The sequence below is a fragment of the Mytilus galloprovincialis genome, chromosome 3 (assembly GCF_965363235.1).
Source record: "Mytilus galloprovincialis chromosome 3, xbMytGall1.hap1.1, whole genome shotgun sequence".
In the NCBI taxonomy this organism is placed as follows: Eukaryota; Metazoa; Mollusca; class Bivalvia; order Mytilida; family Mytilidae; genus Mytilus; species Mytilus galloprovincialis.
This window is the reverse complement of record NC_134840.1, coordinates 51496125-51640303: the sequence shown is the minus strand read 5'-3', so window position 1 is coordinate 51640303 and position 144179 is coordinate 51496125. Positions and strand designations below refer to the sequence as shown.

Sequence of the window (144179 nt, the reverse complement as noted above, 5' to 3'; positions counted from 1 at the left end):
ATTTTAGATCGCCGTGAGCGTTGTGCGATCGTGGTCTAGTGTGCCGAGGGTATTCTCAATATCCGCCCGACATTTATTAAAAAAAGGGAACTAACAGCTAGGAAATTTAAGAGTAACTCAAAACGATTTTAAGGTGGTATGTGTGTCTTCCTCCATCTTGGATCGTAAAAAAAACAGAGAACCAAAGGTCCAGACTTTCTATTAAGTCAGAAAAATTTGATGCAGGAATGCAGATATTTAATGTGAATTTTCATTTTATGTCCGTTATGTAATGAACAAATAAAACGGACTTGTAGTATGCCGAGAAATGGTAGGGGTTGAAAAGAATTAGAAAACAAATATCAGAATAAAAAGCCAATAACTTTGCCTGATCATGATTTAGAAGATCATATAAAAAAGAAGATGTGGTATGATTGCTAATGAGATAACTCTCCACATGAGACCAACATGACACAGAAATTAACAACTATAGGTAACCATACGGCCTTCATTAATGATCAAAGCCCATACCGCATACATGTAGTCAGCTATAAAAAGCCGTAAATATGCATGATACTAAAGAAAACCAACATACCAATAATTTTTTTTTCCTGACGCGATTTTCAATTGGTGTGTATCCGTTTTATAATCAATTATCGTTCTGTTATCCTTCTGTTCATGTCCGTCTCACATCCGTTTTATGCTTTATATGTCCGGTAAAGATCGTTAGTGAACCTGTCTACCGGACCTCCAACGGATGTTTAACGGACGAGTAACAGATACAAAACGAACACAGAACGGACGAGTATTGTAAACAAAAAAACAGACGCCTACTGGACACTTCATCCGTTGAACGTCCGTTCAAAGGTTTTTAACATGCTAAAATTTTTCCACCGGACCAACCGGACGTCGACTGATAAAGTTGATACTGAACGGAATGAAACAGATATGTACGGTCGTCTATAACGGATAACAACACTTGTTTCACGAAACGAACGAATTGAAAAAAAGTTATCCGTGCGGCGTCCGTTCGCGCTATCTGGTAAGGTGTGACCGGAGATTTAAGCACATGTTACACCTTTTTTTTTTTTTTTTTTTTAACGATAACAAATTTTGTATTGCATGTTACACCTTAACGGATAGCGCAAACGGATTATACTTTTTACAATCCGTTCATGTCCGTAAGACGTCCGTTAATTTCCGTTTCATGTCCGTTCAACATCCGTAATATCCATCAATGTCCCTTCTGTCCGGTGGACAATTTTTTATATGTCAAAATGCACTGTTTTTATGTTATTTATATGTTTTTATATTCGGTCAAAAGCTCCTTAGAGCTTGTGTTGCTTATTTGTATCTATGCCGAATCAAAATAAAGTTTTCTTATCTTATCTTATCTTATCTTGGAGAATTTCGAGCATGTTCAATATTTTGAATTAACGGACATTCAACTGATGAAGTGTCCGTTGTACATCCGGTAGTCGTCCGTTTTTTTTTACGGATGTGCATGCGTTCTTAAAGAGTGACAAATCTTAGCTGCGGGATAATACCTTGTATACTATAAATATATATATAAATAGAGTATGATTGCCAATGAGACAACTCTTCACAAGAGACCAAAATGACACAGAGATTAACAACTATAGGTCACGGCCTTCAACAATGAGCAAAGCCCATACTGCATAGTCAGCTATAAAAGGCCCCGAAATGACAATAGTAACGAGAAAACTAACGACCTTATTTATATAAAAAAAAATGAACGAAAAACAAATATGTAACACATAAACAAACGACAACCACTGAATTACAGGCTCTTAACATGGTACAGACACATACATACATAATATTGCGGGGTTAAACATTTTAGCGGGATTCCAACCCTCCCTTAACATTGGACAGTAGAATAACAGTACAACATAGGAACGAACTATAAAAATCAGTTGGAAAATGCTTAATTCATCAGATGGACAAAAATACAAGTGGACGTATATATCAATTTCATTTTCAAAAGCACACACGGCGTGTCAATCTAGTACAAAGGAGGGTTTATGTTCATATAACATTCATGTTTACATTTCATGTACTCGTCCTGAATATGCATTTAGTTAGAAAATGAGTATTTTAATGACTCATTAAAACATCAATACTACAATCTGCGCAGTTTTACTCCTGTTCATGTTGATTAAAAACATAGAAAAAAACGTAATAGAAAAATAACTGACCCACTGACATTTTACTTTGTGAAATTGCTAGAAACAGTACCTATGCAAAAGTAGCTGTGTATAGTTAAAGTTTAGTGCTGATGTTAACCCCCAGCAGTGCAAATGTAAAGTATAGCGATGTAGATTTCGAAAAACTAGCTATTGCGATGTCAAGTTAAGCGATGTAGGAATAAATTTTAGCGCTGGAGATATGAAGTACAACATTATTGACTTTATAGCTTCTGTGCAAAACTGCTTCTCAAACGCTAGACTATTAATCTCCAGCGCCAGAAAAAACACAGCTATTCACTATTAACTATTCACTTTAGTACAACCAAAGGTCTCTTTAGAAGCTGCCTGTCATAACTATACAGACACGAATAAAATGACAGTTGAAAAAGATAAGATTAAATGACAGTTGAAATGTCAAACAATATACGGCAAGTTTATGAATTTTGGCGGTTGTACATTTGTATGTATAATTGATACTAAGCTAGTTGAAAATTTCAATCACCAGAAGATCTCAACATTGTTCCAGAATATCTCAACCGATACCAGAAAATCTCAACATGATCTACTTCATAACATATTTAGCTTAATTAAATTGTATTAGTAAAGAAAAGGAGCAAACTGTAATTTTATGATTATAAGGTTTTAGAAAAATACTAATTTACTGATATATACGTAGTTAAGTCTCCCAAACAAAGTTTGGAGACTTATTGTTTTTGGTCAGTTCTTATTATTTTTTGGCACCCTCAACGGAGTTGGGGTGACATATTGTTATTGTTCGTTTCTTTTTTTTATGGCACCCTCAACGGAGTTGGGGTGACATATTGTTATTCTACGTTTCTTTTTTTTATTATTATTTTTCTTCCACTATTTTTGTCCGGAGCGGTTCTCAGAATTGAATGGACCAAAGTTGATGGAACTATGGTATAATGTTGAACACCATGCGAAGTTGTCCCTCTGACTTTGGAATGGTCAAGATGGCCACCGTTACCATGGAAACAGCAAAAATGCGAAAAACATCAAAGTGTTCCAAAGTGGAAAAAACTTCACAGGAATGGTAACTGGCATGTGCTGATCAACAGTTTGACTTCGGAATTTTCAAATTGGCCGCCGTTACCATGGAAACTGCAAAAATGTCAAAAATTTCAAAAACCTCCAAAATTTATGAAACTTAAAAAAAAATGTTAATTTGCAAGTGTAGATGCACTCTTTGACTGAGGAATTTTCAAAATGGCTGCCGTTACCATGGCAATGGGGGAAGGGTGCCATCCGTTATTGCTAGCAATTACAAATCTAGTTCTTATTATTATGTCACCCGATCGACAATGTCGGGTGACATATTGCTTTTCTTATGTTTCTTTGTTATTATTATTATTCTTCCACCTTTTTTTGTCCGACAGGTTTTTTGGAGTAAAATGGAACCAATCTTAATGATAGTTCACTATAAGGAGGAACACAAAATTTCGGGTTGCAGTAGGGTCTAAGACCATAAAAAATGGCTGCCGTTTCCATGGAAACGGCACAATTGTGAAAAAATTCCACTTTTTGGTTTTGGTGAATTATTTGTACATGCTTAAACTCAGAATCATTATATTTTGATACAATGTAGGTGCCAGCCATATACTGGTTTTGGATGATTTTTGGCAATCATTGGAACTACTATGTTGCCATGGAAACTACACCAAAAATTTCAAAAATATCAAAATGCTCCAAATTTTTTGAAACTTCATAGTAACGATGAGCAACTTTGGTAGATGCGTAATTTGGTGTTGGAATTTCCAAAATGTCTGCCGTTACCATGGAAACAGTGCATAAGTGTCAAAATGCTCTAAAAACCTCAGGGTTTGGTGAATAATTTTGGTATGCTTGAACTTGAAATCATCAAATTTTTACACAATATAGTTGTCCACTATATACAGCTTTTGAATGATTTTGACAATCATTGGAACTCTTCTGTTACCATGGATACAGGACCAAATATTTCAAAAATTTCAAAATGCTCCTAAATTGATCAAACTTAATATGATTGTTGACTGGCAAGTCTGGATGAGACTTTTGACTTTGGAATTTCCAAAATGGCCACCGTTGCCATGGAAACTTCAAAAAATGCAAAAATTCTCTAAATGCTTTGAACTTAATGAAACTGGATATTATTGTTAACTGGCAAGTAAAGATGAGACTTTTGATTTCGAAATTTTCAAAATGGCTGCCGTTGCCATGGAAACAGCAGAAATGTGAAATTTTTAAAATGCTGTGATTGTACTGAAAATTTTCAGAAACATGTATTGCCATGCATATATGTGCATTCACTGTTCAACAATTTTGAAATGGCTGCCGCTTAGTGTCAATTGGGGGAAGGGTGACATCCGCTATTGCTTGCAATGGCAATTCTAGTTTTTATGTCACCCTGACGGAGGTCGGGTGACATATTGTTATTGTACGATTCTTTTTTTTATTCTTATTATTATTCCACACATTTTGTCCATACTATTTCTTGGAATCGTATGGACCAATTGTAATGGAACTATACCAGAGTGTTAATGACCATTGTCAGAAGTGCAGTCGAGGTTGGCACTTCCAGGATGTCTACTGTTACCATGGAAACAGAAAAAGAGTGAAAAAATGAAGTTTTAGTTTTTGGTGAATAATTTAACTATAACAAAACATCTAATCGTCATATTTTTATACAATGTAGCTGTCCTCTATATACATGCTGTGGATGATTTTGAGATTCATTGGAACTACGATGTTGCCATAGGAACTGATCAAAAATATCAAAAATTTGAAAATTCTTAAAAAATATCTTAAACTTTTACAGAAATGTTGCCTGGCAAATCTAGATGTGGCATTCAACTTTGGAATTTCCAAAATGGCTGCCGTTACCATGGAAACAAGGCAAAAACATCAAAATGAGAAAATGTGATGGAACATTCCAGAACATTAGTGTTGTACAGCTATTAAATTGTATATGATTGTAAAATTTTATGGGGAGTACAATATGAAGCAGAAGTATGACTTTGGAATTTTCAAAATGGCCGCCGTTGCCATAGAAACAGTAAAAACATCAAAATTTTAAAAATGCTTTAAACTTTCTAAAAATTTGCAAACTGATGCATTGTTAAGTAAATTAGTTAATTTAATGTTAAAATTTCGAAACTACTGCCGCTTAGTGGCAATTAGTGGACCAGGGTGACATCCGCTATTGCTTGCAATGGCAATTCTAGTTATTATTTTTATTCTTCCACACTTTTTGTCCAAGACAGTTCTCTGAATTGGATGGACCAATCTTGTTGGAACTATGCTATAATGTTGTCCACCATGTGAAGTTGTGCACCTGACTTTGGAATGTGCAAGATGGCCGCGGTTACCATGGAAACTAAAAAAATGTAAAAAAAAATAAAAATTCCAACTCTTTCGTTATAAGAGCCAACCTTATGAAACTTTTTGCAAATGTTGGTGGTGGGGCCCCGAGGTACCAACAATACTTAGAAATTCCGAAATGGCTGCCATTGCCATGGAAACAAGCGAAATGTTTAACATAGAACATTCCAGAACATCTGTGTTAAATTTATTCCAGAGACATTTTATGTTAAATGATGGTATATAATTATGGTCAGAACAAATTGCAGGAGCAGGTTGACTTTGGAATTTTCAAAATGGCCGCCGTTACCATGGAAACAGCAAAAATACGAAAAACTTCAAAATGCTTCAAATTTATTGAAACTTATAACAAATGTTGCTTAGCTAATGTAGACTTTACTTTTGAGTTTAGAATTTTCAAAATGGCCGCCGTTACCATGGCTACCGCTCACCTGGCAATAGGGAAAGGGTGCCATCCGCTATTGCTTGCAATCGCAAATCTAGTTATTATTCTTCTTCTTCCTCTTCTTCCGCCACTTTAAAAATGAACTTGTCCGCAGCGTTTCTCAAAAACCGCTTGTCAGATTGACCTAGAATTTCATAACATGGTAGACTAATATGTCTAGGTGAGCCATCAATCTTTCGTTTGTGCATTGGGGTCTATTAAGTGGTATTTTTGGGGGTAGAAAGGAGGGAGGGGTTTACTATAGAACCCTATGGGATTTTATTTTCTAAAATTTTCAAATGAATATAACTTGAAAACTGTAAGTGATAGATACATGCAGTCTTCAGAATTGATTATAGGACAATTAAAAAAATCACATGAAATATAGGGTGAGTCCCTGGAGTTCATCCCACCCCCTTCAATTTGAGAATATGCTTATATCTTGTAAATGGTCCAGATCCCCACCCCTAAACCATATATATTCTTAAAAAGGACGATAAAACAAATCAAATGAAATTAAAGGGAGGTCCCCGGGGGTCATCCCCGCCCCGTTCAATTTGAGAATGTGCTATTATCTTGTAAACTGTCCAGATCCCCACTCCTAAACCATATATATTCTTGTAGGGGACAATAAAACAAATGAAATTAAATTAAAGGGAAGTCCCTAGGGGGTCACCCCACCCCCTCCTGTTTCAAAACTTGTAATCGGTCAACATCCCCACCCCTAAACCATATATATTCTTGTAGGGGACAATAAAACAAATGAAATGGAATTAAAGGGAAGTCCCTAGGGGGTCACCCCACCCCCTCTTATTTGAAAACTTGTAAACGGTCAACATCCCCACCCCTAAACCATATATATTCTTGTAGGGAACAATAAAACAAATGAAATGAAATAAAAGGGAAGTCCGGAGGGGGTTACCCCACCCCCTCTTGTTTGAAAACTTGTAAACGGTCAACATCCCCACCCCTAAACCATATATATTCTTGTAGGAGACAATAAAACAAATGAAATGAAATAAGAGGGAAGTCCCAAGGGGGTCACCCCAACCCCTCTTGTTTGAAAACTTGTAAACGGTCAACATCCCCACCCCTAAACCATATATATTCTTGTATGGGACAATAAAGCTAATCAAATAAAATTAAAGGGAAGTTCCTGGGGGTAGCCCCACCCCGTTTAATTTGAGAATGTGCTATTATCTTGTAAACGGTCCAGATCCCCACCTCTAAACCATATACATTCTTGTGGGGGACAATAAAACAAATCAAATGAAATGTAGGTAAATTTTCTTGGGGTCACCACCACCCCCTCCTGTTTGAATACATGTACTTGTAAATGGTGGAGATCCTTACTCGTAAGCCATATATATTCTTGTATGGGACAAAAAATCAAATCAAATGAACATGGGACCATATGAATGGCGAGTTATGGGAGCTTTGTTTGGGAGACTTCGTAACAGCATCCTGTTACAATTACTTCTTGTTTATCAATGATTTCACTGTAATTTTGTCAATAGCCGACTGCACTGGCCACATTTACCTGCAGGAGAAAAGTCATTCCAATGTCATTTTAAATCATATTGGTCCGTGTTATACACGAAACAAATCCTAATTCAATTATCTATGGCATGACATTCTCCTATTTTACAAAAAAGTCATTGATTTTCAGTAAATTGACGAAAAGTCGACCTACCCTGTGTTTATTTTGGATATTTTGAACCAGAAAGACTCAACAGGAAGTGCCAGAATACTTTTTTCCGTCTCAACATTTTGGTTGAGATTAGATGGTTTACCAGGCGTGTCTCTGTTGATTTTTTGTTAGATGTATTTCTGCTTTGATAGGGAAACATAACGGCGTTCGGTCACAAGTTGTCTTATTTTTGATATTTAAATACGGCGATTAGTTATTCTTTTTATTACATTGGCAAATGGCCTTTTTTATGAAATTAATGTAGAAAATGTAAGGAACTATATCTTTTTCCTACGCATTGACAATTTGTTTTGATCCGACGTTATCGACGTCTTGACAACGCCTATTGTTGTATGACGTCAGAGAGTGAAATAACCACGTTTATTTCACATGTGAAATTATCGGTTTTTATCTAACTGGGAAATCAATGTAATTCATTGCAACCAATGTAATAAGATAAGTTAATAAAAGGAATTTTCCGTTTTGAATTTTTTTCGGAGTATTTTTTTATTTAACTTTTTATATTTGCTCAGATTCACAACCGTAATCTTATTAACATTCGGACAATTTACATCGTCATTAAGATGGTTTATTTGTTTATTTAAATATAGATTGTTAAGTTCTGCCTGCAGTGATCTTCATGTAAATTAATTGTAATGAGTTTATTTAATAGTACCATACAACAACAACGTAGTAATGGGCAAAAACATTACCATCGACCTAATGTATAAAAATCTGCGAGCTTCGATGACCTTCTTTCACATCTCCATCATCCACATGGGTTACACACATTAGGGAGCTACCATTTGATTTTTATGGGGGGGGGGGGGGGGGGGGCTAGGATGAAATATGAAAAAAATAGGCAGGACAGGAGTTTTGAGTAAAAAAAAGGCAGGATGAGACACTTGCAAAAAAAAAAAAAGTCAGGACTACAATTTAGGTAAAAAAAAGTCAGGATAAACTGAAAAAAAAAAGCAGGACCGAACAGAGTGAAAAATAAAAAGGCAGGACAGAGATTACAGCTAAAAAAAAAATGCAGGACATCCTAGCCCCCCCTCCCCCCCCCCCCCCCCCCCCATAAAAATCAAATGGTAGCTCCCTTAGAACTGTTCTTTTTTCACTGCCTGTTAATTTTCTGAAATGTTTGAGAGATTATGCACTTGACAAAGGATATATCAATACATTTTCTCCAATATACTTATCAGTACAATTTGTGGTGTAGCTCTTTTCCGTCTATTCAAACGTCTCTTTACCAATAGAGGAATCGATACCATCAACATATGCAACGTTCTACATCACAAGGAGGTAGAATCCAAAATTCCTATTTATTTTGAAAATCAGTCTGTTCATATTGTACCCTACAGTTATAGCAAAACCATTGCACCCAAAGTATTTAACTATAAACAAGCATTTCAGGACCTTGACGTAGAACCATATCTAAACATCCTCTGACATGTGACTGTTCCCAATCGCCTTATAATAACAGCCATGTTATTACTGGGGATCTAAACATAATTTAACATTACAATCTCCCAAAGGTCCTAAGTTTAGAGAACCCCAACACATCAATTGGAACCATAACTTCAAAATAATTATGGATTCTATTGAGGACTACGCCAGAGCATGGGCTAAACGAACAGAAGTTGAACTGGACATTTTTTCAGAATGGGTCAATATAAAAAAGAAGATGGGGTATGATTGCCAATGAGACAACTATCCACAAAAGACCAAAATGACACAGACATTAACAACTATAGGTCACCGTACGGCCTTCAACAATGAGCAAAGCCCATACCGCATAGTCAGCTATAATAGGCCCCGATAAGACAATGTAAAACAATACAAACGAGAAAACTAACGGCAGACCATCAGCTTTATGATAAAACGTCGCATTCATAAGTTTAAAAACTGTGTGAATGATTGACCAAAGTCTGTTTTCAGAGACAAAGATGCCGTGAAATTTGGATCATCTCTTCATGATAGGTATGTTGTTGTTTCTGCGGACAAAGCTTAAAATAATATTGTTTTTATATGTAAATCGTATTACTACGAATGTCTTGTAATAGAACTAGGAATAAATGAGCATAAAAAACATATCATTTGACAAGGATGAGATTTTGGCAAATCATCAGTCCTTCATGACTTCAATGAAAATTACATTGAACAACAAATCGCAGGACTTACCTTGTTTGTATTGGATACTTAAGCTTCTCAAAATTCCGTACAAAGAACGGTACATTGCCGGCTCATCAGCATGTTCCACTGAAGAATTGTCCATTAAATTGACTAAAATTATGTCCGCAGTGAAAGAGGGACTTCAGAAATACTGTGAAACTGTTACTCGCGTAGTGGTATTAACCATATGCGGATTTTTAAAAAATCCAAAGAACTCTTGGATAATTTTAAATCTCCATCCTTTCTGAAATTTGTTCTAGCAAAACATTTGATTTTTCAACCATGTATACCACCACTCCCCATGTTAAATTGAAAAAATGGCTTCAAAGAAAGAGTCCACAATGCCTTTCAACATTAAAAATGTAGCATACGCTATAAATACTTTGGGATATCATAAGGCATGTTTTGTTAATAGTGAAAATGGTTAAATATGCTACTCAGCGGAACAAGTGATCAGTATGCTGGAGTTTCTTATGGACAACAAATTTGTTGAATTTGGAGGTAGACTTTTCAACAAATTGTCGGTATTCCTATGGGAACTAACTGTACTCCTCTTCTTGCCGACCTCTTCTTATTTTCATATGAATCGGAGTTCCTTCAGACACTTGTCAAAAACAAGAAGATCAAAGAAGCCAGATTATTTGATTTCACTTTCAAATGTATTGATGATGTTCTTTCCAGTAACAATTCGAACTTTTCTGATTGGGTTCCATTAATAAATCCCCCAGAACTAAAATTAAAGAAACAACAGACACGGCTTCCTCCGCCTCATTTTTATAATTATACTTCGAATTTGACATACACAATCATCTCAGTGCCAGAATTTATGACAAATGAGACGATTCTAATTTTGACGTTATCAAATTCTCCAACCTTATTAGTAATATACCAACTTCACCTGCATATGGGATATACATTTCCAAACTTTCCAGCAGAAAGTTGATGAACCAGGGGTACATCAAAGAACGTCTCGTCCTTTTTCTAAAAAAGTTCATCGGAAGGTACCAAGACCTTGTTGATAAATATTCCGTATCTCAACTCTTGGCGTATAAATTATGTGTAATGACGCTGTTTATTATATCAATAATATGTGATATTGTTCTTTTATATGTCTTTGTTCTATTGTTAATATTCCTTTTACTGTTTGGTCTGTTTTCGGTAATACCCGACGTGGATCGGTACTTATAAATCCCGTCAATATGTTTGTACTATCTTTCTGTATTTGCTGGTGTGCTTTGTACGTTTGACTTTTCGTGTTTCTTTTGAACATATGACAAGGCTCTGTACTTCTGAACATCCCGTCATTATGTTTTTCTTCTATTGAAATGCAATTAATTGCAATACTCATATATGAAGACCCTATTTCAATACTGAACGAATAACAATGAGATGAAAAACAACGATCCAGAGTTGTTGACGTATTTTCTAAACATATTAAAACTTAATCAAGAGTTGTCTCCCTTTTTCTGTTGTGAATTATAATTCACAAATACCAAATACTAACTAAAGACTTTCTGTATATTATACTCATTTGTGTAGAGGTTCCATCCTCTGTAATTCATATACAACTTATACAAAAACAATCCTTTGAATTAAACATACATTTTATTACACCAACTTGTATTTACATTTTCATGACTAGAATATACATTTTTTTACTTTTTGGCAATACTTTGGCTACAGAGTATTTTATGATATTTTGTTGAGGCGCCAGGGTGACTACTGATTACCTACACACAATGGCTATCAGCTGACCTATGTTGACATAGTGTCATAAAACCCCTGGTAGTTAAACACGGTTACACCACCACCTACCATGGGGAGTGACCGGGGAAAACACTCGTATTACCAATGCTCCAGTTAGCGCCCCACCTGTTGGCAGGTGTAGGCCTCCCCTCTATGAGATGAGGTGGAGGAGGTCCCAGAGTCACCCATCTGTAGACCACACCGTTACCACTAACCACATTTTCCAAACCTGCAAATTTTATAACTTGTCAGGCCCAGAGCAAGGGCCGAGTGAAATAATCCCCCAATCACTACCAGTCTCCCTGGACCGCCACATGAGAGCCCAAGTCAGCTTCCAAATCTGACATGGGTTCTCACCTCCACAAAATTTTCTTTATTGACTTTAAGGAAAAGTTGATTATGTTGTGCGTAGGACCGACTCCCCCCTACACAAACCCTTGTATATTATTCAAGAAAACCTGATTTCCAATTTGTGACAAATAAGTTCCATTTGTTTTGTATAAAAACACTTCACTTGCCCTAATGTTCTCATGGAATATAGCTTAACCCCTCTTTTCCGTAACAAAGATTTTTGGCCACTAAATCACTCTTTTTCTGTTCTGTTCTATTATTGCACCCACATTCAAGGGTGCAACATGCCAGTATCGCACTGTAGCAATAAAGGCCATATGATAATAACCTTTTTAAATAAAGCCTGGTTACGTAGGGTAGACCATTTTTTCATTTTCAATTAAACCATTTGATGTCAATTCTAAATATGTCAAATCAATAGCTCCACAGAGAATAATTAATAAAATGGTGAGATGGTAAAAACAAATATTCTTTTTGCATCCAGTAGGAAGTTCGAATCTTAAAAAGACTATAGAGACCATTATAAGTGGAAACAAGGAGCTATCGTTCATAAACTCGGAACAGTAACTTATCTAGAAGTGACATATCTTTCAGATTCGTAACTTCATACCGCAGGAAAATAAAAACATACCAAACATACTTGAAATTACCATATCTGATATTTACACTGAATTAATAACCTAACCAACATGTAATTCACTTGTGATACCGAAAAATCTGAAAATAACAATGAATCCGAACAAACTAAAATAACCGAAAATAAAACAATTGAAGATGCTAATGATACTATAGTTATGCACCGCACATAAAGAGTAAGAAAGGCACCAGACTGAGAGAGACTTATTGAAAACATATATGACTGTAAATAATTGTGGTTAATTAAGTTAGTGCAGTGATATAACTGTAGGTTTAGGATTTCATAATTGAACATTAAAACTTGTAGCTATTTAGTTCAATTGAGTGCAAATTGAATTTATTGCTTTCATTCACTGGAGATTAATCTTGTTTATCTTGATCATCTTAATTAAAAGGGGGAGGATTGTTATGTTAACAACAAACAAATGGAAGTGTTTAACGACCTTGTCTGGTTATGTTTACATTATACGTTATCACTAATTTATAGTTGAATCGGCTTATAATTAATACTGACAGTTAGGAATTTATAATCATCAGATTAGCGGATGTTGTGTATTTGTCCTTTAACCCTGTGATTGCACTGACACGCTGTTTTGTACTATATGGGAGATGTGATGTGTAATAGCCAATATTCACCGTGTATATTTCCCCAAGATAAATTTGGATTCTTCTCTATTTTTAGCCTAAACTGCTCGTCATAGGTGGCCCAGTTTTCTGACCTCGTTGCCGCTAGTCTTATATCGCGCATATATTTTAACAATTCCTGTGCCCGTGTGCAGTATTTCTCAATGTAGACACTCATAAAAACCATGAATGCTGAAGTCCATTCATTTATGGACAAATTAACACTCGACGATCTTTTTTCAATGCAAATTTTCCCCCTTTTTAATTTCAAATCGCCCTCGTCTACCTCTTCCATTGCTTTTTGCGTTCTCAAAAGAGAATGCAGCTCAATAAACTTTCCCTCCCAAATTTTTTCCTTAATTTTAAAAGGCACGTGTTCCCCCACTGTGTCATGAATGCTAGATTCTTGTGAAGGAGTGAAATCAATGGAATTATTTGCAATTTCAAAGTTTTTGTGTAACGGGTCGTGCCTTAAAGAGGTGAACACTCATTACCTGATGAAAAATCAGTAGTTTCCACCGGTCCTTCTGCCACCAAGTGTCCGACCCCTTGTGTTTTCTTTGCAATTCTTCTCCGGCCAGCTCCGTCCTTCTTTTGGGTTATTTCCTCGTTCTGCATTATCTGTCCGCCTGTCCTGTTAGCCGTTCTTCTCTTCTTTCCCATGGCCCTTGATGGCGATCCTACGGCATTTCTCTTGTTTGGCATCTTTTCTTTTTCTTTTAAAAGTTTAACTAATTTGTGTAACACCTGCTTTCTAGTCGACAGCAAATTAACAAGTGCCCGATTCGGGAATTCCAAAATTCTAATTCAAGCTGATACGGGAATTCCAAAATTCTGATTCAAGCTGCGAGCGCCCTCTATGGCCATGCCGAATATGGCAATGAGCTACAGGCTGCAACACCCACACACCCACACAAATATTTGATTGAATTAAACCAGATTATTGAAAATATGAAATTTTTATAATCTCTATTATCTGAATGTGCTATTATGATTTTAAAATACTTTGAAATACACAGTTATTTTATATCAATGTGTTGTTTTTAGGTTACAAGAGCGCAATTATTCGTAATGCATTTTCCATAGGGTACCACTAGTGTTCCGTATTTTTTTCTCGAAGACTACGCAAACTAGCGAAAAACGGGTGGCAGTTCCTGTTACTAGAAATGCCAGTGTTGCATTACAACCAAAAAAAAAATATAGAGTCATGCGGCTCAGATTGCCTTAAAATGCAGTTGAAAAAAATCGTCTACTTTTTTCGCTTAATGAAAAAGGCATATTTTTAATGGCTGCGACGTGCAGAAATTGAAGATATTTTCTATACTTCGTAAATTGTGAATATGATTTTCGGCAATTTTTAAACCTAATTGGATAAGCTTTCGATTAAATGTAATTCCAATCCTGTATCAACCCATCAGAAGCCGTATAGGATTCTATTCTGAGTACCGTCTTGGGGTAAAAAACTTGCCGGTTAAATGTAAACAAATGATTGCGCTCTTGTAACCTATACGGTAGTGAAAAAAAATTCCGAAAATTAAGCGCCTGCGCCAAAAGTCGCGCTGGCGTCTATCTAGATGATATCACATCTTCAAAACATTATCTAATCTCTCGCTTAATTTATAGAATTATTTTTTGCCTGCCGATCAGGCCAAAAATTGGAACTGATTTTTTCGCCAAATACGGTACTGGTCAAAGACACATGAAGATAATGTTAATTTATTGGCCTAATTTTTCGAAGGTCATCCAGCACTGATCATATTGTCAACTAAACCGTTCTGATATGGAAAAGCTACATCGAATTTTGAAGAATGGCTATATATGAAACCATTTCTTGAAAAAACACGTTTTTGAAACAGACTATAGATTTTCCAAATGTTGAAAATATGATATTATTACTACTTTGGCAAGAGAAACTATTCTTGTACTACGATATTCAATGCCAAGATTAATTTTTCTACTTTGCAATTTAACTAAATGGTTGGTATTTGCTTAAGGACCCTTTTGGCCAATTTTCACGAAATTAGCTTTTTGCTAGAACAGCAACTGAGACACGGTCATTATGGTTAAAACCCTAAATTTACCTTCAAATTCAAGAAAAATAATGCTTTTCCGATAAAAACAGTAGATATCACAAAAACGTTGCATTCTCTTCATACTTTGTCGACATTCGAGCCCACCCTAGATTTAGATATATAAATGAATACAAATAGGAAACAGACTATAGCACGAACTCACGTTGATGAAAAGTCCATTTGACCCTGTTTCTCACTGTTTCACATTTTCCCCGAGCAAAATGTCTATTTTTGATATTTTTCAAAGCCTTATTAAAAAAAAATGTCATTTCTCTATAGGTTACAAGAGCGCAATTATTCGTAATGCATTTTCCATAGGGTACCACTAGTGTTCCGTATTTTTTTTCTCGAAGACTACGCAAACTAGCGAAAAACGGGTGGCAGTTCCTGTTACTAGAAATGCCAGTGTTGCATTACAACCAAAAAAAATATAGTGTCATGCGGCTCAGATTGCCTTAAAATGCAGTTGAAAACAATCGTCTACTTTTTTCGCTTAATGAAAAAGGCATATTTTTAATGGCTGCGACGTGCAGAAATTGAAGATATTTTCTATACTTCGTAAAATGTGAATATGATTTTCGGCAATTTTTAAACCTAATTGGATAAGCTTTCGATTAAATGTAATTCCAATCCTGTATCAACCAATCAGAAGCCGTATAGGATTCTATTCTGAGTACCATCTTGGGGTAAAACTTGCAAATGTAAACAAATAATTGCGCTCTTGTAACCTGTAATATCTTTCATTTTTGCAGGTGTGCTTTGTACGTGTTACTTTTTGTAAATATTTTTGAAATAAGACGTAGTTTTGTACTTTTAACATCCCACCATATATGTTATTGTTCTATAATTATGTCTTTATGTTATAGTTTTATTAGAATATTGAAAATACTTTGAACGACAACATTATTTTATATCTCTTCCTGTGTGACGTAACATTCAGTAATATCAAACACGCGACTCTCTACTCGAGTTGATGTATAACTCGTCATGCAGTCATGTGGGTTGATTTTAAAAACATATATAAGGAACAATGCACGTGGTCGTTAAATTTTATATTTCCTTTTTTGTGTATCATTGTCATATATTTGTTTGTTTTTGTTCTGATTGAGATTATGACACAGTGATGATGGCTGTATCCTTATTTTGACAAGTTTACCCATTATGTCTGTTTTGTTCACGCATTGTTAAAAATAAAATGGAATTTGATGCGACTGTCATACAAGTGAGAGGTTAAGCGCTATAAAACCAGGTTCAATCCACCATTTTCTACATTTGAAAATGCCTGTACCTAGTCAGAATTATGACAGTTGTTGTTCGTTCGTTTGATGTGTTTTATCATTTGATTTTGCCATTTGATTAGGGACTTTCCGTTTGAATTTTCCTCGGATTTCAGTTTTTTGTGATTTTACGTTTTACTTGTGCAATAGGAGCACACAAAACTACACAACTAAAATAACTAGGATCAATTTGTAAGCTGCCATGACGTAAAAATGACGAATTAAAAAATCTAACTATATGTATTACCAATATAGAACAATGGTGTTGATTAAAAATCAATCTATCTATGGCCCTTATGTTTCCGACATAATCAATATTACCCTAAATTAAAAAGTTCCGGGTCGAATATGATATCGATACCAATGGTACCTGTCACCTGTAATCTCCACTTTTCCACCTTTTCATACACCCCACCAAACGGTTTATTTGGAAACAAACGTAAAATCACAAAAATACAGAACCCCAAAGAAAATGAAAAAAAAAAGAAAGTCCAAAATCAAAAGCCCAAACAAATCATTCCAATGGACAACAACTGTCAAATTCCTGATTTGGTACAAATGTTTTTTTAAGTAGAAAATGGTGGATTAACTTCGGTTTTATAGCTAACTATACCTCTCACTTGTATGACAATCGCATAAAATTCCATTATATTGAATTCGAGGTGTGCATAAATCAAACAGACACAATAGGTAGAAATGTAAAAAAATAGGGTACAGAAATCAACATAATGTTATAATCTTAATCACTATAAAAACAAACAAATATTTATACAACATTTACCATGGCTAAATAACACAATGACGGGATGTATAAGCACAGACCCATGTCATATGTAACAAAGGAATTCAAAAAGGCATATATAAAATAACGTACAAAACAATCAACAAAAACAAATATAGAATACAATAACGAACGACATTCACTGAATCACAGACACTTATATTATGTTTCATAAATACAGATAGTTTTAATACCAAATTTTTTATGAAATAATAGGAAACATTGAACAGAGTATCTGTAGCGTGTCCTTTTTTTCTCTTAAGTATACATAAGAAAATGTTATATTGCTAATTTTGCTAAACAAAGTATGCAGTCATACTTCATCTTCTTATTTATATACATTTATTTTTCATTTGAATTGTTTTACATTTTGTATTTCTGGGGTCATTGAAAATGAACTTCCTTTCTTGAAATTGGACTTTTTTTCTGATATTTTAGTGTCAAATCGAAGCCCGCATTTGTATCCTCTGATATATGTCCAATAAGGGTATTATAAAGTACTGGAATGCAGTACAATTTGACTCTCCTCTTATTGATGCATGATATGACTTTTTCTTTCATTTCAAGTTCTGTAGTGATCTGCTCAGCTTAAACATGAAATCATCACACGCCGAAGCTCTTTTTTTGGTTTACCTTCTCCAGGAACGCTTAAAACCAAACATTTGCAAGGCGATGATTTATAAGAACAGAATCCATTTAAGAGTTATATGATAAAAAGAAGACAAAAAAAATAGCAAATTCTACCTACAGTCACCTTTGACTGCATACACAACTTGACAAATTATAGTATGATAAGATATCATAATTGAGTTAACTTAAACGAAACCATATATAGTTAGCGACACAAAAGACAATATCCTATCCCGAAAACTTGTTAGAACTAAAAATAATTTAATGCTGATTCTTTATAAACCAAAATCATGTGATACCTAGTGATTTGGCTTAGTATGTGTGCCTCAGTACTGAAACAATGCAAGCAAGTCTGAAATCTTAATACGTTCTGGTCTAATTCAAGACAGGATATGCTACTTGTTTCTGTTTTTGTATATCATTGACCTTCAAATATTTAGCTATGCGTGTTCCTGTGGAAGGTAAATACAGAAAAGAGCTTCGGAAGTATAACATTTATTTAGTGTTATCTTCATTCTAGTTTTAATGTCCTGTGATTGTGTTTATTGTTCCGAATTCCTGTCATGTAATTTTGTCATGTTAGCAGTATAACTATTTGAGCCTTGCCATACGAATTGTTTCAACACATCATTTTTTCTTAAAATGTTCTCTACCAATTCAGGATTATTGTAATTGTTATCAATAGTTATATGTATGTAGTGTTTTTGTTGTTCCGTTGTTTCCCTCTTAAAGATAATGTCTTTCCTTCTTCAATCGATTTTGGTTTGTGATCCAGATTTAATTTTGCTTAATCAATTGATGTATATTGAACAGCAGTATTCTACTGTTGCCTTAATTCATGCCTGAGGTGTTTGTAGCTGGGTAATAATCAATCAAAGAAAGGCCTCTTTAAAAAGAATAAACATATGGTTTATGATGAATATAATTAAGGGATAAAGATTGTTGAAGCCTATCAATAACAACGCAAAAACAAAATGACAAGAATTAAGCACGGTGAACAGATATTACATGTATCATTTCCGTATTGAAGTCGTGTCCAAAACTAGTCGTATAAGAAGATCGTAATGCGCTTAGTAGCATCTGGGTGTCATATATTAAAATCAGATAAAGACTATCATTTTGCTCAATCCCAAAAATTTGGGAACCAACATAATTGATTAGATTAAGTAGTTGATAACATTATATTCATAAAATTATACCGATTTTTTTTGTAAAAGTCTTGATGTTTCGCATTTTTGGTTGAAAGTTTTACTTGCAGCTCGTATCTTTAGTTACATTTAATAAGTTTATATCATCTGCGATGATATTTAGATAAATCCCGAAAAAGTAACGTCAATTTAAGAAGACATCTTGAATGACAAATCTATACATCAATTTCCAAAAAGACTTAGATTATGCAGACATGTTAGAGGGGATCAGATTTGGCTGTTTATTTGTAACCTTTTTTCATCATGACGTTATATCGGAATCCAATTAGATAAACACACTTCTATTTGACACTGTTAATTCAACACAGCCCAATGCATATCTTAAAAATCGAATAATATCGACGAGATAACAAATTGAAATTGACTCCATTAAAAATGTATTATTGACGAGGATAAATATAAAAACATAGTTCATCATTTAATATTCAGAATAAAAAACTATAATCCCGCCTGAGCAAATTGCTCGATGTTTCTATAATCCTTTCTCATCTCGTCAGGTTTTTTTTCATTAAAAGGAAAAATCTGACAGATGTACATGTTGCAAAGCCTGAAAAAATACTTCTGTTTTTGAATAATTTCTTGTTGTATTGACGCAAAACTGAAAAAAAAACTAAGCAATTTTAACAATATATAACATTTTAGAGTAAGACAAAATATTAAAATGCATTGTAAAATACAAGCTTACTTCATATATTGAATATATGAAGATTTCTTAACTTTCCCTTTAAGCTTCGGTCACACCTTACCGGATAGCTCGAACGGACGACTAACGGATGAAAATAAAAGTTATCCGTTGACAAAATTGTTATCCGTTGGGAGTCCGTTGATGTACTGACCAAATAAAATGGACGTGTAACGGATGCATAACGGACACACACCGGATATGCAACGTACGAGAAACGGACACGTACCGGACAGAACGGATGTCGAACGTACATCCAACGGATGAGTAACGCATAAAACGGACACATAACGGAAGGGTACCGGATAAAACGGATGAACAAGATATACGGAAAAATCAAAGGCGACAATAAGTATACATGTAAATCTCATAAATATGCAAAATGTTTATGTGTAACTGATTTGGTTTGTTCTTCGAAATTCCACCAAAGGGCAGTGTCTGGCCTGTATAAGAACTGCTTGATTGTGAAGACGTGCCTATACTCTAAGATCGATTATGAATAATAAGAATTCATGAACCTTAAGAAATCTGCCATAATAATAATTGTCATTTCTGACGCGAAATTTTCAATTGCCATTTATCCGTTTCAGATCCGTTCATCGTCCGTTTTATCCGTTATATGTCCGGTAGAAGTCCGTTTCTCATCCGTTCATAATCCGTTTTATCCGTTAAACGTCCGGTAGAAGTCCGTTGGTGAATGTATCTTCAGCCTCGGTCACACCTTACCGGATAGCACGAACGGACGCCTAACGGATGAAAATAAAAGTTGTCCGTTGACAAAATTGTTATCCGTTGGGAGTCCGTTGATGTACTAACCGAATAAAACGGACGTGTAACGGATGCATAACGGACACACACCGGATATGCACCGTACGAGAAACGGACACGTACCGGACAGAACGGATGTCGAACGTACATCCAACGGACGAATACCGCATAAAACGGACACCTAACGGAAGCGTACCGAATAAAACGGATGAACAAGATATACGGAAAAATCAAAGGCGACAATAATAGTACATGTAAATTAGAATAAATATTCAAAATGTTTCTGTGTAACTGGTTTTGGTTTGTTCTTCAAAAATTCCTCCAGAGGGCAGTGTCTGGCCTGAATAAGAACTGCTTGATTGTGAAGACGTGCCTATACTCTAAGATCGGTTATGAATAATAAGAATTCATGAACCTTAAGAAATCTGACATACCAATAATTGTCATTTCTGACGCGAAATTTTCAATTGGCATTTATCCGTTTCTGATCCGTTCATCATCCGTTATACGTCCGGTAGAAGTCCGTTTCTCATCCGTTCAACATCCGTTTTATCCGTTAAACGTCCGGTATAAGTCCGTTGGTGAATTTATCTTCCAGACCTCCAACGGATGTATAACGGACACGTAACGGATACAAAACGGAAACGAAACGGACGAGTACCGTACAAAACGGACGCCTAACGGACGTTTAACGGACATTTTATCCGTTGGACGTCCGTTCAAAGTTTTGAACATGCTCAAAATTTTCCACCGGACAGAACGGACGTCGACGGATAAAACGTACGCTTAACGGACATGCAACGGATAAGGACGGACGTCTAACGGATAAGAACGGACGTCTAACGGACATGAACGGATTGAAAAAAAGTTATCCGTTAGGCGTCCGTTCGAGCTATCCGGTAAGGTGTGACCGAGGCTTTACAGACCTCCTACGGATGTATAACGGACACGTAACGGATACAAAACGGAAACGAAACGGACGAGTACCGTACAAAACGGATGCCTAACGGACGTTCAACGGACATTTTATCCGTTGGACGTCCGTTCAAAGTTTTGAACATGTTCAAAATTTTCCACCGGAGTGAACGGACTATCGTAGAGTGGTTGTATCGGACACAAATTAAGGCTTAGTAAATAAGAACGTCTGCTTGCAATGATACTTGTATTGAACTCTGAAAAGCTAACGTCACAACAACGGTGACGTCGTGTACATGGAGAGCGGTAGCGGGAACACCTCATGTGCAATTCTTAACATTCTGGGGGCCCGCAAATGAACTTAATTACAATAAAATGAAAATGAATTATGAAAAATTTCACTTTGAATTACTGTCTCTGAAAAATTTGAATAGCTTTAACTGTCTTTGATCATGAGCACGAATAAAATAAAATTATTTCTGTAATGAAGCACGAACAGTTAACAGTCCATAAAATTATACGATAGTCTCATTTGGTCCACATCTTTATCTTTTCTTTTGCATCGGCCTTCGGTCGTCCTGCGGGCAGTACTTCATCACGGTCCTACATATTCTTTAGTTGTCAGTTCTAGCGGATATAATAAGTGCGGTTCCTTTTTAAGTCTTTAAATAACATTTTCTTTTCTCCATTTTGAAATCCTTTTGTTCACTGGTGAAGGTGTGTGATCATCTTTCCGGGATAAAGTATCGAAATGTCTGTTGTCATGGTTATTTATACATGTTTTCTGATATGAATCTAATACTTGAAATACTTTCTTTCGCCCTGTCCTCTCGTCAATATGTTCAATACCAAATGATTCTGTCTTCCGTAACTTCTCCGGGTTGCACTCTACTGTCTTTTGTGATATCCTTACATTCATTGTAGCTGTTTGCTGGTTATTGTAGCTTGGTGTACCGTGAAGTGGTCCTGATAATAAATATCCAATTCTTGATTTCACGGCAGTAGGTCCCTCGCCTCTAATGACATGGTTTTCTACAACTGACCAATAGTAGTCGGCTCCTACGAGTACTGAGATGTGGAAATTATCATTCGCGGTAACTGGATGAGCGAGTTCTATTCCTGATAAATACGGCAATTTTGCGGCTTTACGGATGTACGTTTTGAGCGGTGCGGCGATTTCAGGTACGATCAATACTCTGATTGGCAATTGTCCTTCATCTGTTAGCAAATAAATAATACTAGATTTTAAGTGTCTAATTCTTGTACTTTCTGCACTGTCCCCAAATCCGGATAAGTTTAAAGTCTCTGTGCCAGTTATTGATAACTGTAATTTAGCGGCTAGGTCTTCTGTGATGAACGATCTCTGTGCTCCTTCATCAAAAAGAATGTTGGCTTCTGAACAGTGTCGTCCCGATCTTACAGGATTAATTGCAGTTTTGAGCAAAACATTTGTGTTTGCCTGTGAATGTAAAATTGTGTCCGGTTCCTTCGCGTTGTGTTGTATGGTACTTACGTTTACACTGTCTAGATAATCATTATGTGTATTCTCTTTACATAAACTTGTGTGATGACGCTTGTCACACTTTCTGCATGATTTGATTGACTTACAATCAACCAAATTGTGATGTCCTAAACAGTTGAAACATAAGCGGTCTCTTTCGACTATTGATATCCGGTCTTGATATTCAACAACTTTGGTACAGTTTACCGAGGCGTGTGATTCGTGACAATAATTGCACTGTTTAGATTTGAAGTTAGTGTTTTGGTGATTCTTATTTTGGTGGCTGTGACTTGATTGTCGATTTCGCGGTTTTGTGTTGGTCAAAAATGCTGCAGTAGCGGTAGGATTTTCATGACTATCTGTTGAGTTACCTGCTTCCATGATATTTATTTCATTAAATATGCCTTTTCGTAAGTCTGCCAAGCGTATGTTTGTGGACCCAAATTCTCGTGCTAGGTTTTTTCGAATTTCCCCTGGTAGTTTGTTCAATATTATTGGCACTAACAGCGCTCCGTATGAATCATCAGTTTGTCCTAGTGATTCTAAACCTCTTATGTAAATTTCAATGTTGTCATAAAAATGTCGGAGGTTGAAAAGTGTGTACCTAGGCGACGTAATATCAATAAGTTCCTGCATATACCTCTGTGTAATTTTATGTTGCTGACCATATCTTTCTTGTAATAGGGAAATTGCCTTTTCATAGTTTGCATGAGTGAGCGCAAAACCTGTCACTGATTTTAAAGCTTCATCGTGAAGTAACGATTTCAAATAATTGAATTTTTGGACGTTGCTTAAGGTTGGGTTCGTATGCACGGCTGTCTCAAATGAGTCCCAAAATGATTGCCATTGAAGTATATCTCCATCGAAAGTAGGGAGATTCAACTTGGGTAGTTTGTTGTATTCACTAGTTGAGCTAAAGGATGGGCGAAAATCTGACAAACGGTAATTTGAATTATTCTGATGTTCTGTATATGAAGAGTTTATAGTATGAACGGGTTGAGTAGTTTCTATGCGTGGAGTAAAACTATCTGCGCGTGTATTCAACGATGTAGTTTTGACTAAGATAAATTTGTTGACTTAACGAATTTTACCTTCTAAGTTAAATGCATACTCATCTGCTTCAACGATCTCTGTTTCAATATCTCCGTCGTCCAGTTCCTGTACTATGTCCTCATCTAACTTGCGTAATATTTTTTGCTTCCGTTTCAGACTATCCAATATGTTTGATAAATCCTCCGTGTCCACGGTTCCATCTTCTTCTTGTTGAACGTCTTCAAATTTCTTTATCAGTCTGGAAACTGCACTTCTATGTCCTGCTCGTATCGAACGTAGCTTCAGATTCATCCTGGTCTCGGTACCAATATCGTAGAGTGGTTGTATCGGACACAAATTAAGGCTTAGTAAATAAGAACGTATGCTTGCAATGATACTTGTATTGAACTCTGAAAAGCTAACGTCACAACAACGGTGACGTCGTGTACATGGAGAGCGGTAGCGGGAACACCTCATGTGCAATTCTTAACACGGACGTCGACGGATAAAACGTACGCTTAACGGACATGCCACGGATATGGACGGACATCAAACGAATACGAACGGACGTCTAACGGACATGAACGGATTGAAAAAAAGTTATCCGTTAGGCGTCCGTTCGAGCTATCCGGTAAGGTGTGACCGAGGCTTTAAGGTTTCCCAATTTGCTACCGTACCGACTGTAATACAAACTGGGGGCCGGTTTTAACTTTTGAAAAATAATTCATATATGCCCTCAATGCCAACGTATGTTTTATAAATCATAACAAAAGTATTTGGAGAATTTTAAGCTACATCTTGGAATTAATTTCGTGTGGATATATTCCTTATTCATAACAAACGATAATGTGTCCACTCGAGTATGTTTTCAACCAAACGTTTAAAGTAAACGTTGCACGAACAGTTTCAAAAATTAGATTAACTTCCCCTGAAATTGCCCAAGCTAAATAAAGCTAAATGAAAAACATAGTCTTATTTTATGTAATGTTCGCCTGTTGTATTGAAATTATAGTATAGACTGAATAGGTTTGATTTTTTCGTTGGGGTTGGCTTTAAGAAACATGATAGAATAAAAGCCATTTTTATATGTGCAATTGACTTCATTAAAAATGTATTAATTTCGAGGATAAATATAAAAATCAAGTTCATCAATTAATACTCTTAGTAAAAGACTTGTATCTTGCCTGATCAATTTTCTCGATGTATCTATAATCCAGTGGCATCTCGTCGGTTTGCTAGAAATAGAAAGAATCAATCCCTCTCGTTTTATATTTTTTTTAAAATATTGCAAGTAAATCATGGCACATACTGCAATGTTTAAAAGGGTGTTCCAACCATCAGCCCTAATGCATTCAAAATGATTGGTCGTAAGAAAAGAAAGTTTTCGCTGGATCCGCCGTCGTTAGATAGTAGTTTACAATCATCTATGCCATTCTTGTATTTTGGGGGATTTCAGCATAAAACCATCATACACTCGTTTGAGAAAATTTATCAAATTTAAAGTACGACAAAATGGTCAGATAAAAACACGAAAACAAGATTAACAAAGAACACAAGTGTCAATAAAACTTAGTTTAATTATATGACAATTATTCTAGTCTTCCTCAATACGACCCCACTACGATTCTACTGCGTCTTTGCCTCGGTAATTGCACAACCTCATTATGTTGTTACATCTACTTTTATTACCATGACCTCTAAGAGTTTTTGATACCTTAAGTAGCATGCATCTGTGTATTCAAGGAAACTGTTGAATAAAAATTGGAAAATCAAAAAAAGTATAGGGACGAGGGCGAAGTGATAACGTTGTGGAGTTGTGGTTTGATCGTAGTACACTCGAATTAAGATCGTAATGCGACCAGGAAGGTCTTGAAGAGATATCGGGTAAGTCGTGGTAGAGTCTTTTTAGAAAGTAGCTAGAATGTGTAACTGTCGTAGCGGAATCTTAGCAGCATAGCAAGGTCGTGGTATGAACATGAAACTATGAAATATTAACTATTTGAGCCAACCTTGATCTTGATCTAGTGTGTTTGGTGCATAAGGAGATAATTGTATGAGTATGCACAAAAGTAATTCTGATCGCCCGTTTAGAATAACCATTGCATAAACAGAGTCAATCGAATGTTTTTGTTTAGTGTATGTTCATTTGTTTTTGTTTATATGTCTTTTGATTGAGTTTAACCATTTTAATTGATATTTTATAGTGTGTCTTTCTATGTCCGGAGGTTACACTATTGTTTCATGGTAAGAGTGAAAGTTGTTGCCATACAAACTTTTTAAACCCGCTGCATTTGGTTGCTTGATGTTCAGTGGTTATCGTTTGTTGATATGGTTTATAAGTATTTCTCGTTTCTTAAGAATTTTAGACCTTTGGATTTCTTGTTTGAATGGTTTTACCTTTAAGGCTTGATGTTCGGTGTGAGCAAAGGCTCCGTGTTGAGGGCCTTAAATTGACCTATAATGGTTGTGACTTTGATGATGAAGAGTTGTTTCATTGGCACTCATACCCCTACTTTTTATATCCAAGCAATCATGTTTCAGTCACAATCATATAATGAATATCTTAAGTATCATTTTTTTTTGAAAAATATTTGGATTGCTGCATAATAGTAAGTCAATATATTTTTAACATCTGCGTAGTAGATTAACATAATAACCTAATCGGCCATTTTCGTTTGTTTTATCGAGATTATATGACTGTGAATAAGCTACGTGTAAGTTAAATTTATAACTAACTGTATGCATTTGTACTTACCCTCTAAATAAAGAAATTATTATTACCATTTTTATAATTATATTTACAATTAATGTTATTATTTTTATTACCCATTTTTTTTCAGTTAACTATATTGATATATGCAAATGGATATGATAAAAAATGTCCAAACTCATCACAGTGGAATTTCACTTCCAAATCTTATGGATGCGTGGACCAAAAGATATATATTTGCTTATTGGATGGATTAGAAACAAATGATACAAAGACTGTATACACAGGACGATGTGGCCCTGCAGACATATCAAAAGAAGGTAATATATCTTACTAGACCTAAACCATGTAGATCCCATTATGATCTATGAAAAATAAGATCGGGGTAAGATTGTGTTATGATTGGCTTGAATATTTAAAATTTCCAAGTTTTCACACTCATACTACGAACTTGATGTGGTCCTGGTAAGAGCCTATCCGCTACGATAGTAACTAACTCATTCTTCGTCAAAAAAGACCTTACCACGGCTAACACGGTCTTGATACGCTTCAACCAAGACCTTCCCAATCGTCTTACGATCTCAATAATAGTCTATTAAGCTACCACTCCAGTACATTATGACTGCCCGTTTGAATATGGCTGCATCAAATCAGATCTCAACCCAAAATCGATGTCATCTGTCATCCAAAATGAAGTATGGCATGTTCAGTTTGGGATTAGACAAGGGGTCTGACACTGGAAACTTCGATTCTGGTGCGTTGTAAATCAAGACGTCCGATATGTAGCCATATCCTCCTACATCTATCCATAAATATTTGTAGCTTGCATCCACCAAAGGAGGGAACACTAATGAGAGAACAAAAACTTTTAAGTAACAAAACAATAATCCGCTTAAGACGGGCTTCTTGTGGCAACATGCTTTGCACCGAGTTCACCACAAGCGTGTGATACGTTCACTCTTCTATGTAATTCTTTAGAAATGTCTATTCATTTCGTTCTGTTGGACAGGAATAAAAATACTTACAGTATTGCGCGCGACTCTGAAATCGTACTGAAGCTCAGTGCCTTAAGGTAGTTACAATTTTCAGACGGATAGTCGGTGCCTTTCTGAATCGGGTGTACTCTAGAATATCTTTTCAATTTAAGGACTTACTCTCTTTCAAAATTTCCTTAATCGTTTATGGAGGCATCCTTCAAAAAATAGAGAATGATTGTTGATCCTTCATCCTTACTTCTTTGATAATTGGTCGCAATGCCCAAACTTAAGTCTTCTTTTAACTGAAGCCATTGGCGCGCCAAACAAAACATACATTAGACCGTTGGTTTTTCCCATTTGAATGGTTTTACACTAGTAATTTTGGGGCCCTTTATAGCTTGTTCGGTGTGAGCCAAGGCTCCGTGTTGAAGGCCGTATATTGACCTATAATGGTTTACTTTTATAAATTGTTATTTGGACGGAGAGTTCTCTCATTGGCACTCACACAACATATTCCTATATCTACGTAGGATGTACAGTATGTCTTTTCCTTTTCCTTAAAACAAAAAATTTAGCCTGTTCAGCCAAATCGATACGGTGCAGCTGAATTAAAGATTAACGAAATAACTTTAATTTGCTCATATGTGTCCATTGTTGAACTAAAAGTAGAAGTTATTGCATCCTTTTTTTTATCAACAGAATGAGGTCGTGCAATTATCGTGGCTTGGACACAGAAGTATCGTTGAATGGTCGTAATATTGACGACAAGTGCATAGTAGTAGCGTTCTATTTTCTTCCTTATCGTAGAATAAAATGTATTACCGTATCAATATCGCAGTTGAAGCGTAATAAAGACGTAGTGAAATCGGTATAGTCGCTGTAAAATCGTAATAAGGTAGCATTGAAATATTTTCCATTGGCTTCCCGATTGCACCACGATGCTTTTATGTATATATAGTACCCTACAAATCTACATTTTTATAATACGATGAATTGAAGTTGCCATTATAAGGGCGAGGATTGATGGCGAAGTTTGACTTTTGATTATCCAATACACCGTTTTAACTATGGCGTTTGTTTTAACTTTAGATTGAAAAGTAAAAAACATTCTTGATCTCGTCGAATTGAGTATGTCTGAAATCGATGTTTCTTTCAATTTTTCTTGATGTCTAAAAAAAAATATGGAGTGTTTCAATTTGAAATAATTAAGCCTGTTACTCGTAGCATCAAGTATACATTAATTACATTCACGTTGATTTGTATACTAGTCAACAAAAGAAACGATACACGACTTTTTTTCAAATTAAAGATATAGTTTATAGTACCAATATTGAAGGTAGTGATATTTCATGACCATGGAAATATAAATCCGTTTAAAAAAGAAGGTTTTTTTGCTTTCATGACGTCATTTGACGAAATTCAAGTTTTTTGATAAAATCAAAATAAAACTACAATTTCAAAAACAGAAGTTCCAACTAATGATGTCAACCTCTCATTTAAAGATAAAGACAATGTTTGCTATCTATTCTTTTTTTAAAATTGTACAGTTTCTTTATTTATTTGTAAAGCAAAGTTCTGCACCACAAGAAATCGTTAAAATGTAAACATTATCAATTGATTTACTAGTACCATTGACAGTATGTGTAAAGTGAAATTAAAAAAAAACGTTAACAGTCTTAAACTAATCCTAAAGATTCCAAATTTACAGTGTGTTGTCTAAAACATTGATTTGAGACGAAAACACTTTTTTTACCCAAAATTTAAAAAAACAATATTTCAACCCATTAGTTACAACATGAACATGACCTGATTAGCATATTGAATATTTTGAAACAAATTTAAAAATTCATTTTAGTACTTAGACAATTGTGTGTCGATTTTGTGTCCAACTTTCCGCAAAATTAATGTGCACCCTTCGCACGTTTACATGGAATTTGGTTACTTTCCGAAAGGTTTTAATTTTCATTATCATATGTGCATACATTGCATATGAAAGCTTTTTAAAATAGTGTATCTCATTTTGTTGTTGTTTTTATACTTTTTGATAAATTTTATTCTAAAGCCGTGTATCGTTTCTTTTGTTGACTAGTATATTTCACAATTTTGGAGTTGGCATTTCGTTTAAAGTATGACAAAGCCTTGCACGATGTATGTTGCACATTCAGATATAGTACGCAATAACAAATAGAAAATAAAATAATGGTGTAAATCGTTAAATTTAATCGGATTACTGATTAAAAGTTACTGTTTAAAAACATGTATACTAATTATGTTTCCCTAGTATCTTGCCCCGAGCTGATAGACAAACTGTCTAAATTCTAATTGATATGATGTTTTCAGGATTAACAATCAATATACTCGACAATGGTGTCTTCCTCCTATTCCCACTTTTTAAAAATACTATTCCTTCTATTCCCACTTTCAAATAACAAATGATGTTTTGATAAATAAAAATATTTGTTTTTATAACAATCAAGGTTAATAAGAATTTCACCTAAGATTTACCTGATTTTTATTAAAAGCATAACATATTTGGTACACTGTTTATGTATAATACCTTGTATATTTGTAATATGTTTATTTTTCATCAAAGAATTACTTAAAAATAAAGAAAAATTATGATAAATAGATTGGAGTTAGATTTATTTTTAATTTTTTGAATTTGTACTTAAAAATAAAGAAAAATTATGATAAATAGATTGGAGTTAGATTTATTTAAAATGTTTATAACTTGGATCCAATCCCTTTTGCTACTTTTGCAAATAAAATATGTTTAAACTTTAAAACATTTTGAATTTGTACTTGAAAATAAAGAAAAATTATGATAAATAGAATGGAGTCTTAATTTTTTTTAATTTGTAACCTTAAAATATTGTCTGCTATACTAATAAATCATGATGTAAATAATATTATAACCAAATATAATCTTAAGTTAAGATATGGAATAAAAGTACATGTGTATACTCTTAAAATATAACAACCTGATACTCCGTACAAGCCACAACATTGCAGTCGGAGTAAGATGAAAGCCAAACGACAAACAGGCCCATCAATACTTTGAACTTTTCCATCATGCAAGAACACAATGTACAACAAACGCAAGAGGAACCTACCTGTTTTACCAAAACTGTTGATCAAATCAATATAGATGGTATTTGGACACGTACAACCAAAGGTGATCCATTCCTGCTAACAGACGACAACACATTAGGGCGTATGCTAATCTCCAGTACACAAAAGAATCTAACACCTTTATCAGCTGCAGATATCATACTAGTATATGGTGATGGTACATTTTACACCTGTCCGAGCTTATTCTTCAACCTGTACACTTTTCACACAATGGTTGATGGAGCAATGTATACACAGTTTACTTCCAGTCAAGAGTGTACTAGTATATACAAGGTTCCTGACTTTACTCAAAGATCTCTACCACCAACACCAACTACAACTTCAGCCTACCACTTTCTTCCTATCTATCCTTACATACGGGGCGCCGAATGGGACTCTTGTGGTTTTGTACAAAATTCAATTCTGTCATAACAAAATCATTTTTGTCTTACAAAACTATGTGATACAGACTTGTTTTATGAGAACTTCAATTTTGTGATGACAAAATTCATTTTTGTCGTGACAAAATCCATTTTTGTAGACAAAATTTATTTTTGTCATGACAAAAGTAAATTTTGTCAAAAAGGTATGCAAATATAAACTTATTTGCATACAAAATTGACCTTTGTTACCTGATATTAAAATTAAAACACAAAAGTCAATTGTGTGAGACAAGATTCAATTTTGTGACGACAAAATTCAATTTTGTGACGACAAAATTCAATTTTGTGACGACAAAATTGACTTTTGTGAGACAAAATAGACTTTTGTAAGACAAAATAGACTTTTGTAAGACAAAATAGACTTTTGTAAGACAAAATAGACTTTTGTAAGACAAAATTCAATTTTGACAATTTTGTCTCACAAAGGTCAATTGTTTTTTCACAAAAGTCAATTTCGTCTCACAAATGTCAATCTTGTCTCACAAAAGTCAATTTTGTGTAACAAAAGTCGATTTTGTATGCAAATTAGTTCACAGAATCCAAAATAAACTAATTTGCATACAAAATTGACTTTTGTCGCCCAATTTTCAAATCATGTAACAAAAGTCAAGTCTGTGTAACAAAAATGAACTTTTGTCTTGTCCACTGAAAGATAATTTTGTATGACAAAATCATAAATTTGTAGTATGCTACAAATTTTGTTAAACTAAACTAATTTTTGTTAAACAAAAGTCACTTTTGTCCGTACAAAATTGAATTTCGAGTACAAAACCACAAGAATCCCAGTCGGCGACCCGTATTACAGACATAGATCAGATTGATACCAACATCAACTTCACAGCTTTTACAGACTACATGTAACAACATACTGGGTTGAACAGAACAGTCACCTAAGGAACCACTATTTAACACAAGGACCAAGGTTAATCATCTAGAGGGATGGCACAGATTGATAAACTTTAATAGACTTGTATACAGTGATTGTCTAATGTTTATGCTACAATGTGTGATTTGGTGCTGTTTGTGTTATATTATTCTTCCTTAAATCTACATTTGAATTTGTGTTATAAAAGTAATAAAAATAATTTACTTATATTTGTTTTAATTTCTTTCATATTTATTTTGTTAAAAAAAAAAACAGAATTCATACAGATTCAAACATATTATATGTTATGTTACATTACATAATAAAAAAAAAACGCTGGTCAATTAATAGTTGATTAAAAAATGTTTGTACAGTATAATCCTTTGTTTGCATAAGTTTTCCTCCTATTCCCACATGAAATTTTTCCTTTTCTTACCAGATTTATAAAAAGTGGTAAGAGAGAGAATTCTAATTCATATGATGTTTTCAGGATCAACAATCAATATACTGGATAATTTATCTGTCAAATTAATTAATACATCGATAATGTGTTAAATAGAACAAAATTATTCAATGATTTCAATACTCATGTTTATCAAATCTATTAAAATTTTTAAAAAAGCCCGGTTAATCGGTAAGCGTTTTTGGTATTCGGTAATCGGTCCTTCCGACGGGTAACTGGTTAATGCACGCATCACACTGTCCCGATTTTTATATACGATGGACATCCGAATGCGAAAATTGTAAGTTCGTACGAAGTTGGTCCCGATCTCGTTAAAATACCAAAAAGTGACCGATGCAAGAACGATGAATAACGAAGTCTATACGATGGTGCCGAAATTATATACGATAGCAAAAGATGGACATACGTAGGTTAACCGAAGACGGGTATTTAAGCTTCATATATCAGCCGATTCCTACACGATGGATCACGAAGGCTACACGATTGATTACGAAGGCTACACGATGGATTACGATGATGGCGCGATGGCCATACGATGTATCTTTTTGTCTAATTCTTATAAAACTTAGTTTATTATCCCCTCGCCTACTATATGTTAGTTGCGTGTAGATAGAATTGTTATGGACACTCTAGAACCAAAATGCTCAAAATTTGGTATGGTGTTACTTGTTAAGAATATCTTAAGCGCTATTGACTTTAAAATTCAAATGTCAAGGTCACAGAGGCAGTTGTAATACAAGGCAATATCTCCCTTGTGGACACTCTATAACCAATATGCTTCAAAAGGTTTTAACCACATTTGGTATATTGTTCCTCCTTGTTAAATGATCTGATATTTTTTGCGTTCAAGACCAAAGGTCAAGGTCTTGCAGATGGACTTGTTTTTTCTCCTTGAAATAGCATAATACACAGGAAATTGGTTGCTCATTTTTTTAACTGCTGGTTCTAAAGACAATATTAAAAAAATTATTTTACGTATCAAATATGCATATTCAACTTACCATTTTCTGTATGTGTCATATACAAATATATTGTCCATATTTGTCCCCAATATGTTACATACGAGGGGATGCCACGCTCGGCATTGTCTTGTTTGAACTGTAAAATGTGTGCACTAGTCTGAATAATCACCCATAATTATGCCGATGTTTACTGATCTATCTTAAGGTAAGGTAATGGGTTCGTTGATCCCTTTTATAGCTCTTTCCAGGAGAATATCATAATAATATAAACAAAAGGAAGGATGTGGGGAAAGCAACAAATGCGGCAAAATATGACATGTAGAAAACAAAATGGTTATGGAGTAAACATTCGTGTGACAACAACTTAGACGATACATAAAAAATCAGAATAATGAAGAAAAAGTCGGTTTCCTCATATACGTGACCTGCAGTGTTGGTGTACGAGGCGCGTTTATGATTTTCATTATGTTACTTGATATGAAAAATTGACAAAAAATAATATTTAACTTGTAAAAGTAAATCCTGAGCCTGTAATAGCTGCTCTTCTGGTTCCATTTGAATTAATAGAAACAACGCTGTCACCTTTCTTGTTTTCATAGAATCATATGATATGAGCTCCATGTTATGTGAACGTCTTTCTTAGCGCGAAAATTAAATTACTGTAGCTGGATTTATTGCCGTCGTAGTTCCATCTTGTCGCCTTCGTACTTTTATTCGATGGCAACACGACGGGATTACGAGGTCTTCACGTGTTGCCATCGTAAGACCTTCGGGTAGCTTCGTGATTCATTCGTGTAGACATCGTAATGTCAAAACTGCCCGATGGAAACGATGGAAACACGAATGCAATACGATGTTCAAAGATGCATTCCCGATGACATTACGATGGTGAGGATGGTGATACGAACTCAATACGAACCCTCAACATCGGACGCACCTTCGGAGATTTTTTAACATGTTAAAAACTTTAGAACCCTTCCCGAAGTTGTCCCCGAAGGCTAGAAAAAGTGGCCGATGGTTCTACGATGGTTAAAGATGGCACTACGAATAGCCCGATCTGGATACGATCAGTCCCGATATTGAAAATTTCCATAATCGTGTTGCCATCGGCGTTAAAATCGGGACAGTGTGACGCGGGCATAACCGTTGACAACACTAATTAAAAGTAATATCCAAACTTTATCGAATTTCGAAGTTCTTTGTCTTTATCATGTTTCATGAGTGAGGTAGCACGTGTTTGTTTTGTAGCTAGCATTAAAACTGAGAACAAGAAAATTTTCATTTAAGATAGTCCCTTACAAATAATTATTATCATGATTATAAGGCATATGCAGAACAATCACGACTGTAAAATTACAAGAAAGGTCAGCAGGTTATACTATATGTTTTCTAGCTACTCTTGATAATAAAGGTATCATTTGGTCTAATAAACAAAAAGTAAAATCACAAAAATACTGAACTCCGAGGAAAATTCAAAACAGAAAGTCCCTAATCAAATGGCAAAACGCTAAACCTCTCACTTGTATGACAGTCGCATCAAATTCCGTTACATTTACAACGATACGCGAACAAAACAGACATAATTTAGTTACAGCAATCATCACTATGTTACAATCTCAAAACAAACAAACATTTATCAAATTAAAAAACACAGTCATCAAAAGATAGGCAAACTGGTTGACAGATTACCTCAACCGATATTTAAATTTTTGTCTTTTGTTAGTTCCTTTAAAAGGAAAATCCATTTTAGTTGTATTGAAATATGAGGTAAAAAAAAACTTTTCAGTAGTTCAAAAAGCTACCGATTTAAGTAAAAAAGATTTTTTTTTTTGTATTACGATTTGAATGTTAATTGATATGTTTATGCAGTTTTATTTTACTATTTCAAAATGAATTCCTGTGTCAAAAATGATAACTTGCCCACTTTTAAAAAAAATCCTGTGGTTACAAAAAAACAATAAATCTATCGAAAACGCATACATAATTAATTGCTTTTAATCGTCAGTCTCTGTTCTTCACACAAAAATGTGCACAAGTAAAAAGGGATTTTTTTGTTACATTGATCATCACGAACTGAGACAGAAGGATAGTAAACTTGAATGCATCAGTTCAATAATCTGGTTATTGATGGAATCAATGACTGTAAGAGAATTTTAAAATAATCTGTGTTTAACCTTGTAAAGGATGACGAAAGATACCAGAGGGACATTCAAACTCAAAACAAACTGAAAACGCCATGGTTAAAAAAGAAAAAGACAACAGACATATATTAGTACACAAAGCACAGCATAGAAAACTAAATACTTAGCAACGCGAACCCCACCAAAAACTTGTAAAAAGGGCCTTAAAATCACTAGGATAGCTGCATAACAGATGAAACTACTTTCAACTATTGCAAGAATCCGACATTTTGAACAATATCAAAAAGAAGATGCATGATTGCCAATGAGACAACTCTTCACCAGAAACCAAATGACACATAAATAAACAGCTATAGGTCACCGTATGGCCTTCAGGAACGAGCAAAGCTCATACCGCATTGTCAGCTATAAATTGCCCCAAATGGCAAATGTAAAACCATTCAAACGAGAAAACTAACGGCCTTATTTATGTGCAAAAAAATTAACGAAAATCAATTAGTAATACATTAACCAATGACATCCACTGAATTACAGGCTCATGACTTGAGACAGGCACATGCATGTACATTTACATACAGAATGTGGCGGGGTTAACCATGTTAGCGGGATCCCAATCCTTCCCTAATCTGGCACAGGGGTGTAACAGTACAATATAAGAACGAACTATAAAAATTAGTTGCAAAAGGCTTAACTCAACAGAAGGGTACAAATATATTTGATTTTAATTTTAATATTGATGTTTTAACGTATATGAGTCCGAGTCAGATTTTAGAATAGATAACAAAAGGAACTAAACAAAATGACAATAATACATAATAAAGGACTTCTAGCAGTTACTGACATGCAAGCTCCAGACCTCAATTAATCAGACTGAAATAGTATGTCTTCATCATTTCAATATCAAGCACAGTCCCTCCCGTTAGGAGTTTAGTATTATTCCATCATAAAACATATGAGAAGAACACAACCCGTGTCATGCCAACAACTGGTTTTAGAATACAAGTGTGTAATCCCTATGAAATACCCTATAAGTGAATCAATATTAAAGCCAAAATATGCAATCATTAATGACCTGACACCCGTATCGTAAGTTAACTATATCCCCTCTTAATAAGTCTGTTTAAAGGTTTTGTTAGCTTTTGAGATGAATACTGACAGTTTTGTGCTTTTTAAAGAATATTACCATAAAAGATTGGATGTAAAATACCTTAACGTATAAGATGTCTGCATGTTGAGTTATATTTACGAATGATATCCTTGTACCGATGATAGAATTTAGTGCATGTTTTGACTAGTTTGTGATATCGAAAACCCAGGTGAAATATTTTTTCAGTAATACATACATTTCTCTCTCTAAAATCTAATACTTTATTACATACACGAGCGAATCGCACAAGTTCATATAAAGAAACACCATAAGATGGTGACCAAGGAACGTCACCATAGAAAAATGGATAATTAACAATAGAAAATGAAAAAATCATCTCTTTTATCATATTTTGTTTTTGTATTAAACTTCCCGTGAATGATATAGATATCAAGATCGAGGAAAGGACAGTTGTCATTGTAAGTATTAGCTTTATTTAAAGTTTGTTCAACAGGGTGCATGTCTTTAATATATATACTGAAGTCGTCATTATTAAGAGCCAACATCCAAATATCGAAAAGTTATGTTAATTTTTTGTATTAGATGATTTTTTGATTGGTCTTTACTGATTTAAGTCATATATTGTAACACATAACAATACAAAAACAGGTCCGCAATCAGTGGTGCACAGTTAGTTCCGATTGGAATTCCGATAACTGGACGATATACGGAATCTCTAAAGCGAACAAAAATGTTATCTAGTAGAAATCCAAGAGCAGATATAGTATCAGAGCATGTCCAATTGACATATTTCTATGTTTGTTGCTACTAAAAAATGATCTAAAAGAGTTTGAACATATGTATTCGCATTCTGACTTTTTAAATGTCCATTTAATTAGGTGTGTGAATTTTTTTCTTAATGAGAACATGAGGAAAAGTGGTATATAGGATAGAAAAATCAAAACTTTGAAAAGATTCAAAATCACCGATATATGCATGCAATTTATCAAGTACTTCCAACGAGTTTTTGACACTCCAAAAGTAATAAATTCCACCATTTTCAAAGGCCTTATTGGAACAATTTATTATCAAGTTTTGAATTGTACAAAGTGTACTAGTAATTAAGTAGAATAGACAATTTAGTAGTGGCTTGAGGACGAAATAAATCTATATTTGTAAGGTGTTCAGACGCCAATACATAGTTGGGACTGTCATTGTATTTGGTTCTGCTGGTAAAGAAGTTTACCGAAAAAGGAGCAGGTTGGAATAATAGTGAACTCGTGACTTCTTTTTGTAGAACCTCAATGTAAAATTTACGTCAAACAAACGGATATTCTTTGCCGCTATATCAGCCGGGACAAAAACAAATTCCTTGGCTAGTTCTTTTTGTTTATATTTGATACGAGAAAAAAGGTTTTTATGGTTTTTGTTGTTAAATTCATCAATTATTTTAGAATGGACAAAGCGACATTCTATCTGCTTCATGATTAAACTATAATACTGATCGAAAAGGCAAGCTATGATTTTTCGAGAGACTATTACTTGGATTTTATGTTCCATATCCATATCAAATCTTTACCCTTCATCTATTAATTAAAAGAACATCGATAAAGTTTTTCTACATTCAATTGGTCCACATTTGAAAAAAAATGACAAGAATTCATACTATTTTTCTCGAAAGTTTTATTAGGTACTGCACAGATTGCATAATTCCTTAACTGAGTTTTGAGTGGCTTATTTCTTTCAGAGTCTATCTAAGTTATAAGACAAATAGAATGCAATTCTATCCCGTAAAGTCCCTTTTTCTTTGACTGTTGTCACTTTCAAAACTTGCTCACAAGACGTTGACAAAACCGTGTACTCCCGACAATATTTTGTGATAAAGCATCCTTTTAAACTGGCATTTTATAACATCGCATTGTTTCTAGAAATAAAAATGGCACATTTTTACTACAGATTGCCTCTGTCAAGGCTCTCTGCTCTTAGTCGGATGGCCAATCTCGTTGGGGTTAATTACCTTATTATTGTATATACTAGTATAATATCAATGGGTAACTCTATATTCAACTGTGTACTTGTTTGGCTTTATAAATATTTCGATTTGAGCGTCACTGATTAGTCTTATGTAGACGAAACGCGCGTCTGGCGTACTAAATTATAATCCTGGTACTTTTGATAACTATCTATACTTTGAATAGATGTGGTGTTTACACCAATAAGACAACGAAATAGCCACGTTAAAACTTATTGTAACCATGTATCTTTATAACTTGTTTCTAAAATATCCATTTGTTATCAAACAGTGCATGGATTTGTATGTTTGCAAATGAAGGCAGCCCAATATTTATAAAAAAATCTTTCATGAAAACTATTCATAAAACTGACTTGTGGCAAAAGGAGACAGCACTTATGACCGCATAAAAGGTATTGGAAAGAAGCAAAAATTAGTTAATTATTAGTTAATTATTAGTTAATAAGGATACTGCTGATGATGTTGAGGATGATTGGCGGCTAAACGTCCAGTAACAAATTAAATGACTTTTCAAGACAAGAAAATTTTAATGCAATTTGAATATTAACTCTGTTTTGTACTAGACAGACACACAGAACCGATGTTTTAAAGTGCTAGTTTACAAGGTGACATTCCGGGGAAAAGTATTCTACGCGAACACATTTTCCTGATACTAAGCCAATCGGTCTTTGCTTTTACTTTGTAATGCAGAAAAGCAGACCATATGATTTTTAAAAGTCTTTGGTCTTACCCAGCTGGGATTTAACTCATGACCTCGAGGAAAAAAATACGGAGATGAAATGGGATTGGCATCGATCGAGACAGTTCCCCACAAGATACCTATGTCAAATTATTTTATGATTCAGGCTACTGTTGTTCATCCGTATTGTTAACTTTTTCGTTGGTTTATTGAAGCAGAAACACAGTTGACATTCATGACTATAGGTTTATACCACGACCATAAAGTTAAACCATGGCAACAGGTGCAAGAAACATTTAAAAAAAAAATTCTGATTTAAAATCCAAACTTATAAGATGTACTCATCTCTTGGTATATCATATGACTTACCATGAAATCGCAAGCATGACTAGGCACAACATTTATCTGACAGTGGTCACCAATGGTCACATTGATCAAATTTAATTTTCCAGGTTCAAAATACATATTAAAGCCAGACCTAGACCAAGTTCCGTGTGCTGCAAGTCAATATCAGCCTTTCCCTTTTACAACTGATGGAAATAGTCAATGTATATTCGGTAAATCCTTATGCAAATCAAGTGGACAGATTTTGGCAAAGAATGAAAATTCATCAACAGACGCTAGCTGTAGATGTGATTACAGACATAATTATGATTATGTTATACCACCAAAAGATCCCTGTTTATGTAAACCAGCAGAGGAAGACTGTAGTTGTTACATCAGAAAATGCGAAAATGATAAGATAATGATAGCAGGTAAATATCAGTGTAGTGTACAGTACTGTCATAGCTATTTACTTTCATATGTTTAATTAACATTTTATCAGCTTTTAAAGTTTAAAGAAGAAATTACATGTACTCTCATGCTGCGGTTGATTTTGAAATGGTTCTGTAAAATATTGAAGTTTTATGGAATACTTTTGTCTGTACTACTGTTTATATCTCAAGTTTAGTTTGCCTAATGGCACTATGAAGATGTGGAATAAGCCAGTGAGGCAGTAACTCAATAACAAAAATTTCCATTACACATCTAGAGAACAACAGATAGATTTCTACAATAGACTGTCATAAGCGTTAGTCACAGGTTCTAAATCGTCACAGTCTTAAACAAATTGTAAATAATTAAATAGAAACAATCAAAGATAAATACTAACAATTTCTAAATATAAGTAACATAAACCAAATAATCAAATGAGATCAAACAGAAATTTTTTTTTTAAAACCTCACAAATTAGGTTCCTGACTTGAGACAGGTGTATTAGCTTTTGACTGGGTTAATCTTTTTATTTAGTTTTGAAATATACATACCAACCTTTTGTGCCAGCCTTTTTCAATATTTTACAGACCCATTTTAAAATCAACCACAGCATGAGAGTACATGTATTTTCTTCTTTAAACTTTAAAAGCTGATAAACTTAGTCATCACTGTTAGTCTGTCAATGATTATCTCTCGTTATAGACTTTTTCAAAAATCTTTTCCTCTGATAAATTGTACCACAGACATGACTGGACAAATTTCGGAAAAAATTGAACTAAATGATCGTTAGGTTATCTAGTAAAATGTTTGTGTTTTTTTTCTGCAAATCAGCCATCATGACTTCAATTGTGTTATTTGTCTCTGTTTCCAACAGAGATTACCACCAAGGCTAAATAAAAAAAAAAGATCATGAGCGTTAAACGCATTAATAAGATTTTTTGTTTTGTTTTTTTAATTTTTAAGATGAAACATGTAAAATAACATAAAACAGTATTGAACATAGATCAACACTTGTGAAAAAGAATTAAAAAAAAACCCTTTCAATGGATTAGGTTACTAAAAATATGCTCCTTTTAACCATTGTCAACTGTATTCTAATTTTTTGTGCGGTGATTAATACAGATACAGAGTGTTTTTCTATACTAATCGAATATTTCAAAAATATCTGTTCTTACATCTACAATTGTATATATAGAGAATAGTACATGGTAAAATCCGTATCATATGCCGTATCATCCCAAAATACCAATATCAGCCAAAGGGCCTTTAGGCCCGAGTGATGATATTGGTCGAGGGTGATACAGCATGTGATACGGATTTTGCCATGTTGTATACGCTTTATCATATATTTCAACAGGAGAGTTTATATGAACTGCTTTCTGATCCCTAGCACCTGTGTTACCTTCATTTCTTCTTTTTTCTTGTTTTAAAAGTTTTGAAACAACTGCTCAAGTACTCATCCGAAGTACCTGGATAACCTTACAATTTGCGTGCTGTTGTTTTAAAACTATTTTGTTTATTGTATTCTTTTGGGTGTTTTGTATGGTATTTTATTGATTTCTTTTTTATAGTTGCATTTCGTGTGTAAAAATATGAAAACTCGACGTTTGTGACGTCACATTCCAAACAATGACGTCATTCAATAAATTGCGTCAGGCCCGAATAACCGTTCATTTAGGACCCATTTTGAGGGGAAAAACATCTGTAGAAGCTGGCATAAATTAAAACGGAGTTTATGTAAAAATGAAAAAAAAATGAGTAGGGGTGTGATAAAGGGTGCGATATAGAGTATGATAAAGGGTGCGCATAAAAGTTGCGCGATATGGATTAAACAGCAGGCTATTTATCAAATATTCAAAACTACTGTATTTACTAATAAATGTATGATAAATAGGTTTGAACGTAGTTTTCAATTTAAACTTGTATATATTTTTTCGTTTGGGCTTGTATCATATTTTCCCTCTGGTTTATATGATCCGTTCATCCTATATTGAATCTTAAAATTCAAGAGTCGGTCTAAAATTGAGGGTAAATTATATGGCTTTCAAAATACCGTTTCGATCCCTAACATCACTGAAGAGACATTTATTGTCGAAATCCGGATCTGGTGTACAAATAAATATTGACACGTCATGTTTGTGGCATAACATCTTGACCACTCTGTTTAGTATAAAATTTATATTAAGATCAATTTTGTTACATCTTGTGATCAATTTTATTTGGCAATCGCCAATGGCAGTCAGCAGGGTTAAAGAACATCAGTTGTTCGACCTGTTAGTCAAATGCGTTTTGTTTAAATATACTTTTTCACTTTTTTGGTCTTTTGGAAAATGTTGTTTGTGCTGTATTTAGACCCTTCTACAACGAAATTTGTTTTACATGCACACGAATAAAAATTGCGGTTTTTATCCAACGCAATCATAGGTTTGAAAGTAGTTTTCAATCTAGACTTGTTTATATTTTTTCGTTTGGGCTTGTATCGTATTTTCCTCTGGTTTATATGATCCGTTCATCCTATATTGACTCTTAAAATTCAAGAGTCTGTCTAAAATTGAGGGTAAATTATATGGCTTTCCAAATACCGTTTCGACCCCTAACATCACTGAAGAGACATTTATTGTCGAAATCCGGATCTGGTGTACAAATAAATATTGACACCTCATGTTTGTGGCAACTCATCTTGGCCACTCTGTTTATATAGTATTAAATTTATATTAAGATCCATTTTGTTACATCTTGTGATCAATTTTATTTGGCAATCGCCAATGGCAGTCAGCAGGATTAAAGAACATCAGTTGTTCGACCTGTTAGTCAAATGCGTTTTGTTTTAATATACTTTTCCACTTTTTTGTTCTTTTGGAAAATGTTGTTTGTTCTGTATTTAGACCCTTCTACAACGAAATTTGTTTTACATGCACACGTATAAAAATTGCGGTTTTTATCCAACGCATTCATAGGTTTGAACGTAGTTTTCAGTTTAGACTTGTTTATATTTTTCGTTTGGGCTTGTATCATATTTTCCCTCCGGTTTATATGATCCGTTCATCCTTTATTGACTCCTAAAATTCAAGAGTCTGTCTAAAATTGAGGGTAAATTATATGGCTTTCCAAATACCGTTTCGACCCCTAACATCACTGAAGAGACATTTATTGTCGAAATCCAGATCTGGTTTACAAATAAATATTGACACCTCATGTTTGTGGCATAACATCCTGGCCACTCTGTTTAGTATAGTATTTATATTAAGATCCATTTTGTTACATCTTGTGATCAATTTTATTTGGCAATCGCCAGTAGCAATCAGCAGGGTTAAAGTATATCAGTTGTTCGACCTGTTAGTCAAATGCATTTTGTTTAAATACACTTTTTTCACCTTTTTGGGTCTTTTGGAAAATGTTGTTTGTGCTGTATTTAGACCCTTCTACAACGAAATTTGTTTTACATGCACACGTATAAAAATTGCGGTTTTTATCCAACGCAAACATTTTTTGAACGTAGTTTTCAATTTAGACTTGTTTATATATATATGTTAGCGGCAATAAGCAAAATTATGCATTAAGCTTAAATCCTAGGCAATAAGCTAACGCCTAGGCATTAAGTTATTGCCTGTCAGGCATTCAGCTTATTTCCTGAAATTTGATGATGATTATTCATCCTATTGCCGAACAGAATTTTAGGCAATAAGTAAAATCTGGAATTTATGCATATTTAGTGATTTATTCTTAATATAAAGTCGTTTCTTAATTATATTTCTAATATTACATGTTTAAATATACATTCATTTGACAGATCTTCAAGAGAATGTTTGAATAGTAATTTTAACAGTTAAAAAAACAGAATTAACTCATACTTTTTTCATGTTTTTGTGGTATTACAAAATATTAAAAAGATTTAAAATTAAAAAAAAAGCGATTGTATCCAATTAAAATAGGTGGCGATTCTATCGAATAATTATAATATTAATTTGAAAATTTGTACACTTCACTAGGTTTGAACTGCTCAAAAGTAGACAAAATTAAGATATGATTTTTTGCTCACGCCATTTTCCAATTTTTTTTTATTGGATAAGTAAATTTTCTTTGTTAACAGTTCCATAACTCGTGATAACAAAATGATTTCAACACATATTTCTATCAAGTTTTCATATTTTAAAATTATTATTTGATGCGTTTTAATATAAATAATATATTTTATTAGTGATTCTATTTCCTTCTCATGTAGACAGTTGTCTCATTGGCAATCATACCACATCCTCTTTTTTATATTTAGGATGAAACTGGACCCTGTAGTTTTGCATCAACAAACTATTTTTCTTTCTTCTGCAGTAATAAAATAAAATATTTGAAGTACTCAGTATTTATTTAAAGGATGTACGATTATATATTTAATTTTAACTATTTACAATTCAATTCTAATATAAAACGTAGTTATATTTATTTTACGTACGTATTTTTTGCTTCAAAGAGTTTAAATGTACAGTTATAATATCAAAATCATATATTACCCATAAATTTAAAATCGGTTTTTAAATTAAAGTTGTTGGTTAAATTTGATACAATATTTCAATTTTGTCATTTGCTATTTTCTTTTACGCCAATACTTAGGACAGCGGTTAGAACATCCTTAGACCTAGCAAGGATTATCCTCAAAGATAAAGCTCCGATGTAACACAATTGTGTTTCATATCATTAATTATTATTATTATTACTGGAGTATTAATTAGGAAATTCATTAAAAAGGAATTAATTACAGCATAACCGAACAATTCAATGAAATCTACCCTTTGGACACTTAATAACGATCTGTACGAATATTATAGACATATGACCTGCAGCCAATAAATGACCATGTCTACTGTGAAATAACATGTACCCGTCAGGGGTTAATTGCATAGTTTGACAATTAACCACAGACTATTTATTACTTCACAACCAGACGACTATGTAACCGGCCTACAGCTATGGACATTTGTATGGACCACTGAACTATATAAGATCCCTCAATGGACTAAAAGGACAGAATTAGATTAGACCACAATTCGATTAGACCACAATTCGATCAGGACAGATTGGTACCGGAGATTCCGCCAATGTCTCCCCCCTCGTGGGTAGGCTGGAACTCATGCGCTTAATATCCGAATGTACTCCATAAGGACGAAACAGTTATACTATACGATCACGTGCCCGTGTGAGATATTGAACATTCGAACAATTCAACTTTAAAGACAGTTTGTGAACATTCGAACATTTAAACTTTAGAATCTTTCTTGACTTTGTAATTACATAATAAAATTTATTTATCCACTGACTGTGTCACATAAGTCACGATTTGGTGCCGTGACCAGGATCGACTTGGATTGTTTAAAATAACGCGAAGGAATATAAAAGGTAAGAACTCAGTTACTTTCATTTTTCTTAATGGACAATCAAGATATTTCTATGTCAGTACCAAAAGTAGAAATGGCTTTTCAAGGGATGGCACACATATTCAGTAAAGTTTTTAATTCTAAAGGGAGTAAGGCCGTATTTTTTTTTAAAAAGGCTTAAAATCTGAAGTTTACAAGTAGAAATGGCTTTTCAAGGGATGGTGCAAACATATTAAGTAAAGTTTTTGATTTTAAAGGAATTGAGGCCGTATTTTTAAAAGGCTGAAAATCTGAAGTTTGTTCACGAGATGTGGTTCAAATAAAACTTTTTATTGAGTGTTTTAAGGTATTATAGGTCAATTTAAAAATTATGAATATTATACACATTTTTTTATCAGAATGAAAGGTTATTTTTTTGTGTTATTTTTTTATGAGGTACGTGTTGTTTAAGAGATAGGATAGATTACACATATGATTCTTAAAAAAAAATAAACCGTTTTTTTTTTGTGAAGTTATAGACAAGCTATTTTTCGTTTAAAGTAAATTTGTAAAAAGATAAAATTTCTGATACATTAGCCTTTTTTGTTACGTATTTAATGGTGGTTTTTGGTCACATTATGGGTTGGTTTTTTTTGAAGATACAATCAATTATTCTAGAAAACATATGTTTTACGTAAAATTAATAGAGTACCGGTGTAAATTGAGGTTGATTTAGAACCTTTGGTAGATGAAGTTAATGGTACATTGAGGATACATTGTTTGCGTGTTATTGCCATTGATGTTTATGGGTTTGCGTAGTTGGTTAGTGTGTACGCACATTTGTTTAGAGAAAACAAATAGTCTATAATTTTAGATTCTAACCCCTCCTTCGGTTGATCAACATAAGTGATGTTAGTAATTAAATGGTGCAAGTTTTTTTTATGGTGTTAGATTACGCCATATTTACATATTGTTAATAGGAAAAGAGACGTATCTTCAGAAAATAGCACATAAATATGTTTTGCCCTAAGGGATTTACATACTAGTATTGTTGTGGTAGATTGATATTTAATAAAAAAAAAAAAAAAAGAGAGACATACGAACGTAATGAGAAAATTTAAGTGAAATAGATAATTGATATTAAAGGAAAACTAGCTTTAAAGTAATTTTTTTTTCATAAGCAATCATGAGGACTATTATTATAAATTAAGATAAGAATAAGGAAATAATTAATTAAGGAGTTGAAAAATGAATCTTAACGATGTGTTTTGTTCATTAGTAGGCATAGATTTTTGTTAATTGTTTTAGTTTTTAAGATGTTAGTTAAGTTTTAAAATCAGATTTCAACTTATACCCTAACACTGAGCCGTATTGAAATGTATAAATAGGATAGGCAGTAGGTTTGAAATTTTAAAAAAAAATTAAAAAAAAATAGATATATAAAAAAGGAAGGATCGAATTATTCTGATGAGGAAACTATACACTAATTTTGGAAAAATGTAATAGATTACAGAGAACGACATTTTTTTTCTCAACAACGTGTTGTTGCTGTCAAATATGAAATATAGTCAGTAACCAATTGCGCAAGATATAGTTAAAATTTTATCAATGGAATCTTAATTTTCTTTTAAGAGTTATGAGAATAAATCTGTGGTCTGTATTTTATGTTTGGCGTTAAAATTAATTAATGAGGAACTAAAATTAAATAAGTAAAAGTATTACAATTGGTAACAAAGTAACACATATAATTTTAGTATCATGTAGGTGTAGGGGTTATATAAAATGATCAAATTGATTTTTATTTTGTAAATTATTAAATAAATTGCTTATGTCTTGTGTTGATAAACGAATCGTTGTTTTTATTACGTAAGATTCTTAAAATTGTAGAAGTTGTATACGACAGTTTTTTTGGTTTGTTTAAACCAGATAATTCGATATTTAAGAGAACGTATTGATTATACCTAGAAATTGAATTTAAGTTTTTTCCATATTGGGATAAGTTTGTTATTGGGTTTAAGGTGCAATCTTCATTGGAATAGACATATGTTTGTACTGTTAATTCATTTAGAATATATCTTGGTTAACCAAAACGGAAATTGTGAGTTCTGGTTCTAATGCCATGAACAATTGTTACCAAATGGTGTAACGCAAATGGTTTGGACAGAAGTACCTGATTCCAGAGAGAAGATTCCCTCTGCACCATTACTCAAAGACGATGCAAGACCAAAGACCGATGCGACCAGTCTCTTGAGAAAGATGTACCCAGAGCTAGATACGTCGACTACTTCGTAAAAGGACTGGATTGTAAACCATACAACGTAGACGACCGAATCCACTAGCAGAAGACGAACCGTGTAAATAATTTTAAAGTGACCCTATGATCTGTGTAAATAGAATTGTATAAACATTTGCGTTCCTACCCAGTATTGAGGAACAACTTACTATGATGGTGATGGAAACAAAACATGAACTATGTATACCGAAATATTGAACTTATGATTCGGATGAACTATGTGTAACTAAATCCCGCTATTGGACTTGATGAATGTAATGAACTAATTATATCCTGATATTGGACTTATAGAACTTTATAAACTTTAGATGTGTGGTGATGGTTACCGGAAACCTTACAATGAACTATTAGAATAATCTACAGGAAGAAAAACTACCGTATTTTATTGAACTTTCGTTCTATTTTGGATGGAAGGCATAATATGTAACACAATTGTGTTTCATATCATTAATTATTATTATTATTACTGAAGTATTAATTAGGAAATTCATTAAAAAGGAATTAATTACAGCATAACCGAACAATTCAATGAAATCTACCCTTTGGACACTTAATAACGATCTGTACGAATATTATAGACATATGACCTGCAGCCAATAAATGACCATGTCTACTGTGAAATAACATGTACCCGTCAGGGGTTAATTGCATAGTTTGACAATTAACCACAGACTATTTATTACTCCACAACCAGACGACTATGTAACCGGCCTGCAGCTATGGACATTTGTATGGACCACTGGACTATATAAGATCCCTCAATGGACTACAAGGACAGAATTAGATTAGACCACAATTCGATTAGACCACAATTCGATCAGGACAGATTGGTACTGGAGATTCCGCCAATGTCTTCCCCCTCGTGGGTAGGCTGGAACTCATGCGCTTAATATCCGAATGTACTCCATAAGGATGAAACAGTTATACTATACGATCACGTGCCCGTGTGAGATATTGAACATTCGAACAATTCAACTTTAAAGACAGTTTGTGAACATTCGAACATTTGAACTTTAGAATCTTTCTTGACTTTGTAATTACATAATAAAATTTATTTATCCACTGACTGTGTCACACAGATAGCTTCGATGTGCATGCTGAGACATGTCGTAAGTCAGTCCTTACTTTATCATAATTTCTGCCCTAAGAATATAAACTTAAAGGACCAATCTTAGGACAGTTACGATAAACCTAGTTCTCGTAATGTTATTATGTAACAAATATATTTTTATTTAAATGAATTAATGTCTTTTATTTACTCGCATTTATATTTTATGCCTTAAGCTTAATGTCTGCACACATTTCTCAGGATTTAAGCTTAAATCCTAGGATTTAAGACTAATGCCTAGCATCATTTAGGCAATAGACTTACTGCCTATGCGTTAGTTTATTGCCTAGGATTTAAGCTTAATGCCTAATTTCACTTATTGCCGCTAACATATATATATATATATTATTAATTCGTATATTGACCGTTATGGAATAACCGTTTCACAAATGATATCGGATATGTTCCTTACGTCGTATTACAATCCCCTTCCCTTTCATGAATGTGACCTACCGAATTAGACTATTTATCGGATTTGTAATCACATAAGCAACACGACGGGTGCCACATGAGATCACCCCTAGTTTTTGGTGGGGTTCGTGTTGTTTATTCTTTAGTTTTCTATGTTGTGTCATGTGTACTATATTTAGCCATGGCGTTGTCAGTTTGTTTTAGATTTATGAGTTTGACTGTCCCTTTGGTATCTTTCGTCCCTCTTTTAATAAAATTGATTCGTTTAGGGATAGTCACATGTTAAACTATATTTTCGAAGGTAGAGAGAAAACGGCGGATAGCAAAAAGCATATTGACCTGCAAAAAGCATATTGCCCGGTTATTTTTAGAATATCTAAAAACCAATATACTTTGTGATGTCGTGTAATGAATTTCAGGATATTGTTTAACGATTTGAAACACATGATATCTGTGATCAATTATTTGACGAAAAAAATCTTCAAATACATAAGATGTTCAAAAAAAAAGTAAATGAAATAACAAATAATATGTTGTTTTTGTCAAGGAGACAATGTAATATCTATAAAGTTCCAACAAACCTAAATGACGATTTTGATACAAATATGGTCAGAAATTAATAATACTAGAACACACCTATATATCGCGGGTCCGTGACTGAATTAAAGTATATAACTATGCGCAAGCCTTATTTTAGTATTAGTATTGTCATCTGATAAAGTCATGCTGATTATAAGATACACAGTTTTCTCTGCTTTCAAATCTTTCTGTTTGAACCCGTCGAACTGGAACTTATCAATTATTGATAATATTAATTATTTAGAAAACAAAAGGTCCTGGAATGGAGTATTTTTTAATCAACAGCATTGTCCTATATTAGTTATGAATATTGAATTCTTTGATTCGCTGTTTTACGTCATGCCCGCTAACAAATTGAAAACTGTACCTATACGCCTTATTTAAGTCCAGATTTTTAGTATTCGTATTGTTATCTTAGAAAGTCTAACTGATTAAAATACTACAATAGGTAACAATTTGACAATTAAGTAGTGTCAACCCTGTGATTATGACCCGTGTAATACTATATAGCATATTAATCCTGACTACACCGTTTGGTGGTGCGCCTGTCAGATGCGGAATGTACAGATAAGGTAATCGGTAACAGGTGAATATACTATTGGTATCGGTATCGGACTCGACCCGGAACTTCTTAATTATTGGCAATATTAATTACGTGGAAAACAAAAGGGCCTGGAGTGGTGTAATTTTTAATCTACACCTTTGTACTATATAAGTTATATATAAAGTTGAATTCTTTGATTCGTCGTTTTTACGTGATGACGGCTGACAAATTGGACCTCGTAATTTTAGTATTATAGATAACAAATATAGCCTTTGGATGAGGTCAATACAGGATATATCGACCCAAAGAAGTATATCGACCTCTGACTTCGTCCTCAGTCAATATACTTTTTTCAGGTCAATATATCCTTGTATCGACCTCATACAAATGCTATATTTGTATAATATCTTAATACAATATCAAGGTCATATTCACTATATGTACTAGAAATAAGCTGAAATTTGAAAGATAGACTTTGTTCATACTTTGCCAAAACGTAGTATCTTTTGATATATTTTCAAAAATATCATAAAAATGATAGTCACCGCGTATTTTTCAAGCTACAATTCGTGTCAAAATGACATTTTATATGGATTATACAAGGAAAAGCACCATTATGTGCTTAGAACTTAGAAACTAAACTAAATGATAGAATTGTAAGATAAAAGAGAGACGAAAGATACAAGAGGGACAGTCAATCTCATAAATTGAAAATAAACTGACAACGTCATGGCTAAAAATTAAAAGGACAAACAGAAAACAACAGTTCACATGACACAACATAGAAAACTAAAGAATAAACAACATGAACCCCACCAAAAACTAGGGGTGATCTCAGGTGCTCCGGAAGGGTAAGCAAATCCTGCCCCACATGTGGCACCCGTCGTGTTGCTTATGTGCTTATGAGATAACAAATCCGGTAAATAGTCTAATTCGGTAGGTCACATTTATGAAAGGGAAGGGGATTGCAGTTAGGGGACGACCATTTAATATTCTGGAAGGGGGCAGGAGGATTTTGAAAATAAATAACTCAGCCTTAATAATCACAAAAAGAAATGATTTGTTCTGTGGTAGTTTGAAAAATAAACTACCTGACTTGCAATGTATTGAAACTAAATAACTCAGCAGGTCTATTCGTAAGTATGAGATGGCATAAATTCATCTTTTTTCCCCCAAAAAATCGTGAAACACTTCCCAATTATTTTAATAATAAAATTATAAATATTATTTAAGTATATAGTCTCAGGAAACCTTACCTCACTTATATTTTAACAGGGCCGTAACTACATTGAGGCAAATGCCTCATGTAGAAAAGGAGTATGTCCGGTAAGGGCCGATTTTGGCCTCAAATTTCAGGTTCAACTAACGAAAGATTTTAAACACTTTTTAAACACTTAAGTGTCTATTTCAATTGATTCGATTATTTTATGTGAAAGATATTAACTGATTTAGTCATTAAAAACGCTCCGATTCAAGATTAAATTTCAAAAATATATCACCCTCATCAAATATGCCAAAAAATGTCACTTTTCAGATAATTTTTGTCAAAATTGAAAGTGGCCGCATCCCTGTTCATCCTCAACCTTTATTATTTATATATGTCATCTATTATCATCAAATACAAATTACATTTCAATATTATGAATTAACACGAATGCGGCCACTTTCATTTAAGACGGAAACCGTCTCAAATTTAACTAAAATGCTGAAATTATTAAGATTTCAGTAATTTAGCATGACTTAATGATGCTAGTACCCGATATACGTGCATTGTTTTGTCAAAAACAGCCCATATTTATGTAGCAGAAGCACTCTACTTTCAAATAAATAGCTAAAAGATTACATTTTCACAATTTTGTAAAACTGCTATATTTTGGGGCCAAAAAGGGGCCTTACTGAACCTACTCCTTTCAAAACCAAACACTTGTTTCCTTATAAAATTGTGTTCACGGCGAGTGCCTTGCAGGAAGCAAGTTCTATTTTCCCTCAGACGTAGCCCTGATTTTTCGGGATCAATGTTTCTTATTTATTTGTCTTTGTGTTTATTGATTGCCCTTCTGTATTCTGTTAGTGTTGCATTCCTTTTGTAATGTAGTAATTTTGTTGTGAACTTGATCATGTGTTTGGAAAAAAAAACCAGCAGCCACAGACTTAACTATGTGAATTCCGTTTTTACATTGGTCTTTTGATGTTGTCCCTAGAAACTTAAGTCTTACACTGAATTTATACATTTTGCTTTGAGACCAAAATATTGTCAAAAAATTATTAAAATAAAACTTGCATTTTCAGATTATGAAAGGGTCTTCGGAACACTCGGAAAGCATGATTTTGCATCATTTGTTCTATAGCTTCTTGGGCCTTCAGTGGCTCCAAAACCCTTCAAAAAAAAATTCCTCGCTCTGCTCGACGACATTTGATTGCCAATAATTTTAAAAGAGGCTAGTGACAACCAAACTTTAATGCCATGTATGTATGCAATACATGTTGCAGGTGGGAATATAAAAGATTCATTTCTGCAGAGGATAATGATTAATTCTGATTAAATGGTACATAATGACTTGACTATACATGTATTATTTATAAGAAACAAATCATTTAAAAATTGTATGTTTTCGAATATCATAAAAATAGTTGTGAAAATGAATAATCAGTCCCTTGCTTCAATGAAAATGAAAAATCTTGCTTCAATAGTGCAGAAAATGAATAATCTGTCCTCTTAGTTTACAAAAATAAATAACCGATCAAAAACAAATCCCCCCCCCCCCCCCCAGAATATCAAATGGTCGTCCCCTTACGACGTAAGGAACATATCCGATATCATTTGTGAAACGGTCTACCAACTCGTGATGGCGTCCGTAAAATTTAAGAAGAGATGATTTCAACTTCACCATTTAGAACTCTTGATTTAATAGCTTCCTTGTGATCAACATCCCTCTATCAAGAAAATCATGATAGGAAATGCCAGCACGGGAATATTGAGCAATTGGGAGAAAATACGAGAAGATATTTTTTAGAAAATGATTTGAGTATATCAAAAGAAAAAATAGGGTCACCGTGCGATTGTTTTCGACTGAAATACAAAATAGCAATGTACCATGTATTAGAGTGATGTCCCTTTATAAATGGACGTGTGAGTTTTTGAGCAGCGGAAAATTAATTCAAACTCCTTATATTGGATATTTCTGGTGCCAATTTTTTCAAAATTTTCATATATTTGTTCTTCAAAAGGATTTAGAAAACAAAGATAATGACTTTGTGCACATTATATGCATAATTTGACTTTGTTTAGGGACCGGTCAAAATTTATAAAAATAATGTCAATAAAGTTATGCATTTTTAACTACATGTAATGACTAGAATAAGAAAAATCATATTAAAATAAAGTTAAATTCTCATGTAAATAATAAAAAAATAAATAAAATTGATAAAACAACAAACAAAATATATAACAAAAAATAATAACATGTAAGATAAAAATATAAATTCTTTAGTAAATAAAAATCATAAAAATGTAACATAATACATGATACAACAATGTATATAGAAACATAACTTCTAAATCTCCCTTCCAAAATTTTCAACCAACTTTAACCAGAAACAGATATGTATTTATTTTCAAAAATCATTTTAAATGTTTTATAAATTATATAGACTTTTTTTGTAATACAGTACAACAGATTTTCTTACTTACATGTAATATTGTAAAAATAGTGCATAACAAAAAATCAGAATATGCAGCCACATTTGGCAAAACGTTAGCTGAGTTATTTAAAGCAGAAAAAACAGGGTACAAAATGAAGGAACACATGTACATTTAGTTTACATATATTGTTTTTTGTATTTAATAATCTTATTAAAATGTAAAGTACATTTGTATATTTAATAATTTTAAATGTGATGGATTGGATTTGCTTTAGGACACCCAATGGTGTATGACTAAGACTAGACAAAATGTATAAACATACATGTACATTTCTCGCTACATTGAAGACCTGTTGGTGACCCTCTGTTGTTGTTGTTTTTTATTTGGTGGGGTTGTTGTCTCTTTGACACATTCCCCATTTCCATTCTCAATTTTACAGTATATTGCATGAAACAGTTATTGAAAGAATTCTTGCAAACTCGTGTGAGATGTGAGGAAATACATACATGCATTTGAGTTTTGAAAAAGTGGCAGGAGTCATTCTCAAATGACATATAATATACCTGTATTAAAAACTGAAAAAGGTAAAATCTCAAGATGTATTGAGTATAAAGCTAGGTATAATTGCATTACATGGTGCAGTACATCAGTAACAAATTCAAACTTATAATAGCTAAAGTTTTTCACTCACACATACATGTATATATAGTTGCTTATTTAATTATGTGTGATGATAACATTAATTATTTTATTAAAACATGCAGTTCTATTGTGATTAATATGCTACACAATGTTGAGACATTCTGGTTGCGCTGTACTATTCGAGTTTACCTTTTTTTTTACGGTTAACCTGATTCATGATTTCATGATTTTGATGAATTCGATTCCTAACAGACATTAAAATTTATTTAATGCCGAAAATGCGTACATTTATAAAGAAATAAAATAGTTAAAAACTAAACAATCGAACAGGACCCCTTTTTCTAGGTTTATTTTTTCGTACACACTATCTCAGGTAAAAGGTGGTGATAACTTAAATATGAGTAAAAGATGTCTTTTTTGTCATTATAATACTTATCACAAAACAATATGATTCGATTTTAAAATTGCTTTGTAAGTATTATAAGTGACGTCCAACTTAGTGTAATCACATGTGTTGTATTGAAATAATTAAAACTCAGATGTTTGTTCACAACTGCATTCAGGGCAAATCCTTAATATTTGGTAATATTAAGCAACATTTATATTATAACCCGGGCCCCGTCACACTAGTCCGTTGTCGCACTACGATCTCTAAAACAATAACGCTATTGGCGATCGTAGTGCAGTATGGTCGTGTTACGGTCTTGATGAGGTCTTGGTATTCGTGTTGAGAGTAGCCAACTTTAATTTAAACATGTTCAAAACAATCGTGATGCGTTCGTGGAGAAATCAGGTCGCAGTTCTGTTCTAGTCGTAATTTGTTTTAGCCGTGGAACTGTCAGGATCAGTTCCAGGTTGAACTGTGTAAATCAGATCTAGGTAGAACTTACCAATGACCAAATCAGTTCTTGGTTAGAACTGTTCTAGCTAGAACTGTCTTAAAAGTGTCAGGAGAGTTCCACATTTATCCGCTAGAACAGTTCTCCTTCAGATTATGACAGTTAGAGGTAATATCCATTGTATGTACATCTCCTTTGCAATTATCTATACTATTAAACGAGAAGACCTCATTTTGGGTGTCGCTTCTCTTCTTTCCACAATGAATTAATCAACACGCCTCTGTGTCCTATAGGTACAGTGCATAGTCGCATTTGTCATCCATTTATATGATTATTCAGATTGAGTTATTTTGGGAGAAAAACGAGAAAAAAAGCATCCGGATATGGTCCCGTCATTGGACGAAATTTTAAGTCAGATTTGACTTCCGGTTTGCGTTTTTCTGTATACTTTGAACATACATATAAAAAGAATAAAGTGTATTTTCAGAATTTTATCTGCTATCATTTTCAAGTTAACTATCCACGGCGGTCACAGAGTTTATTAAATAGAGAGGGTCTGTATACTATATCAACGACCACCATGGATCGATTAGTAAACTTAGAATTAAAAGTAAATACACTTTATTTATATAGTAATGAATGTTCATAATATACAGATAAGCACTAAAATTATTCATGTGAACTTTTGATACCTTTTCTGAAATTCTCCAGTCGTTAAATCTTTTACATAGTTCATTGATTACAAAAAAAAAGAAGATGTGGTATGATTGCTATGTTGCGACAAGTTTGCGTTTTTCTGTATACTTTGAACATACATATAAAAAGAATAAAGTGTATTTTCAGAATTTGATCTGCTATCATTTTCAAGTTAACTATCCACGGCGGTCACAGAGTTTATTAAATAGAGAGGGTCTGTATACTATATCAACGACCACCATGGATCGATTAGTAAACTTAGAATTGAAAGTAAATACACTTTATTTATATAGTAATGAATGTTCATAATATACAGATAAGCGCTAAAATTATTCATGTGAACTTTTGATACCTTTTCTGAAATTTTCCAGTCGTTAAATCTTTTACATAGTTCATTGATTACAAAAAAAAGAAGATGTGGTATGATTGCTATGTTGCGACAACTCTCCACAAACGACCAAAATGACACAGAAATTAACAACTATAGGTCACCCTACGGCCTTCAACAAAGAGCAAAGCCCATACCGCATACTCAGCTTCAAAAGGCCCCGAAATGACAATGTAAAACAATGCAAACGAGAATACTAGCGGCCTTATTTATGTACAAAAAATGAACGAAAAACAAATATGTAACACATATAAACAAACGACAACCACTGAATTACAGGTTCCTTACTTAAATGTTCATAACATACTAAATGTATGTTCATATTGAAATTGATAGAAAACCAAAAATAAGGAACTTTGGAAATAAAGGTGGAGGGATAAAAAAAATTATTTTCCTGTCCCCAATAACCTATGACTTATGATACATGATTAATCAGATTGAGTTATTTTTGGAGAAAAACGACAAAAAAGGAGTCCGGATATTGATTCCGTCATTAGACTGAATTTTAGTCATAGATAAGACTTCGGTTTGAAACATGCACACGTACAACCAATCGTATGATAGATTACAAAAATGAAAAATAAATAAGCCAATCAGAGCGTTCTCCATATCATGGTGTTTAGATCGCAAGAACCACAACTATTATACCTACTTAAAGAGGCCAATTATTTTTCGCGTTTATCAACATGTAATTTACGATTATACTACTTTAATATATAGAGACTCTCTGTATTCTGTCTACTGTTTTCTTTGAAATGTTTACTATTTAAGGGGTCATACCAGTTGCATATATATATTAAAATAAGTAAAACATGTTGAACATAGTACACGGATGCCACATCGGCACTATATTTACTAAGTTTCGAGTTGATTGGACTTCAACTTCATCAAAACTACCTCGACCAAAAACTTTAACCTGAAGCGGGACAGACGGACGGAAGAACGAACGAACGAACGCACGGATGCACAGACTAGAAAACATAATGCCCATAGGCATTAATGGGGCATAAAAACTTATTGTTGAAAGTGAAAGTAGTGATTTGGCAAACATGAATGTAGGGTAGAGATTAGAGGGAGGCAGGACCTTTTTCGGGACGTCGGGATCGGGTGTTTTAAGTTCGGGATATGGAGATTGCAATTGATCCTTACGGGATCCGGGAATATATTTTTCAATTTTCAGAATTTCGGGATATGAATTTCTTTAAATTCTGCATCTCGGGATTTCGTGTTTTTAAGCACGTGATTTTCGGATCAGGATCTTAATCATTTATACAAGATTCATATCCTACCATTGGCATGTTAATAAGGTTCTCAAAAGGAAAAGCGCAGATTGACTGTCATAGAAGCATATTTTATTAGACTAATAATGATCTATATATAAGCAGTTACATTTATTTCATGTTTGAAGCGGTGCAAATTTTTGATTTAATTTGACTTTTACCAAAAGATGAATTGTAGCAAAGGAGAAGAATAATTGTTGTCTGAGGCCAGAAACACGAAAATAATTGAATTTAATAGAAAGGAAACAAATATCGGACTTTGGAAAAAGGGAGAGGGCTTTTGATACCATTTATGAAATTCTCCATACATAATATCTTTTTACAAAAAATCATCCTACAACAGTTCACAAGCTGTATATGCCCGCGATTTCGCGGGTGTGTTCTAGTCTATTTTAAATGAGAATAACTTTTGATGAAATGAATGAATTTAATGATTATCCATTTCTGAATATCAATTCAATTTTCCTTTTAAATATTTTAAAACTGGATTCGACGTAGCTAAATTGTGGGAGATAGTTAGTTTGAACTCTGGCCTGGTCAACTTAAATTCTAATAAAAAAAATTGTGTGTGTCTATGCTAAGCATGCGATATCTGCTAAAAACTGTGGTCACACCTTAGCAGATAGCTCGAACGAACGCCGAAAGGCTAAACAAAAGTTTTACATTTACAAAAGGAAACTAACGGCCTTATTAATATAAAAAAAACCAACGAAAAACAAATATGTTACACATAAAAAAATAAATAAATTTTAGCCCTGGAGATGTTAATTACAACATTATTGACGTTAAAGATTCTGTGCAAAACTGCATTTCAAACGCTAGACTTAATCTCCAGCGTTAGAACTTTAATACTAGTACTTAAAAAGATGCACAGCTATTTACTATTTAGACTCTATTACAACCAAAGGCCTCTTTATAAGCTACTGTGATAACTACAGACAAGATTAAAATGACTGTTGAAATGTCAAACAATATACGGCAAGTTTATGAATTTTGACGGTTGTATATATAATTGATACTAATCTACACAAGGTCATGTTTTTCTCTGACTGTTCATGACGTCTTTACACTAAATTCATTGGATGTTGGATGTGTACGGATTGATAGTTTAGTCTTAGATGCATGATTTTTTTATTAGTTGTTAGGGGCTTGAACTAGCTGTCAGATAACTGCGAGTACTCTCAGATCTGTTCCTAATGTCTTTTTGTTGTCGGAAGAACCCGGCCACGTCCAATTGTATTTTTGTCCATCTGATGAGTTAAACCTTTTTCAACTGATTTTTATAGTTCGTTCTTATGTTGTACCGTTATATATACCACTGTCCCAGGTAAGGGGGGATCCCGCTAACATGTTTAACCCATCCACATTATTTGTGTATGTGCCTGTCCCAAGTCAGGAGCCTGTAATTCAGTGGTTGTCGTTTTTTTTATGTGTTACATATTGAATCATATTTGTTTTTGTTATTTGTTTTTTTTTTTTTTATTAATAAGACCTTTAGTTTTCTCGTTTAAATTGTTTTACATTGTCATATCGGGGCCTTTTATAGCTGACTATGCGGTATGGGCTTTGCTTATTGTTGAAGGCCGTACGGTAACCTATGGTTGTTAATGTCTGTGTCATGTTGGTCTATTGTGGACAGTTGTCCCATTGGCAGTCATACCACATCTTCCTTTTTATAGTTGAAGTTTTCATTCACCAGAAGATCTCAACATTGTTCCAGAATATCTCAACCGATACCAGAAAATCTCAACATGCCATACTTTATAACATATTTAGCATAATGAAATTATATTAGTAAAGAAAAAGAACAAACTATAATTTTATGTTTATAATGTTTTAGAAAAATACTAATTTACTGATATATATGCTAGTTTATCAATGATATCACTGTCATTTTGTCAATAGCTGACTGCGCTGGCCACATTTACCTGCTGGAGAAAAGTCATTACGATGTCATTTTAAATCCTATTCATTTGTGTTATACACGAGACAAACTGTAATTCAAATATCTCTGGCATGACATTCTCCGATTTTACAAAAAACGCATTGATTTTCAGTAAAATGACGAAAAGTCGACCTACCCTGTGTTTATTTTGAATATTTTGAACCCGAAAAGCTCAACAGGAAGTACCAGAATACTTTTTTCCGTCTCAACATTTGGTTGAGATTAGATGGTTTACCAGGCGTGTACTCTTATAGAACACAAATAATTTAAATTTTCTTTGCATTCAAAAATTTATAACAGCAGAATAGATAGGAATGAAGGTTAAAACGCAAATTGAGATTAAAGCTCTCAAATATGCGTTTTCTATATGAATTATGTTTTAATAATTAGAATGTGTTCATGTCCGCCTGGCATGATTCATTAGACCTCGACTTAAATGGTTCCATAAACAATTGGTTTAGTTTCTGTGACCATTTTTTTTTATCTTACAGACCTTCATCATAAATTGAATTGCGATCATTTAAGCATTTGTGACATATCAGTGCGTACACTTAAATAGTTAATATGTCTTAAATTTTGTTTATGTAAAAAAAAAAAAACGCCAGTGAAGTTGTTTGCTATGTCCGATCAAGTTATCCGGTTTGTGAAATTTGAAATTTTCAGATGTTACACATTTTGTTTTTAAATTCAAGAACGGTGTAATTTTGTTTGGAAATCTTTGTTGTTTTTAGCTCGCTTGACCCAACAGGAAAAGCATTTTTTTTCATTCACTTGGCACGGCTTATTCTCATTTCGCCTTAGCTGTCAAAATAATTATATAAAATTAATCCCAGTTTGCCTTAGTACAAAAAGCGGTCGACTGTCGTTCATTATCTTTCAATACAATTTTTTACATAAATTTTCACATCTAAAATTACTAGGCTGCATTTAACAAACCTTATTTAAAATCATATGTCTTTTTTAATTATAATTAGGATATCTAGTTTTAAAAAGTTTACTCTGACCCCGCTTGTCAACCAGGATGGCCGTCATGGCTAAGAAATAAACAAAGGGGGCATGCAAGTGCATGATGTCAATTATTTAAACACAGCCGTAGACATAGACAATTCGAAAGGGCCAGTGATTATCTTCAAAATGTTGAGCTCTACCATTTGTCCATTTTACTGTAAAATTCTCATATTAGTTCTTAAAGGAGTTATTGCATTGCCCTTAAATGACGAATTTGGAGTTCTTTTTATCAATTTCTATCTATTATTTTCAAACATATATATAAAAGTCATATAGCAAAAATTACTTAGGAAGTCAAGAAGATAATATTTATATACAAATAAATCGACTTGGCCGATATTCTTATAACACTTATTCATGTATTGACCTTTAATTAAGAGGGTTTTTTTTCAAATTCATTGCGTTTTTACACGCCCGTCACAATTTTGACAGGACTTATTAATGTATACATCCGTCCGTCCGTCTGTCATTCCTTCCATCCGTCCGTCCGTCCGCCCGTCTGTCCTTCGTTCCACCCGTCCGTTCCTCCATCTATCAGTCATTCTGTCCGTCCGTCCGTCCGTCTATCTATCCGTCTATCCTTCTGTCCAGCGTAAACATGTCGCACCGTAACTTGAGAACAGCTTATCAAGTTTTCATGAAACTTATTCCTTGAAATGGTCAAACGATCTGTAAACCTTTTAGTGAAAATCAAATTAAATCTTTTTGAGTTACAGGACTTTGTAAGTAAAATAGGAGAGTCGTTTTTTTAACATGTCGCGCCATATCTCAAAATGATTTATCATAATTGCATCAAACTTTACACACTTCTTAGTAATATAAATCTTAATTTCTGCATACTTTTTGGTGATGTTTTGAATTTTGTTTATTAAGCTTCAAGTTTATTTAGGTTTTTTTTGTAAAAAAAAAAGGGAGGGGGTCACATATTGCGATGTATCTCAAAACCTATATAAAAAAATATCATAATGTTAATGTTAAAAAAATAATTAGATATCAGCGTTTGCTATTGAGTATTTATATTCCATTTAAAATTAGTTTGAAGATCAGTGAAATAACGGATACGCCTTTCATTAGGAAAATGTGTATTACTATAATTACCTATGTAAATAAATTTAACAACGCCAAGTTAACTTTATAATAAATATATATTTAAATTCTTTCGAAAGACAATGTTCAGATCCGTGTTAACGTTGCTTTTCATAAATTGTTGGTTGTAAAAAAATATAAAAAAAACGGGTGATATATATAGACGAATCCGGGTGATTGTGTAGAAACAACAATGACGAAACCGGTGTATTTTAATTTGACATGACCCATTTCTTTCGTTCCATACTCAGAAATACAAGTATTGAGAGGCTCATAATGACTAGTTTTGCAATCTCCATGTCAGTATCTATCTTCCCGTACCTTTCTTTCCGTACAATGTGAACAATTTAAGGTTCATCATAACAAACTTTTGAAAAAATAAAAAAAAAATATTTAAAAATATTTCTGCCAGGGGCATAGCTAGGTATCAAATCAAATGTAGGCACAAATGGGCAGGGTTCGCCCCCCCCCCCCCCCCCCCCCCGACGGAAAACGGTTTTCAGCATTTTAGTTGCATAATTTTGTGTACAAAAATATCATATTTACTGGTTTTTATCATGATAATATTCATGAAGAAAAGTTCGAAGAATTATGAATAATTTTACATTAACACCTGTATTAACGTAGTAGACTAGTGTACACTCAAAAATCTGAAAGAAAAAAAAATTATTACAATATGCCCAGTGTAGATCAGACTAGTTTTAGATTAAGGCCCACAGAGGGTCAAAGGAAAAGATTTTCAACTTTTTTGAACGAATCTTTTAACTCAAATTTGGGCAAAAATTGGGTAAACAAATCTAATATTTCTGAACTTTTATGACTACTCAAAGTCAAGTCGACGGTTTTTTCTGCCGATAAAATCAGTTGTACTCGCATCAACATCAACATTGAGGTGTCGGTGTATATGAAGAAGTAGCTGTGGAACCGTAGCTCTTATAGGTCCTTATGTTATTTTTTGACTATTTGCGGACCATAGTAAAAAAAATAACGTAAGGACCTAAGAGCTACGGTTCCGCAGCTAATGAAGAATAGATAGATTTGAAAGTCGCTCGTCTCCCATTGTCGATCTCAGGTAGGATTTGACGCGTCTCGTCGCGGTGACAGGATCGTCACTAGTTGCCGATGAAACGGTCATTTTCAATAAAATCCTAATAATCCTATGCACTGAAGGGTACAGATCGGCGTTTGTTACGTTAAGGACACCAATAAGTCATGCATTGTTTGTTGGTGTTGTAAAGACCCGATATCTGGGTAAGGGGGATGGTGTTGTGTAGATGACGATGTATTACTTCTCGGAGAAGCTTCAGTCTTAGATGATTCTCCACTATCGTCAGTTGCAGTCCTAGTCTGACAATTTGGACTCTCTTCTTAATCTTTCTTTCGTTTCGAACGAACAACAAATTTATCCATGTTGAAATTTTGTTTACCTATGCACGAGTTATCGTACTTAACCAAGATACTAGTATCGGGATTCGAATACAGGTGGGTTATGTATAAATAATAATACGCATTAGAGTTAAAATTTTTATTTTTTTTATTTTTTATTTTTTTTTCCCAAAGGGGGTATAATCGGCAAATTTATGTATAGGCACGTGCCTAGTCGAGCCTTAGGTAGCTTCGCCCCTGTCTGCTCAACAATTTATGACTTATTACATATCAATGTGTTCGTCATGGTCATTACTATCATAGTGTCACATTGATTTAAATATAAAATGTCAAACAAAAGTAATATAATACCAAATGTAAGTCCTTTTGTAGAAAAAATGCCCTGTATATCTTCTGTCTTCTAAAACTATGAAAAATAAACAAAAACATTCTTTGTAACTATATCTATGTGCTACCAAGGTTATTTAATGCATTAATTGCTTGATTTCAATTAAATTATAATGTTAGTGTTTGGTTTTTATATGAATAAATATATGAAATCTTCCATCTTGGAACTACTTTTGAGAAAAGTATGGAAAGCATGTTTTAAAAAATCATTTAATGGTAAGATGTTATATACACTCCGCCATAAGTTAAGCACCACCCAATTTAATTTCGAAATAATTATTTCTTAATTATTATTTTTGTAAAAGAAATACTATATATTAAACCTGTAAACAATAGGTAACTTTTGGATACAGGTAAAATGTCAATCGATTACATTTTGATTGTTCAAAACCAGTTTTAACAACCTGTCTTGTGTGTTTTTCGCGTTACTGTTTTTGACTAAACACAAATGATTTTAGCGCGTGCATTTCGCACTTGAATTAGCCATTGATATCAAACTTTTAAGATGGAAAGACGAAAACTGAGTATTGCGGAACGCTGGCAAGTTGTAGGTATGGCAAATACAGGTCTAAGTTGCCGTAGAATAGCGGTCCATTTTGGTGTTAACCACACTGTGATTATCAGGCTCGTGCAGAGATACCGACAGACAGGGTCAGTCTAAGACCGCCCTAGAGCAGGCAGACCACGTAAAACTACTCCCATAGAAGACAGAAATCTTTCCCGGCAAGCAAAATTGAAACCTTTCTCGTCTGCTGATCAGCTTTGTAGACTTTGGCCAATTGGGGGTAGAGTAAGTGTGCGGACTGTGATACGTAAGTTGCATAGTTTCCACCTAAGGGCTCGGAGCCCAATAAAGCGCCCGGAATTAACTTTAAGACACCGTAGAGCAAGACAACAGTGGGCTAGGAACCATCGACGATGGACTTTACGCAGCTAGAGAGGAATTCACTGGTCCGATGAAAGTCGTTTCTTGCTGAAGCCCGTCGACGGCAGAACACGTGTTTGGAGGGAAAGAAACACCGCATATCGGGACAATAACATTCTCGGTACATTAGCTTTCGGTGGCGGCGGTGTAACAGTATGGGGATGTTTTTCCCATGACTGTAAGCTTGATATGCATGTTCTTCACGGTACCCTGAATGGAAAAAGGTATCGGGATGACATCTGAACACCATTGTATCGCCTCATTTTGACAATCACGCGTTAGCTGATAGATCGGTCTTTCAAGATGACAATGCGAGACCTCATCGCACACGAATTGTCAACGCGTACCTGACGTCGGAATCAATAGACACTTTACCTTGGGCGGCCATGTCTCCTGACATGAACCCAATTGAACATGTATGGGACTTTATCGGCCGTAAACTTAACCAGAGACAACCAAAATGTGCAACAATACCAGAATCGAGGGTCGCTTTGGTACAGGAATGGCAGAGATTTCCACAGTATAGGCTACAACGACTTGTGCAAGGAATGAGGAGACGTGTATTGAATCTCTACCGGAAGCGCGGAAGCTAAACACGATATTGACTTTATGAACCTTAATTGACAGTAAATGTATACTTGATTGTTTTACAAAAAGTTCAAAACTGTATCATTATTTGAAATTAATGAAAATGATCAACAAATTAAAACATTTTATATGGATTTTAACTTGTTGTTTTTAACGTTAAATTGAAAGTTCCCTTCACACAGCAGAAATCATAAAAAAACCCTAACTTTTATTTTTTTTATACTGCACAATATTTACATTTTATTTAACCAATTAACACGATTAACTCTTATTCAAAAGTATTGAATTTTTGGATTTGAAAACTTCTTATTGATAAAAATATGGGTGGTGCTTAACTTATGGCGGAGTGTATATAATATAAATGAAGTTAGAAAGTTAACTTGGTCGGTGCTTAAATTGAACGGTATTTACCAAAGCAATGAACTACATCATTGGATAAAGGAAATATCTTGTTTTTTTGGGTAAAATCAGAAAATATAATTTTTAATGCTTATTACCTCCCTTTTTACATATTAAATTTAAGTATGTATACCAACAGTTAGCAAAACATTATGAACTATGTGCATTTGTTCCATGCGAAAGGCCATACATTAAACATAATTTGTTTGAATCAATAGTTTTTTGTTTCTTGATTATATTGTTCTCTCTGGCAATCATACCACCAATGTCATATACATTTTATATTTGAAATATTGCTTGTTTCATTGTTTGGATTATTTGATTTGATTATCTAGATCAAGCTCAGACATTGATATTTTTGTAGTATTGTTGTAGAATTAAATTATTTGTGAGAAAAACATCCTCATGAAGCTATTGGTGCACATTAAATTATCATATTGTACTTACATCTATAAATCAATCAATTTCAAAGAGGAATTTGTAAAATCCTCTAACAAATGATCAATCTCATAAGGTTCATCACAGTCTTCATATACAGCATCTTTGTCTCCATCTTTATTCTGGATTACAGAAATTACCCTGCCTTTATACCACTTTCTGTTGCTGTTTTCCTCCACCCATTTATGTAATATTTCTCTCCCTACAAATTTTGGTCCAGAACATTTGCGTTTTGATCTGAAAATAAAAGAAAAAATAATTATTTTTAAACTTCACTAACAATTTTAATAACAATTTTTATCATATATTAAGTACATGGGATGATGGCATATTTTGTTAATATAATAAATCAACATTTATATGTGTTAACGCTGATAAGGGACAACTTTAATTTGTGTATACGTAGGCCATAACAATCCTTTTAATCACCTGAGGTATATGAAAATTGTCATTAAATTTATTGAAACTTTATTGTATAGTTATAAGTAAGATATTTTCATCCAAAACACTTGTTTTTTCTGCTTGATGCTAATCCTTTTTTTCTGAAAATTAACCGACTAAATTACACATAGCACCAGGTTTGTAGTAAAAATAGCAACATGATGGGTGCCACATGTGGAACAGTATCTGCTTACCCTGCAAGATGGGTGGGATTGGTTTTGCTTGTCTTTAGTTTTCTATGTTGTGTTTTGTGAGTTGTCTTTAGAACTTATTTTTTTGCCATGCTGCTGTCTATAGATATAGGAAGATGTGGTGTGAGTGCCAATGAGACAACTCTCCATACAAATAACAATTTAAAAAGTAAACCATTATAGGTTAAAGTACGGCCTTCAACACGGAGCCTTAGCTCACACCGAACAACAAGCTATAAAGGGTCCCAAAATTACTAGTGTAAAATCAATCAAACGGGAAAACCAACGGTCTAATCTGTTTATTTTGAAATTATGATTTGAAAACTCTTTCGCATTATTCCAATGTCTTTTGCAACCATACAAAATGTACTGCTACTTTTGATTTTTAGTAAACATTTAAATAATGTTATATTTTATAATAATTATACCTTTTAGCAATTTTACTGGTAGTTGTTACCACTGGTTCATCTATCTCTGTGTCACTTTCAACTGTCAAGGATTTTCTCTGTCTTGTCTTCACTTTACCAGATGTCTGTTGACTTGAAGCGCTCCCTAAATATGGTACCTCAGTGTACTGAAATAATAAAGGAAAATGTAAAAACTAATTACTGATTGGTTGTTGATTTTTTATTTATAATGTTCTGATAGTCGATCATAATTTTCTAACATACTTTAATTTGTACAGTACACAATAGAAAATTTTACATTGCCTATATTTTAATTGTGTTGTGCAAAATATCTAAACAAAATATATGTTACCATCAAAATTTCCATATATTAAGTGGACAAAGCCACAATTATTTCAAGCCAAATAATTCAGTTTTATTCACATTATACATCATTTACAATAAAACAATTTGCATAGTTGTTCTAGTATTAATTACTCAATGCTTTATACTATTTTCTGCATTGTGTGAAAACTCTGAATGCCTATATTGCATGCATCAATAAAGAGATAAAAAAACAGCCTTATTTTAACACTATTGTTGTTCCCCTGTCTACATATACATCAGTTCCAAATACATTACAGTATTGGACTAAATGGATTTCAACAGTTAATAGTCAATGCTTTGGTAATGCTATATTTACTAACCATTATTTTTTACTAAAAATTTGTATATATACTTTTACTCAAAATTAATATATGGATATAGGAACATGTGGTATGAGTGCTAATGAGACAACTCCCCATCCAACTCTCCATATATATATTTATAAACAAACTAAGTACAAAACTCTCTAAGGTAAACTTCACCTTAAAAAGATTTAGCTATTATATATGTCACTTTTGATTATATCAATATTCACATATATAAGTACAATATAGGATTTTTTGGGGGGACATGACTGTACATGTGGAAGATTATTCCTACACGTTCAAAAGAAAGCAAAATAACCGTGTCAAACACTTCCTTACCCATATGCCAGGTTCTCTTATTCCCGGATATTTATTGTAGCGTGGTGAAACTAACTCTGGAAGTAAAGCATTATGGTAGAATGCTGTTAATTTAGGTATCACCTTGGTTTGCCAAAGTACTGTGTCCTTATATATTCTTTCTATATGTATATCATACGGATTTAATGTTCGCACCATGGTAAATTGTATACATTCAACAAACCCTGGCATTGAAAGTAGTAGTTATGGTTTGTGTTCAGTTTTAAGTTGTTTGATATATTTTCTAGGCAAAAGTTTTTTACTGACATTGAAGCTTGTGTCAAATTAATATTCTTGTCATGAACTAGATTTTTAATTTTAATTAGTCCTTTAGCATTGTTTTTAGTGACTACACCGTCTGGACTTTCTCCTAAAAATTTATGATGTTTGTCAATGACAAGTCCTGATTGTTCAACCTTGGTGTGTATATTTTGTTTCTGTTTAATATTGACATACTCAGTAATGGTAACTTTTTCCTCTTTTAATCCAATTCTTGTAGTTTTGTTGCCTTTGAATGTACTGTACAGGAGTATTTTAATCAATGATGCTATTTTAATTTTTGAATTTCTTTTTACAACTGAGCCAAAATTTGATGCTGTAATGCGTTTTTTTCTTTCATCTTTCCAAATTTCAGAACATAGTTGAGACGTAGTTTTTTTTTTCAATTTTGATGATTTCAGTTTCAGGAATATCTATGTTTTTATTCAAATAGTTAACTTTTAATTTTTCTAATTCTTCAGACGCAATATCTATTTCGACCTGCAAAGATTCTTTTCCATAATGCTGTTTTGCTTTCTTGGTATTTGATTCTTTTATTGATGACATCTTTCTTTTCCATCGGTTTTGTTTAATAGTGCACTTGTCTTTGGTGGTATTGTTATTGTTAATGCATTGTTTGCGCTGTTCATATAGTTTTTCAAAATATGCACCAGGTGTTGATTCGGTAGCTTGCTCCCACACATTTGGAGACCAAGTTGGCCCTTTGTTAAATCTTAAAGCAGTGACGTAGCATCTTGTATGCCATGATCCTCTACTGCAGTGGTTAAGTATCTTTCCGCCATCAAATTTTGTTCTCATATGCATCCAACACTCCGCCAAATTAGTTGTAAAGTTACCTAATAAAGATCTAGCCTTACGTGCAACATTGTTCAGGAGGAGAGCAAGATCCTGTCTCATTCCAGATTGTAAATCGGTATTGGAAAGCATGTAGGAGCCTCTTGACTGCTCTTGAGCCTGTAAGGATGTACCTTGAGTCCAAATTTCCGATTGTTGGAGAAAAATGTCATCATCACCATTATCATCATCATTATCATCATCAACTGCATCTGTTTGTGCTCCATTACTGTGGTTTTTATCTGAAGTCTGTTTTACCTTGCAAAAATCTTCATTGCATCTAGTGTGATCACCATAGATGTGTGATGTTGTATTTCTAATATCGTGTTCTAATTTTTTGATGGCTAGTGTTTTATTTTTTTCGGAGGACCTTATTTTATGGAACACCGGACAGCACTAACAATTCTTATTCTTGTCCTTTTGCACAACTTGCCTTTACCTTTATAACTCGGATTTTCATTTACTAAATTGTCTAAATTACCCCTAAGACACTTTGTAATATGATTAGCACACTCCATCTTTTGAACAAATTTTCCCCAAACAGGTACACGTTCCATAATTTGTGCATGAATGGATGAGTCGCCATCTGCAATAAAATGCATATAACGGACTCCAAAACCGTTAGCCTTCAAAAAACCTTCCACAATTATGTCAGACTCCATAGATTGACTTGATTCAGTCCAGTTTTTGAAGCATTCATGGTCTTTAGGTGTTATTCCTAGGGAGTTACATCTATTGCAAATGTAGCAGTATTTATATCGGATACCTATGTGCAAGATTTTTTTAAATTCTGCACCAATTACAACGGCAACGCCTCCAAGAGCATTATATGAGTGCTTGTGTGACCTTTTGCTCCATCCACCATCACAAATAACTGTTATGGATTGAATATCTAGAAGGAAATGTTTATTTATTAAAGTCATGATAGTATGATACTAAACCCCTAACAGGAGGGATTGTGCCTGATATTCATATGATGAAAACATAATCTTTCAATCCGTTTAATTGAGGTCTGGAGCTGGCATGTCAGTTGGTCCGAGAACACAATTATTTCGTAGTGCATTTCTTTTAGAACATAAATGAAAATAAAAAAAATCCCACCTGCGCTTTCTCAAAGAAACTTTTACAGTGTGTTGTACTACTTTTGGGACAAATTATATCAAAATTATAGAAAACTTCATCGGCTCTAACTCAAAATATGGACAATTTTATGTTCAGGGCGTCTTGAAATCTTTTGACAGCTTCCGAAGTGCTAATTTTCAACCTTTTTCAGCTGGACCAAATCACTACTTTCCTTTAAAATTCTGGACCCAAATTTTTTTACTGTGTAATTTCAACCCCCTACTTGCAATTTGAGGCATTAAACATGGAGAAATAAATTTGGAAGGGGTATACAAATTAATGGCAAGTAACCCACTGTCCGAAAATCAAGGGACGATAATTGTGGTCTCGGACCAGTTAACTGTTAGAAGTATGTTGTTATTTATGTATTATTGTTATTTTATTTGTTTATTTTTTTTTACATCTTCTAATATCAGACTTCTTTTGAATTGAATTTTAATGTGCGTATTGTTATAATAGAGGTACATGTATAGGGGGAGGGTTGAGATATCATAAACATGTTTAACCTCGCCGCAATTTAGGCGTGTCACAAGTCAGGAGCCTCTGGCCTTTGTTAATCTTGTTTGATTTTTATTTCAGTTTCTTGTGTATAATTCTGAGTTTAGTATGCTTGTTTTTCAACATTTTTCGGCCCATAATTCCTTTATGAATTGGACAATTACGCCCAAACTCAATCCCAACATTCCCTTTGTGATATAGAATTTCTTGGTCAAATTGTAATACCGTAATTGTCCAGGAATATGCAAGAAATATATGCCACTGGGTGTTCAATAAGTTACAGAAATATATGCCACTGGATGTTCAATAAGTTATAATTATTTTTCTGTGGTTGATTTAATCTGTTTGATGGTTCCCAACTGTTTTAATACTTATTTACAATTTTTGTATAAAGTATGTATCTGACAAAAGGGTGGTTGCTTGTGTCATCAAATCATATATGTGTATTATCAGCTCTTGATAAAACAGGATGGATGACCATGAGTGTTATTTTATACATATGAAATCAGATTAATCCAATATAAAATCAGAATGGACGTTACAAATGTGAATCTTGTGCGATGTGTTGATACTATACTGAGTCCTATGGTCTCTGCACCCGGAATAACCAATGTAACAAGTTTTAGGGGCAACATTAATTGCGGAGCCTTATTCCAGTTAAATAAAATCACAATCTTTGTGCTAAACAAGTGCCCAATCACCAAAGTTTCTTAAATTTCTGCTGGTAAAAATCATCTGTACAGACCAACATAATAATAAATGTTGCTAAATATTTAATGAAATTGACATTCAGTTCTGTAGATTCTAAATTCATCGTGAAGACTTTTAAATCATTAAATCATTAAAACATATTATGTGGAGCCCAATACATTGCAATAACAAATACTTGTCAATGTTCATTTGGGCCCCTATAATACAGGTGCTAATGGGCCTTTTGCTTTTGGTGATTTTTTACATTCTGGAAGGTTAGTTCTCTAGTATGAAGATACATTTTCTTTATAAAAATTTATTATTCATTATATTATCATTGTCCACCAACCTTATTAAGTGGCAGAAAGTGGAAGTTTCATAACTATGGACCCTTTAACTGCCTTAGAGGGGGCCAACTCTGGTCATGCTTCATTGATTCCCTAAATAATCAACTATTTTTTCTGCAAAAGTGGGTGTCCCCTCCCCCCTTTAGAAAAAATATAAATCTTTCTCTTACAACATAAATTTTATAGTTGCTATTGAACATTATTCAAACAATAATAAATCGATCAATCATATAAGGGATACTGTTATGAAATACAGGACTGTTCCGCTCTATAATTATTATATTGGGGTTGTAAACCTATGAAAATCAATGGACATTTAATGTCTAAAATTAAGAAGTGTAACTACACCCATTAAATAATTATCCTACATTTTGTATATTTTACAAATGTAACTATTACACTTTTTGGTTTTGTTTTATAATGATTGTCATTTTTCAATAATGTTGAAGGCCGTACATTGACCTATAATGGTTTACTTTTTTTAAATTGTTATTTGGATGGAGAGTTGTCTCATTGGCACTCACACCACATATTCCTATATTTGTGAATAACTGTATTAAAATTATGCACACCTTCATGATATCTATTCTTTTCTATTGCTATCTTTTTTTCCAAGTCTATGGCTGATGAAATTTCTTCTTCTACCATCACTTTCCACCACTGATTTATTTCTTTTTCGATAACACTGAATGTGTTCTGTGCCATAGTTGGGGAATCCATGCTTGCCAATTGTTCATTTAGATGAGCTAAACCGTTCCCGCTTACTATTGAACCCCACACAGCTCTGACATTGATGTCATAGTGACGTGTTCCAACGTTTAACAATTTGGGGCTAGTCTCAAAATGAAATTTTTTTCCACATCTTGTACATTTGGCAGCGAGAATTACAGCTAGTCCAAAATGAGCTACCTGAGATTCCAAAATTATTGGAACTGCACCTGAAATAGCCTTTTGTCTTGCTTTATCACAAAGAATAGCATGACATGTTATCTCGGAAACATGTTTTTGCAAACACTGTAAGTTGATTATTCTGTATCCTGTTGCAGCTATATTGTTAATTTCAACACTTCTGAGTACTCCATCGACAGACCTGTACACCTGGAATTTCTTCTTTATAGTTGGCTTTGATAGTTTCATAATCATTCTGTTGTTAGCAATTGCTCTACGCTTCTTTATTATTCTAACTCCAGCCCCTTTTTTCAAAGTACACTTGAACACATGTTTTACATTGCCTGAACCTACTCGTATTCTTTGTCGTTTTGCTCTGTGTTTACCAGGAGCTAAACCAAATATTCGGGACTCTTTCTTTATTCTTGCCATTGTGTAAACCACAATAATTAAATTGAAAATAACTATCTACAATGTAACCTATTGTAATGGCAACCAGATGCTCTCCATAGAAAGTGGAACTTAAAATACATATAAAACAACACACACTTTTTTTTAAATTATATTATTATTAATCTTTCATGTAAAATAGATGACTGTTTATGCTGTAATATAAAACAAAATTAATTTATTACAATAAAAATTGTATGACCTCGTCATACATGATCAATAGATCAACGGACATAAAATGGGCTTCATGGGAGATCGAATGAATGGTTTTGTAATCAGTCCATGCATTTCAACAAAAAACATAGTATCTTACCACAATTCAATCTGTTTTTCAAATATTAATAACTGTTTTACTAAATTTCGTTAGGTTTCACTTTGTGAAGATCTGTGATCAGCCTGTCAACAACTTCCGGTAAAATCAGGATATCACTACGCCTAAATATTCCCTACAAAAATACGGATAATTTATAGAATTTGTGATCGTTTCCAACCAACAAACATATCACTGTGAATTTTTGTATGATTAATTAAATAATATTTTGTTTATCATAAAAAATCCATCATTATAATTGTGCGTAGGAATATTGAACTTTAAACGAAGACAAATCAAAACAAACTGCTACACATGTTAATAATTTAGGTTTTACATGGTAATTGAAATTGTGATTGTGCATTGAATACTGCTAACATGTTCCGTTTGTTGAAAAAAAATCAATGTTACCTAAAAATAATCCTACTTATGAAAGGTTAATAATATTGATAAAGTAACTTTTGCACTATGCTGAAAAAATGGCCACCTCCATGATTTCTCACATGTTGGTACGGAAATTGACATTTTAATTCATTTATCCCAATCTAAGGACATTTTCAAGTCTTGTATCCCATAGATGTAAACCCAAGGTATTGTAAATTTATTTAATATATATTTGAAACCCTCGTATATAGGCGTCCCATTTTTTCCCCAGAGCTGTGTATGAAAAAATCTAGCGTTGATTTCTTTTTTTGATAACTTTTAATCAATAACGTCTTATGCTTTTGCCATTGGATTATTATACAAAATGGGATGAATATTTATTGGAAACAACTTGAAATCAATGTTTGGATATGATATAATATAATTTTGAGGGCATTGAAAAGTCGGTCATTTTTTTATTCTTCAACAAATCTGTTTGTTATGATGAACCTTAACGAGAAATTAAACAATTTCGAGGCAAGGTTCACTCAATTCGTCATTTTGACGTGCATTTTTACTTATTTCTCCGTTAATATAGAACGGTTGTAGAAAATATTGCATATCACAATAGAAAATAGTTGTATATCTAAATATATTCTTCGATATCATAAAAAAAATAAGAAAATAAGGAGCAACCTTTCTTTCTTCTGTCTATTAATGTTCCGTCATTATGCCGGATGTTAGATACCATCTAGTCCGATCAAATTTTGCCGGTGTGGTTTAGACACAGTGATAATGGATGGATTTCAGAAATATTTCATAACTCAAGAGGAATAAGGCAGGGTGTCCCTTATCAGCTCTTCTTTTCGTCTTATCCGTGGAGATCATGGCTTTAAGACTTCGAAAAAACAGATCTATCAAAGGGTTCGTAGTTAAACTAGATAAAAAAAAAATCATAGCATTAAAATTTCACAATTAGCTGATGATACTACTTTGTTTCTCAGTAATAAGAAAGAAATCAATGCTATGAATGAAATAGAAATTTTTGGATCATTTTCTGGGTTAACTTTGAATAAAAATAAAACAGAGGGTATATGGATAGGAAAACTGAAAAATAGTAAAGATAAGGTAGATGGGATTAATTGGACAAACAAACGAGTCAAAGCATTGGGAATATATTTTGGTCATAACAGAGAAGAATGTGATTCTTAAACTGGGAGAATAAAATTTAGAAAATGAATAAACTATTTCATTTATGGGGGAAACGTAATTTAACTTTAATCGGGAAAATTCTTATTATAAAAACATTAGTTTTACCACTTTTTGCATTTTTGGCAAGTGCCTGTACAGTTCCGGAGACATTCAGAAAAAAAAAGAAAGTAAATGTTATAAATACATCTGGGATGGTAAACCGGATAAGGTTAAACGAAAAACGATGATAAAGTCAAACGAAGAAGAGGGGTTACAAATGATCGACATACAACGTTATTTTATGTCTCTTAAAGAATCTTGGGTAAGTAAACTCATTAATAATGATATTTCAAACTGGAAGTTGATTCCACAGGCACTCGTCTCAGAATTTCCCCCCTATATACCTATACACGTGTTATATTAAGGTATATAGGAATTTTTTTCTGAGACAAGTGCCTGTGAAATATGTGTTAATAATTATAATATATATATACGGTAATGCTACTACCTATATTTACTTTGTATATGTAATACATTTGTATAAGTTCAAATAACTTGAAATCATATAGTTTAATATATACATGTAAGATAATTTCTATACTCATTCTGTCATCTGTAATTATAATATACTTTATACATATGTGATGATGCTGTAGCGCAGTTACTGCATCTGAGTTTGATTAATAAAGTTTGAAAGGTCGATTCCATTAAAATATCTCAGCTTGGTTGGTATTAATTGGTTAATTTTTAAGATGAATTTTGAAAAGAAGAAAATTCTAGAATATATCAAACATAACCCTGGATTTTATAGAGAAGTATTTAAATGTTGGGTAATATCAGGCGGTGGATAGACAAAAAAACCTACCAACTTTACAGAAGTAAGGAAACAGGTAATTTGGGGGAACAAACTGATTAATTTTGAAAATAAAACTATTATTTCTGAAAATTGGATTAAGAGTAACTTGATATTCGTCAATGATATAATTATAGATGACACTGGTAATATATCTCAACATTTTATTCTGGAAATATTAAACTACAAGAATAATTGGATTGCAGAAATAAATATTTTAAAAAGCCATTCCAAAAGACTGGCTTCAGATGTTACAGTCGGAAAGTTCTATTAAAAGTATTGTAAATATTCCTAGACAGAAACTACTCTGGAAAGGTAATTACATTGAGGCTTCAAGCTTTTCATTAAATATAATATAAATAAATTTGTAAAGATAAAACTGAACCATCAATTGGTGTTAGCAAATGAATGCGTATTTTACAAATTAATGAGAACCTTATACTCCAGTCCAACTAGGCCACGATCGCACTACGATCTGTGAAAAAAAATGCAAATGTTGATGATCGTGGTACGATCGTGTAGGTCGCAGTAAGGTCGTACCACGGTCGTGGTGAGGTCTTCAATATCGTGAAGAGCGTGACCAATTTGAACATCTTCAAAACAATCGTGACTTTACCACGCTGTTCACGACCATAGTACGATTCTAGTACGCCCTTGCCGTCCTCATCACGCTCTTCTCACGACCTTACTACGTTATCACTACGACCATCATTTTTATTGTCATTTTCACATAAAATATATAAAAAAAAACTCCCTAGATTTTGTTTGTCTGAATCTATTTATCCATTTGCTCTAACGGCTCAACCATGCTTCTCGTTTTTATATAGATTAGACCGTTAGTTTTTCCCGTTTAAATGGTTTAACATTAGTATTTTTTTTTGGGGCCCTTTGTAGCGTGCTGTTCGATGTGAGCCAAGGCTCCGTATTGAAGGCCGTACCTTGGCCTATAATGGTTAACTTTTATAGATTTTTACGTTGATGGAGAGTTGTCTCATTGGCACTCATACCACATTTTTCATATATATTGACACATCTGTGTCATCTCTGCTATCGTTCACTAAAATATCGTCATTTGAGCTTTATGGACCAGCAATAGGTTGTAATTTAGGTTTGATTGGTCGTTCCGACATCTCTTGAAGACAAGTATTATACTACTTATGAGTATAGTATCAGTTTAATTGAAGTCTGGAGCTGGCATGTCAGTTAACTGCTAGTAGTCTGTTGTTATTTATGTATTATTGTCATTTTGTTTATTTTCTTTAGTCACATCTTCTGACATCAGACTCTGACTTCTCTTGAACTGAATTTTAATGTGTGTAGTGTTATGCGTTTACTTTTTATTGGCTAGAGGTATAGGGGGAGGTTTGAGATCTCACAAACATGTTTAACCCCACCATTTTTGCGCCTGTCCCAAGTCAGGAGCCTCTGGCCTTTGTTAGTCTCATACTATTTTTAATTTTAGTTTCTTGTGTACTATTTGGAGTTTAGTATGGCGTTCATACTTTGATTTTGGTGGCATGACTGTATTGTTTCCGAGAAATCTCCGTTTTAATCAGAAATAGAAAAATGGAACTATATTGATATGAAACACGATATTGACGGTATTGCTGAGAACGTAGTAAGATCGCGGTATGAACGTAGTATAATCGTGGTAAGAACGTGCTATAATCGCAGTAAAATCGTGTTGCAATCGGATAACTCGTGGTATGGTCGTAGTGAGAACGTGAAGAGCGTAGAAAGATCTTTATAAGCGTAGTGAGGTCGCAGAATAAGCGCGGTGAGAACGTGGTTTTATCGTAGCGGGATCGTTGTAGAAGCGTAATTAGGACGTAGTAGCATCGTGAAAGCAACAAAAATTAACATTTTTATGCCGCTCATACCGCGACCTTACCACAATCTTAATTTATTTTAGATCGCGGTGAGCGTGGTGCGATCGTGGTCTAGTGGGACTGCGATGCTACTACGTCCTCGTTACGCTTCTATAACGATCCCGCTACGATTATACCACGTTCTCACCGCGCTTATTCTGCGACCTCACTACGCTTGTCATGATCCTTCTACGCTTATCACGTTCTCACTACGACCATACCAAGAGTTATCCTATTGCAACACGATCTTAGGTACGCTTCTACTGCGATTATATCACGTCCTTATCACGATTATACTACGTTCATACCGCGATCTTACTACATTCTCAGCAATAACGTCAACATCGTGTTCCATATCAATACAGTTCCATTCCTTCTATTGTTGATTAATGCATAGATTTCTCGGAAACAATAGTCATGCTACCAATATCTACTAGAACAATTTGGCGTGGTGGTAGGGGTTGATGTAGAGGCAGAGGGAGCTCTGATATTAACGAATCCTGGTGAAGCAGAGATTTCGGACCCACCAATCCAACCTAAATTATAACCTATTGCTGGTCCATAAAGCTCAAATGACGACATTTTAGTGAACGATAGCAGAGATGACACACATTTGTCAATAGATATAGAAAGATGTCATATAAGTGCCAATGAGACAACTCTCTATCCAAGTAACAATTTATAAAAGTAAACCATTATAGGTCAAAGTACATCTTCAATTTGGAGCCTTGACTCACTCCAAACAGCAAGCTATAAAGGGCCCCAAAAATTACTAGAGTAAAACCATTCAAAAGGGAAACCAACGGTCTAATCTATATAAAAACGAGAGGCATAATTGAGCCGTTAGAGAAAATGGACAAGAAGTCCTAATAACATACATACAAACAAAACCTGGAGAGATTTAATATATTTTATGTGAAAATGACAATTAGAATGATGTTCGTAGTATGAACGCAGTCAGGTCGTAAGAAGAGCGTGATGAGGACGGCAACGGCGTCCTAGAATCGTACTATAGTCGTGAACAGCGTGGTGTAAACGTGGTATTGTCGTAGTGGAAGCGTAGTTGGGTCGTGGTGAGAACGTGATGGTCGTAGTGAGGTCGTAATAACGTCGCTGTGATGTCATAGCGCAGTCTCTTCGAATAGAATCACGCTTTCACTACGCTCTCGCTACGATGGCACAGCGATCTTTGCGATCTTACTACGACCTTATTGCGCTCTCACTACGATTCTACTACGACCTGATTTCGCCACGACCGCACCCCGATTGTATTGAACATTCAAAGTTGGCCACGCTCATCACGAACTTGAAGACCTCACCACGACCGTGATACGACCTTACTGCGATCTACAATATCGTACTACGATCATCAAAATTTGCATTTTTTCACAGATCGTAGTGCGATCGTGGGCTAGTGGGACTGCGGTATTAGTAAGAATGACAGTCTATGTAATGTATGTAACGAAGAAGAAGAATGATTATAACCTCTTTTTTTTTTATTTCTTGTCGATTTTTAGAAAAAAAAATTGGGAAAAGTATTTATGAGTTAATGATAAAATCAAAGGAGTAGGTCCAGTAAGACCCCTTTTTGGCCCTGAAATATAGCAGTTTTACAAAATTGTTAATATGTAAACTTTTAGTTATTTATTGGACAGTAGAATGCTTCTTCTACATAAATATGGGCTGTTTTTGACAATACAATGCACATATATCGGGTACTAGCACCATTAAGTCATGCTAAATTACTGAAATCTTCACAATTCTAGCATTTTAGTTAAATTTTAGACAGTTTTCGTGTGAAACGAAAGTGGCCGCATTCGTGTTCATTGTTAATATTGAAATGTAAGTTGTATTTTATGATAATACATAACATATATAAAGGTTGAGGATGAACAAGGATGCGGCCACTTTCATTTTTGACAAAAATCATCTGAAAAGTGACATTTTTCGACATATTTGGTAGATTTTTCATATTTGAGCTTGAATCGGGTTGTTTTAATGACTAAATCAGTTAAAATCTTTCACATAAATTAATTGATTCAAATGAAATAGACACGTAAGTGTTTAAAAAGTGATCAAACTCTTTAGTAAGATGAACCTGAAATTTGAGGCCAAAATCGGTCCTTACCGGACCTACTCCTTTAAATTTTAGAGTATCATTAAAGCAATTATAGTCTTTGGATATAAAATTTTTGACAAAAGTTATTTCGGTCTGAATTATTTCCTTTCAATCTTAGGTTTTTCTATATACAAATCATATTATGTATCTAATCAGAAATTGACAAAGGTAAATGTTTATCAAATTTTTGTTCGAGAATACATAAAAGATATAACGAAAACAGAACAATGAAACTTACTCCATTACTGAAGTCACTAAAAAGAAGTTTAGACGATTGATAGAATAAAACATAATGTATTACAATGTTGTACATGTACAATTGTAATTCATGAAATTTATACATATTATTATAATATATATGTTACAGTGAATTTGTATAATCAGTGATTATGTAAAATCCCTGAAATTGCAGGGATTATGTAGAATCACTGGCCAGTTTAGGGATTATATATAATCACTAAAATTTTCAGGTATTATGTATAATCACTAGAAAAAAAGTCAAGGATTATACATAATAACTGAAATGAAGAAATAGTTTTAATTTATAAAGAAAATGAATAAAAGTCAAATAATTTATGCTATAAATGATCTTTATACAAAATTCTCAGAAATGATCCTGAATATGTTTAATTGTCATTTGTTCCATGTTTGCATTGTGTTCTGATTCTTTTTAAATATTTTTCGGGTAAATCGATTTCTGTTTGATGTGATGCTGTTCTAATCTTATTTTAATTGTCTGTTATTTATACTGTATCTTTTCTTTGGTAATCTGTTATGTAATAGGGAAATGTGTGTTAACACCTGAGCAAACATCCAACCTCATAACTTTTGCAAATTTTTTGACCTGACAATTAAACCATCCTGATGCAACTTTCTGCCCTATATTTCAATTTTGCTAATAAATGTGTCAGTGAACAAAATCCTCAAAGTCACACATAATGAGTTCATAGTAATTTCATAGTAATTTAAATAATTTAATTACCCCTGATTTCTTTCAGAACACACCATTTGAACTCATGATATGTAAAATTAAGGATTTAGTGCTCACATTATTGTCGACCTAATTTTTCCTGCTATAACCTATCTTGTAAATAAACTCCTGGGAAATACTGTGTAGCAATGCCATTGGTATCCATGTTTGAATTAAACATAAATCATAATTTAATTACAACTTTTATTTTATATATATACATCACAATTATAATTTGGCCCTTGGGGAAACTACTCAGCTAAAAAATTAAATTTTTTGCTCCATGCCTAAACCAAGAGCCTAGCTATGTGCATACTGAAAGTAGCAAAGTATAGACCCCTGGCTTGACATCACACCAATCCAATTGGAACGATGGTTCAAAATAAATGCATGAGGCTATCAGGAAGCCTATGAGGCTATCATTCCTAGAGGCTATCATGCCTATGAGGCTATAAGGAAGCCTATAATGAGACAATGAGGAAGCCTATAAGGAGGCTATGAGGAAGCCTAGTAGTGTTGATGTTGAATTGGTGTTGGAATGAATTTGTATGAAATTTGACAGTTTATCCCCAGAAATTCTTGGGGGATGAGTGAAATTTTTGAAACAACCAGTGATAAAATTTCATAAATGAAATCTATTAACCGTGCTGAGATTGATTCCCCTGTCATGGCAATATTGAAGGCGAAAGGAGGGGTCGGTGGGAGGCAAGTTTTTAGCTAAAACACTATTAGAGACAATATTATTCTTATAACTGCTTAATCTGCATTTAAATAAATGAATACTCAAGGCAGCATACACAGGTTTTTAATACACAACTTCTTAATGGGATACTCCTAAGTGGGAGGAGTTAAAACTGCACCTAGATTAATGTATCAAGAAACAAAGGACAAAGGAAGCCAAATGCCACAAGTGGTCACTAATTAACAAGACATGTATATTTGTATTGGAACTGATGTAATTAGACCTCCTGCTAAGAACATGTGATAAACTTCACATCTAACTGATTGACATATGATAATAAATCTGTTTCATCTCAACAGCAAAGAAAATACACATCCTGGGAAAATCCTAAAATAGTGACTACTGAGTAATTAAAATCAAACTATGTATAAACCTAACTTATATAACATATAAGTACCTATTTATACAAAATTCTCAGAAATGATCCTGAATATGTTTAATTGTCATTTGTTCCATGTTTGCATTGTGTTCTGATTCTTTGTAAATATTTTTCGGGTAAATCGATTTCTGTTTGATGTGAGGCTGTTCTAATCTTATTTTAATTGTCTTTATTTATACTGTATCTTTTCTTTGGTAATCTGTTATGTAATAGGGAAATGTGTGTTAACACCTGAGCAAACATCCAACCTCATATTTTTTGCAAATTCTTTGACCTGACAATTAAACCATCCTGATGCAACTTTCTGCCCTATATTTCAATTTTGTTAATAAATGTGTCAGTGAACACAATCCTCAAAGTCACACATAATGAGTTCATAGTAATTTCATAGTAATTTAAATAATTTAACATCTGTTATTACCACAATATCCACATTTTTGAAACCATTTTCATTCACATATCGAATCAGATTTTATGACCCGCTTAAGAGAAATAAAGTGTTCAGTAAAGAACATCTGTAGGTCCCCCCAAAAAGGGAATTAGCTACACCGAACTGGTTCGAGCAAGAAACCATGTTTTTTGGCCAGGCGATATCCTTTTTTCAGACTTTTGGTGAACAATTATCATTAAGTTTTTTGGTATCCCCTTTCCTTTTTTACCCTGTGGAATCATGCTAAGAGAATATTAGACCAAATGCCAGTTTCCTCTAAACTTTTGTTCTAATTGTCAATCCTTAGTTTTTCTATACATTTAGATGCGTAAGTTCTCTCTGTTTAAATATCTTGTTCATTTGAACAAAAACAAAACAAAAACAAAAACAAAAACAAAAAAACAGATGTTCCATAATCGTCTTCACCATTTGTTTTCCATATACCACAAATAACATTCTCTGTGGAATTACAAATAGAACATGAATATCCATGGATAAATACTTTTAGACACTGGTCCAAATGTACAAAAATGGACAATAATAGAATTAATTATAAAGTTTTTAAATGGTCAGTGATGAAAGGTAGTTGTAAATTAAAAAATTGGTGCTACAAAGTTATGGAGATGTTGAAATCATTTGATTTTGAAAGATACTGTAAAATAAATGAAAATTTTCTTGATAGTTATAGTATATCTCAGTTAGAAGAGAAAATGTTTGATAAATGTAAAAAAGACTGGTGTACAAGAATTTTTTCATATAGTACCGGTTGTAAATTGAGAACATATAAACTTTTTAAACATACTTATAACACTGAGCAATATTTGCTACAGAAAATGCCACAGCGCCATCGTAGTGCTTTTTCAAAGTTTAGATGTGGTGTAGCACCATTAAAAATTGAAACTGGTCGATATGAAAGAAAAATCTAGACGAAAGAGTCTGTTTTAACTGCAATATTTTAGAGGATGAAAAACATGTGCTTTTAAATTGTCCCTTGTATGAAGATCTAAGACATGCTCTTTTTATTGACATATTGTGTCATAATGATATGTTTTTAAACTTGTCTGATGAAGAAAAATTTATATATATGCCCTTGAACTTTTACTAGATAACATTTTTGTTCGCTTTGGGGATTCCGTATATCGTCAGATTATCGGAATTCCAATGGGGACTAACTGTGCACCACTTATTGCGGACCTGTTTTTGTATTGTTATGAGTTACAATTTATGACAAAAATAAGCAAAGACCCATCGAAACAACATCTGATAAACAAATTTAATAATACTTTTAGATATTTGGATGATATTTTGGCTCTCAATAATGACGACTTCAGTATGTATATTAATGAAATTTATCCTGTTGAACTTACTTTAAATAAAGCTAATACTAACAATGACCACTGCCCTTTTCTCGATCTTGATATCTATATCACTAATGGAAAGCTGAATACTAAAATTTATGATAAAAGGGATGATTTTTCATTTCCTATCGTTAATTATCCGTTTTTAGATGGTGACGTTCCCTTGTCACCATCTTGCGGTGTTTATATATCTCAACTTGTACGATTCGCTCGTGTATGTAACAATGTTTTAAATTTTAACGAGAGAAATTTATGTATTACTGAAAAATTATTACACCAGGGTTTTCGATATCACAAACTAGTCAAAACATTAACTAAATTTTATCAACGGTATAAAGACATTATTCGTAAATATAGCTCAACATGCAGACTTCTAATACGTTCAGGTATTTCACATCCAATTTTTTATGGAAATATTCTTTATAAAGCACAAAGGTGTCAGTATTCACCTCAGAAACTTACAAAACCTTTGAATAGACTTATTAAGAAGGGATATAATTACGATACTGTTGTCAAGTCATTAAAGATTGCATATTTTGGCGTTAATATTGAGTCACTGATAAGGTCTTTGCATCGGAACTAAACACATTTATTCTAAAAACAGTTGTTGGCATGACACGGGTTATGTTCTTCTCATATATGTTATGATGGTATGATACTAAACCCCTAACGGGAAGGATTGTGCCTGATGTTCATATGATGAAATCATAATCTTTCAGTCAGTTTAATTGAAGTCTGGAGCTGGCATGTCAGTTAACTGCTAGTAGTCTGTTGTTATTTATGTATTATTGTCATTTTGTTTATTTTCTTTGGTTACATCTTCTGACATCAGACTCGGACTTCTCTTGAACTGAATTTTAATGTGCGTATTGTTATGCGTTTACTTTTCTACATTGGTTAGAGGAATAGGGGGAGGATTGAAATCTCACAAACATGTTTAACCCCGCCGCAATTTTGCGCCTGTCCCAAGTCAGGAGCCTCTGGCCTTTGTAAGTCTTGTATTATTTTAATTTTAGTTTCTTGTTTACAATTTGGAAATTAGTATGGCGTTCATTATCACTGGACTAGTATATATTTGTTTAGGGGCCAGCTGAAGGACGCCTCCGGGTGCGGGAATTTCTCGCTACATTGAAGACCTGTTGGTGACCCTCTGCTGTTGTGTTTTATTTGGTCGGGTTGTTGTCTCTTTGACACATTCCCCATTTCCATTCTCAATTTTACATATATACCAGCAGCTGATTGCTAACCTGGGTAATCAGTAGAATATAACAGGATGCATCAAGAAAAGCTTGGTTTCTAGGTGTAACAATGTAACAAGCCTATTTGATGAATAAATATATAATGTTGTTAAAAAAAATCCTTGAACAGAGAACAAACTGTGTGTTAAAAAGAGGCATACAGATGTTAAATCAAACACAACACATTGCAATGAAATCTTACTAGTATATTTGCCAATTATTATGAGAGGTAGATCCCTAGCTATCGATTTTGAGCTCATTATTAGCTCACCTGGCCCAAAGGGCCAAGTGAGCTTTTCTCATCACTTGGCGTCCGTCGTCCGGCGTCCGGCGTCGTCCGGCGTCGTCCGGTGTCCGTCGTCGTCCGTCGTCGTAACTTTTACAAAAGTCTTCACCTTTGAAACTACTGGGCCCAATTTAACCAAACTTGGCCACAATCATCATTGGGGTATCTAGTTTAAGAATTGTGTCTGGTGACCCGCCAAACCAACCAAGATGGCCGTCATGGCTAAAAATAGAACATAGGGGTAAAGTGTATACTTTGGCTTTAAACTCTGAAACCAAAGCATTTAGAGCAAATCTGACATGGTTAGTATTGTTCATTAAGTCAAGATCTATCTGCCCTGAAATTTTCAGATGAATTTGACAATGCGTTGTTGGGTTGCCCCCACCCCCAATTGGTAATTTTTAAGGAAATTTTGCCGTTTTTGGCTATTATCTTGAATACTGATAGAGATAAACTGTAAACAGCAATAATGTTCAGCAAATTAAGATCTACAAATAAGTCAACATGACCAAAATGGTCAGTTGACCCCTTAAGGGTTATAGTCCTTTATAGTCAATTTTTAACAATGTAAATTTTGGTAAGTTTTTACTGTAACTAAAGGGCCAAGTTCATAACAGATAGAAAATATTGTAAGTAGCAAGAACGATCAGTAAAGTATGATCTACAAACACATCACCATCACTAAAACACATTTTTGTCACGAATCCAGCTGTTTCCTTTGTTTAATATGCACATAGACCAAGGTGAGCGACACAGGCTCTTAAGAGCCTCTAGTTTCTTAATGTCAAGGGTATAGTTAGTTAAATCAAGGAGGTTATATTATATAATATAACCTCCTTGGTTAAATGATGTGTAGAAAAGTTGGTTTCTTGATGCTAAATCAAATACTGCCTACGGGATATCAATTTATTCTGGGCATAGAGTCATAATTAATGAAAGAAAGATTTATTAAGTTGATATTGAGATCACTTCTTTTATTGACAAAGTCATACTTAACCTTGTAAAATACACCACAATGTATGTACACATAACCTTTACTAAAGGGTTTTTTTATTGTTTATATTTGCCCATACTGTTTCAGATTACAGATGTATGAAGAGAGTTGACACTATTTTACCAGAAGATATAAAATGTCCAATTATCAGCAGGTATAAAAAATAAACATTTTAAGTAAAATCATGCAGTTAACTTTAAACATTTAAAATACTTGAATTATTTTGAATTGTTAAGATTTTTGTTAACTGCAGACTATTTAAAAACTTTACGATGATTTATTTATTGGTTTGAAAGGGCAGTTATGTTGTTCCTGTAGAATTTGAATTATAACAAATGAAATACCACTTCCAAATTTTTATCTCGATGTTATTGACAGAACTTTATAATTAAGATACAATAAAAAAAAAAAACAAGAATGTGCCCCAAGTACACGGATGCCCCATCCGCATTATCATTTTTTTTTTTGCATTAACAATGGAAAGATCATATCATAGGGAACATGTTTACTAAGTTTCAAGTTGATCGGACTTCAACTTCATCAAAAACTACCTCGACCAAAAACTTTTACCAAGACTTTAACCTGAAACGGAACAAAAGGACGGACGGACGAACGAATAGACAGACAGACAAACGAACATACTGACGGACGCACAGACCAGAAAACATAATGCCCATAAATGGAGCATAAAAACATGAGAAATGTAAAATAGTTTCTTTGTAAAAAAAACTAAATATGAAAGGGGATCAATATTGCTTTGTTTTAGGAACTTTCAAAATTGTCAAATTGGTACTGAAAATGATTTGATTTCTTATCGTTCAATAGTACCTTAACATGAATTGCTATTTAGGAATTACTGACAATGTACGGTACTATACACTGTTGATACTTTAATTTTGTCCTTGCGCAAGGTCATATTAATTGGTGATGATGTTTTAACAATTACAGCCGATTGCATTGAGGGTGTTGATATATTTGGACTTTGGTTAGCTTGCTTGTTAGCTGAAACATGAATTCATTATTAGATAAGACTAGTCCGACAGATAACCAAGCTATCTATCTCTATGACTCTCCATCGAAAGGAGGGTAGTAAACCTTACCAAATAATCCTTCACGGTTCAGCTAGCAAGCAAGCTAACCAAAGATAATTCCTTTAACTACACACTCAATGCAATCGGTTGTAATAGGTTGAAATTATACTAATGGACATTATTGTCTAAAGAACAGGAAAAAGTTGTCTGTCGATCATGTTTATTCATGTTTATTCTGACAAAGGAGGTACTCTTAAATCAGTACTTTGTGTCCTTCTTTTATTTTTCTGGAATAACTATCATCAGTTACAGTAATGAAAGTGAAAATATTTGAAAGGGCAAAATAATAAATCAATCCTGGTACAATGGTCTACTTTGCTGTAAGAAGATTCAATAGATTCATTGAAAGATAATAAGTGAATGTTTTCAAAATTGAAGGAAACTAATTGTATACACACAGTCTTTGGAATGCATTTGGAATAATGTTATTGTGTATTGATTAAAGAGGTATTGTGTTAATCTTTCATATTTAAATTTCAGAATTATACCACCAGAAGAAGCAGATACAGTTTATAGAAAACGGTTTCAGCCAGTTTCAGGTTCAGGTAAGAACGCACTAAACAAGATTCATTTTCAACCTGCTTGACACCAACGCTTAGTATGAGCTTTTACACTAAGGTCCGTTGTGCATTGTCAAATAGAATTGTCAATAAAGTGTGAAATTTTTCTTTAGTATATGTTGTCTATTGTAAGCTGGTTGACATTATAAACGTTTTGCCTACAAAACTGCATAGTGACGTTCTCGTTAGAATTATTGTTCATGACAGCAACCACTGTCTATCATGGCAGCATCTCTGAGCTGGATTGAAAAATATATATAATGGTTTATATATTGAAGGATTTAGTAAATATCCTTTAAAAGGTTTTATGGTAGCGAAAGTTTCATGACGCTGCGAAGAATAGTAGCTAAGAACTAGTGTATGAGCAAAAAGTTGATGAATCAGGGGTATGTCAATAAACCAAGAACTTGTTGATAAATATTCCGTATCAACTTCACAAATAATACACGATGGTCTTGAAGTATAAATTTTGGGTACTGACGTTGTTTATCATCTTAATAACGTGCTATAGAATCTTTTTTTCTTTCTTTATGAACATTCCTTTTACTGTTTAGTCTGTTCTCTTGATGGTATTCCTATGACGTGGCTCTGTACTTCGTCATTGTGTTACTGTTTTATGCTAATTTTTTTATTCTTGTATTTCATATTTTCTAATATGATTTTTCTGTATGCCTGTTTGGTGTTTCTTGGTTACATATGACATGGCTCTGTACATATACATCCCTTCATTGTATTATTGTTCTATGATAATTTCTGTATTCTTTTCTCTCGTTTTTGCTAATGTGCTTTGACTGTCTGCTTTTTTTTTCTTTCTTGCATGTGACGTAGCTCTGTATGTATACATCCCGTCGTTGTGTTATTCTGTTATTGTGTCATGGTAAATGTTTGTTTATGTATCTGTTTGTTTGGGCGCAGGATATTTTAGCGAAAATCTTTGAACTACTAGGGAACATTTGAGTGCAAACATTAGATATAAAAAGAAGATGTGGTATGATTGCCAATGAGACAACTATCCACAAAAGACCAAAATGGGCCTATTTTAGCGCCGGATTAATCCGTTCACCTGTATTTCCCAAAGCCAATTTTAGCGAAAAATTACCTGGTTGAATAATACTCACTCAGCTTTGGGTAGAAGTTCATTGTATCTAAAAGGGAACACATAATGATCCAGAGTCGTTCCATGACCATTATAATGAGCAATGTTATAGTTGTCACCCAGCTATTTACGTTTTTCTTGTTACTATTATCAAATTGCAAACAACAACACATACAAAAATACAAAGTATAGACGAATGTGCATCAAAATCTAGAAAAGATAAAGAGAAAGAACAGTTTCTAATGCAATTCAACAGTATTGTACAGGGGATATATCTAGAGCCCATTACGTACGTTCTCTAGGACATAGATTCCAGGCTAAAAAACTTTTAACATTTGATTAAATATTTTAGCATTTAAATGGATAGCATATGTTTTATATTATAATGATACTTACTATTAGCAAGTAACATAGAGATTCTAGGTCACAAATTTAGTTGCACTTGGTGTAGAGTTGTCTTAGAATTAATTTCATAACAGTGTGGTCGACCGTAAAACGTTTGTAGGTTGTAACTCGTTTGTCAAAGGCTATGATTTTATGCTCACCCAGTCTGTCAGAGGCCTTCCAGTGGGGATTGAAATATTCACTTGTTACACATTTCGATACATAAAATGAAACTTTAAGTTTACAAAGCTTTCAAGGAATTTGTTATATCATCACATACAACCGTGTAATAATAATGTTCAGAGATGATATCATTTAATAATAATAAAAAAAAATAGGTTTATCCATTGTAAAAAAAAACCTATTAAGTTGATAGGGTTAATTCACAAAATATCTCATTGATTAAGAGCACAACTACTTCTACGGTGTGATCATTTAAGAATGGCCTACTATTTATTCAATGCATATACACGTGGGTTTTGTTTGTGAAGAGTTCTGGATAATTAAAAAATAATTTGATTTCTTTGTTTAATACCATAAATCGATTCATTCATTCAGATATTTGTCACTTTGCCTTATCTTCAAGTCCAGTACAATTTCTCTCGTTTCTTACAAAACTCATATTCTTGTGATGTATTCTTTTGTTGAAGAATGAATGTTGCACCTTTTTTTTCCGTGTTTTTTTTGTGTGTCTCGTTGCGTATAAGGCAAACTGAGTACCTCTTTATTCATATTTAAAAACATACGAGATGGCATCAATGAAAATTCATGACACAAAAATAACAAAATAATTTCAAGTTTCCTATATACAATTTGTCTAACATTTTACCAATACATTCACGTAAATTAAAATTTCACGGTTTAATCCAAATAGCTTTTTGACTTTCCAATAACTTGCAAGTACGCAGATAGGGCAGAAGTATATTCTGTTTATATTTTTTATTTGCACAACTTTTGAAGGTGGATTATGCACTCGTTTTTAAATAAAACTAAGACCAGATAAAAGTTTTAAGATGACTTAATTCGACAACCGCAGTTGTTAAATCGCTTCAAAAAATGACGTCCGCAAAAAGATGATCAATCAACACATAGATATAGGAAGATGTGGTATGAGTGCCAATGAGACAACTCTCCTTCCAAGTAATAATTCATAAAATTAAACCATTATAGGTCAAGGTACGACCTGCAACACGGAGCCTTGGCTCACACCGAACAGCAAGCTATAGAGGGCTCCAAAAACTACTAGTGTAAAACCATTCAAACGGGAAAACCAACGAAAAACGAAAAACACATATGAACTACATAAACAGACGACAACATGCATTGTAACTTTTAAAGCCAATTAAGTAAAAAAATAATCTGAAAGAACGTGCGATATCATATTAGGAAAATTGATGGTCAAACCATAACAAAAAATCAAGTAAAGAAGTTTAAGTATTGATTTCAACCTATATAGCTTGCTGTTCGGTATCTTCGGTGTGAGCCAAGGCTCCGTGTTGAATGCCATTTTTATTTATATTCAAATCACAAAGGTTATTCCTGATTAGTATTTTTAATCATTTTATCTAGGCGTTTAGAACCTTTGGTGACCTCACAGTTTAAATTTCTATAATAAGTACGTCGTGAGCAGTGGGCATTACAGACGAACGTTCACTTAATTTTCCCCAGTCAATGAATGGCTGTAGCTACACTGTTATGAATTTCATTCTATTGGAAATCATACCACATTCTCTTATTTTTTGTATATTTATAAGCATATAAACATATACCGGTATATGGATAATGAAAAGATATATCTGTTTTTGTTTCTTTTCTAATACGGTTTATAACTTTGAATAATATATTTTTAATTAAGTACAAGACGTCAGTCACAGGGAGGATTATCTATGAAGGAGTAATTGACATACATTAAAAGAGGGACGAAAGATACCAAAGGGACAGTCAAATTAATTAAAGTCATTAATTAGATTTCAAAACCAGGGAAAACGACAAAAATAGGTCAAGGTTGATGTTAACAGATAAAACAAACAATAAACTGATGTGTAACGTTAGATATACATACAACTAGTTAAACATTTTGAGAATTTTTTAACTTGATACATACTTGTTAAAACATTTTGCTCATTAAATAATTTGCAAATATTCAGTTCTAATAATATTTTATTCTTAGTTACCTGGTCAACGCAGGCTTCGGTTTTCTTAATTGTGATAGTCACCATATATACAGGTAAATACAATATTATTTCAGATAGAAAAGATAAAATTTATTCAAATAGAGATTTTATTTTTTCTATTAATAGTCGAGAGAAACTTTGTACACTTATATCATTTTTTTAGGTTGTATAAATGAAAGTTATTTATTTGTAGTTACAGTATTCAGTTTAGTATTAAGAAAATAAAGTTATGCCCTTCTGAAAATTTTGCAATCCAAAATCATTAAATTTAGAACACATCCTGCGGACCTGGAATTAAATAACCTGTCTCGATTTGTTAAATGTTTATATTAACTTGAAATAAAGCCCCATGATAACTGTATACTATATCTTAGTAACGTGACTGTATGTTTTTATTCTCCCGCCACAGCGGAGGGTGCATTCAGTATAACCTTGTCTGTCTGTACGTTCGTCCGTCCCAAAATGTAATGAAAATTATACACAATACTAAACTTCAGACTAAGTTTGGATGTCGGAGGGTTACTTTTACTACTCTTAAGTTATATCCCTTTATAAAATAAAAAAAAATAACACTCTAACTTTAGAAAACCTCAACCAAATGTTAGCAAACTTAAGTCTCCACAATCTGTATAACCACAAAACACAGATCTATTCATCTAAGGCGATGACGAGGTCTTCAATGTTCTTTCGAGGTGTAGCAGTCTGCTTTTTCTCTATCTTAGCTTTGTTATAAGAAACACAACTGAAGTGAAGCAAAATGTTTTTATGCCCCACCTATGATAGTAGAGCGGCATTATGTTTTCTGGTCTGTGCGTCCGTCTGTTCGTTTGTTCGTTCGTATGTGCATCCGTCCGTCTGTTCGTTTGTTCGTTCGTATGTGCATTCGTCCGTCTTTGCGTCCGTCCGTCTGTCCCGCTTCAGGTGAAAGTTTTTGGTCAAGGTAGTTTTTGATGAAGTGAAAGTCCAATCAATTTGAAAATTACTACACATGTTCTCTATGATGTGATCTTTCTAACTTTAATGCCATATTAGAGTTTTTACCCCAATTTCACGGTCGACTGAACTAAGAAAAGGATAGTGCAAGTTTCAGGTTAAAGTTTTTGGTCAAGATTGTTTTTGATGAAGTTGAAGTCCAATCAACTTGAAACTTATTATACATGTTCCCTATGATATGATCTTTCTAAGTTTAATGCCAAATTAGAGTTTTTACCCCGATTTCACGATCCACTGAACATAGAAAATGATAATGCGAGTGGGGCATCCGCGTACTATGGACATACTCTTGTTTGTTTATGTTTTGACAGTCTGTGAAAAGGTTCGGAGACCAATTATCCACGTTAATTCAATTGAATTTCCCTAAATTATCGATTTTTGATTGGTCTGCACGAGAGGATGACATATAAAAAAAATTCTCCTATTGAGCAATGGGCTATTGTAAATTATCTCCCTGGTATCAACATCTTGTATTTTTAGTAAAGTATAATAAGAATTTTTGTCTCATACTGTATAGACAGTTATGCAAGTTATAACATGATGCAAAGGAAAAACACCACAAGCGTTGTTTTTTTTAATTGATCTTCATAAGGACACTCAAAACAAAATATTTGAAAACCGAGGATGTATTAGAACCGAAACAGACCAAACGCTGAAGAGTCAAAAAGGAATTTAAAAGGTGTAACCAACTGCAACTGAGAAAAACTTTGTCTAATGCAATTAACACATTCGTTTCTTAATAATTACTACATTTTTGAACGGGGAGTTTTACCGAACTGAACACAGAAATAACACGACGGGTGCCGTATACGGTGCAGAAAATGCTTACCCTTCCGGAGCACCTGATTTCACTCCCGGTTTTTAGTGGATTTCGTCTTGTTCCTTATCTATAATATTTATAACTGTTGATGTAAATGTCCTTTGGTTTTGTGAGTCTTTGTTTACTCCTTGGTTTTGATTGTTATTGTCTTTAGAAAGGTTTGTTACAGTGTATGTTCATACTAAATAGGAGTGATAGGTAATCAACAGTGGTATCGACCCAGTACTGCATGTGAAATATGGAAACACCAATTTATGAAAATTATGCTTTAAAAATGCTTTTCTGTATTTACCTGCATCAGTAACTCTATAGACGGAATGTTTGAATGTCAAGATAGTATAAGAACCGGTTCGAATCACTCGAAGAGCTATATGAACATAAAGGACATAAATATAGTCAACTACAACTTAGGGCATCTGTGCCTGATGAAGTGGAAGCCTTAGTTTCTCAATAATTCTTAATTCATTAATGGACAATTTCGGGAAGGTTTGTTATGAATTATGTCCATACTAACTACTGAGCTAATGGGGAATTATGGTTCACCAGCTTTGGTATTTACCAAGTGCATTAAAAAATTAAAAAAAAAAAAAATTAAGGTTCCAAAGCGGTCTAAATGGGAAACTGTTGAAATGAAGAAATCAATGGCCTGTTATATGAACAAAATTATAAACATAAAATAAATCAACAAGCAACTAACGACAACGACATATCTCTATACTCCTTACTTTAGCCAGACACACATAGAATGTTTCAGGGTTAAAGCTGTATGTTACCCGACAGTGGTGTAATAGAAAACAATTACATACTGTAAAACTGTTATGATAAGATGGTAATGGTTGAACTCATCCAAATGACACAAGCACACAAAACAATACATAAAAACCAATCTAAGAGTAATAGCAGTTACTGAAAGATAGTTATTGAATTAATTAACAACTTATAAATGAACTATACTCTTTGTCTGCAATACATGAATATGAATTAGTGCACGTTTAATTGATTTAGCGTATGGATATCATAAAAAGTATAAGAAAAGCAAGATCTTCGGCAGTACCAACATAAAAGTACAAATATTGACAGAATGGTCGACCATTAGATTTAATAAATATAAAACAAATTAACATTGAGATATGTTTCAAAACAAAATCCATGTGAATACACATAAAAACAGCTTTAAAATTATTGATATAGAGTTAATTGGTATCCTTCAAGAATAGTTACGTTCAGATATACTCATCATTGATACCAGGATTAAATTTTGTATTTACGCCAGACGCGCGTTCGTCTACACAAGACTCATCAGTGACGCTCGAATCCAAAAAAGTATTTATATCGATTGTATCTTAATTTAAGGAATTCTAAGGATCACTTAGGATAACTCAAAAACACAATCTAAGGCTGACATTATATGATATATTCATATTTGTTATTTTCAGTTCTCATTGGATTTCTCTTTTTTAGTGGTAAGTGTGTCGATAAATTATAAACATTAAATAACAAAAAAAATATTGAATTGCTTTGGTATGTTTCCATACGCCATATTGTACCTGTAGCATTGCTGCAATTACATTAGCCTATTCCTACTAGCTTCTGGCTTCTGGGTTTGAGATTCACCTGAGCCATTTATGCATAAATGGCAAGTACACTCTATTTACGTGTATGAGGCGGAGTAATACGCTATCAACATAGTCTATTTCAAGAAATGGTTGTTTTCTATGTTTCAATTTAAAATATTAAATGTCCCAACATTTTTATTGAGTAGGCATATTATAGTTAGTTTCCTTTTAAAGCAAGTGTTGTTAACTACGAACAACTTTGAAAGAGTACATGAGTATCGCGTTAAGAAGAATTATTATCACAGAAATAAATCATAAACTGTATTACACTCACCATTTCGAAATAGTAAAAAAATCAATAGATTTAATAAGGAATATATTTGCCTTTTGTTCATCTGCAGTGTATACAATGTATTATAGTGTTATTAGTTGGGATTGACTTTTTATGGTTCAAGGGTTAGAATCATATTCAAAACAGTGTGGCTGTGGCCATTGATTGACGACCTAAATTATCCCATTGACTGGGACAGATTAGGTGAATGTTTGTCTGTAACTACCACTGCTCACTACTTACTTATTATAGAATTTAAACCGTTGGGTCATCAAAGGTTCTTAACGCCTTTAACAATAAAAAAAACTCGAAAAATCAATCAGGAATAACCTTTATATTTTGATTTATATTCGTGTTATTCCTGATTAGTTTTTCGAATAACTTTATTTAGATGTTGAGAACCTTTGGTGACCCCACAGTTTAAGTGTCATTAAAAAGTCCATAGTGAGCAGTGGTCGTTACAGACAACGTTCACACAATCTGTCCCAGTCAATGGGATAATTTAGGTCTTTAATCAATAGCCACAGCCACACTGTTTTGAATATGATTCTAAATTCATTTGTAATTTTATGCGTGCTGAATTTATTAAAAAAAAAACTCCATTCCTTGCAAGAGGATCAGCAATAACACCTTCCATTAAAGAATTATTTGAAGTGTCTAAAACCTTTCATTTTCATGATTCACATTGAATGATTTTATGAAGGATTTCAGATGTTGCATCTTAAAACTTTCATCCTCATAATTTGAGCAGAATATTTTTTTTTTTAATTTTGTCCCCTTTAACCATATTGATAAATATGCATTGTCGTAAACCACTAATCTTAAATCTGCATAAAGGCATATCATCAGTGTCCTACAAGTTAAATGGGACTCCCTCATCTGAATACCTAAATAGCTTTTGCTCAAGTTTCTTTTTTTTATATAAAGACTTAGCCATTTGTATTTTATGTATTCTAATAGAATTGCAGATCAGTAGTGACGTATGGAGATTTCACTTTCATTTTTAACTTTATTTCAGATTTGGTTTAAAGTTTTGTATTGGGTTTGAATTATATGCGACATTATTTATAAATAGTCAACAACACAATATGAATCTCTTGTACATTTGTCCATATGACATGGTTCAGTTGACTTGAAGCTCAGTTTCAGGGTTCACTGAGCTTCAAATACTTCAAATATTATAGATGCAAAATGTATATTGGTGGCTTTGTGTATTTTTCTGCTCGTTGGTCGAGTTTTTATCTCTTTGACACATTCCCCATTTCCGTTCTCAATTTTATGAGATTTTTATGTAGACGAAACGCGCGTCTGGCGTATAAAATTATAATCCTGGTACTTTTGATAACTATTTACACCACTGGGTCGATGCCACTGCTGGTGGACGTTTCGTCCCCGAGGGTATCACCAGCCCAGTAGTCAGCACTTCGGTGTTGACATGAATATCAATTATATGGTCATTTTTATAAATTTTCTGTTTACAAAACTTTGAATTATTCGAAAAACTAAGGATTTTCTTACCCCAGGAGTAGATTACCTTAGCCGTATTTGGCAAAACTTTTTGGAATTTTGGGTCCTCAATGCTCTTCAACTTTGTATTTGTTTGGCTTTTTAACTATTTTGATCTGAGCGTCACTGATGAGTTTTATGTAGACGAAACGCGCGTCTGGCGTATAAAATTATAATCCTGGTACTTTTGATAACTATTCTCAATGAATTTATTTCAAAGGCATTGCTGATAAGTCATGTTGGATATACATATGTACAAGGACATATGGTATGAAGAAATATTTTGCAAAATTGTCATACTATTATTGTATTCCTTTTTTTACAGTTCCAAATGTAACAAGCATTTTGCTCAAATCACAGCTCGAACTGTCTTTAAAAGGAAAAGAAAATGAATTCATGATTTTGAATGGAGACAATGTCACAATAGAATGTAATGTTGAGTCATACATTCCTGTTCGTTCAGTTTCCTGGCAGAAAGTAATAGACGGTGAAATTATACAAATCATTCCATCTGAGAATAAATATAAAATGGATTATGGGAAAAGACCATCTTTGACATTAACTGATTTTAATGCTGATGATCAAGGAAAGTACAGATGTATAGTAAGAAATTATATTGGTCTTAGGAACGAAATGTTTGTTAGCTGTAGAATCTTCATGTCAAGATTTGGTTGGTTGACAAGATTTGTGACAGTATTACAACATATACCTGCATTCCATACAGAAGATATCACATTACATAATTATGGTAGGTTAAAATATAATTACTAACTGAATGTTAAATTATATTACGGCTAGGATACATGCATTTTTCCACAGTTTTGGGTAATTTTTTTAAACTAATTAAACCCTGATCATAAGTCATGACACAAAAAAACTTTTAACTCATTTTAACAATAGGAGAAATTTTTGTCGTATTTGCAGACACATTTAAGAACAATTAGACAAATTCAAAAATGTGAAAATTGTAAGTCAATTTAACAATTTAGATTAATTTGGTGGGTGGCCAATGGCGACATTGTTTTTATATCTAGTGTCTTTTTTATCATGACAAGTTACAGATCAAGTTCAAATTTTGTTCTGGTCTGTTGATGACGTGTAGGGTTATTGTCATTGGCCTTCGAAAATTCACTAAAATGATCAGTTTTCTGCACTTGATTCTGGTGATGCTTGTAGATTTTGATTTGATAAATGAAAATAGTTTTATCATGCCAAGTTATAGATCAAATTTAAATTTTGTTCTGTTCTGATGATTTTGTGCAGAGTTATGGTCCTTGAACTTAGAAAATTCACTCAAATAGTTTGCTCACACTTATGTTTTTGGTCATATAGTGACTTGTTATTTTTTAAATAGGTTACACCATGACTAGTTATAGATCAAGTTAGCATTTTAATCCAGTCTAATGAATTTTTAACCAGTAGGGGACTACGTTTTGCCATGCAATACTCTCAGAATGCTTGGTTTTTAATGATCCTCTTTGGGTGTCCATATTTGCTAGTATCATTTTGTGCTGGAAATTAAGGTTTTCCGTCTATAAAAAAGCCTCTTGTTTGTATTTTGAGCATCAACTGTTATCGTAGATATCAACTTTCTGTTTACCTATTCTTTGACTTTTTCAATACATTGAACGAATTTAAATCTTTTACATGCTTTAGCCACACATTTATCCCTAGTTAGTACTGTTGAATAGAATGACTTTTGGTCAACATATTGGCATTAATGACATGGATATGGTCTGATTGCTTTTCTATTCCTTTAAACACCTTCTTTTTTCTGAAACTTTAAACTACTAGTGGTGGTAAGCTTAGTATGACAATGCTTACTTTTTTATTGGAATTTTTGCCCTTTGGAAGATAAAACATGTGTATTGACAATGACCCTTTTGATAGATATATACAAATCTATTAGCTTAAACAATATTCAAAATGTATTTACTATTTAAAAGCATTAACTACTTGGACAATATACCTTTGGTGACTAGCTGTGGTAATAAATATAGATGGAAAATTAAAAACCAATTGTTCAGAGAACAATTGAAGGTCTTTCCACCAGTTAATATCTATTTTGATATTAAAATATATAAAATCAGTCTAAAATGTCAGTTCATATGGCTTTATGATGTATAGATATGAATTTAAAGCAAAGGTCAAAATCTAGAACGTCAAATTAACATATGACCTTGACCTCAATTTCAATGTCACAATCAAAAGACCCTAGTCTCTCATATGTATGGTTAATAAGTTATATCACTTTAAACATAATTTAAGATATGATAGGGGCTAAAACTCCCATTCATTGTTTACGCACCCATTTCAACTAAAATTATTTAGTTACAACATGTCGCAACTAACAATTTATACAAAATAATTTGTCGATATCTTATAAGGTTAATGAAAATGAGTGAAAATAAGACAAATTCAAAAATTAGAATATGACCTTGACCTTTGACCATGACCTAATTTTCATTTTTTGGACCAAGGACCTCAAATCAAAAGATCCTAGGTCTCTATCACTTATGGTGTTCCAGTTTAAAATACATTTTAAAATTTCAAATACAAAAAGGGAAATAACTCTCATATGGAGCGTTCATATTGCTTCGGTCGAAATTGGACAAATCATGCGAAGGATATAACGAGCAATTTTATAAAATAAATTTGTCATAATCTTTTACGGTTGCGAAGGAGTTGTGGACACAAGGAAAACAGTGTTTGGGGAGATAACTCCTACAAAGAAAAGTATTCGGTTACGCAGGGTAAATTTCAAAAGCGCATAAACTGTTCGATATCATATACCAAATATCTAAGCGACATATTGCGAAACAAATGTTTATCGCAAGAACAAAATTTGGCGGAAGAAAAAAAAAATAATCAGAAGAAAAACAATAGGTCTTTCCACAGAAAAGTGGAAAGACCTAATAATCAGAAGAAAAACAATTATAGGTCTTTCCACAGAAAAGTGGAAAGACCTAATAATCAATCATCTACTGGTTATTAACAAATTTAAACAGCTACATGTATGTTCATTGATCTGGATATGAAATATTTAAAATATTCTTTCGGGTACTTAATATTTTGTTTCTTGTTTTCAGACATTGATTCACAGTCAAAACCAACTGTATACAATGTTTATAAAGGAGATGATATAACTATGGAACAGCATAGTAATGCCCAACAGAAACTTGTAGTAGTCAAATGGTTCAAAGAAAGTGACAAAGGGACTGAGTTGGACCGTAGTAATGAACAATACAGTGGAGGTTTCCCTGAGGTTCCATCTCTGACAATAAAGGCCACAACAGTGGAAAATGCTGGAAAATATTTTTGCTTGCTGATATATGATAATGAGGATACACAGAAGGCTTTTATATTTAAACTGAAAATAATACCTCAAGGTATATATATATGGTCATTTAGTTTAACACCAGTATTTATATATACAAAACTTAAAGGTTCACGAGGAGTGAGAATTGGATACCAACTCAAGTTATTTAATTTCAATATGATAATGAATAAGCCATTGTTTACTTTATTAATGATATTTATTTAAAATTAGGAAAGTTACCATTAAGTAATATCCAAATATCATCAGTAATGATAGTTAAACTTATTCCTCTTGATGATAATTATTTTATTTTGTGTTCCATAGAAAAGTCGGTGAGATGAACAATTTACTTAGTTGCATTTATCTAGTTCTTTTCAAGGCATTTGGATGTATGTGAAGGAGTGCAACTTATAATAACAGTTACCCAATTTGTGATTGCATCTCTAAAACGTATCTAGTGTCATTTTAGTTACTCTTCCTTGCAATGTTATCTGTACCTATTACATAATTGATATTAACATGAGCAAAACGCATGTACCTCATGTGCAATATAATACGCTAACCTTTCCAGAGTGCTTGAGGTCCAGATTTTAATAAGGTTCATTTTGTTCAGTCCTTAGTTATCTATGTAGTGTTTTGTAGTTCACTGTTGGTCTTTAAATATATTGCAAACCCAAAGAAAGTTTTCCACAGTGGCATCTTTATCTGGACTCGGTTTTGAAACTTATGTAAGTTCACCTGTCCTATTGAATAAATACAATAGATATTGTTTCTATGTGTAGTTTATTCAGTGGGACCTTTAAAATTTCTTCTAAAATAAATCTTATCACTCATTGATTAAATTACCTGAGTAAAAACATTATCTTATCTATAGACAATAACTTTTTGAACCAGAGAACATCCAAGTTTTTTAAATAAGGGGGCTGATGGGGATAAAGGATCTGCTAGGATGAAATTTGAAAAAAAGGCAGTACAGGAGTTTTGAGTAAAAAAAAAAGGCAGGATGAGACACTTTGCAAAAAAAAAAGGCAGGATGACAATTTATGAAAAAAAGTCAGGACAAACTAATAAAAAAAAAGGCAGGACCGAATAGAGTGAAAGATAAAAAGGCAGGACAGAGATTACGACTTAAAAAAAATGCAGGACAAAATTTTTCATCCTAGCCCCCCCCCCCCCCCTTCCCCCCCCCCATAAAAATCAAATGGTAGTTCCATAAGAGTTGCAGTATATAAAGAATAACCATACATTGTCTCGAAATATCAATCTGTGATTTGTACTCGGCTCGAAACAAGTAGAAATGCTCGGCACAGCCTCGCTTTCTATCTGTTTCTAAGCCTTGTACAAATAACATTGATATTTCGACACAATGTATGGTTATTCTATATATACAAATGCCCGGTGTCCCTCCGTCTGTCTGTCCGGCCTAAACATGTCGCACCGTAACTTGAGAATGACTTATCCAAATTTCATGAAACTTAATATAGTTGTTTCTTATGATGATCAAATGATCTGTATACTTTTTGGTGAAAATAAAATTAAAACTTTTTGAGTTACGGCACTTTGTAACTAAAACAGGGATGTGTTTTTTCACATGTCGCACCGTATCTCAAAAACGATTCTTGACTATGGCTTAAAACTTTAAACACTTCTTAGTTATATTAATTTTAATATCTTTGTACTTTTTGGTGATGATTCAAAATTTCATTTTTGAGTAATTGAGTATTTTGTAAAAAAGGGGGAGGGTTTTTTTACATGTCGCGCCATATCTCAAAAACCAGTTATGATTATTGCTTAAAACTTTACACATGTCTTTGTTATATTAATCTAAAGATCTGTATTCTTTTTGGTGATGATTCAAAATTTCATTTTTGAGTTATTGAGTATTTTGTAAAAAAAGGGGGAGGGATTTTTTACATGTTGTGCCGTATCTCAAAAACAATTTATGATTATTGCTTAAAACTTTACACAAGTCTTTGTTATATTAATCTAAAGATCTGTATACTTTTTGGTGATGATTCAATTTTTTTTTTGAGTTATTGAGTATTTTGTAAAACAGGGGAGGGTTTTTTACATGTCGCGCCGTATCTCAAAAATAATTTATGATTTTTGCTTAAAACTGTATACACTTCTTTGTTATATTATTCTAAAGATCTGTATACTTTTTGGTGATGATTCAAAATTTTATTTTTGAGTTCTTGAGTATATTGTATAACAGGGGAGGATTTTTTTACATGTCACGCCATATCTCAAAAATGATTAATGATTATTGCTTAAAACTTTACACACTTCTTTGTTATATTAATCTAAAGATCTGTATACTTTTTGGTTTTGATTCAAAATTTTTTTTAATGATATTTAGTTTATAAAAATAAAAAAACAGGGTGAGGGGTTTCACATGTCCCGCCTTGTCTCCAAAACAATATATGGTTATTGCTTTAAACCTTCTCAGAAACTATTTATGATTATTGCATAAAACTTCCAAACAAGACGTCTTGCGTATCATGCGCTCATGGCGCAGCTGTTTATTTAAAGTTTTATTACTCTTACTATCCCTTCAATTTTACATTCTCCCCCAAACAATACAGCAGTAATCGATGAGTGGCTAAATATACCCATTATAATGTGCCTTCCATGCATTGATATCTAAAAAATTGTTTAATTTAGAAAGAATGTATATTCATGATGAAATGCTAGCACAAATTTGATCAATTTGATTTGACCAGCTAACTGTGATGTCAATTTATACACCTAATAATTTTTCACATGATGAAATTTGTAGTGTTTCTGAATTTATTACTAATTTTGGTTCAAAAGGTTGAGTTGATAACTTCTGAGTTTTTCCAGTAACCAAACATTTTGTTGTTTTTTTTTGGAATTGATGAACATATTATTTATTTTGCACCTTTCTTCAACTCTGCATATAAATCTTCTTGTACATCATCATGTAACTTTTATATGTTTATCCGGGATTTCTGAAGAGTAGTTTCATCAGCATACAAGTCTGTTTTACAATTTTTGATAGACAGGCATAGATTACCTTAGCCGTATTTGGCACAAAAAAAAGACGAAAGATACCAAAGGGATAGTCAAACTCATAAATCTAAAACAAACTGACAACGCCATGGCTAAAAATGAAAAAGACAAACAGAAAAACAATAGTAAACATGACACAACATAGAAAACTAAAGAATAAACAACACGAACCCCACCAAAAACTAGGGGTGATCTCAGGTGCTCCGGAAGGGTACGCAGATCCTGCTCCACATGTGGCACCCGTCGTGTTGCTTATGTGATTACAAATCCGGTAAATAGTCTAATTCGGTAGGTCACATTCATGAAAGGGAAGGGGATTGTAGTTACGACGTAAGGAACATATCCGATATCATTTGTGAAACGGTTATTCCATAACGGTCAACCAACTCGTGATGGCGTCCGTAAAATTTACGAAGGGATGATTTCAACTTCACCATTTGGAACTCTTGGTTTAATAGTATCCTTGTGAGCAGCAACCCTCTATCAAGAAAATCATGATAGGAAATGCACGCACGGGAATATCGTATCAATTGGGAGATATATACCCCGTATGCAGGTGCTGCTGGAATGTTGCTACTAAGAAATGGAAAGTTTACAATTGGAAAGCTGAAATCATCTCTTTTGTCGTCGTAAAGTTTTGTTTTTAACCGACCCTCATTGTCAATTTCTAGATGTAAGTCAAGTTATGAAGCCGACTCAACTGTATCTGTAGTATCCTTTATCTCTAGTTCGATGGGATAGATGCGTTCCACATAGTCACCAAATTTTGAATTGTTTAGTGAAAGAACATCATCTATATAGCGGAAAGTAGAGTGAAAGGATATTGCTAACTTCTTATCTTTCTTCCTAAGAAGTTCCTGCATGAAGTCAGCCTCATAATAATAAAGAAACAAGTCGGCAAGTAGATGGGCACAGTTTGTTCCCATTGGAATGCCGATAGTCTGTTGAAAAACACGTCCTCCGAACGTAACAAATATGTTGTCAATCAAGAAATCAAGCATCTTGATAATATCAGTTTCAGAGAATTTTTTGTTTGAATCAGAGTGATTCTTTACAAAGTAGGATTTATCCCTCCCTAAGACAAGATACTTGTATCTACGTTGGCCATTCTTTTTTATGAAGCAAAGTAATACCAACTCTTTCAATTTGTCTTTTAGTTTGGAATGTGCAATTTTGGATCCTCAATGCTCTTCAACTTTGTACTTGTTTGGCTTTATAAATATTTTGATATGAGCGTCACTGACGAGTCTTATGTAGACGAAACGCGCGTCTGGCGTACTAAATTATAATCCTGGTACCTTTGATAACTATTTACACCACTGGGTCGATGCCACTGCTGGTGGACGTTTCGTCCCCGAGGGTATCACCAGCCCAGTAGTCAACATTTCGGTGTCGACATGAATATCAATATGTGGTCATTTTTATAAATTTCCTGTTTACAAAACGTTAAATTTTTCGAAAAAATAAGGATTTTCTTATCCCATGCATAGATTACCTTAGCCGTATTTGGCACAACTTTTAGGAATTTTGGATCCTCAATGCTCTTCAACTTTGTACTTGTTTGGCTTTATAAATATTTTGATATGAGCGTCACTGATGAGTCTTATGTAGACGAAACGCGCGTCTGGCGTACTAAATTATAATCCTGGTACTCTTTAATGCAAAGGGGAAGGTAATTTATAAATAAAACAACTGTTTTACAATTTTTAATGCAAAGGGGAAGGTCATCTATAAATAAGACAACAGTTTTACAATTTTTAATGCAAAGGGGAATGTCATTCATAAATAAGACAAATAATAGAGGACCTAGTAAAGATCCTTTGGGGACACCAAATTTCAATTATTTTTTTTTATCAGAATTAACATTGCAAATGTTTACTTGCTGTCGGCCTGGCGACAATCAGATGTGCATTTTGTGTTTCACATGAAGTCAAAAATGAGTATCACATCAGGGAAAAGCTCTTTTGATATTTTGGTTCAAAAATGATTTAAATTATGACAAATTGCCATCGTTAGGCTAACACTGGAAGCATTTATATAATTACATGCAGTTTTTGGAAGAAATATTTAATATTTTCATTAAATAAATGGTGTTTAAAAACTGTATGATTTTCTTTAATGGTTCGTTCGTCCGTTTGTCCCTCTTCATGTTAAAGTTTTTGGTCGAGATAATTTTTGATGAAGTTGAAGTTCAATCAACTTGAAACTTATATATGATATGATCTTTCTAATTTTAATGCCAAATTAGAGATTTTAACCCATTTTCACGGTCCACTGAAAATAGAAAATTATAGTGCGGATAGGGCATCCGTGGACTATGGACCCATTCTTGTTAAATAATTATAAAAAATAACATCAATGTTGCTTCAGTTAAATAAATAAAAGTCCATCAATCTTTTCCATTTTTATAATTTTGTTTTCTCATGAAGAGATCAGGGTTCGGTTCTATTTTTAAGTTTTTACTTTTACTGTTGATGATTCTGAATCTTTGATTATATTAAAATTAGAGCTTCAATGTAATTCTATTTTTGTGATAAATTGAGACTGTCCAAATTTTTTTGCACCAGGCTCCAAAGGAGGGGATATATAATATATTGTTATAGGTGACATAAAAGTTGTTATCATCAATGTTATAAACTACTCAATGCTTCTGATGGTGGATTGTTAGCCAGGAAGAAACATCCACTCATAAATAATATAACTATTCAGAAATTAAGACAATTGATTGCTTAAAATTGGCACTTAACATGCTTTTATACAAATAACCAAAAATACCGTTTACTGTCATTTTACCGTCTATAGTTATTATATGATACTATCAATATATCATAAACAATTGCTTAAGCGACCATGCATTGTAGAAAAATGGGGTCCATAAAATTGAGAATGAAAATGGGGAATATGTCAAAGGGACAACAACCCAACCAAAGAGCAGACAACAGCCAAAAGGCCACCAATTGGTCTTCAGCATAATGATAAAATCACGCACCTTGAGGTGGTCCTCAGCTGGCGCCTAAATAAAATTGTTTACTAGTTAAGTGAAATTGGACGCTTTTTTTTCCTTTGCACTTAACTCTAAAACATATAAATAAACGGAATTTGATGCGACTGTCATACCAGTGAGATGTTTAGCTAGCTATAAAACCAGGTTCAATCCACCATTTTCTACATTTGAAAATGCCTGTTACAAGTCAGGAATATGACAGTTCTTGTCCATTCGTTTTTGATGCGTTTTGTTATTTGATTTTGCCATGTGATTATAGACTTTCCGAATTGATTTTCCTCTGAGTTCAGTATTTTTGTGATTTTACTTTTTAAATTAAAAAAACATACGAATTGAAAAGCCTTGTAGGTGTTATCTACACCTATGATTAATATATCAGACCTGTGTGCATGTAATCAAACAGCTAGCAATGATGTTTGAAAAGAATATTAGAAAAAATGTAATGAATAAGCACATTCTCATTTATGTGACATTGTATTCATGAAATTACTATAAAGTTTGATGCAGAGCAGTAGGTCAAAATATATAATGTATGTTCAAATATAACTATAACACATATTTTTGTCATGTTTTTTTTTCAGTCAAGATTTATAAGGCCCTATGTGAACACAGAGAAAACAAAACATTTATACGTCCAGCCATTTTTGAATCTATAGATAAACAAATGAAAGAAAATAACATTGTCGTCATCACTGGCAGAGAAGGAACAGGGAAGAGTAAAATATGTCTGGAATTAGCATCGATTTATGATGATAAAGATTATATGGTTTTGACAGTTGATTTGTCAGAAAATTACACAATATATACAGATATTGCCAATGCATTATTAATCATTGATGATAATCAGTCTACTCAAGATTCCCTCAATACCTTCATGAAACACCTTTTACCAGTAATGATTGAAAGAAATATCAAAGTGATATTGTCATGCAGATATTTAGATTTAGAGATTGTGAGTAGTGTATCAGAAATAATTCCATTGAAGGGTGAACCATTTATAGACATGAACAGTTGTTTAACACCTGAAGAAAAAGAAGAAATGTTAAGAAGATACATAAAAGAGAATAACATTGGAATATCAGCGGCAAATGTGAGTAATTTGGGTAATCCAGATATTATTACTGATTTGTCTGTACAAGTTAAAATTGCTGATGAAGCCATAAAAGTAATTAGGAACAAAGAGCCATGGAAAGGGTTTCCCTTGTGTGCTTCATTGTTTTGCTCTAAAAGAAAGTTCTTGCATTTAGGAGAAAAATATTTCACAAATCCTCCAACACATCTTGTTGAAGAACTGAAAAAACTTTATGAAGCTGCTAGAAAACCATCTAATTGCAGAGACAAAATTAATGATTACTGTATTCTAGTTTACATCATGAATAACAAGAATCATCAACTAGATCTAAATGATCCCAATCTCTGCAGCCAACTTGATGTACTGTATCAAACATTTTTTAGTTTCAAAAACAAACCTGAAAAACCTGGTTCAAATGAAGATAAAAAGAAAGCAATAGAAGAAGCAGTACACAGAATGAACAACAAGTACCTGAAATTCCAAGAGGGTGTTTATGAGTTTATTCATCCATGTCTGTTGAAAGCAATGTTCCTGTCGTCTGATTCTATGGTTCATTTCCTACTGCAAAATGGTTCATTACATGATATAACTGAGCTTGTTCGGAGTGAACATTATACTGGTTTTGAAAATGAACTGGTTATTAAAATAGATGAAAATTACCATCACATTCTTTGTGAGAAGTTGGTAGGGCATGCATTGGAGAATCATTCCTTACTGCAACATGTTGCAGAATATATTTACTCATACTGGCGTTTAACAGGTGATTATCTGGTGAACAAGATGTTTAAGCATATTGAATGCCTTCTGTTTAGAAGCTTAGAAGTACACACTGATGATATTCTGTCACATGACACTGGAAGTTTATCTGAAAGTAGCATCAACTTAGAAGGTTCAGTTCAATTTTCTAAAATCATTATATTACTTGATGAATTAACATATAAAGGAAGAGACCCATGGATATATGGACCTGGTTCAGCAGACTTCCTTATACTCAGTGCCTTGATTTCAGCTGCAATAGGTAGATATGCAACCAACAGAAGACAGACTTTTAACATTCTGTTAGAAGAGTTTCGGAATAGGATACACTCAAAATCATTTGTGAATCTATGGAGTAAACCTTTAGACATGCATGGAAACACTTTCTTCCATTATCTTATGCTTTTCTGTGAGATGGAGGCAACTTATATCTTGAATGTGAATGAAGAAGAAAGACCAAAATATGTATTAGATACAGAAAACGTAAAAAAGTATACTCCACTTGATATAGCAGTATTCTTGGGAAAGAGAAATATTTTGGAAGTTCTGAATTTGACTAACGTTTCAAAGAAATTACGAGACAGGCTTAATAGACTTGCCGAAAGTGGGAAGGTTGAATGTTATTATGAAAACTCAAAACACAAAAACATAGACCAACCAATGGTCAACCAAGTAAATGATGACAGTGATTCACCTAAAAAACATGAATATGAAGATGTTAATGATGTTAAAAAGGGAGTAAAAGATGAAGTTAAAAAAAATAAAAGTTTTTTTAAGATAAAATCCAGCATGAAGAAGGAGGAACCTAGTGAGAAAGAAAAGCATAATAAAAATAATGTTTTATGCTTTGACGATTTTATGATTAATATTGTTGTTTTTGGGGAAAAAGAGGACTATAAGTCAATCCTCAAGCTACTTTCATAATAAAGTATAATAACTATGGCATTGTAAAATACATTTTCTTAAGCTGTATATAAGAGGAATTTGTTACCTAATTATTCTTGTTATACCCCATGAAACAAATGTATAATAATTTTGACCCTCTGTCTGTCAGTCTACCTTTCAATCCTGTTCTTTTCATTGCAACTTCTCTGAATAAACTCATAACAGATACCAGGACTAAATTTTGTATATACGCCAGACGCGTGTTTCTTCTACAAAAGACTCATCATTGACGCTCGAATCCAAAAGCACACTATGTAGATGTTCATGTTGATAGAAAAAAAAATTATTCAATTTTTATGTCTCGACGTAGAGGAGGGGGAATTTAAAATTTTGCTTTTTTTTGTCTGTATGTCTGTAAGTACATCCCAAAATAGTTTCCATACTTTAATTTTCCCCTATGTAACGTTGGGGGGACATGGAAATATCAGGTTCCATCTGTTCGGTCTTGTTAGATATCTCATGGGAACAATTATTGACAGATTTTTATAAAACTTAAACTATAGCCCATAGTTCTTCCAAAATTTTCCTCATTTTGTGTTGTTGTGAAGGACGCTTATCCGAGGTATTAATTTACTAAGTCTTGATCAATTGTAATACTAAGTACCCCCCAGTACTGTGTAATTTATTTTGCAGGTAAATTTGTTTGAAAACAAACCGATATTGCGATGCAATCAGTGAGTTTTATTGACAAATATCTACTGGTTGGCCTGACGACCAGCTGACATAATCTACTAGTCAGTCGCAAATTCTACTGGCTTCGGAGCAGTGCCAATTTCGACCCATGACTATAGGTTAATATCAGCAATATCTCGTACAAGTTCTATAAGAGTTGCAAATTGACGTTTATAAAAAGAGTTATTTCCCATGGATATATTAAATTTATAGAAAATGCTATAGTAAGCGCCCTCATGACTACAATTATTGCAAGTTTTTAAAACTCATACTATGGGTTTATATCAGAAATATCTCGAACAAAGTCTAAAATAGTGGACACTTCACATTTTTATATGACCGCAAAATTTTTGTTTGCGTCGTATAAAGCTATCATGTCGTCGTCGTCAGCGTCGTCGTCAGCGTCGTGGTCCAAAGTCGCATGGTTTCCGAATAATAACTTTAGTATAAGTAAATAGAAATCAGTAAAATTTGAACACAACGTTTATAACAACAAAAGAAAGGTTGGGATTGATTTTGGACGTTATGGTTCTAAAATTGCAGACGATTGACTTTTTTAAAAACAGTTATGATCTTTGGAAATATAAAATTTATTGAAAATTGACTCGTTAACGCTCTTATGGGTACAATTCTTTCTAGATTTTTTTTCTCTCTAAAACTTATAAATTATAATCAGAAATATCTTGGAGAGGTTCTATAATGGTGGATCATTGCCTTTTTTGAAGTGAGTTATGCCCTTTAGAAATATTAAATAAGTGCAAACATTGGAATTCTGTTTTTTTTATTACAATTTGTCTTCACCAAATATTAAAACTAATACACAATGCTTGTAACCACACACCACAGATCAAGTTTGAATTTGGTTGGCGTCACTTATATCATTCCCTTTACATATGGAAAAAATGCTAAATGTTTGTTTCCTTTCTGTAACTTCAGTCTGCCTTAACCAAATTTAAATGTTATAAAACTTATACATGGGTCATTATAAAAAAATGGAAAATTTCGACGAGGTAGTATTTTGAAAAATGATGTCATTGTTTAAAACATTTAAATGTGAACCTCTATTCTATAGTATGGTAGCAACGATATTCAGGAATATGCCATGCGGAAAATGAAGAGTTCCTTCAATTTTAACAATTTTAGGTCATCTTTTGATAGAATCGTGTCAATGGTGTTATCAATTTAAAACATATTTTTAGGTACTAAATATTATTGTTAAACATGTTAAACATCAAACCATTGTTCCAATTTTTTGTTAAGGTTTAAATTACGACTTTTTGACATTATTCATATAGCTGTGCATTCTATTTAAACATATTAGTATTGCTTTTCATAAATAATATGATGTTTCGCTTGTTAAACATGACAGAAACACAAAACAATGCTGATTGTCATGATATATTCAGTGGAATTACTAAACTGGTCAATGGTGTTATTTTATCAAAATGGTCTTACCATTGACAGTAACACCAATGATTTAAGGTGTATTTTAAGATTCAGTTACGAAATAAGTGCCCCATTCCCCTATTATATATATGTTGTTACTAATGCATGTTTCTATAATCAATATATTTCAGAATTCAAAGTTCAGGAAATGTTTTCAAAAAAATGATTTTTATAAGGGTACACCATGGACACTATTTTCATTTATGATATAGCTTTTACTTACATTTATGTTTTTTTTCTCTAAATTTTCAACATAAATGTTTGTTTTCTTTTGCATAACATACTTACAGGTTACATTGCTAAGGGAGAATCTATTGCAAATGCTGAAGTCTTGAGAAAGATAACTGTTACCTACCTATTTGTCTTTTGGTTACACTATTGACTTAAAAAATGAGACTTTTTCTTTAAGTGAATTTTTTTATTATAAAACCAACATACACCTCCCAAATCATTAAAAAATGTTTGTATGTATAGCCTCGGTCACACCTCAATGGATAGCTCGAACGGATGCCTTAAGCCTCGGTCAAACCTTACCGGATAGCTCGAACGGATGCCTAACGGATAACTTTTTTCAATCCGTTCATGTCCATTAGACGTCCGTTCTTATCCGTTAGACGTCCGTCCATATCCGTTGCATGTCCGTTAAGCGTACGTTTTATCCGTCGACGTCCGTTCTGTCCGGTGGAACATTTTGAGCATGTTCAAAACTTTGAACGGACGTCCACCGGATAAAATGTCGGTTGAACGTCCGTTTTGTACGGTACTCGTCCGTTTCGTTTCCGTTTCGTATCCGTTACGTGTTCGTTATACATCCGTTGGAGGTCTGGAAGATAAATTCACCAACGGACTTCTACCGGACGTTTAACGGATAAAACGGATGAGAAACGGACGTATAACGGAAAAAACGGATGATGAACGGATCTGAAACGGATAAATGTCAATTGAAAATTTCGCGTCAGAAATGCCAATTATTGTCAGATTTCTTAAGGTTCATGAATTCTTATTATTCATAATCGATTTTAAAGTATAGGCATGTCTTCACAATCAAACAGTTCTTATTCAGGCCAGACACTGCCCTTTGGCGGAATTATTGAAGAACAAACCAAAACCAGTTACACAGAAACATTTTGAATATTTATTCGATTTACATGTATTATTATTGTCGCCTTTGATTTTTCCGTATATCTTGTTCATCCGTTTTATTCGGTACGCTTCCGTTAGGTGTCTGTTTTATGCGGTACTCGTCCGTTGGATTTACGTTCGACATCCGTTCTGTCCGGTACGTGTCCGTTTCTCGTACGTTGCAATCCGGTGTGTGTCCGTTATACATCCGTTACACGTCCGTTTTATTCGGTTAGTACATCAACGGACTCCCAACGGATAACAATTTTGTCAACGGACAACTATTATTTTCATCCGTTAGGCGTCCGTTCGTGCTATCCGGTAAGGTGTGACCGAGGCTTAACGAAAAACTTTTTTTTCAATCCGTTATTGTCCGTTAGACATCCGTTAGACGTCCGTCCATATCCGTTGCATGTCCGTTAAGCGTACGTTTGATCCGACGACGTCCGTTCTGTCCGGTGGAAATTTTTGAACATGTTCACAAAACATTCATATCTAACATATGCAAGTATTATTTTGATACATTTTGATATATTTTCATGTCTTTTGACTTAAACTTACCAAATAACATCGTTTTGCATGTTTTTTGTATAATGACCCACATATGCAATTGCAGTAAAGCTCGAATCAAGGTTAAATAGGTGGTATCACTTTTACATTTTTATAATGCATGGAGTGGACATATTCTCTATTTAAATTTTAAGAGTTATGCAGTTTTGAACTTAAAAGTTTGGCCTTTATAAACTACTACAACAGTTTGTCATTGCAACTTCCTTGAAACAACAGATTTTCATCACAGTTTGTAGATAATTTGGACATACAATGTAGAGGTACATATGACCAGGAAATACTGATTCAATTTGTTTGCCCCTGCAACTAAAAGTAGGGGACCATATTGTTTTACCCCTGTCCCTCAGTCCGTCCTTCCGTCAATCCATCTGTCCCATTATGAGTATATAGTTATTCCAGATAACTCCTACAGTTTGAATGCTAGGAAGTTTTAACTTTGCTGACTGTTTGTAGATATATTAAAGATGTGTATGTTGGCAGGGTTTTGATTTTTTATTGATATTTACTCTTTTGGGAGATAGTTGAACTTTGCAATTGTTGGAGTATATGCTTGCATGAAAGGTGCATAGAGTTTCCGGATAACTCTTCATAAAGTATAAAATCTAAGAAGTTTTCACTTTACTGGCTGTTTGAACGTATATTGAAGATGTGTATATGGTCAGGATATTCATTTATATTAATATTTCTCTTTTGAGAGATAGTTGAATTTTTTTAATTTTTTTAGAGTGTTACTTGCATAAGAGGTGTAAAGAGTGTCCAGATAACTCTTCCTGCAGTTTGCATGCTAGGAAGTTTTCACTCTGCTGGCTGTTTATACATACATTGAAAGTGTGCGTGCATGTGGTATTTTTGGGAAGTTGATACGGAATATTTATCAACAATGTCTTAGAGTATTCAGATGAACTTCATTAGAAAAAGGCGTTTTGCAAAGTCTTGAGTAGCAGCTGCAAGCTCTTGAACACCGACACGTTGGGAAATGTAAATCCCATATTAAAGTGAAGTTGGTATATTGCTGTTAAGGTGAGGGAAATTGATAATTTCAAAATTAAAAGGCACACTGTTCGTTCCCATATGAATGCCGACAATTTGTTGAAAAAGTCTACCTCCGAATTCAATAAATATGTTGTCAATAAGAAACTCCAGCATACTAATTACTTATTCCTCTGTGTAGCATGTTTTATTTAAAATGTTCCCTACTAACAAAATGTTCCGTATGGAATCCCAAAGTGATTTTTTTTAGGATCCACATATGGTTGCTACCACTACATGAGTAAACCGCTTCGTAGTATCTCTTTTACTGCTAACAGAATCTTTGTCAATTTAATGGACAATTCTGTCGTTGACATGCAGAAGAGCCGGCAATGTACCGTTGTTTGTACGGAATGTTGTGAATTTAAGGTATTCAATACCAGCAACAATTTATATTTTCAATATTTAATCAGACTGGTATTGATAAGTAGTCAAATTTTTGGTTTATGTTTTAAAGGAGACCTAGGAAGCTGTGTCTGTGATGTCTGTAATCTCCAGTTCCGGACTAATAATGGGAACCAATCAGAAAAGTTTAAATTGTTAATGGAACGAATATCTTTGATATATAGATATAAGAAGAAGTGGTATGAGTGCCAATGAGAAAACTCTCCTTTCAAGTCACAATTTGTAAAAGTAAACCATTATGTGTCAAAGTACAACATTTTCTAAAAGACCAAAAATGTGAAAAAATAATATATTTTAACAAAACGCATTTGACTAACAAGTCGAACAACTGTTGTTCTTAAACCTATATAAATATATATAATATTTGTACATGTATAACTATAATGCGAACCCGAAGTTGTGAAATAGCAACTAAGCGTGAATTCTTTGGAAAAGCGACGGTTCTATGAAAACCTATTGTCAATTTCAAGTTCTGTTTCGACATCATTATAATATATGTCACTGGACGTTAAAATTTAATCCTTTATTTCGTCTTCGTCTTCGTCAAATAGTGCTGTTGGTTTCTGCCGAAAAAAATCTTTCAAAAAGTTGTAACCTTTGTAACTTTTTCAGATAATTTGACCACATGACAAGAAATTATACAATAAACATTGGTCACGCACGATAGATTCTGATGTAAGACACATACCGTTACAATACCCAGTTTACACGCATCAGCGCACACAGGTTTGTCGAATAGGCCAGTTGATTGGAGGAAAGTTACCAAAAACCACGCCTACCTTTAACTATTATCCAATCAAACGCCTTTGACATAAACATAAATAATGCATGGGTAATATTACAGAGATTTTGAAAAAAGTTGAGACTCTAAATTCTAACTTAAAAGTATAGATTAATGCTCGTAATGCATTTTCGCAATTAATATTAAATTTTAAACATACTTTCACCTATCTAGTGAGGAAAAAATACAAATTTAAAACAATTGCAATTTACAACTATTTTAAATTATAATGCATAGCAAGGACGTATATTAGTTATCCGTCCATCTGCACTGTTTGTGATAAATGGGTGTCAAAATGTATTAAACAAAAACCTAAAAACCAGTTTCAAGACGAATTCTTTGCTTTTATTGCAGAATCGCATAAAACATAATGTTGTCGTATTTTCAAAAAGAATCATCAATTTGAAAACTACTTTTCCTTTTTACCTTTCTAAATTCATATATTACCATGATTACGCAGATATAGATGTGGTAGTTGCCGATTGAGTCTAGAAGGTGTCAGGATTTACACAGAGAAGAGAGAATATGCCGTCTCTGTGACTCAAACAACATTGATGACGAGTACCATTACATTATGAATTGTAAAACATTTAAACTATAGAAAAAGAAGGAAATGTTTAAGGAACTACTGTTAGTCAAACCCTTATATCTTTAAAGCTGTTCAACAGTTAAACTCATCAAATATTGTAATATTAGAAAAACTATGTAAAAGTTATAAATGTGAAAGTCAGTCCTCAAAGTTTATTTAATTGTATCGTTTACACATGCATGTAATAATTTTACCTTATAGTTATGTGTATGTATGTTATTGATAACTAGCAATTGAAGTTTTATGAGAAATAAAGTATTCGTATTCCTTTAAACCATAAATTACAGTACACGAAGACAGCCTACGGGTAAAGTACAAGTGAATATATCACAAAGATCATCCGTACGCGTCCCTGTAAATGCAAAACTCTGGATTTTCTATGATTATTACCCGAGAGGTTATAAAAGATCTAGAAAAGACTTTAAAAGGTGTTTGCCAAAAATGAATTGAAATAAAAGATTTTTGTGTAGACGAGTTACAACATTGCATAAGCATGATTAGAAAATTTGAACAAAAAATGTAAGTGCACATCTTTCTAGTGGCGAAAAACACGCATATCGAGTTACGTAGACGAAAAAGAATAAGTACATTCATAATGATTATGATGTAAATTCACGAAATTATAAGGTTATAATTAGAAAACAATCTAAAACACGATTCGTCATTCCCCATGTTTATAGATTAAAACAGAATTATAATTTTAATTCTTAAATTAAATTCTGAAATTCAAAAGGAATGTTTCTGATACTTGACAGTTCAGCGAACACTATTACATGAAATGCACGATGATATTGACCGAAAACAAAGGTGAAAGATTCAAATTGTAAAATCAGCCGCTGAACGGTAGAATTTCTATCAATCATTCAACGATAAAAAAAAAAAGACTATTGAGTGTAAAAGTATGATAGAAATACTTTTAATTTATTGAAATGCCTGTTAAATTTTTCCAGTCATTGGTTACTAGTGATTGTCAATCCATATCGATATTTCATAGCACTTTTACAAATTCTGAAAAAAATAAAATAAAAATATAATATTCACATGGGAAAATATATCTTCCCATGAGAAGAAATTTGTCCCGCACAGTGTTTAACTCCCAAAAAAGGGAGTCTAACCAGCAAAGACATGCTTTATCATCTGTAGATTGATTTTTATATATGAAACGATGTGTATTGATTTTACTTGGTTCAATGTTCAGTGGCAAGTATTTTATATATGCGCAGGTCCTGAGACAGAAAATCCAATTACTCATTCACTTATGGTCTTCAAAAATAACGATTGCGGGATGACGGACAGGAAGACTTCAAACGTAACAGTGTGAACTAGCTGTCAGAAACTTAAGTACTCTCAGATCCTTTCTTGCTATTGTCGTTTTGTTCTTCTGGTAAACAAGTGATTCTTTCATTGTTGAAGACTCTCTAGCGACTATAAAGATGAACAGGAATAAAACGCTGACCATTGATAATTTGTATTTTTGTTAAGCTCTGACTTTGTGTTCGATAAGGTCCCGTGGACTTTTACTCCATATTCCTTTATTTTCTATAAATGCGTCTGTCTTGACAGTAAGTTGACACGACTTAATACAAGTTAAACCCTTAAATGTAAGACACCAGATGAAAATACTCAAAAAGGAGAGCCCGTTTGGTATTCTGTAAGGTTAGAGTTCAATTCTTCATGAAGAAACGACTATATGTTTTCTGTATTCAGCATAGAATCATATCTTCTAAACTATATTTTTTCGCACAATGTCTGGATATTGGTGGACATGCATCATTGCGAAACCAGACATTTACAAATGAAAATTAATACTTATACTATAGCCATTTAGTAGGAAAGTAAATGCACAAAAGACAAGTAAATCAGAAACATTCATGGATCACGCAAAATTATGCAAGGGCGACACCGGAGTAATGGGAGTTTGCTTCTTGCAAGACATTCGCCATGAAAACAATTTGATATGAAGACAAGCCTTTGTTTCAACTTTCTTTTAAAATTTCAAACATGAGGCTGTTACGGCCCAGGTCAATGTTCTTAAGCAACACATATTTTCCTTTCATTTTGCTGTTAGCTTTTTGATATAAATTTTTACATATTATAGACTATTATGATTCTTTTTTTTTTCAATTTCAGTTAAACACTATATCTGATTTGCTTTTAAATAAATTTTTACATGTTTAAATGTCTTTTTCTTTTTCTTCATCTTTTTGAAACCCTGGTTTTGTATTACCACTGACCAGTTCAGTAAAGAAACAGCTGACTCATGTTTGCATAAATGTGTTTTTAACCAATCTAACATGCTATTATTTCCTTATTTTTTATTCCGTGTCTATAGATAGTCTTCATCGGGGAGGCAAGATTTATTTTGTCTGTTGGTTGCTTGGCTAGCGTAAGCTAATCGATTTACCTCACATTTTGAAGTTGGATGGAGATTGTTTTTAAATAAATGCCGTACCTTTGTACTTTGGTTTCCTGTCGGATTTTTCTCAATTTTAAATTGGAAAGTTTTAACATTAGTTTTGCATAATTATTATTTTTGACTTGCAAATGAACGATTAATAAATCTATTCCCATGTGTGCTAGCGAAATGTCTTTAGTGTAATCTCGGAGTGTAATTTTTATTTCAACTTTTACGTTTGCATCAGGACGACCTAAAACACGAAAACTTTCTTTTTTTTAAGAATGACATTCGTTACTTCAAACAAAGATCGCTTTTATCTTCTTTTTTTTGCAGTAAAAGACCGGTTTCTTTAAAAAAAATCTTTCATACAATCGACTGAACGAAGTATAAGCTTCGGGAAGGTCAAGGATTATAACATATTTTTCGTAATTCTGAAAAATTCAATGGTCGAATTGAAGCTTAATACCTACAAAAAAATCTCAATGAGCGAGAAGACTTTCATTTTAGTAATCTCTGGTGTATTTATGATGGCTTGGTTTGAAGCGAGAACAGACGAACTATGCTTACTAGTGCTGCATAAAAAAACATGAGGATATGGTTTGTCCTTTGTTACAAATTTGACTCCAATAAGGATAATTTTTGTCTCGTAGAAAAATCGGTATTTTTTACCGATAATTTATTTTTCGATTTTTATCGGATATAATAGTTATTTTGAAAAATACAAACCGGATAATTATTTATTAAAGTTTCGTATGCATCATAAATCAAGCTCCGGCAACTTTTGACTTGTTCTAATATAAATAGTAATGATTTTCATCGGAGAAAAAGATAAATATTTTTGTCGTGATTGGAAGAATCGTAAAAGTGTTATTTTTCTAAATTCTGTTTGTTTAATCGGACATCGTAGAGTTTTACTTTGATTTCTTTTTGCCGAACTCGACTTCATATTGTGTATTGATTTGAAACATGAACGCGGACCTCGATGAGAACACCTGGATTGAAAGTTTGCAAACGTTCCGACCAATGAAATTCATTTTAATATGTAACGAGAGCACCTAGATGGAATATTTTATCTATACTACAATCAGTTTTAACTTAGAAATTTTCGCTCAAATATATAGGAAATAAAATTATATGAAAGCAACAATGCAGAATGTTTCTTTTCCATTTTTTGTTTTTTTTAACAATGTTTATGTTCATTTCAATTTGGTAAGTAGACTTATATTAAATGCCCAAAACGTAAAGGTATGTTTTCTTTTAAAACATTAAAAAACGTAAGAGTATGCCGACAAATAGCCTGTCAAGGTCGTTAAACTTAAATCAACTTACCCATCTTTATCGCAGACTAAAATTTATCTCATATATACAGAATACATGTTCATTTATTACAAGTACGTCAGGGTGCATGATAGCACAATAATCTTTTTACAGAATCGTAAGAACAATATTTTTGTTTGATATTTGTTTCTCTTCCACAATTAACGCCCGATTTGGCAAGTGACCGGTATTACAATTTAACACAGTTTTAAAAGATCAGTGGGCTGCTACTTCATTTAGAATTTTGAGCATGCCTTTCTGTTTATCATATTCAACGTCAACATTATCTTCGTCAATTTTATTATTCAACAATATCTTGTTTTTCATTACAAGCTTTTCCAAATATCAATATACAGCAAGAGAATGACTATATGTTGCTTCCCGGAAATATAAGACACATCAATTTAAATTATGTACACAATAAATAATTTCTGTGTAGTTTTCCGTGTCTAAATTTGATTTACGAGTACAATATAGTAAACAGAAAAAAAGAGAAACGGTTAATATACGGAATACATAAAGTTTCATTACTATATAGTTGCAAAGGATCACACGTTACTTACGATAGATACATCGAGGTCGTTTTGCTTGAGTGATTTACCTGTAAAAAGCCCGGGTCTCATCCATGTTTAAAACGAATTAATGCATGTTTGAAATAGCTTAACAGGGGCGTGGCCTATTAGTTTGACGCAACTAACCACTAACTTGATTTCAATTGATCGACTGCAGAGAAATCTATTTGACTGGCGTTAAAATGAATTGATATGCATTGAAATGAATTAAATATAATTTTTAATTTTTGTCAATCTTTATCAAATAACGATCAATCTCATTTAAATAGCGTTAACACGTTTTTGTCCGATCAAGTTAAATTCGGGTTACTAGTGCAAGTGACAATTATATGATAATAAATATACGAGGTCATAGGAAGTTGGACATAGGGGTTTGCGCGTGCTTACACTAACAGTCGCAATGACCTGTTACAGTACAAACGGAAGAGGCGCAGCAAAATAGTTCCGTTTGTTCTAACATCCAATCTCGCCTTTACTAACCTTTCACGTTTGATCCGTGTCAATTTGTAAATTATAACCAAGCACCGAAAATTATCAAAGATCTTTCCCAATCCTCCTGTTTTAGCTTTTTGAAGACTAGCAAGTCTGAAAGACTTATTTATTAGAGCTGACGTCTCCTCAAATAAAAGCTCTTCAACAACATGATGGTGCAAGTCAGGTGATAACAGACGACGTCTGACTTGTTAACAAATACTAAATACCCAAACATTTACTTGCCACTCCACTGGGTATGTGTACACTATATTTTGTAATGTAACTTGCAAAACCCAGAATGTTGTATACCTGTGTCAGTGTCGATGTGGCATGCAGTACAAGAAATGAATGAATTGTGATCGAGGTAACTACACTTGCAAGCCCGACCTCCCCGCCAGTCTTCATTTGAGAGCACCTGGGCACACCCAAGCTGATCTAAAAATCTTACTATCACAATCGTAGACCAAAACGAGGCCGACAGATTTGCTCGGAAAAGGTTTTGGATAAGAAAGCTAAGGACAGTTTCCCCAGAGGGCATACATGAAAAAACGTAGAACAAGTCACTTATTTTCCCTACCATCACTCAATTTCCTGCCATCACTCGTTTCCAGTAACTCCGGCTTTCGTACTGGACTTACAGCTTGAAGGATTTTTTAAAAATTATACCAGTTTAAACAAGGACTGCAAAAATATGCCAACATAAGAAATAGTAATTTGCGATATGAACTGGCACAACTCTAAAATTCCAAAGGTGACGACAGTTAAGATGTTACATAATTGCGTGGAAAAACAGTCCCTAAAAAACGCTCTAACCGATCTAAGTTGGTACAGGAACATATACTGTTCCCAAGTTGATATAATATTTCAAATTTGACTACGGGATGTCAATTGCAAAATAGACTGCGTATTTAAGCATCCCAAATTAATAGCAGTTTAAAAATGATAAGAAAAATAACTAAACTTTTATTTACTAAAGTAAAATAATTAAACGTGGCTGCGTACTTGTACATCCATCCCAAATGAATGGAGCCCTGTAATTTAAACTGATACAGATTTCTAAAAATCCTTAAAACTGTAAGTCATATATATATAATTACGGCAGAACCAGTGACGACTCTACAACAGATTTATCTATCGGATCACCAACAGTGATGGTGATACAAACATGGGTGTGTAGATTCTGTATATACAACCCGTCTAAACATCAGCCCAACAATGTTAGATCTGTAAATTTGCTTTCGCAAATTTTTTGTTCTTTCCTCGCTGGGATTCGAACTCCTGCTACTAAGATATCGTGACACCAAATCGCCCGCACTGTATCCGACGCGCTAGATCACTCGACCACCTAGGCTTTACAAAAATAAAGCTTTCGGTGGCCGGGTGTTACCTTCCCTCGTCAGTTTTAATCTAGCGTCGTAATACAGTACATGATATATAAGCTACATGTAGGCGTGAAGATGGAATTGTTACAAATCAGCTGAAATATCTATTGTAAAGGATCCTACTAATTATTGCAAGATAAAGTCACAGAAATAATTATATTTATTAGTACGCCTGATCTAGTGACAAGTCTGCAATAGATTTATCCATCGAATCACCAGCAGTGATGGTGATACATGGATGTGTACATTCTGTATATACAACTCGTCTTAACCTCAGCCCAACAATTTTAAATTTGTGTGTAAATTTGCTTTTGCAAATGTTTTGCTCTTCCCTCGCCGGTATTCAAACTCATGATACTGAAAGAGGGAAGAAAGATACTAGAGGATCAGTCAAACTCATAACTCGAAAAATAAACTGACAACGCCATGGCTAAAAATAAAAAGGACAAATAGACAAACAATAGTACACACGACACAACATAGAAAACTAAGGAATAAACAACACAAACCCAACCAAAAACTAGAGGTGATCTCAGGTGCTCCGGAAGGGTAAGCAGCTCCTGCTCCACATGTGGCACCCGTCGTGTTGCTTATGAGATATCAAATCCGGCAAATAGTCGAATTCGGTTAATCACATTTATGAAAGGGAAGGGGATTGTAGTTACGACGTTAGGGACATATCCGATATCATTTGTGAAACGGTTATTTCATAACGGACAACCAACTCGTGATGGCGTCCGTAAATTTTTCGAAGAGATGATTTCATCTTCACATTTTGGAACTCTTGATTTAATAGCTACCTTGTGAGCAACAACCCTCTATCAAGAAAATCATGATAGGAAATGCAAGCACGAGAATATCGTATCAATTGGGAGATATATACACCGTGTGCAGATGCTGCTGGAATGTTTGGTTGTTGTCCCCGCAGATTGATGGATTCAGTCGAGGATTATGCCAGGCAATGGGCTAAGCGTGAGAAGGAAGACGTAGACACTCTTTTCGAATGGATTCAGGCAGTGAGGTCGTTGATGCAAATCAGAATTAAGAAACTGAATGGGTCTATCAATGCCTATACTACGTCAATCTTTAAAGACCCTAATGTTGCAAAACTCTTATCCTACCTTCATGACAAATATGTTGTTGGCCCCGCAGATAAAGCCCCAAACACCATCTTTTTGTGTGTAAAACTCATTACATTAACTGCTTGATAAACGAATTAGGTATTCCACATTCCAAACTAAAATACAAATTGAAAGAGTTGATATTGCTTTGTTTCATAGAAAAGAATGGCTAACGAAGATACAAGTATCTAGTCTTAGGAAGGGATAAATCCTGCTTTGTAAAGGATCACTCTGATTCAAACAAAAAAATCTCTGAAACTGACATTATCAAGATGCTTGAATTCTTGATTGACAGCATATTTGATACGTTCAGAGGACGTGTTTTTCAACAGACTATCGGCATTCCAATGGAAACGAATTGTGCCCCTCTTCTTGCCGACTTGTTTCTTTATTATTATGAGGCTGACTTCATACAGGAACTTCTTAGGAAGAAAGATAAGAAGTTAGCAATATCCTTTAACTCTACTTTCCGCTATATAGATGATGTTCTTTCACTAAATAATTCAAAATTTGGTGACTATGTTGAATGATTTTGACGTTTGTGGTTCAACGTATATTGTAATTCATAATAGAAATATATCATAATGACATAAATAGAACAATATCATGCTGACGGGATCTTTTAAAGTACAGAGTCACGTTATAAGAACCAACGAAATACAAACAATCGCATATACAAAACACACCACAAAAAAAGGAAAGCAAATAGAGGCTGGATTATAGTTGTAGTTGCTAGACAACAAGATATAACATCAATCTGAGAGGCTGGATTATAGTTATAGTTGTTAGACAACAAGATATAATATCAATCTGAAAGGCTGGATTATGATTGTTGTTGATAGACAACAAGACATAATGTCAATCTGAGAGGCTGGATTATAGTTGGAGTTGCTAGACAACAAGATATATGATGTCAATCTGAGAGGCTGGATTACAGTTGAAATTTCTAGACAACAAGATATAATATCAATCTGAGAGGCTGAATTATGATTGTTGTTGATATACAACAATATATAATGTCAATCTGAGAGTGAGAGGGTGGATTATAGTTGTAGGTGTAAGACAACAAGATATAATATCAATCTGAGAGGCTGGATTATGATTGTTGTTGAGAGGCAACAAGATATAATGTCAATCTGAGAAGCTGGATTATAGTTTTAGTTGATAGACAACAAGATATAAGGTCAATCTGAGAGGCTGGATTATAGTTGCAGTTGCTAAACTACAACATATAATGTCAATCTGAGAGGCTGGATTATGATTGTAGTTGAGAGACAACAAGATATCATGCCAATCTGAGAGGCTGGATTAGGATTGTAGTTCCTAGAAATCAAGATATAATATCAATCTGAGAGGCTAGGTTATAGTTGTAGTTGTTAGACAACAAGATATAATATCAATCTGCAATGCTGGATTGTGATTGTTGTTGAGAGACAACAATATATAATGTCAAACTGAGAGGCTGGATTATAGTTGAAGTTGCTAGACAACAAGATACAATGTCAATCTGAGAGGCTGGATTATAGTTGGAGTTGCTAGACAACAAGATATATGATGTCAATCTTAGAGGCTGGATTACAGTTGAAATTACTAGACAACAAGATATTATATCAATCTGAGAGGCTGAATTATGATTGTTGTTGATATACAACAAGATATAATATCAATCTGAGAGTGAGAGGGTGGATTATAGTTGTAGTTGTAAAACAACAACATATAATATCAATCTGAGAGGCTGGATTATGATTGTTGTTGAGAGGCAGCAAGATATAATGTCAATCTGAGAAGCTGGATTATAGTGTTAGTTGATAGACAACAAGATATAATGTCAATCTGAGAGGCTAGATCATAGTTGATGTTGCTAAACTACAAGATATAATATCAATCTGAGAGGCTGGATTATGATTGTCTGTAAAAAAAACCAAGATATTGTGTCAACCTGAGAGGCTGGATTATGGTTGTCTGTAATAAAAAAAAGATATAGTGTCAACCTTAGAGGTTGGATTATTGTTGTAGTTGTTAGACAACAAGATATAGGGTCAATCTGAAAGGCTGGATTATGATTGTCTATAAAAAAAAGATATAGTGTCAACCTTAGAGGCTGGATTATAGTTGTAGTTGTTAGACAACAAGATATAGTGTCAATCTTAGAGGCTGGATTATGGTTGTAGTTGTTAGACAACAAGATATAGTGTCAATCTGTGAGGCTGGATTTTGGTTTTCTAAAAAAAAAGAAGATATAATGTCAACCTAAGAGGCTGGATTATGGTTGTCTGTAAAAAAAACAAGATATAGTGTCAACCTGAGAGGCTGATTTGTGTTTGTCTGTAAAAAAAAACAAGATATAGTGTCAATCTGAGCGACACAATTATGGTAGTCTGTAAAAAAAACAAGATATAGTGTCAATCTGAGAGGCTGGATTATAGTTGTAGTTGCTAGACAACAAGATATAATATCAATCTGAGAGGCTGGATTATTGTTGTAGCTGCTAGACAACAAGATATAATATCAATCTGAGAGGCTGGATTATGATTGTTGTTGAGAGGCAACAAGATATAATGTCAATCTGAGAGGCTGGATTATGATTGTAGTTGAGAGACAACAAGATATCATGTCAATCTGAGAGGCTGGATTATGATTGCAGTTCCAAGACATCAAGATATAATATCAATCTGAGAGGCTAGGTTATAGTTGCAGTTGCTAGACAACAAGATATAATATCAATCCGAGAGGCTGGATTATAGTTGTAGTTGTTAGACAACAAGATATAATATCAATCTGCAATGCTGGATTATGATTGTTGTTGAGAGACAACAAGATATAATGTCAATCTGAGAAGCTGGATTATGATTGTTGTTGAGAGGCAACAATATATAATGTCAATCTGAGAAGCTGGATTATAGTTTTAGTTGATAGACAACAAGATATAATGTCAATCTGAGAGGCTGGATTATAGTTGCAGTTGCTAAACTACAAGATATAATATCAATCTGAGAGGCTGGATTATGATTGTCTGTAAAAAAAACAAGATATTGTGTCAACCTGAGAGGCTGGATTATGGTTGTCTGTAAAAAAAAAAAGACATATTGTCAACCTTAGAGGCTGGATTATTGTTGTAGTTGTTAGACAACAAGATATAGGGTCAATCTGAGAGGCTGGATTATGATTGTAAAAAAAACAAGATATTATGTCAACCTGAGAGGCTGGATTATGGTTGTCTGTAAAAAAAAAAGATATTGTGTCAACCTTAGAGGCTGGATTATTGTTGTAGTTGTTAGACAACAAGACATAGGGTCAATCTGAGAGGCTGGAGTATGGTTGTCTAAAAAAAAAAGATATAGTGTCAACCTTAGAGACTGGATTATGGTTGTAGTTGTTACACAACAAGATATAGTGTCAACCTTAGAGGCTGGATTATGGTTGTAGTTGTTAGAAAACAAGATATAGTGTCAATCTGTGAGGCTGGATTATGGATGTCTGCAAAAAAACAAGATATAGTGTCAACTTGAGAGGCTGGATTTTGGTTGTCTAAATGAACAACAAGATATAATGTCAACCTGAGAGGCTGGATTATGGTTGTCTGTAAAAAAAACAAGATATAGCATGTATAGTGTCAATCTGAGAGGCTGGATCATGGTAGTCTGTAAAAAAAAACCAAGATATAGTGTCAACCTGAGAGGCTGATTTATGGTTGTCTGTAAAAAAACCAAGATATAGTGTCAATCTGAGAGACTGAATGATGGTAGTCTGTAACAAAAACAAGATATAGTGTCAACCTGAGAGGCTGGATTATAGTTGTAGTTGCTAGACAACAAGATATAACATCAATCCGAGAGGCTGGATTATAATTGTAGTTGCTAGACAAGATATAATATCAATCTGAGAGGCTGGATTATGATTGTTGTTGAGAGGCAACAAGATATAATGTCAATCTGAGAAGCTGGATTATAGTTTTAGTTGATAGACAACAAGATATAATGTCAATCTGAGAGACTGGATTATAGTTGCAGTTGCTAAACTACAAGATATAATGTCAATCTGAGAGGCTGGATTATGATTGTAGTTCCTAGACATAAAGATATAATATCAATCTGAGAGGCTAGGTTATAGTTGCAGTTGCTAGACAACAAGATATAATATCAATCTGCAATGCTGGATTATGATTGTTGTTGAGAGACAACAAGATATGATGTCAAACTGAGAGGCTGGATTATAGTTGAAGTTGCTAGACAAAAAGACACAATGTCAATCTGAAAGGCTGGATTATAGTTGTAGTTGTTAGACAACAAGATATAACATCAATCTGAGAGATTGGATTATAGTTGTAGTTGTTAGACAACAAGATATAACATCAATCTGAGAGACTGGATTATAGTTGTAGTTGTTAGACAACAAGATATAAAATCAATCTGAGAGGCTGGATTATAGTTGTAGTTGTTAGACAACAAGATATAATGTCAATCTGAGAGACTGGATTATGATTGTTGTTGATAGACAACAAGACATAATGTCAATCTGAGAGGCTGGATTATAGTTGGAGTTGATAGACAACAAGATATATGATGTCAATCTGAGAGGCTGGATTACAGTTGAAATAACTAGACAACAAGATATAATATCAATCTGAGAGGTTGAATTATAATTGTTGATGATATACAACAAGATATAATGTCAATCTGAGAGTGAGAGGGTGGATTATAGTTGTAGTTGTAAGACAACAAGATATAATATCAATCTGAGAGGCTGGATTATGATTGTTGTTGAGAGGCAACAAGATATAATGTCAATCTGAGAAGCTGGATTATAGTTTTAGTTGATAGACAACAAGATATAATGTCAATCTGAGAGGCTGGATTATAGTTGCAGTTGCTAAACTACAAGATATAATATCAATCTGAGAAGCTGGATTATGATTGTCTGTAAATAAAACAAGATATTGTGTCAACCTGAGAGGCTGGATTATGGTTGTCTGTAACAAAAAAGATATAGTGTCAGCCTTAGAGGCTTGATTATTGTTGTAGTTGTTAGACAACAAGATATAGTGTCAATCTGAGAGACTGGATTATAGTTGTATGTAAAAAATAAAAGATATAGTGTCAACCTTAGAGGCTGGATTATGGTTGTAGTTGTTAGACAACAAGATATAGTGTCAATGTTAGAGGCTGGATTATGGTTGTGGTTGTTAGACAACAAGATATAGTGTCAATCTGAGAGGCTGGATTATGGATGTCTGTAAAAAAAACCAAGATATAGTGTCAACTTGAGAGGCTGGATTTTGGTTGTCTAAAAACAAAACAAGATATAATGTCAACCTGAGAGGCTGGATTATGGTTGTCTGTAAAAAAACAAGATATAGCATGTATAGTGTCAATCTGAGAGGCTGGATCATGGTAGTCTGTAAAAAAACCAAGATACAGTGTCAACCTGAGAGGCTGGATTATGGTTTTCTGTAAAAAAAAAAAAACAAGATATAGTGTCAATCTGAGAGACTGAATTATGGTAGTCTGTAACAAAAACAAGATATAGTGTCAGCCTGAGAGGCTGGATTATGGTAGTCTGTTAAAAAACCAAGATAAAGTGTCAATCTGAGAGACTTGATATGGTTGTCATGGTTGTCCGTAAAAAAACATGATATAGTGTCAATCTGTTAGGGGAGAGTTGTGATCTACTTAAATGTTTAACCCAGCCACATTCTGTATGTATGTGTCTGTTCCAAGTCAGGAGCCTGTCATTTAGTGGTTGTTTATTGCTGTGTTCCATACTTGTTTTTCATTCATTTTTTTATCTATACTTTAATAAGGCCTTTAGTTTTCTTATTTGAATTGTTTAAAATTTGTGATTTCATGGCCTTTAATAGCTGACTAAACGGCATGGGCTTGCTGAAGGCCATATGGTGACCTTTAGCTGTTAATGTCTGTGTCATTTTGGTCTTTTGTAAATAGTTGTTTCATTGGCAATCATACCACAGGTCCTTTTTGTAATTTTATTATTTAAGTCCAAAGATACCTGATCAATTTCCTTGTTTCTTTGTTACTTTACTGCAACTTGGGCAATGTTGTTCTGGATATTTACATTTGATGGCCAAAATCTCTTATTTATGATAGAGCTAGGAATATCCTGTCCTTGGAAATGTGTTGTCTTCATGTATACTTCTAGTAGTATTCTCTTACCCATACCACCTTGACTGAATACAATTATTTTGTTAACAAATATCAAATTATCAATAAAGTATTCTTCTCTGGAAATCAAAGGGAAAATGATAAATTGATTGTGGCAATATCAATATTCTGTCAATTTTTCAACAAACCTTAACATATTTTGTTCAAATACTTAAAATTATGCAACTATAAACAACAATTAAAATGAAATAAAAATAAGGGTGAATGGACCCTGGGCGAACAGGTATCAGGGCTAACGGACTTGGATTCAAGCAACCCCTTTATGGAAAGTTATTTGCCACTGCAGTGCTATTGAGTTGATCATGCAGTTGAGGTAGCTTTTACAATATATTAATAAAGATAAAAGCTTCTGATTGGTAATAATTTCAGCTCAGACATGATTTTTCTGGTAACAAGTTGTTTATTTTATAAAAAAACGTATGTGTATATAATATACAAATCCTTCATATATAGGAATGCACTGTCTGCCCATCATTTCAGTGTGTACTTTTATTATGTATGTGTGTCTTTTATAAATCTTCCTATTAGGCATGGTTTATTACACTTACAGTCAGTGATTCCTGAAACTTATGAGCCATACAAGTTATGTCTTATGACCTGTACTACCTGGTCCCTCTATTCCAAAATATTTGTCCTTTTTTACCACTCTAAACTTTAAGTTTGTATCAATTTTATATTCTCTGGTGGACAGTTGTATTTTAGAGAACGATTTAACTGAAATTCCTGTCATCTTGTATAAATTTTCCGCTTTCAATAACATTAATTCTAATAGGAAAATAAAATTCGGTATCATTTCCGGAATCTGAGAAGCCTCCATAGGATATAAGGTCCACCCTATTGTTTTTACTTCTGTGTCCCGGGTTTGTCTTTTGTTCATTTATTGTCCTACTTAATGACTAGTCTGAGTGTTGATTTTCATTTGTAAACGTGCCACACTGTGTAATGTTGCATGTCCACCGATGTCCAGGCATTATGCGAGAAAATATTTTAAGAATATACGATGCTACTGGACACGGAAAAAAGTGTCGTTTCTGCATGGAGAATTGAACTTGATATCAAAGAATACGAAACTGCCTCTCTTGTATATAAACCATACCCAATTTTTTTTTAGTATGGATTGCAAAATTACGTATTTTCTGTAGGTGAGATATGCACAGAAGTGATAGATATGTATTATAAATATAGAAAATTGAATATCTTAATCAACAACAAAATTTAAAAAAAAAACCTGTATCATATATCCAAGCGCCTGTGGATAAAACTAGATAGCTGACATGATTTAAATTAAAGTAAGACCACCCGGTATCAAATCATTAGTTGAAAAAAACATCAATGTATTGCCATATGACCTTTTACATTCAAGGGTTAAATTTGCATTAAGTCGTGTTCAGACCCTTTAACAGAAAATAATGGAATATGAAGTACACGTGCACGGGAGCTAATCGCACACAATGTCAATGTATAGAAAAAAATACAAATGATCAATGGTCAAAGTTTTTATTCCTGTTCTTCATCTTGATAGTTGCTGGAGGGTCTTCAATAATGAAAAAATCATATATACCGTAAAACAAGGTCAATATGGTCCCTAGTGTCGACTTGAGCAGTACTAGTATTTAACGTATATTACTGCACTAATGACTGTCACTATATTTAAATTTAGTCATAAAAAATCTCAAGTCAGCACAATACAAGACAAGAACAGACAGACAGATCCGCCCGGTATTAATGATTATGAGAATTACGATTTTTTCTTTATCCTACATATCGGTCTTTTAATGTTTTGAATTTCTCTAAAACTTTAAAGTCTTAAATAATAATGAATCTATGTTTTTGCTTTGAGACCAGAATATTGTCGAAAAAATAGCTAAAAATGATTTGCGTTTCTATGTAAGAAAGAGTCCGGGAAACGCTCAGAATGCATGATTTTGCGTTATTTTTCCAAGAGCTTCTGGGGGCCTTTAGCGGTCCCCAGACCCCTCGCCAAAGAATTTTTCGCCTCGCTACGCTCGGCAAATATATTTTGCCTCAGTATTAAAAGTGGCTAGTTACGGCCCTGCGGTGTCGTCTGAATAGGCAGGTGTCTCCTCATCACCAGACATGACAAATATCTAATACATGACTCATTCAGATCATCGCTCTATTGACAAAAGCAATATTACACATATACAGCCATGTTCAGTTCTCCTTAAAGACATTTTAGATTTTGATGACTCAGAACAACACTGTCGCATTTCGAAATGTGAGACCAAAGGCTGCAAAACTTGTGAAATTTTAATAACAGATGCTGAATTCACTAGCAATTTCACTAAGAAGTCATATTTTACCAGAAGTTACGATGATCTGAATTGCAAATCAATTAATATCGCCTACGGATTAGATTGCAACCTTTGCGGATTGGTATACGTCGGTGAAACGAAAGGAAGTCTAAACAAATGAATGTGCGGTCATAGATCAGACATTAACCTCAATGCTAACGACATTCTTTACCAGCATTTCAACCAGCCCGATCATTCCATCGTTTATATGACAGTACGCATTATCGAAAAAATATACCATAGTTCTAACAATCCTAATCTTGCAACGCCTCTCCGTAGACAAAAAGAGGACTACTGGATTAGACAATTGGGAACTGCGACACCAAATGGTGCAATGGCAAAATTGATGGTATAGGTATTCTATCTAGTCCTTCGTGTAGCTCGATGAATGTGATGAATATTTTCAACTCTACTACTCGACGTCGACGCAGTCATGGTCATCGTCATTATACATCACCTACTCTGCATGATGTCTCTTTTAATGACTTGTTGCCATTTCTAAAAAAAGCCGTTAGGTATTCATCACATTCGCACGACACTTTATTCATTACCCCTTTCAAAACTTCATTCTCTGTTCAATTTATGTTTGGAAACGAATGTTACAAACCCTCATTTATACCAAAACAAACTTACAGCTATAATTTCGGATATTGCAAGTCACAGACTTTTCAAGCCAGTCCGCATTGGAAAAGATGAAAAAGAGAAAAGATCTTTCCTTAATCTTTCCTTTTCCAACAAAGGTATCGATAGCGTCAACTTTGGCAATATCCTTCATCATAAATTAGTTCAATCGCAAATACCTCCTTATTTCAAAGACCAGTCTGTACCAATCATTTCTTATGCCTATACCAAACCTATTGCAACTAAAATTTTCAATTCCAAACACGTTTTGCAGGATCTTAGTATTGACGACTTCAAGTCTAAACCTCCTGATTGCACTTGTGCTAGTTTCCAATTCACATATAATCCGGCTGGCCACGTTATTACCGGTGACCTCAACATTATTAATTACACTTCCCCACGAAATGTGTTATCGAAAGGTCCAAAATGTTGTGAGCCGAAATCCATCAATTGGAAATACAACTTTAAAATTTTGATGGATTCAGTCGAGGAATATGCCAGGCAATGAGCGTGAGAAGGAAGACGTAGACACTCTTTCCGAATGGATTAAGGCAGTGAGGTCGTTGATACAAATCAGAATTAGAAACTGAATGGGTATATCAATGCCCATGCTACGTCAATCATGTTGCAAAACACTTATCCTACCTTCATGACAAATACGTTGTTGTCCCCGCAGATAAAGCCACAAACAACATCGTTTTGTGTGTAAAACTCATCACATTAACTGCTTGATAAACGAATTAGGTATAGATAATTCACTTGGAAACTCAACATATACCCTCACGACACTTGCCTTAGAGGAAATCTGGATAATCATAGGTCTGTTCTATGTTCCTTTTGAATTTCAACCAAAGATGATGAACTGGATCTTCCATCACTGTATTGGATACCTAAACTGCATGTGTCCTTACAAACAACGGTGTATTGCTGGGTCGTCCAAGTGCTCCACGAAACATCTTTCTAAATTATTAACATCTATTTCAACAGCAATCAAAGGCGGACTTCAAAGTTATTGTAAAACTGCCTGTTCTTGAGGTGGCGTGAATCAGATGTCGATACTTAAAAATTCCAAAGATCTTTTAGAGTACATACAATTTAACTCTCTTTCATCTTGTAAAAGTATTAAAATATTTGACTTTACTACACTTTATACAAGTATTCCACATTCCAAACTAGAAGACAAATTGAAAGAGTTGGTATTGCTGTGTTTCATAAAAAAGAATGGCCAACGAAGTTACAAGTATCTTGTGTTAGGAAGGGATAAATCCTACTTTGTAAAGGATCACTCTGATTCAAACAAAAAATTCTCTAAACTGACATTATCAAGATGCTTGATTTCTTGATTGACAACATATTTGTTACGTTCAGAAAACGTGCTTTTCAACAGACTATCGGCATTCCAATGGGAACGAATTGTGCCCCTCTTCTTGCCGATTTGTTTCTTTATTATTATGAGGCTGACTTCATACAGGAACTTCTTAGGAAGAAAGATAAGAAGTTAGCAATATCCTTTAACTCTACTTTCCGCTATACAGATGATGTTCTTTCACTAAATCATTCAAAATTTGGTGACTATGTCGAACGCATCTATCCCATTTAACTAGAGATCAAGGATACAACAGATACAGTTAAGTCCTCCTCATATCTTGACTTACATCTAGAAATTGACAATGAGGGTCGATTGAAAACAAAACTTTACGAAAAAAGAGATGATTTCAGCTTTCCAATTGTGAACTTTCCATTTCTAAGAAGCAACATTCCAGCAGCACCTGCATACGGTGTATATATCTCTAAATTGATACGATATTCCCGTGCTTGCATTTTCTATCAAGATTTTCTTGATAAAGGGTTGTTGCTCACAAGCAGTTCCAAATGGTGAATTTGAAATCATCTCTTCGTAAATTTTACGGACGCCATCACTAGTTGGTTGACAGTTATGGAATAACCGTTTCACTTATGATATCGTATATGTTCCTTATGTCGTAATTACAATCCCCTTCCCTTTCATAAACACGACGGGCGCCACATGTTGAGCAGGATCTGCTTACCCTTCCGAAGCACCTGAGATCACTCCTAGTTTTTGGTGTGGTTCGTGCTGTTTATTCTTTAGTTTTCTATGTTGTGTCGTGTGTACTATTGTTTGTCTGTTTGTACTTTTTATTTTTAGCCATGGCGTTGTCAGTTTATTTTTTGTGAGTTTGACTGTCCCTCTAGTGTCTTTCGTCCCTCTTTTATTAGAATTCTATAATGTATTAAAATGAAACTCAACAAGATAATTAGCTTCAATGCATTATTTACTATTACAATAAAAAAAACACAGATAATTATCTTAAATTATAGTACTTGAACTCACTTGTTGTCGGTGTCAACATTTACTAGTAGGATTAATTAAAAAGTATACATCAATTTACCATCATTATCTTCTTTTCGATGAGTTAAATCAATATAACATAAAATCAGATTAAAATCTATCATCTGTAAAAATGAGCAAATAAAACATAACAACCATGGAAAGTAAATAAACAAGAAAGGAAAATCATGATGTTGGTATAACTACTATTAATAATGATTATATCTATTATTGTGTTTAAGAAAAGAACATTGGTCTACAACACCATATTGTTGTAGATATTTTTCTTTGGTCCATACATGTTTCTCTTTTTTGAAGTTAATTACTTACAAGTGTAACCCTTTACTTACATTTCTTTATCCTTACAACTACATCTATAAGCACAGTGGAATCCATAGTATGGCTGTGGACATTTAAAACACATTGAACCATTTTCAGACGTGTATCCAATGTTACATTCTGAAATTCAAAATCATATGTAAATATTATTCATGGAATATAAAATTCAACATTTAAAAACTTGAAAAGAGGGGCGAAAGATACCAGTGGAACAGTCAAACTTATAAATCGAAAATTAACTGACAGTGCCATGGCGAAAAATGTAATAGACAAACAGACAAAAAATAGTACACAAGAAAAAACAAAGAAAACAAAAGACTGAGCAACACGAAACCCACCAAAAACTGGGGGTGATCTTAGGTTCACCGGACGGGTAAGCAGATCCTGCTCTCCGTGTGGCACCCGTCGTATTGCTCATGTTATAACAAATCCAGTAATATTCTAATTCAGTAGGTCACATTCATGAAAAGGGAAGGGGATTGTATTTACCACGTAAGAAACATATCCAATATTATATGTGAAACGGTTGTTTACTGTTTGCAATAGTATGAATTATTCTAAATAATAAGGATGTTCTTATCCCAGACAGAAAGCACTGGCCGTATTGGGCACAACTTTTTTTATAACTTTTGGTACTCAATGCTCTTCAACTTTGTTCTTTTTTTGGCTTCCGAACTTTTTTCATTAGAGCGTCACTGGTTAGTCTTGTGTGGACGAAACTCGCGTCTGGCGTATTAAATTTTATTTTTAAACTGGCATTTTTTGTTGGCTATTATGTTTCTCCGTCTAAATGTTCTCCCATTTGTTTGTAGTGTAGTCCTATCATGTAATGTTATCATTTTAATGTCATATTTAAAATTGCCATAAAAGCAGGAGGTTTGGCATGCCACAAAACTAAGTTCAGCCCACCATTTTTTTTTATCAAAATGTCCTGTACCAAGTCAGGAAAATGACCATTTTTATATTATAGTTCGTTTCTGTGTGTGTTATATTTTAGTGTTTTGTTTCTGTTGTGTCGTTATTATCCTCCTATATTTGATGTGTTTCCCTGAGTTTTAGTTTGTAACCCGGATTTGTTTTTTTCTCTATCGATTTATAAATTTTAAACAGCGGTATACTACTGTTGCCTTTATTTATTCCATAAAAGAGGGACGAACGATACCAAAGGGACAGTCAAACTCATAAATCTAAAACAAACTGACAACGCCATGGCTAAAAATGAAAAAAACAAACAGAAAAACAGTAGTACACATGACACAACAAAGAAAACTAAAGAATAAACAACACGAACCCCACCAAAAACTAGGGGTGATCTCAGGTGCTCCGGAAGGGTAAGCAGATCCTGCTCCACATGTGGCACCCGTCGTGTTGCTTATGTGATTACAAATCCGGTAAATAGTCTTAATTCGGTAGGTCACATTCATGAAAGGGAAGGGGATTGTAGTTACGACGTAAGAAACATATCCGATATCATTTGTGAAACGGTTATTCCATAACGGTCAACCAACTCGTGATGGCGTCCGTAAAATTTACGAAGGGATGATTTCAACTTCACCATTTGGAACTCTGGGTTTAATAGCATCCTTGTGAGCAGTAACCCTCTATCAAGAAAATCATGATAGGAAATGCAAGCACGGGAATATCGTATCAATTGGGAGATATATACCCCGTATGCAGGTGCTGCTGAAATGTTGCTACTTAGAAATGGAAAGTTCACAATAGGAAAGCTGAAATCATCCCTTTTGTCGTAAAGTTTTGTTTTTAACCGACCCTCATTGTCAATTTCTAGATTTAAGTCAAGATATGAAGCCGACTTAACTGTATCTGTAGTATCCTTTATCTCCAATTCGATGTGATAGATGCGTTCCACATAGTCACCAAATTTTGAATTGTTTAGTGAAAGAACGTCATCAATATAGCGGAAAGTAGAGTTAAAGGATATTGCTAACTTCTTATCTTTCTTCCTAAGAAGTTCCTGCATGAAGTCAGCCTCATAATAATAAAGAAACAAATCGGCAAGTAGAGGGGCACAATTTGTTCCCATTGGCATGCCGACAGTCTGTTGAAAAACACCTCCTCCGAACGTTACAAATATGTTGTCAATCAAGAAATCAAGCATCTTGATAATATCGGTTTCGGAGAATTTTTTGTTTGAATCAGAGTGATTCTTTACAAAGTATGATCCCTCCCTAAGACAAGATACTTGTATCTACGTTGGCCATTCTTTTTTATGAAGCAAAGTAATACCAACTCTTTCAATTTGTCTTTTAGTTTGGAATGTGGAATACTTGTGTAAAGAGTTGAAAAGTCAAATGTTTTAATACTGTTACAAGATGAAAGAGAGTTAAATTGTATGTACTGTAAAAGATCTAGATCTTTGGAATTTTTAAGTATCCACATCTGATTCACGCCACCTCTAGAATAGGCAGTTTCACAATAACCTTGAAGCCCGTCTTTGATTGCTGATAAAATAGATGTTTATAATTTAGAAAGAGGTTTCGTGGAGCACTTGGAAGACCCAGCAATATACCGTTGTTTGTAAGGACACTTATGTAGTGTAGGTATCCAATACAGTGATGGAAGATCCAGTTCTTCATCTTTTGTTGAAATACCAAAGGAACAAAGAACAGACCTATGATTATCCAGGATTTCCTCTTTGGTAAGTGTCGTGAGGGTATAGGTTGAGTTTCCAAGTGAAATGTCTATACCTAATTCGTTTATCAAGCAATTAATGTAGTGACTTTTACAGACAAAAACGATGTTATTTGGGGCTTTGTCTGCGGGGATAACAACATATTTATCATTGAGGTCGGATAAGTGTTTAGCAACATTTGGGTCTTTAAAGATTGACGTAGCATGGGCATTGATGGGCCCATTCAGTTGCTTAATTCTGATTTGTATTAACGACCTCACTGCCTTAATCCATTCGGATAGAGTGTCTACGTCTTCCTTTTCACGTTTAGCCCATTGCCTGGCATAATCCTCGACTGAATCCATCAAAATTTTAAAGTTGTATTTCCAATTGAAGGATTTAGGCTCACGATATTTCGGACCTTTCGATAACACATTTCGTAGAGAAGTGTTATTAACAATGTTAAGGTCACCGGTAATAACGTGGCCAGCAGGATTATATGTGAATTGGGAACTTTCATAAGTGCAATCAGGAGGTTTAGACTTGAAGTCGTCAATATCGAGATTCTGCAAAACGCGTTTGTAATTGAAAAGTTTAGTTGCAATAGGTTTGGTATAGGCATAAGAAATGATTGGTACAGACTGGTCTTTGAAATAAGGAGGTATTTTCGATTGAACTAATTTATGATGAAGGATATTGCCTAGGTTGACGCCATCGAGACCTTTGTTGGCAAAGGAAAGATTTAGAAAAGATCTTTTCTCTTTTTCATCTTTTCCAATGCGAACTGGCTTGAAAAGTCTGTGACTTGCAATATCCGAAATTATAGCTTGAAGTTTGTATTGGTTTGAATGAGGGTTTGTAACAGTGGATTCCAAACATAAATTGAACAGAGAATGAAGTTTTGAAAGGGGTAATGAATAAAGTTTCGTGCGAATGTGTTGAATACCTAACGGCTTTTGTATGAATGGCAGCAAGTCATTAATAGAGACATCATGCAGAGAAGGTGATGTATAATGACGATGACCATGACTGCGTCTACGTCGAGGAGTCGAGTTGAAAATATTCATCACATTCACCGAGTTACACGAAGGACTAGATAGAATACCTATACCATTAATTTTGTCATTGCAGCCATACGGTGTTGCAGTTCCCAATTGTCTATTCCAGTAGTCTTCTTTTTGTCTACGGAGAGTCGTTGAAAGATTAGGATTGTTAGAGCTATGGTATATCTTTTCGATAATGCGAACTGTCATAGAAACGATGGAATGATCGGGCTGATTGAAATGCTGGTATAGAATGTCGTTAGCATTGAGGTTAATGTCTGCTCTATGACCGCACATACGTTTGTTTAGCCTTCCTTTCGTTTCACCGACGTATACCAATCCGCAAAGGTTGCACTCTAATCCGTAGACGACATTTATCGATTTACAGTTCAGATCATCGTAACTTCTGGTAAAATATGACTTCTTGGTCAAATTGCTAGTGAATTCAGCATCTGTAATTAAAATAGCACAAGTTTTGCAGCCTTTGGTCTCACATTTTGAAATGCGACAGTGTTGTACTGTGTCATCAAAAACCAAAATGTCTTTAAGGAGGACTGAACATGGCTGTATATGTGTAATATTGCTATTGTCACTAGGACGATGATCTGAATGAGTCGTGTTTGAGATATTTGTCATGTCTGGTGATGAGGGGACACCTGCCATATCAGACGACACCGTGTCCATGGTGACGTCTGTTTCGGACCTTTTTATACTGGACGACGTCCGAGCCAGTTTCCTGTTTGATCTTCGTAAGTTATTACAATTGTAGTTTTGCTACTGGGCGGATGATGTCCTCGGGGACAAAATGTCCACCAGCAGAGACATCGACCCAGCGGTAATAAAAGAGGGACGAAAGATACTAAAGGGGCAGTCAAACTCATAAATCTAAAACAAACTGACAACGCCATGGCTAAAAATGAAAAAGACAAACAGAAAAACAATAGTACACATGACACAACATAGAAAACTAAAGAATAAACAACACGAACCCCACCAAAAACTAGGGGTGATCTCAGGTGCTCCGGAAGGGTAAGCATAAATTATTAAAATATTAATCTACATTGATTTAAAAGATCTTTAAGCGTTAATATATTTTTATTACCTACACAGAGGTTTGTAATAGATTTTCAACTTTACACAAATGAAAACCAAAAGAACGGATAAAATCCCCCAAAAAACTAAAATTTGTAGCATTAGAGCTTTCGAGTCAAAATGACTTCAGAGGTAATTTTAAATTTAATTGATGTTTTCAAACTTTTGTTGAACCCCATTAATGGCCGTGATAAAGAGGTATTGGTAATATCAGAGTTAAAACTAAAATTTAAAAACTTAAAACCATATAATTGTTAACATCATTTAAGCCTTTGCGTTGTCTTATTGTCTAGGATTGAAGCGTATGATTATTTTCACTTATTTTCACTATCATGCTTACATCATGGCTAATGTAGCACCTGTTGTGCGAATTCCCGAATTTCTATATATTACCTTAATTTCTCTCTTCCTAATCGATTTACAAAATTTAAATATCGATTAACTACTGTGTCCTTATTCAGCATTTTGTATTAATAATGTTATGTCAAACACCAAATGCATTAAGCCTACTTCTGTGGGTTCATTATTGATCTTCGGATAACAATTTGCATTGATTCCACGGATAACATTTCAACCACAGTATTTTGAACAGAAAGGTGAAAATGTACCGTTATAAATTATTATTGAAATTAATCACAAAACCAATGACATCGTATTAGACATATGTGTATGTGTGTATATTAATATCTGTTTACTAAGACACAACATTACTCTTACATATATGTGAGTATTAGCCGTGTACCTTTTATTGCTGATTATACGGTATGGGTTTTGTTCATTGTTGAAGGTCGTATGGTGAACTATAGTTGTTAATGTCTGTGCCATTTATTCTCTTGTGAAGAGTTGTTTCATTGGCAAGCAGCCCACATCTCCTTTTTGTATACTTGTTTGGTTTTAATCAATTATGATCTGAGCGTCAATGATGAGTGTTATGTAGACTGAACGCGCGTCTAGTGTTTCAAATTATGAGGATCCTTTGATAACTAATTTTATAAACTTATCTACCAGTCCCTAATTTTGCACCTACCCATATCCTGTTATTAAAGCTATAAATGCAAAATCAGACAGTCAGGATTCTACTTCGTCAAAATTATCTCCCCCATTACGCCAGTTCATTTTCACAATTGTAGAAATGGAAGCCATTGTAGGGATGATGCGCTGCCAATTTTGCTCTCGGAAACCGATAAATTTATCCACATTGCACAATTACGATCCTTATATGTCAGTTGTATTTTAAAAGACAAATATATCAACTAGCTAATGAGCATCAGTTAATTATCTTGTCTGCATTGATTCAACTTAAAACTATTGTCTGATCGGTTGTCAGGTGAAATTTTCGAAAATTCATAAACATTTAAAAAAAATTATAATTAAATATTTCTTGGAAGGGCAGACTAAATTTTTTTAGTGGTTGAAGACTATAAACCCTGGTTATCACACACAAAAAATTAGAATTTTTCGAAGATATGCATTTTCATCATACAACTTGAAAGACTGTCGTCAAGTACTTTCAGTAAAAAAATAGCTATTCGAACACACCTACTCTGTTTTTGTGATTCATTAGAAAGGTATTTCACTTGACCCATATATTTCATCTTTTAGTACTGTGATTTTTTCATGTTATAAAGTCAACCTGTAGCTTTGATATATAAAAATGATAGAATCTGAAGTGAAACGATGTATCAATTATTCTTGCTTTGTATGATATCAAGACAAATAAAGGCAACAGTAGTATACCGCTGTTCAAAACTCATAAATCCATGGACAAAAAATAAAATCGGGATAACAAACTAAAACCGAGGGAAACGCATTAAATATAAGAGGAGAAAAACGACATAACACTAAAATGTAACACACATAGACAAAATCCCACGAGGATAACAAATATAACATATATATATAACATCAAAACCAAATACATGAATTTGGGATAGACAAGTACCGTGACACGTCTTATCGCAATGTGAATTTACACTCAAAAATAAGAGAAAACAAACGACACCAAACCTCGCACTTTTATGGCCATGTGAAATATAACATCAAAATGACAACACAGGACTACAATATAAATAAATTGGAGAACACAATTGACAAAGAATCACACGAACAACAGCCAACAAAAGGCAACAAGTTCAAAATTTTAATACGCCAGAAGTGTATTTTGTCCACACAAGACCTATGTGTGACGCACAGATACAAAAGTTTGAAAGCCGAAACGAGTACAAAGTTGAACAGCATCGAGGACCAAGAGATCAAAAAGGTTGTGCCAAAAACGGCAAGGGTTTTCTGTTAAGTTACCAGAAAATCCCTATAATTTAGAGTAATTTATGCTTTTGCAAACAGTAAATTTAATAAAATGAATATTCAAAAGATGTACATGAAAAAGCTGAAGTATTAACTAATTACAGGAAACAACTGAACTACATTTACATAACCAGCCATTTGAAACACAAAAGTAGACACATCCGAATACGTTTAAACCTCTACGCCAAGTGACGTCCTATTTGAAACTGAAAAATGACGAAAAAATGACGTCATTTGAATTAGTAAAACAGATCATCAAAAAATGAAAAATGACGTCACATAAGAATGAATTAGATAGAATTAGGATTAATTTAAGATTATATATTTGAACTAAATACTGATATTGCATTTAATAACAAAGCACATTTTTATTCTTATTAATATAAAACTGAGGTAGCAATTAACTATATTATAAAACTATGTCCGGTTTGTTATGAATCTAACTTCAAACGTAAAATATCGTACTGATTACGTTGAACGAAATCAAATCTGATAAATGAAGGCGGTGATTAAAATATACAACTCAAACACGCCCTAACATAAAAAGGTGCACTCGATTCTCTCTTTTCGATACAATTGTTAACCATTTTTTGGAATTTTTTCCTGAGTCACATAATGGAAGGGCAGACACGAAAAATACTGGACTAATGTGGTTCAACAAAAGTTTGAAAACATCAATTAAATTTAAAATTACCTCTGAAGTCATTTTGACTCGAAAGCTCTAATGCTACAAATTTTAGTTTTTTGGGGGATTTTATCCGTTCTTTTGGTTTTCATTTGTGTAAAGTTGAAAATCTATTACAAACCTCTGTGTAGGTAATAAAAATATATTAACGCTTAAAGATCTTTTAAATCAATTTAGATTAATATTTGGAATATAATTTATGCTTACCCTTCCGGAGCACCTGAGATCACCCCTAGTTTTTGGTGGGGTTCGTGTTGTTTATTCTTTAGTTTTCTATGTTGTGTCATGTGTACTATTGTTTTTCTGTTTGTCTTTTTCATTTTTAGCCATGGCGTTGTCAGTTTGTTTTAGATTTATGAGTTTGACTGTCCCTTTGGTATCTTTCGTCCCTCTTTTATTACCACTGGGTCGATGTCTCTGCTGGTGGACATTTTGTCCCCGAGGACATTATCCGCCCAGTAGCAAAACTACAATTGATTGAACTTACGAAGATCAAACAGGAAACTGGCTCGGACGTCGCCCAGTATAAAAAGGTCCGAAACAGACGTCACCATGGACACGGTGTCGTCTGATATGGCAGGTGTCCCCTCATCACCAGACATGACAAATATCTCAAACACGACTCATTCAGATCATCGTCCTAGTGACAATAGCAATATTACACATATACAGCCATGTTCAGTCCTCCTTAAAGACATTTTGGTTTTTGATGACACAGTACAACACTGTCGCATTTCAAAATGTAAGACCAAAGGCTGCAAAACTTGTGCTATTTTAATTACAGATGCTGAATTCACTAGCAATTTGACCAAGAAGTCATATTTTACCAGAAGTTACGATGATCTGAATTGTAAATCGATAAATGTCGTCTACGGATTAGAGTGCAACCTTTGCGGATTGGTACACGTCGGTGAAACGAAAGGAAGGCTAAACAAACGTATGTGCGGTCATAGATCAGACATTAACCTCAATGCTAACGACATTCTATACCAGCATTTCAATCAGCCCGATCATTCCATCGTTTCTATGACAGTTCGCATTATCGAAAAGATATACCATAGCTCTAACAATCCTAATCTTTCAACAACTCTCCGTAGACAAAAAGAAGACGACTGGAATAGACAATTGGGAACTGCAACACCGTATGGCTGCAATGACAAAATTGATGGTATAGGTATTATATCTAGTCCTTCGTGTAACTCGGTGAATGTGATGAATATTTTCAACTCGACTCCTCGACGTAGACGCAGTCATGATCATCGTCATTATACATCACCTTCTCTGCATGATGTCTCTATTAATGACTTGCTGCCATTCATACAAAAGCCGTTGGGTATTCAACACATTTGCACGAAACTTTATTCATTACCCCTTTCAATTTATGTTTGGAATCCACTGTTACAAACCCTCATTCAAACCAATACAAACTTCAAGCTATAATTTCGGATATTGCAAGTCACAGACTTTTCAAGCCAGTTCGCATTGGAAAAGATGAGAAAGAGAAAAGATCTTTTTTAAATCTTTCCTTTGCCAACAAAGGTCTCGATGGCGTCAACCTAGGCAATATCCTTCATCATAAATTAGTTCAAT

The 144179-nt window shown here is 33.6% G+C and overlaps 3 protein-coding genes across 3 annotated transcripts; 2 read left to right on the top strand and 1 right to left on the bottom strand.

Annotated features, from left to right (window-relative positions):
* Positions 1 to 26772: 26772 nt before the first annotated feature.
* Positions 26773 to 92041, top strand: LOC143066726 (uncharacterized). The gene is made up of 7 exons (XM_076239537.1): positions 26773 to 26793; positions 26920 to 27109; positions 40002 to 40304; positions 86599 to 86665; positions 88083 to 88147; positions 91813 to 91869; positions 92010 to 92041. Exons 1-7 carry the CDS (start codon positions 26773 to 26775, stop codon positions 92039 to 92041), a joined length of 735 nt encoding a protein of 244 aa, XP_076095652.1.
* On the bottom strand, positions 63745 to 73392 carry LOC143069816 (uncharacterized). Its single transcript, XM_076244621.1, has 4 exons — positions 73315 to 73392; positions 67296 to 67441; positions 66245 to 66472; positions 63745 to 63904 (listed from the first exon to the last, which is right to left on the bottom strand). Exons 1-3 carry the CDS (start codon positions 73390 to 73392, stop codon positions 66247 to 66249), a joined length of 450 nt encoding a protein of 149 aa, XP_076100736.1. The 3' UTR covers positions 63745 to 63904; positions 66245 to 66246.
* Positions 92042 to 97363: 5322 nt separating the features above from the next.
* On the top strand, positions 97364 to 109319 carry LOC143068265 (uncharacterized). Its single transcript, XM_076242187.1, has 3 exons — positions 97364 to 97770; positions 100112 to 100411; positions 106960 to 109319. The coding sequence occupies exons 1-3, from the start codon at positions 97419 to 97421 to the stop codon at positions 109128 to 109130; spliced, it is 2823 nt and encodes a 940-aa protein (XP_076098302.1). The 5' UTR covers positions 97364 to 97418; the 3' UTR covers positions 109131 to 109319.
* The last annotated feature ends 34860 nt before the right edge of the window (positions 109320 to 144179 follow it).

Bases quoted from the DNA above. Each gene is read 5' to 3' on its own strand.
- LOC143068265 (XM_076242187.1), top strand. From the start codon at position 97,419: ATGATTTTGAATGGAGACAATGTCACAATAGAATGTAATGTTGAGTCA. The intron at 97,771-100,111 runs GTAGGTTAAAAT...TCTTGTTTTCAG, and splicing joins TATCACATTACATAATTATG to ACATTGATTCACAGTCAAAA. The intron at 100,412-106,959 runs GTATATATATAT...TTTTTTTTTCAG, and splicing joins ACTGAAAATAATACCTCAAG to TCAAGATTTATAAGGCCCTA.
- LOC143066726 (XM_076239537.1), top strand. From the start codon at position 26,773: ATGACTGTGAATAAGCTACGT. The intron at 40,305-86,598 runs GTAAATATCAGT...ATACTGTTTCAG, and splicing joins TGATAAGATAATGATAGCAG to ATTACAGATGTATGAAGAGA. The intron at 88,148-91,812 runs GTAAGAACGCAC...TTTTATTCTTAG, and splicing joins TCAGCCAGTTTCAGGTTCAG to TTACCTGGTCAACGCAGGCT.
- LOC143069816 (XM_076244621.1), bottom strand. From the start codon at position 73,392: ATGGCAAGAATAAAGAAAGAGTCCCGAATATTTGGTTTAGCTCCTGGT. The intron at 67,442-73,314 runs GTAGGTTCAGGC...TTATTATTTCAG, and splicing joins CAAAACGACAAAGAATACGA to TACACTGAGGTACCATATTT. The intron at 66,473-67,295 runs GTATAATTATTA...TTTTATTTTCAG, and splicing joins ACCAGTAAAATTGCTAAAAG to ATCAAAACGCAAATGTTCTG.